We start from the raw sequence: 121,896 nt of genomic DNA on the forward strand, positions 1-121,896 counted from the left end.
AACAGAGGGACAAAAGAAGTGACGTGATTCGCCTGCAGTCACCCAGCAGATGATTGGCAAAGTCAGGATTATACTAATAGATCACTGAATCAATCCACTGGCTAAACATACTGCTTCCCATTATTTCTTGGGAGGCAAACCAGGAAGAATGATCTCACTCGGCTGAGAGCCATAATAAAAATCACAGCAGCACTGAGGGCAAGTTCAGAGCTTTCCTCATGATGTGCTGCAGATCTGCTGGTGGAGAGGTTGCTCTCTCCACCACCATATTTTGAATTGTCTTCACGGCAGGAATGATGGAAGACAGAGGAATGGCTGACAGTACTGAATAAAACTCCATGTAAATTCCCCTTATGAACATCTGATAAGTATTTATATGGGCATAAAGGGTTATTTATTTCCCCGTCCCCATGAATGATTTACATGCTACTCTCCATTTTTATAACGCACTCACTCGGGCTTGAGCAGCAATGTACTCGGACTGGCTCTTTTTCCAAAGAAATGACTTGACACAGAGCTGGAGCCAGGACGCTGGGTGGGGGTGGGAACATTTCCAGGGATTTTTTCTGTCCTTCACAGTAGCCATTTTCCTCCCTCCTTTCCACTTTTGACCTTTTTTTTCTTCCCCTCCTGTCTATGAGTTTCATCTTTCCCCAAGTCTCTGCAGTCTCCAAAGTCCTTTGCTCATTTGTAGGTAGAATAACCTTTTTTATCTGACACCTTTTAAGGATGAGGCTCAGGAAAGAGACTGCAGAAGTTTTAACTACAATCACTCAATGAATGTGACTGCAGTGTCTGGGAAGTTCCTCTGGTTCTTTATCTCTCACTCCAACACAAGCTGTGCCAGGATCACCTCCAAGGGTTTTCCAACCTGGGGGGGTGGGTAGGATTTTTGAGAACTCTGTAATTTCACACCAAGCTGAGCCTCAGAATTTGAAAATCTAGGTCCAGTTTTGTGGTTTAAAAAGGGCAAAATCAAATTTTGGACCAATTCCTGATATAGAGTTTACAGCTCAGCCAAATCTTAATATTTTTCCCTGAGTTCATTTCCTTCTCCCTGCCAAATGTGCATCTTAATAGTATAAAAAGTATTTAAATGGGTGCAGTGAGAAATATTACAGATAGATTTTACATGGGACTTACAAGGCACTTGGCCTTCAAATTCCAGGCAGATGAGTGGGAGTTCAGCTTGAGGAAGCACATTTTTCTCCTGGATTCAGTCAAATGAAGCACCAAATACCTCACTTCCATTAACACCAAATATAATGGATGCATTCCCACTTAACTGTATTTGATAGCTGGAAGGAACACAGTAAATATATTTTCAATGTGTTGGACAATAATTTATCACTTAAATTTCAGATGAAAGCTTTTTAAAAAGTTCATATTTATAAAACTGTGGCTCTGCAACTTATTCTCTGACCCTTCACATTCAATGCCCAGCATCTTAAGAAAATAAGATTACTTTGTCTTCATTAGAAATACTATTGGAATCATCCAGAATGGAGTTTGATAGCGTTTTCCATTTCTCTATCTGTGTAGCAGTATTAAATTATTTTCATAAGCAAGAGAGTCACACTTGTAAAATGCTTTCAGTTATTAAAAAATTAAGGAAATTAAAACATAGAGCTCCATATCAGATATGAATCTGATAGGAATTGTGTACACTACCTTTGTCAGCTTTCCTTGGGCTGCCATCAGGAGAGGAAGACGTTGGGGAGACCTCTGAAGCAAAAACAGCAGCACAGTTCTGATGTTGTTGTGCACAACCTGAAACAAGGAAAACAGAATTAAGGTTTTGTACTTGGATCCTTCATTTTGCAAGATTTAGTCCAACTTTCTGTGAAGTCAGAATAACCTCAAAGGCTGCTCCTGCTGATAGCAGCCTCTTCTATGTTTTTTTAAGTTATTCCACAGCCCTGACTCTCTACCAAACTGACTGCAACAGTAAAAACTCTGTGTGAGAGTTTGAAGTGGTGGACAGCAGGTTTTAGTCTGGATTACTTCTCTTTGTAGCTTTGTGCCACTTCTGAGGAGAATCCCCCCTCACACCCATCACTCTGTGAGACCACACAGTCAGCCCCCCATATGGGAATGTCAAAGCATCTCCCAGCTCAGGGCATCCCTGCCTTCACTGCACCAACCTGCACAGCCAGCCAGGCTCCACAAGAAAGACATTAAACCATTTGAAAGAGTCCAAGGAAGGCAACAAAGATGGCGGGGGGCCGTGAGGGGAAGCCGTGTGAGGAGAGGCTGAGGGCTCTTGGTCTGTTCAGGAGACTGAGGGGAGACTCATCCCTGGGGCATTTGGACACTGCTCTTAGGCTCCATGTGGGATTGTTGGAGTGTTTGTGCAGGTTCAGAAGTTGGACTACATGATCCTTGAGGGTCCCTTCCCACCCATCAGTTTCTGTGATTCTTTTATTCCGCCAGGGTGGGCAAACCTACCTGGAACAGCCATGGCCTCTTGTCTCCTCACGAGCCCTCAGGCGCCCAACATGGCGCCTGCCCCTCCTCAGCCTCTCTCAGCCTTTCTCCTCTCCTCAGGACAGCCAGGCTGTGTGGGAGTCACGTTCTCACACAGGACTGCTCCTTGCTTCATCTGACTGATGGCAGGCGAAGATTGTGCGTGAAGGAGGCGTTTTCCCCCCTCTCTGTTTTCCAGCCTCTCCACTTTCCCGCCTCTCTGTTTTGCCGCCTCTCCACTGCCTCACAGCGCGTGAGGGGCCTGGGCCTGCAGATGGTGAAGGGTTTATCCCGCACCTACTCCTGCACTGGCTTCTTTGCCATCCCTGCTCCGGGATCAGTGTGACCATGTACTGAGGTAGAAATAACATGGGAGATACTCCTTGATGCCCAGCTTGTTCCTGCAGGCAGGCAGACATGGCGTCCTCTGTGCCCACACTGTCTCCTCAGGGTTTAAGCCTGTGAAATTCAGTGGATTCTCCACAGAAAGCCCAGTCACAGCAGCCGCAGCAGAACCCTCCGGGCTGTCTGGATCTGCTGCTCCGCTTCCAGGGTTGTTGGCAGCCACAATAAAGGAGCCAAACTCACGAGCAGTCCTGTGCTCTTCATTCCCCGACAGAGTGAGGCCATGCAGGTCCATGGATTACACCACAGAACCACAGAATATCCTAAATTGGAAGGGATCCACAAGGATAATCAAGCCCAAATCCCATCCCTGCACAGACACCCCAACAATCCCACCCTGTGCATTCCTGAGAGCTTTGTCCAGACACTCCTTGAGCTCTGGGAGCCTTGAGGCTGTGTCCATTCTCTGGGGAGTCTGTTCCAGCATCTTGGGCAGAAACAGAACCCTTTGTGTCACTGCAAAAAGCCATCAGTGATAATTTTGGTCACGTTAGCACCGGAATTTTCAAATTAAAAAAATTAAGAGGCTGCAAGCAGAAGAAATTGCAAATAGTCCCCCCTGTTGGTACAAGGAGTCTGTTGTGCTGCGGCTGCTGCTATGAGATTTTATTGTGAGCTTAATGTCAACAGCTTCAATTACCATAACAAAAGTAAGGCCAAATTTCATGCTGGCAAAGTGAGTGACCTTCTCTGAAATCTTTCTCATCGGTACAACATCTCTATCTTCCCAGGGCTTCCCCGGTGTGTGTTTGGTCAGCCAGCTTCCCTCAGTGACCCACTTTGACTAACATTTCATCACAAAACAAAGAAGAAATTATCATTAAAAAAGATTACATTTATTTTAACACTCAGCTTTTCATCAGCATTTAACGTTTATGGGGAATCAAATTATTTTTCTCCATGACTAAGAAAAATCTAGTGATATGTAATTAAAACAACAAAGACGAGTCCCGTTCTATACAAGTGTAATTATGTTCATGTGGTACCACTGTAATTGAAACACAGAAGATGTTTCAGTCTGTATTAAAAGAGAATTTCTTTCAGTGGGTTTCCTGAAGCTCATTAGATATTCCCTGGCCTATTCTCCTAAGTAATTAGATTTTAACAGGATTTTCAACAGATCAGAGCAATCTCTGTGGGTGCCAGTAGGAGACTCTCCCTCTGGCCTTACCAGCAGGGCAGCATGGATAACATCCAGGCTGGGAGTTAATAGGACAATTACTGGCCTCTTTTAAATGAGTTACATTAATGCACTTAAGCTAAATGGCTCTGCATATGATTAAATATTAACATCTGCAAAATATGAAACCATGATATGCAATCAAGTTTTGGTGTTTTAATTTCCCAAATGCCGGATTTCAGTGGTGTATGTAAATGTTCATTGGATAGTGTATGTTAAACTTTCAAAACACAGATCAACACTATTTGTGAATGGTTCTTCTGGAGCTACTAAGTTAAACATCTTAAAATAGCACAAGGCAAGAGGAAATTATCAATTTTTTTATAAAACCAAGAAAAGGAAAAAAACCCCAATCTTCATTTTGAATGCCTCAAAGTGAGCCACGTCACAATTTCCAATGCAAACAATAAAATTCAAAATTTTGTATTAAGTACCTCAATATCTAATGGCTTCCCAGCAGGCGTGGGAAAAAGACATAGTTACAAAGGCTGAGAAAAAGGCTGAGGTACTCAATGGCATCTTTCCCTCAGCTGTTCATGGCCAGTTGTTCTGCAGACACCCAGCCCCTTGCACTGGAAGACAAGAATGGGGAGCAGAATGAAGCCCCCATAATCCAGGGAACAATTTCCACTGTCCCAGGCTGCTCCAAGCCCCCTCCAACCTGGCCTTGGACACTTCCAGGGATCCAGGGACAGCCACAGCTTCTCTGGGCACCCTGTGCCAGGGCCTGCCCACCCTCACAGCCCAGAATTCCTTCCCAGTATCCCATCCATCCCTGCCCTCTGGCAGTGGAAGCCATTCCCTGTGTCCTGTCCCTCCATGCCTTGTCCCCAGTCCCTCTCCAGCTCTCCTGGAGTCCCTTTAGCCACTGCAAAGGGCTCTGAGCTCCCCCTGGATCCTTCTCCTCTCCAGGTGAGCACCCCCAGCTCTCCCAGCCTGGCTCCAGAGGGGCTCCAGCCCTGCAGCAGCTCCATGGCCTCCCCTGGACTCATTCCAAAAAGTTCCTGTCCCTCCTATGGTGGGGACCCCAGAGCTGGACTCAGTGCCCCACATGGGCTCTCACCAGAGCAGAGAGAGGGGAAGAATCACCTCCCATGACCTGCTGATCACAATTCCTTTGATGCAGCCCGGGACATGGCTGGGTGTCTGTCCTACAGTGCATTTATTTGTTGTTCTGCATCTCTCATCCCCTCACCAGACCCTGTGCCCCGTCCATGCTAACTCTGACCTCTACTTGCACATCTGCTGCCTCAGTAAGTCCTTTCTGTGAGTTGACTCTGTCACCCCAACGTGCTGCAGCCCCCAGCAACACTCACAAAATTATCTGACAGGAGAAGTAAACAGAGCTTTGATGTGGGCTGGAAACACACTTACTTTGCAACAAGAGGTTGGACTGTGTACTGATGCTTCTACGTTATTTCCCCAAATCCTTGCTGTGGAAAAGGATTTCTTTTTGTTGCTGAGAGTTTCTCCTGTCAAAACTTATAAATATTCCTTATATTTCAAGATTATCAGGTCTGCACAGCGCAGAGGCACTTCACTGTTCCATCTTGGGCTCCAGAAGTTAATAATATCAGCAATATGGAGCACATTCTTCCCAAAGTACTCTACAAATATGAAATAATTACTCACTGTGAGCCTGCTGTATGGCAGAGAAATATTACTACTGTCTTTCAGCTGGGAAACTAGAGCAGAGGTTAAGACCCAAATCCTCCAGTATCTAAATCCCCATGAAGCCAAATGTGAGGATCTGTGAAGTCCAAATGGAAGAGTCTGAAGTCCAGTGCCCCCAAAATCAGTAGAGAGCTGGGATAAACATTAGTTCCTGCGGTTTCACTATGATTTCAGTCCAGAAAAAACTGTCTTGGGCTGACCAAGTCCATGAAGTCTAAAGCAGTACTAACAATCCAGTAGAAAACTCTCTTGTTCCCTTCCATGACTCAGACGTACTTTTTGTCATAGCTACCAAGCACAGTGTGATGGAACTTAATTTGGGGTGGTGCAGTGATGCCTTTAGATAATAGAAACAGCTTCTCCTGCTGGGTGGTGAGGGCTGACAGCAGCATTTTATCAGTTGCCTTAATTTCAAGTAAATCAAAACTACATATCTTAGATGAAAACCACAATTTTCTCTTTCTTTGCCCAAATTCCCCAGACTTTCTGATCAGTTCCAGCCATGCCATGGTCACAGTCCATGCTTCCAAGAGAGGGAACTCACCCCAGCTGCCTCGGGTGACAGCGCTGAGCTGTCACCATCTGCTCTCAGGAAACACTGCCATGAGAGCTGGCCATGCCATCGCAGCCTCCTCACAAATCTGATGGAGAGACACAAATGTTCACGTGGTGCAGCAGCTAATGGTGGCAGCCCTTGGAACCAAGATGGAAAATATTAGTGTAACAGCATGACGGGGATGGAAAACAAAAGAGAACAAGCAGGACAATACAGAGGCACAAAATTGCAGTGTGAGCCTCAGTAAAAGTGGAGATATTTTAGCCAATGGTGCTATTATTAGCAACACACAGGCTTGTGATCATCCAGGAGTTAACCCAGGCAGGCTCCCATGAAAAGCATTACTGTGAATTCCATGAGAAGTGGGGCAAAGCAGTGCCTACAGTTCAGATTCTGACACTCCCCATTGTATAAATCTGCCTTCAGTTACCCAAATCTTTGCCAGCCTTTACCCATTTTAGATGAAATGTCCCATGATGGCTGTCTGCCTCAAGCTGGATTCTCTTGCTGCATTTCAGAAGAAAAAAAAAGAAAGTAGGAAAATAAAAAGGATTCACATCTTTCTCAGAACAAAGAAAAGGCAAAATATTTTCTTTTGCCCACATTAAAAAGAATCTCACAACAATCTCATTGAGGAGATCTCACTTCAGTATGGTTTGTGCTTAAAATTTGTCTGGGAGCCTTCTGTTGCTTTTGGGAATGAACTCTTGACTCTGTCTGGATTGGGTGAAGTTTATAAAAAATTAGAGGCTTTAGAGTTTGTCCACAACATCCTCTGCAAACTGTCTTTAGCACATTGCTCCTCAGGCCACCGTGATCCCACTGGAGCAAGCAAGAGAAGAGCAGCCCATGGCTTTGGCACTGGAGCAGGGCTTCCCAGGCTCCCAGCTCTTCCTCACAGCATCCCAGCAGCACAGCCCATGGAAACACAGCCCTGCTGCAGAGATGAGCCAGAGCTGGCAGTAAGGAAGCAAAGGCAGGGATTTGGATCAGGGAGGCAGATTTTGGGGAATAGGACTGGAAAAGAGGGGGATTTTCAAGTGGAAGGAAAGGGAGAACTGTCGAGAAGGCAGAGAGGAGCTTGGACGCTCAGAAATTATCAGACTGTGCATGTGTGCTCACAGGGGCTTCAGAGGCAGCCACACACTCTTTGCCTCAGTGCCTGCAGTGTGCACTGCACAGAGGGGTTGTTTTCTTTAAATTTGTACCTTTTTGTGGCAGCAGCTGGAATCATGCAGTTGGAGACTGGCTCTCTGTTCAGGCACACGACAGAGACAAATTAAAGTGACCAGAATAGCCCTAAATCAGGCTTTTTCTAACTTGGACATACTTGGATTGGCACTTCCCTCAAGTAATTTTTGGGTGCATTCATCTACCCTGTAAAGGAAGTTCAGAACAACACGGGCTCACTCAGCAGAGCCCACATCCAGCAGGGATGGTGGGAGGGATGGGGGTTAGGCAGGAGAAAATGCCAACCATGGTTACAAAGACACTGAAGTTAAAAGGCATTGACAAAACAGAAAGAGTTTTGGGGTGAAGGGGTCACACAACAGTTCCCATTTGTACCTTGGGTCAGTACATTGGACCCAGCCCACCCCACCTCTTCAGTTTGTCTCTAATTTCCAGCTGGAAATGCCTGGCTCAGTGTTTGCCAGCTTGGAACAAAGCTTGCCATGGGATGCACTTCCTGAAGGCTCAACCCCCAAACCTGGGGCCATTTGCTGTGTCACATGTGCAGGTACATTTGTGTCCCCTCCTGTGGGGGTGCTCAGAGCTGTACCACATCTGGATAAAGTCCTTGCACCCTGGGGGGACCTCTTTGCCCCCCAAAACCAGCTGTCATGAGGGAACACATCTGGGTGCACATCACAGCTTCCCAATAAATATTTCCATGTTTCCTTCTGTGTTCTGGCCCAGCACAGCTTTTACAGTACTATCAGGGTGCTTTTATGAGATTCACCCCTTGCAATGGGAAGGTTTTTATTAGAAACACGCCTTCCTCTCTGTCATTTATGATAAATAATGTTTATTGATGTTCACTTCCTTCAGTGAAATAAAGTGTCAAACAGCACGTTGGTATTTGCCAATTTTCTTTTCACATTTCATGTTATGTGCTTTTTATGTTACATGCCTGATTAAAAATTTAAACATTGTCACCGTCAGTGCTAAAATACGTTGCCAGAGCATCTCTAATTATGCTTCCTTGTCTGCTCTGAGCGGGGACTGACATTTCTGGGTCAAGATCTGGTTGTTGATATGCAGCACGGGAAGTATCCGATAGCCTCTTGCTGAAAAATAGCTCCTTCTCTCGCACGATTATGGCGCACAATGCAGAGCAGGTTCCGGGGCAGGCGGCTCTGGCTCGGCAGAGGAGGCGCTATCCACTCCCTGAACATCATCTGGGATCGCAGCTGATTTACCCAAAATACCAAGTGCCAGAGGAGGAGCTCCTCACATGGAGCTGTGCTGGGTGGGAAGGTGGGCAGGGGTCCCATGCTGCTCCTGGCACGGCACTCGCTGAAGCCCAAACCTTTTTCATCCTCCTGGACACTTTGGCTATGTGCTCAAGCTCCCAGAGCCGGAGGTGCCAGGAGCACCTGCTTTAGTGAGGTCTGGGGAAGCATTGTTGCCTTGCTGTTTGTGCACCTTTCTTCAGCAGATCTTTGTTTTTTCAAGAGAAAGTGAAAATATAAACTCACCCTCAAATTTTGCTCCTTCTATAGACACATCCAAACCAACAGCACACTTCTATAAGGTTTGGAAGCGTTTTGGAATGAGCTCTTCAGTAAGATTTTTTTAACCATGCTACAGGTGTTCGTATTTTTAGCAGTTTGTTTTATGTTTTCCGGCACAGGCAAGAACGAGGGCTGGTCTGCAAAAACCCACCTGAGTATGAAGCGAGGCATTTGACAACACAAGTGACCTCCAGGAGGAGCCTTTGCACATCTGAAAACACCACCAGAGCTGTGCACGGGTGGAAATATGGCTATTAAAAAGAACCCCCTTCAATGTTTGCTGCATTTGTTTGCAATGATAGCACATTTCACATAGGTAGAACCAGCCAGGTTTTCTAAGAGATTCCACATTCAGAAAACTCAGCTGTTCTCCTTGGGAGCTGATGGTTGATGAACAGTTATGAAATGCAGCCATAATTTATTGTGGATGTCCAAATTAGTTAAAAGGTGATGTTATATATGGCTCAATGTTTCATCAAGAGTGTCCTTATTTGACCCATTAAATGCACATTGAATGAAGACTGATGTGTTCTGAGATATTGTAAAAATCCTTCCCTGTTGTTGCCAGAATTTTCTTGCATTGTTATTTGTTCTCAGAAATGACTGAAATTTTCTCTTTGGAAAGAAGAAGAAAGTAAGAAAAATCTGAAATGAGGCTCCAAATTTGAAAGTAGCCATTGAAATTCTAGGGGCTTTACTCAACTTCCTGTCATTTTCTGAAAACTCTGGAATTATTTTTATATAATTTTACATATAAGTCCCTGAATTTGTGACCATATCTATGTGTGCCTGGCTGGCGCAGAGACAGGAAGAAAAAAGGTGTCTGGCTAAAGGGAATTTGAAGAGTTTCAGGATTTAGCTCTGACGAACCTGGCTTTAAGTGCAAAAATAAAAAAAAATCCCAATATCAGCAAGATTGTGTCAAATGAGTGGCCTTACGAATAGAGAAATCCAAATATACAAAGGTTTTCAGCCACAGGAGCATAACACAGGTTGCATGGCATGGCTGGAAATGGAGCTGGGCACTGGCTGCCCCTGCAGCATCAGGCTCAAGGCATTTCTGGGAATCACATCCAAGACCCTGAGATCCAGCTCTGAACTCAAACCTGTTATCACTAATGAGGATGGGAGTCGTTTTGCAAGAGCTGTAATAAACATTTGTTGAAACCAAAAGGAAAGCGAGATTAGAAAACACGCAGTCTGTCACGGCATTAACGGAAAACCTATTTGTGCCATCTATTTGGGAAAAATTATTGAAGAACAGTTCATCCATGTGAAAATATTAGCACTGTAATTCTGTCAAGGTCAGTGAGACCTAGAGGTTTGCTGAGAAATCACCTTCATTTCAGCAGGTAAATAAAGAACTCGTTTTTCAAAGGAGCCTATTGAAGAAGGCACTCCATAGCAACAGTTAAATTATGAATACAGCACATATGTTCCATATCATATCATTTACAGCACACTTTAGCATAGACATAATGCTTAGTAACAAACTACAATACCATTCACAAAATGCATTTAAATAGCATAATTTAGTTCATTAAATCCAGTCATTTACAGTAAATCAAAATTATCACAGGAATTGAAGAGAGTACACAGTTGTTTGTTTGAATAGTTAAGCTAGGGAAGTCAATTCCTTTTTGAAGGTCAAGGACACAGTTGTTTCCATTTTCTGTTGTAAAAAAGATACAGCCTGTGTCATAAGATAATTTAGTATCATCTGAATGTGATCAAGTCCTTTCCCCCTGCTTGTTCTGTATTATATAACTGGCATGCCTAAAATATATCTAAGTCAAGAAAATGCTTTATGTATAATGTTATCAAATTAGACTTCTTTTTCTTTTACGGACTGAGTGGATGTGATTCCGGGCTTTTAAAAGGATTTAGTCTTGCAAATCTGCAGCCTATTACTTGGAAGCAAAGATGTATGTTTTCCCCTAGTCCAGCCATCAATTGCTTGGCCTGTGGAAATATTATTATAAAAGAAAAGTGGATTTTTGGGAGCCTTTTAAAGTGATACAATCTGGCTTTTATCAGAGGTGCGGCATGTGTCTGTGTGTGTGTGTGGTGCTGGCAAGGCAGAAAGGACTTTGCAGCACACACCAACTGCACAGGGAGCTCAGGAGGAGTCACCAAATCCCCCTGGGAATTCCTGAGCTTTAAACCCTCCTACAGTTTCTTGGCCATTAAAGAGAGGAAGGTGAATTGAATTACTCCCCACATTTAAAAAGTGTGCTCCATTTTTCACTCTGAATTTGCCAAGCATCTCCTTGCACCTCCCTGTCATCTTCCCTGATTGACACAGGTTGAAAAGGCCAGAACAAAAGTTCTCTTGTCCTTATAGAAACTTCTGGATTGTCATCAAGTCTTCCTACCCTGTTCTGGGTTTTGGTCAATAGAGTCCTTTACCCAACAGCGTGGTTTTCTCTCCCTCTCAATAATTCCTGCCATCAGAATCACTTCCAGGAAATGAGAGCCCTCTGCCAGGTCTTCTCTCCCTTGCAAAATTTTGTATGCAATGGAGATGCCTCTGTTGCATCCATGAGAATGAAATGCCAACTCTTTTCTGACCACCTGGAGGGGAAAATGAGTAAGTTATGATTTCCCACCAATGGACTATCCAAGCACCTTAAAGTGCTAATTAATTAAGCCTCATGTCACCCTGGCGAAAGAGGGGGGTTTGTGTTGGGTGTTTTATTAATGATTGTACACTCTGTGTATAACTAAATTAAGTTTTTAACTGAGCTTTTTTTGGGTGCTGGTGGCTGCCTGCTCAGAGGATGCTCTCCACTTCCAATCCCACATCATTTCAGAGCTGCTTTTTTCTCATTCAGGCTCCACGGGAGGGCTGGGAATTGAGCAGTAGCAGCTCTCCTGGAGGGAACAACACCTTAAACTGCCCCAAAGTGGAGCTCTCCCTTTTCCTGCTCTCATGGAATACCGCGGGATGCCCTGGGAGCAGCACCGGGGCTGACCCTGCCTCGGTGGAGCTCTGGGAAAGCCTCGGGGAGAGCCCGGGAACAGCGGGGCAAGCAGCCAGCTCCGGACGGGACGGACAATTAGGGCCCAAACAAGAGCGAATTATGGTGCAAATTGCTTGTTGACACTGGCGCAAAACAAAAGGGAGAGAAGGAGAAAATGTTCTTTAGACAAATAACCTTCTCCATCTTGCCGGGCACGGGGGGAAATGCCGTGAGCAGGCACAAAGGACGCAGATGGCAGCGTAAATCCTGTGTGTCCCACACTGCCAGCACAGCTGTCCTGGGACAACGAGGGAAGCAGGGAACCGGCCTCTTGCTGATTACCCTGGGCACCGAGGGAGCACCAAGAGGGCTCACTAGAGAAAAAGTGCCAAGGTTTGCAAAGGACAGAGCTGTGAGCCAAGGGCCAGTGCTGCAAAATTGTGTCTGGACACAGCTGGAACCTCCTCTCCTTGCCAGAGTCCCAGAGCACAGCGAGGACCAGCATTGCCTGCAGCCGCCAGGGAGGAGGAGTGGAATCACTGAGGGTCTTTCCCAATTTTTTAGCTTTCCAGCCAACATCTGGAAGGCCAGGCTGTTATCACAATTCTACAGTCCTAGGCTTCAGACCTCTGCAGAGGAGGATGCCCCATCCCCGGAAGCGTCCAAGGCCAGGTTGGATGGGGATTAGAGCACCCTGGGAGAGTGGAAGGTGTCCCCGCCATGGCAGAGGGTAGAATAAGATGGGATTTAAAGTCCTTTCCAACCCAAACTATTCTGGGATTCTGGAATTCTTTGAAACCAACTCAGTGGAGGCAGGGAAGGAAAGTGCAGTGCAGGGATTCGTGGTGTTGGTGTTTGTAAATGACTTTCACTACAGCGGGGCAGAGCTCACCTGGAAAGGTGCAAGTCTTTTTCACATGCACAAAATCCAAGCACACAGGTTCCAGCTCGGAACAGGCACAACAAAATGAGTTTCCAGTAGTTCCCCCCTCCCTCTGCACAGATATCAGACACTAAGGTCCCTGGCAAAGAAAGACACGTTCTGTGTCTTGCCCTGTGCACGTCCTTCAGGAAAACATGGGATGTAACAGTTGAGGGAAAACAAAAGTGTTAAACCAGGACTAATTTTAGCCCTGATTTTACTCCAAGAAAAGTTGGGTTGATTATAACCCCCTTTTCCTCCTCCTTTCTTTCCTCATCATTTTTCTGAAGCAGATTTAAATAATTTCACAGAAAAAGGCAGGATGTCCACTTATTTTACAGAAGTGGAAACTGAGGCACAAGGAGCAAACAGTTACTTGTTCCTGGTGAGCTGCAGCCCAGGCAAACTCCAGCTTGCAGGCTTCAGCTAACTGGTCTGGAAATTGCACAAAATCATTAACTCATCCTTGAAAATTTTTGATGATAGATTGTAACTATTCAGTCTGTCATCCTCAGAGCCTGCCTCTCACAGGAATTATGACTATGTACCTGAGGGCTGCCACTATGGAATAGCAGAGGGATACATCACATCTGCTGCCAGGCAATCCTTAATGTGGCTGTGTTTGAGTGCTGCCGGCTGTTGTTGGGACTGGTACTTCCACTGCTCTTACCTGAACCACTACAGTGTTAATTTGGCACCAAACTGCATTTGAGGCTTCACAGTGGGACTGGAAAGCAGCGAGCTCAGGAGGGAAATTCCAGTCTCACTTTGAGGTAATTATAAATCTTTTCCCTCCCATTCAGACATTATATTAATGCTGCTGCATTGGACCAGAATTTTATCTTTCATTTCCACTTTGCTTCTTTGGATCGGCTTCAGCCAGGTTTTGAGAGGAGGGGGGTCAGAGCTGAGCACTGACAAAGAGCCTCATTCACAAACCAGCAGCAGCCCCAGTGGCGACTTCTCCCAGCACCCCGGAAGCAACCACGCCGTGACAGGAGAAACTTGGACATCAGACAAACTCCAGATCTCCCCTGCAGCAATTATTCCCTGGTAACTGCATGTCTGCTCGTCCACACTGCACTGCCTCTGACACGGACTTGCAGACTCCTCTTGTTGAGCTCAGAGACCTCAGGCAGGAGCTATCACCAGCCATCTGCCAGCACAGCGCCAGCTAAGGTGTTATTATTTATTAAAAAGACTTTGCTTCCTTCCAAAAAACTGTCTCTGATGGAGTTAGAGGACTCTGAGCCAACCTCACCAACATTTCTTGGTTTGTGTCAGTGGGGGTGTTGAGCTCTGCTTGGGAGCTGGACATAACAACTGCTGCCTGTGCCTGGCACATTGGAATATCACATCCCAGAGGTTGGGGAGGCTTTGGGAGCAAGGAACAGCTGGTGGGTGCCCTTGCCCCTATGGCCATGCCCCTACAGAGTCCCTGTTGGTGCCCCCATAATTTGGGACAGCCCAATCCCACCCTTCTGCAAGCCCCTTCAAGGAAGCACCATTGTGGCCAAGGTACTGGTGTGTGTTTGCAAAGCCAACAATAATTTGTCACATCACATGGGGACAAAGTAGTTCCAACACAGGGTTGGTTTTCAGCAGGTGGAGAGAGAGTCCAGACCCCTGAAGAGAGGTGGCACCAGTGATGGTGAAATATTTCCAGCATGGAGATCAACAGCAGAATGAGAAGAGGTCTCCTGGCCAAAGCAAGCCCCCCCAAACCCCAGTCTGCTGCAAACACCATCACCTTTTCCTTGGAAAAGCAGGGACACCTACCCAGGCTGGGGTCTGTACAGCTCAGAGCTTCCAGCAACAGCTCAAGCTCCCCAAATCCTCACAGTGAGGGGAAACCTCGCTCCCACGGTGATTCAAGACACCAAAGCCAAGCTCCTGCTTTTAATTTCTCCCTGGTGGTGCTTCACTTCCTCCCCACTGCTCAGATGGAAACCCTGGAGCAGCTGGAGAGGGGAGCAGATGGGAAGTGAGGAGCCACAGCAACGTGGGCACCACCCTGCTGGTGTCCCCACCAAAACATGGGGACAAGGTGGCCCTGGGTGGCCAAGCTCTGCTTGGGTTGGCACAGAGCTCTCTGCTCTCACCTGCCACAAATCAGCACCCAAACAAATGCTTCAGGCAGCAATAAACCTGTTGAAGGCATAAATCAACTGCACAGCAAGGCTGTGCTTTGGGAATGTCTCCACCACGGCAAGAGGATCCACTGTAGGCAGTGATTAGGTTTATATTACAATGTGGCTTTTAAGGCTCACTGTGCTGAATAAAAATTTAGGCAATTAGTGCTCTTATTTCTTAGGAAGAACTGCTTGCTATCGTATATTAATACAGCTTTTGCTCAATTAAAATTGTTCGCAGTCAGCAAAAACAATTTCTGCACTGTAATGAAATAATGAAATAATTATATGCAAGGGAGGACTTCTGATCTTTTTAATTATTCTATTCTTCATTTTTAAAAGGGCTATTTCAAAACGCACTCTTATAATTGATTGCTATAAATCAGTCAGGAGCATTCTAAGGATCATAAATATTCTAACTTTTAAAAGACAAAGAAATGCTAAATATTCAATGAAATCCTTCAATATTCAGAAAATTTAATCTAGGGTAAAAGGATAGACTGCTCTTTTGAAAATAAAAAGTAAATTTGTTGTCCTGTGAAAAATGAAATATCTTGAATGTCAGTAACAGAAATGGAATTAACAAGAGATCTTTTTATTGTTTTTTAAGGTCATTAGGCTGTGAATTCTATAATTATGGAAATTGTCAGTCCAGTTCTGTGGAGTGTTTGCTCCCATCCATAAGGTATTGGAATGTTCAATCAGTCTCTCTCGTGGGAAAGTTAGGTCATAACTGTAAGTGTACCAGCAAAATTGAATTAAGCAAAGAGATTTCATTAGTATTTATAGCCAGAAGGCATCTGTAAAAGTACAGGGCAAAGAAGTTATGTGGAAGTCAAAGGAGAAAAAAAAATGGGTTTCTGGTGACAAAGGCGAATCTGAAAGAGATATAAGTGTATAATGAATAAGAGCTATTGAGCGCTGCTCCAAGGAGGGAGTTGCAAAGATGTCAAATATTGATTTTCTTGTGTATGCCTTTGGACTACATATGTAATTGTTTGGATTTGCTGTCTTCATGATACAACAATATTTGTTGTTGAAGGTTAAAAAGCAGAGTGTGAAACAACCCAAAAAAGTCTGAAACGTGTTGGAGAATTATAATAATTCTAGCAGCAGGGTTGCAGGAGCAGAATGTGGACTTCAGAGCAAATAAACACTTTTATGACAGGCAGTTGTGTATTGCAAGGGCCTCTCCTGGAGCTGCAGAAACACACACTGGGTGCAGGGCCATCGAACCATATTGCATTTATTGATTCAAAATATACAATTTGCTTCTAATGAGTCTCTCCAAGTTTTTATACCATGAAAACGTTCTGAGATGAGATTTATATGTGCAGAGTGCTTGTGTAGACAGATTTTGCATGTGCTTTTGTACAGACAAATGTAATCCTCATTTGTGAGTTTATTGAGCAGTGCCAGTGCCTCTCTGGGTCTTACTGCAGAGCTCAGAATGTGTTTCCTGATGCTGATTAACATCTTAATGCAATCAACCTCTTGAAATGTTTTCATCCTGAAGAAACAAGTGCACAAATCACCTTCAGAATTATTCTCCTTTTTAGTAGTGCTGACATGGAAATTCTTGATATTTCTGCACAAGAGGGATTTGTGACTGTTTGGAGTGACATTTTCCACATGGGATTCTTATGCTGGCATGCAAGCAGTCAAATCTTCACTGGCAACTTTGTGCCTGATTCCAGAGGGATGTGGATTTCAACAGAAGAGAGATCCTGAAGAGCTAAAAAGCAAAGGGTGTCCCTGGAAATTTGGAGACAACCCAAAAATCAGAGCTCACCTAAATTATTCAGTCTCATTTCAGGTGCTCAGGTTGGGAGGTGGGGTCTTTATTTTCAGGATCTAACAGAGTCTGACAATCAGCTTATAACAAAGAACTCCCAGTCAGGAGCAGCTTGGAAAAAGCCCAAACCCCAGCTGTAAACAAGAATAGGAATGGAATCAAACTCCCAGCGAACCATGGCCGTGGTGAATTTGGAGTCACAGCTCCCTTTGCTCTCCCTGGGGCTGCAAGTTCATCCTCACCTGCAAAGAGAAACTCCTCAGGGACCCAGGCAAATTTGCAGTGCTCCTTAATGTGTCTAAACATGAAGCTGTCTCAGGGATGAAAATCACCTCTTTTCCTACTCCAGGGGTGTGACTTGCTGGTTCCTTCCTCATTCTGTCCTGCTCAGGGTACCAAGGCACCTCATCTTTCACCCAAGTCCCTGCTGCAGAGCTCTCCTCAGACACTCTGCATGCTGGAAGTGTAGGGGATCAGGAACTCAACTTCCTCCTGTGCAGTAAGGAAAGAAATTCGGAATATTTTGGCCTGTCTCTCATCTGGAGCAGTTTTGTTCTGTCCCTCACATGGTGTAATTCTATTTATTCCATTACCCACAACCATCAGTGAGATGGGATTACTGCACAGAGAGATGAAGTGATTTTCCCAGGGTTTTCCTAAGAAAACCAGGAATTGGAGTCAACAACTCTGATGTCGAAACCTATACAAACTTCTCCAGGCTATCCTGTTGTGTATTTCTCTAAATTCAACAAATCATCCATAAGAACTCATCTTGAGGACATCCCTTTCCTCCCTAGGAAACACTAATCAAAACTAAATGTGGATTTGTTAATCTTAGCTGAAAATACTTTCTAATAAGCCACACATTTATTCCATTAAAATAACATTTCCAAACCTGCTAAACTGGGGAACTGATCGATTTTTCAAAGATCCCCAAAAGTGGAGAGCAGGACTTCCACTTCTCCATCCCCTGCCATCCCTTCTCCAACCCCAAATCCTGCTGCCTGTTCTGCTGAGGAGTGAAGGGGCTGGAAGTTTTTGGAGCCCTGCTGTCAGAGTACAATGTTGCCTAAGCAAGCATTAAGAGATTATGGTAATAATAGGTGTGCTTACTGCAAATAAAAGGTTTCATTAATCAAGCCATATCGAGATAAACCTGTCAGTGGACAGAGGAAACTAGAAATCAAACGCTGTGAAAGTTCTGACAGATTGTTAAATAGAAACCCTTTAAAACTGAATTTAATTTACTGTGATATTACAGATATTTATGCATCAATAGGCAAGTGCAGATTGAGTTCGGAGGTCAGCTCTGGTGCTTGAAAAATAAACGCACAGAATGAAACAGAAGGTGACAGTTACCTTTGTCAGAAATTACAGTTTATTAAACTAAATATGAGGCTCTCTCATCGGGTTTGTGTTAAGCACCAAGGCATGGGGCTGGGGGGTAATTTACTGCAGTAGATTGGTGAGGAGATAATTATGGAAACACTTCCCCCTTTTTTTTTTAAAGTTGGCTTTATAAACTTTAGCAGGAGAAACCAGGAGCAAACATTGCAGCACAGAAGCACAGTCAGGTACCAAAGGGCAGCGAGCACAAAGACCTTTCAGCAAGATTATTCACGAGTTATGCCATTAAAATGCTGCTCTCCTGTCAGGCAGTGGGTTTTTTACTTCTATATTAGCATTTATTTAATTAATTTCTCCTCTTGATTTTTTTTTAAGTTCTCCATTTTCAGATTCCTACCTTCCTCAGAATCGGGATACTCCTCTTGCTCCCCCTTCTTCCTCAGCTTCAGGAAATGAGCAATGTGAAAGAAACACAAATTTAAGGAGATTTCTGTCCAGGTAATTCTGGCAGTGAGTTGCACAAAGTTGTTTTTCAAGGGAGGTGCCATTCACCTGGTCAGGAGCTGCAGCTCAGCCTGTTCCATGTCATTCTTTGAAGGAATAAAGACTGGTCACTGAAATGTCATGGGCAGAGAGAATATAAAACATCATTCCCGTTCCTAGCAATTATCAAATCCCATACATACAATCTTTCCACCACTGGATCCATACCTAACATTAATATTTAACATTAATATTCAACTTAAACACAACAGTTACGTTGCTTACGTGGTTTTATTTCAATGACTGAAATTTGAAGGGAAAATTTGGACCTAATAATGCTCTAGCTGAACCAACACCAAGGACAGAAAGAAGTCCTTGAAAAAAAGCAGTCCTAAGTGAAAATAAGTATGTCAGTGCTATATGAGATGAACATATTTATCTGCCAGACTTATGTGAGATCATATCTAAATGCATGGCTCCAAAACATATAAGTATATTACATTTCACACACGTAAGAAACATGTAAATCATGCAGGACATGCTAGCTATAGCTATGCTGGACGTATGTCCTTCCCAGAATGACAGCCTGAAAAACCCTTACCAACTCAGGGAAAAACTCCTGCAAACAAGTACTGCAATGGAATCAATGCCATGAGTGAAGTTGTTCAGGATCCAGCACAGCTTTATGAGAAAATGCCCTTTTTTGCATGCAAAAGGAGTGCAGAACTGGGCTGTTAGTTATTAGAAGCCTAATTAATTAATTAATAAAAGCCAAAGCAACAGGATAGTGTGACAAGTCTCGGCCACGAACCTCCTCTGGTCATCCTCTCTCCATGAGCAAAAATAAATGCACAGAATGAAACAGAAGGTGACAGTTACCTTTGTCAGAAATTACAGTTTATTAATCTAAATATGATGCTCTCTCATCTGGTTTGTGTTTGTTAAACACCCACCAGCCCCATTTCCAGCCTGAAGCCACTCAGGAGCTGCCTTTGCTGCAGCCTCAGTACAGGAATGACCATTGCTCCAGGTCGAGGTTCACTAAGAAATGAAAATAAAATGGTAAAATCTATCAGGAGAAAGGCAGGAAGGAAGATATTTCATATATATGAAGATGAAAATTTACCTTACAAATTTGAACAAGACCTATGTGGAAAATGAAGCTCCAGTTCAGCCTTAGAATATTGTTAACCTGAAGCACACATTTAAGTCTCATTAATCTACATGGTTTAAATGCTGTGCCCCTTTAGGGGCTCTGAGCTCTCCCTGGAGCCTTCCCTTCTCCAGGTGAGCAGCCCCAGCCTGGCTCCAGAGCACAGGAGCTCCATCCTGGAGCATCTCTGGGTTTTATCCTGCAGCTCCACATCCTGATGGGACCCAGAGCTGGAGGTAGGCTGTCACCACAGAGGAGCACAGGGGCACAATCGCCTTTGTCACAGGAGCCATGAGAGTGTAATCAGGTCCATAATCTCCCCATCAAAATCTCCCCAAGCCCCTCTTCACCTGCTGAACCAGGTAACTCCTTGTCTGGAGAGTGTGTAACACATCCCTGAGCAATGACCTCATGTGGGTTTTGAGGAGGAAAGCCACAAAAAGTGGAAGGTTTTAAATAAAGCCAAGCAGCCCTCTTACAACCACGGTGTGCAAGCCCTGAATGACCTGTGAGTACCACAGAGCCATTTTCACCAGGAAAAACACAAGGAGCAGTAAAAAAACAAGCGAGGAGGAGCCACAAAGGGTGTGAGTTTGCTGTCTGTGGCCAAGGCTGGGGCAGGGATCACTGCCCACCCCCAGGACCTGCTCCAAGCCCTGTGGCCACATCCTGACCTCCTGCACCAGCAGCAGCCAGTCCCAGACTGGCCACAAGCCCAGCCCTGGGCAGGATTAAGATTTTTATCCCCAGGCAATACTCAGTGCTCCTTAGCAGAGAGCCCAGACAGCCCTCCACGTTTTATTTATTTAGATGAGTTTACAAAGCAATTAAGACATTTTGGCAAATGCTGAGGTGCAGATTTCCTCCCTTATGATAGATCATTCCTGTTTTTTTTTTTTTCCCCTGTCTCCTTCTGGACAGATAAATGTTTCATGGTCCCACAGACATATTTTCTCTCTGCCCAGTTGCTCAGAATCCATTTAAAAATGCCTGTTGAACTCTTCTATCACAGAATACTTTAACAAGAGTCCCTAAACAATCTTTATTTACAGACTGCAAATACTGCCTGACCCAGCTCAATGTGTTTCATCACTTCCTCAGCTGGAATTCCTCTTGGAAATTTTTCTTACCTGAGCAAAAGCAGGAAATCCAACAAAAAAAAACCTTGATGTGTTTTAGGGAATAAATACTTCTTCTTCACATCCTCCACTTTTAATTGGAAATATCACCCTTTAATGATTTTGGTCAAAGTTAAAATCCTCCCTGGTTTTTTCTGTCCTGTCCTAGACAGGAGCTGAGTTGCCAACATGTGCTCTCAACATGGGAGTGCTGGAAAAGCTCATCCAGAAGCTTCTGAAATCAGTAGGGTTTTACAACATGCCCTGGAAGGCATTAAAAGACTTTAATAAAATGTTTAATAAAATACCTCTAATAAGGTGAAGGATCTAAATGGAATTTGCAGAAATGCCCTGATGAATGAAGCTGATAAATTTTCATGGGGGAAGGAATCTGCAGCTCTCCTGGAAGTGTGTTGCCCCAGAAAAATTAAAAATATATATATTTTTGGTCTTAAAAAATAGATTTTGATGGGGGGGAATAAAGCAGGATTTTTTTCCTTCTACAGCTGGTGCTTCTGTTTCCAAGATGTTTGTGGAGGTCACCAAGTTTTCATAGAAAAATTGTGATCATTTAATTCTGTGTTTGAAGGTGGAGGAGGAAAATGTTGGACTGGCGGTCAGGATGGCCCTTTGGTGTCTCTGCCCTAAGCCAGGACTTGCAGGCGCTGAGAAATGCATATTTTCTTTCCCAAAAAGAGCCAAGAAGTCCCCTAGAATGTGTTACAGCACTCTCCAGATAAGGAGCTACCTGGTTTAGCAGGTGAAGAGGTGCTTGGGGAGTTTTTGATAGAGAGATTATGGACCTGATTACATTAATACCTAACATGGGTTTTAACCTGCATTTTGGGTAAAATTCAGCGTTCTGCAGAAGGCCCATAAAAGGCCTGTGCACCACTTACGCTCCACCAAGGCCCCATTTGGATGGTGCACGTGGAGCTGGGGTGATGCATGGGCCCATCCCTGACCCATCAATAATATTCCACGAGTTGGGGAAAAATATTAGCGGAGTAATTTTATTAACAACAGCCATAACTCACCGCTTGTCTTGGCGCGCTTAATAAAGGGCATCGAGGGTGCTGTACAGAACTATCCTGCTAAAAACAAACAAACAAAGCCCTGGGAAGCAGCAGAGCACGGGGAGGGGGAGCTGGCTCCCACCAGTGTCCTGGCTGTGCTGAGGAATGGAATGAAATGAAATGAAATGAAATGAAATTAAATCAGCTGGTGGATCTCACGGTGTGGGGAATCTGTGAGTTAAATGCTGCCAGGAGCACTGGGGCAGCCCATGGAGAGCTCCCAGTTTTCAGCCAAGGGATTTCCTCACAGCCCTGGAAATCCTCTTAGCGTCTTCATTTGCATCTGGCTGGCCAGGGGATAACTGAGCAAGCAGCCCTGCTGCGTGTCCCTCACACCTCTGCCTACCAGCCGAGTAAACCCGCCGGGACAGGCCGTGAAAGGAGCTGCCACCTCTCCGTGGCTCCTCATTTTGAGTCGTGTCTCTCCTTTTTGTGTTTCACCCACTCTCTGAAGGCATGTCCCCATATTCGCCGCCAAACTTGCACCATCCCTTCGGGCCAAACGGACATGAAGGAAAAAATACTCTGTCGTGTTGGTTTATTCAGATAAACAGGGGCATTTTCACATAAAAATCCCTCATTTTCTCACAAAACCTTCTCTCCAGTGCCCTTTCCATCCCTAAATGGAGGAATGCCCAGGTTTTGGAGGAGCAAGAGTGGCCTAAGCACATCCCTTCCCACAGCAGCCATTCCCTGGGGGTGCCCATGTCTCACCCCGATATGGAGCAGGGCTGGGGGCTGCCCTGTGCCTCCCCCACACCCCTGTTCAGGGGCCCCCTTCCCACCCATCCCTTCCCTCCACGAATTCCAATCAATCAAATTTAAAGGAATTTTTTTTGCCTGTGAATTTTGCTCCTGTGTATTTATTACGGCTCACAGTACAGGAGCCTCCTCCAGGGGCAGGGATGTGCCAGCGTGTACAGGGATGAATTTTAGCCATTTTTTGGGGATGTTTGGGGACGTGAGCAGGGCCCTTCCAGGAATCAGCACTGCTGGATGCCAGGGCTGCGTGGGACTGCGGGAGTGGGTGCAGGTGCTTGCAGCCAAAGCTGGGGATAAATCTCCATTTGTTTAGAGTGGGGGTTTGCAAAATGAGAATCTGAAGAACAAACGAATTTTGATTGAACGACTGCCAAATGTTTGGGTGTATTTTGTTTTTTGTTTTTCAAATCAGGTCTCAGCTAACTTTGCAGCCCTCTCGCCCAAAAGGCGGCAGAGCTCCTCTGCTCACGCAGCCTCATTTGCCTAATAATAATTCTATATTTTAACTTATTTGATTAATTTTTTTCTCTCCTTGCTTTGTAAAGCATCCAAATCTCTAACCTGTACCAGGCTCCACTCTTCTGACCCTTTTGATTTTATTTTGTGGTCCCAAGAGGATTCCTTGGCACACCTGAGCGCTGCTGCCTGGTTTTGCCAGCTCCCCGGGATGTTTTCCTGCCTGTATCCAAGTCGGGGACGTCTCCCTGTGAGCCGAGCCGAGCCGAGCCGAGCCAGCACGGCCGGGTGTCCCTCCACCTGCACCGTGCCAGCTCGCAGGGGAGGGGAGCACAGAGGAGCAATGACCAGCGCCAAGGAGAAACGAGCCCCAAAGTGAAGGCGATTCGCGGTTCTGCACCAGCACGGCGTTTGGATCCGGAGCAGGGAGAGGCTCCGGGTGCAGCCGCAGGGGCGGAGGGAGGATGGACAGGGTGCGGGGCTGAGGGAGGATGGACAGGGTGCGGGGCTGAGGGAGGATGGACACGGTGCGGGGCTGAGGGAGGATGGACAGGGTGCGGGGCTGAGGGAGAGTGGACACGGTGCGGGGCTGAGGGAGGATGGACACGGTGCGGGGCTGAGGGAGAGTGGACACGGTGCGGGGCTGAGGGAGGATGGACACGGTGCGGGGCTGAGGGAGGATGGACACGGTGCGGGGCTGAGGGAGGATGGACACGGTGCGGGGCTGAGCCCCGACGGCGGGGGCTGCCCGGGGGGAGCATGTGCGGCCCCATCAATGTGAACCGCACCGACACCCGCATCCCCCGAGAGGCCGCACGGGGGGTCCGTGCCTCCTCCACGCACCCGCCGTCCCCCTGGGCCGGACCCGCGATGCAGCCCCGGCACCTCGGCCCTGCTCGGAGGGGCGGGCAGGGGGGAGCGTGTGTGGATTTGGGGGGATCTCCCAAAGGGGAAAAGGCTGCAGGACGTGGAAAACCAGCGCCTGGTGAGAGCCAGGCTCAGCGGGAGAGGCAGCGCGCAAAGAGCGCGGGGACACGCGGGGCCAGCCGGGGGAGGCGCCCCTCGCCCCCCGTCCCTCCGGCAGCGCCCAGGGGGCGAGGGGGGATCCCAAAGTTGCCTTGGCTGCGTGGCCGCGCACCTCGCACGGGGGAAAGTCCCGCGGCCGCGGAGCGCCGGCCGCCCCCAGCTTGGGTTTCCCTAAAGGCGAACTGGGGCTAAATAATGGATCGATCTAAAATTAACCGGAGGAATGGAAATGCTCTAAAAATAAGCCAGCAGCTGCCGTGGTCGCAGCCCCCCGCTCCCGTGGGGAAGGGGGAGCGGGGCCGGCCGGAGCAGGGGGCGCGGGCAGGGCCGGCCGGGCTGCGCGGGGCTGCGCGGAGCGATGGCCGCCGCTCTCCGCGGGCGCGGACGGAGCGCCCCAAAACTCCGCGGCCCGCCTCGCTGCCGGCACACCTGCGGGGTTTCATTTCTCTTTGTATTTCTCTGCGTTCAATTCTTCTTATTCCTGCACGGGAGCTCCGCAAGGCTTTGGGGAGGCGGCGGGGCGCTCCCCCGGCAGCAGCGGCCCCGCGGGGTGCGGAGCGGGTGCGGGAGCCGCGGGCGCGGAGCTGCGGGGCAGCGCCGGGCACGGAGCCGGGCCGGGCCCCAGCGAGCCCACCGCGCACACGCACACACACACACACACTCACACACACACACTCACACACAGACTCACACACAGACTCACACACACACTCACACACTCACACTCACACACTCACACACTCACACACACACACACACACACACACACACACACACACTCACACTCACACACACGCACTCACACTCGCACACACCTCCTCCTCTTTCCTCCGTTTTGATCCACGCAGCGATCCCGTATCCTCCCGGCTTGTCTCTTTTATTCTTTTGTACTGAGGCGCGTTGTCCTGGCCAGCAGTGTGAACGGGGGCTTTGTAAAACGGGACAGATAAAAATGAGCAACATCATATTGTTTGACAGAATGATCCAAAATGATAAAATGCCTTCTCCGGAGGGGGTGAAAATGGTGAATTCCTAAAAAACAAGAGCGTCGCTTCTCTCCTCAGCCTCCCTGCGCTGCTCGCTGTAGCCTAAAGGGATCTGCCGCCTGCACCAGCCCGGATCACGTCCAGCCACTCTTTTCATTGGGAAGTCTCTTTTTAAAAGCCTTCATTTACTTATTTTTAAATAAATAAAGAAGGGGGGAAGCGGTTTAGGCTCGGGACCCCCCGTTCTCCTCGCGGCGAGCGAAAAGCACAGTTTTCGAGAGAAAGGCTCGTTTTGATTAAATCTGACATGCTGCTGATAACTCCATGCTAATGTGAAATAATTAACATAATAGCCATAATTAAAAGCACGCTAACAATGCCATAAATTTATCACACAATTTTACTAGCTTTCTGCCCCTAACTGCTCTCTCATCGTTAATTAAACGTGTTGCCTTTTACCAGAATGGATGTTTGTACATTTCCAATACAAATAAATCCGAAACCGTTTTGGAAACATGACCAATTTCGTTTTACACTGAGGTCTGCCGGGTTTACGAGCGATTTATTACGATTAAAAAAATAAAAAAGGAAAAAAAAAAGAAAGAAAGAAAAAGAAAAATAATAATCCAAACACGTGCAAATAGAGGCCTAAGAATAGAAGGATGGAAATTATATATATTTAATAATCTACATCTTCAGCGAAAGCCCTGCTGAAGGGGGTTCCAGGCCCCGCCGCTCGCCCCATTTCGGCCCCGACCCCGATCCTGGCGGCCGGGGGATGTCTGCGTGTCCCTGTCGTGTCCCCTCCCTTGGATGTGTTTATTTTACAGGGATTTCTCACCCGCAGCCCCTTTCCTGCGAGCCCCGTTACCCCCGCACGTTTGTACCGAACGACAATGCTGGTTTAATCCAGGTCAGGTCAACGATTTATATAACTCATTAGTGAAAGTAATAGGCTTAAGGAGCTGAAAGGGGACACCTTTGGTTTCTCCTTCCTTTAAAACGATTACAGAAGCAGAAATCGCCCCAGCCCTGTCTTTCCTCCACAATCCCCCCCACCCCCGAGGCTCAGCCTCCAGATTTATTTTTAACTCGCTTCGCAGCCCAGGATCTTGCTTTCCCATATTAGAATCAAATTGAGTTGTAATTAATTTCTCCCTCTCTATCATAACTTATTCCATCCTCCCTTTTCCCGTTGCGCTGCCGTGTCTCTATTTGACTCCGTATCGATCCGGACGATACAGTTTGTTTTTCTCCTGTTGCTAAATCTATCTGTCTATATGGGCGCCCACTTTCTATTTCTGGCCGTGTCATTATCGTGGGTTTCCACCTCCACGGGCGCTGCTTTAATTGTTTTATCGCTTTGCAGGACGCGGCTCCTGCTCCCGCTCCCCTCCAGCCCTTGAACTTCCACGGGTTCGGGGGCTCCCGCTTTATTTGGGGGAAACTTTCCTGATTTTTAGCAAAGCTTTTCTCCGCCCGGGTGGGCTCCTGAATACTTTCCAACGGGATGGGGATGGAAATGCTGCCCTGAACTCCAGCAGGTGAAGGCCGGGGAGCCGCGGAGGGGCGCGGAGAGGCGCGGAGCGGGGCGGCCCCGCTCAGCCGGCAGCCGTGATTGAACACGGGATTAGCACAATGGAGCCCTAATCGAGGGGAAACGTTTCTTTTCACGCTAAGCACCGTAATTAATAACGCGAATCAATTAATTTGACTTTTATTGTGCCGAAGAAAAGCGCAACAAATGGAACAGGGGGCTGCGGAGTTGCAGTTTTTCCTCTTTTTTTCCCTGGGAGAGGCTTTGTGGCGCGCAGGGTGTCACACAAGGCGAGTGTGTGTGAGCGTGTGGCTCTGTGACCGCGCGTGTGACAGCGGGCGGTGCGCGGGTGCGGAGATCACGGAGATCCTGCGGGACACGGGGGAAAAGCGGCTCCGCGCCCGCGGGAAGGGTCCCCCATCCACCCCCGGGAACGGGCCCGGGACAGCGACCCCTCCGAGCCCCGACGGCTCTGGGACAAGGACGGGAATGGCTCTCCCTAAACCAGCGCCGCTCGTAGGAAATCGTTGACTCCTGGGGCATTTCCCTAATTTAATTGTATTTACCGAAAGCGGACAACACGTGCGGGAAGCAGCAGAGCGAAGGGCTCGGCGGGACGGATGGAAAAGCCAAACCCCGGAGCCGCCCGGGTTCCGCACCGGGGCAGGGCCGGCGGCCGGGCCCCCTCCCGCCCCGCCGGGCGCCTTTCCCCGGGCCGGGGCTTACCTGGGGCCGCGGCAATACGGTTCTCACATTCACACACACTCCCTCATTTCCTACTTTTTCATATGCTAAAGCCCGCAATGATTAAGTCGTTAACACCTCTGGAAAGAAAAAAAAAAAAAAAAAAAAAAAAAAAAAGAGAAAAAAAGCAAAGAAAAAAAAAAGTAACCGGCTAAAAGGTTCTTTATTTATAGTTTTCCTTTGTTATTTTACGTCTTTTTTATTTCTCTCTGCAACTAACCTAATAGATAAATCAATAGCTATTCTCTGGTCTTCCGTTGCCAGCTGGTGCTGCTGCCGCTGGGGAAAAAAAAATAAAAATTAAAAATTTTAAAAAATAGAAACCCGCAGAAAAGTGGTTTCAAAGCCCAAACTTGGTGCTTTTAAGCGCTCCTGCGGCGGCGCATCCGCCGAGCCTGCGCTGCCGAGCGCCCCGAGAGCGGCGGCTCCGGGCGCTGCGCACCGAGAGCGGCAGCGGCGAGCCCCGGAGCGGCGGCGCTTCCGCGGGGGCCGAACGGTGCCGGTGCCGTCGGGCCCCGTCGGGGCGGGCCGAGCGGAGCCGCCGCCGCTCTTTGTTGACAGTCCATGAAACAACTCGAGTTTTGCATGACTTCACAGCGGGGCGCCTGACGTCAGGCGGTCACGTGGAGCCGCCTCCGAGTATATCTTTAACGGGAAAGTAATCTATCAGGCAGTCGGGACCGCCGCGCTGCCAAAGTGGCGAGCGAGGCCCCGCGACCCCCGGCCTCCTGCCCCCGCCCCGCCCGGCCCGGCCGCAGGCAGCTCCGTCCCCTCCCTCCGCCGAGGGGGGGAAAAAACAGCGGCCAAAAAAACCCCAGACCAGAGGAGCAAAGAGGGAAGAGGAAAGAGAAAAAAAAGCAGCCCAGGCGGCGCGGAGGGCGGCGGAGCGGTGCGCGGCGCGGCCGCGGAGCGGAGCGGTGGAGCGGCGGCGGCCCGCGGAGCGGCCCCATGCGCGGCGCCCCCGGGCGCGCATCGCGGCGGGCGGGATCCGGCGGCGCCGCCTGAGCCCCGATGCCCGGCGGCGGGAGGTGACCGGGCGGCCAGGGCAGCCCCGCGGACGGGAGAGCAGCGGGCGCGGCCGCCCCATGCCCCGCGGGGACGGCGCCGCGGGGCGCAGCCGGGCCGCTCGGGTGTAGCCCCCGGGGCCGGTCGGAGCAGCGGCGGGAGCGGGGCGCGGGGGGAGCCCGGTGCGGGCGGGAGGCCCCGCCGCCGCCGCCGCCGCGCCCCGTCCGCCGAGCGGGGATGACCCTCTCGGGCGGCGGCAGCGCCAGCGACATGTCCGGCCCCGCCGTCCCGGCGGCCGAGGATGTGGATATCGACGTGGTGGGCGAGGGCGACGACGGGCCGGGCAAGGACAGCGAGGGCGAGGCCGGCAGCCCCGCCGCCCTGCCGCGCCTGCCGCTGGACGAGGCGGCGGAGCTGGCGCTGCCCGCGGAGGCGGGCGCGGAGAGCGGCAGCAGCGGCAGCGGGAGCCCGGCCGGGACGGCCCCCGGCGGCGCGGCCGAGGGCGGCAAGGGGGGCGGCGAGGAGGGGGCGAGCGGCGGCGGCGGCGGCGGCGGGGCAGCGGGGCAGAGCAAGCCCAAGAGCAGCCTGGTGAAGCCGCCCTACTCGTACATCGCCCTCATCACCATGGCCATCCTGCAGAGCCCGCAGAAGAAGCTGACGCTCAGCGGCATCTGCGAGTTCATCAGCAACCGCTTCCCCTACTACCGGGAGAAGTTCCCCGCCTGGCAGAACAGCATCCGTCACAACCTCTCCCTCAACGACTGCTTCGTCAAGATCCCCCGGGAGCCCGGCAACCCGGGCAAGGGCAACTACTGGACGCTGGACCCGCAGTCCGAGGACATGTTCGACAACGGCAGCTTCCTCCGCCGCAGGAAGCGCTTCAAGCGGCACCAGCAGGAGCACCTGCGGGACCAGACGGCGCTGATGATGCAGGGCTTCGGCGCCTACGGCCTGGCCGGACCCTACGGCCGCCCCTACGGGCTGCACCCCGGCGCCTACACGCACCCCGCGGCGGCCGCGGCCGCGCTGCAGTACCCCTACATCCCCCCGGTGGGGCCCATGCTGCCGCCCGCCGTGCCGCTGCTGCCGTCCAGCGAGCTCAGCCGCAAAGCCTTCAACTCCCAGCTCAGCCCCAGCCTGCAGCTGCAGCTCAACAGCCTGGGCGCCGCCGGCTCCATCGTCAAGTCGGAGCCCAGCAGCCGCCCGTCCTTCAGCATCGAGAACATCATCGGCGTGCCCGCCGCCAGCTCGGCCGCCAGCGCGCAGACTTTCCTGCGGCCGCCGGTCACCGTGCAGTCGGCGCTCATGGCCCACCAGCCGCTGGCGCTGGCCAGGACCACGGCGGCCATCGCGCCCATCCTCAGCGTGCCTACCAACATCATCGCGGGGCAGTTCCTGCAGCCCGCGGCCCCCGCCGCCGCCGTGCAGGCCAAGTGGCCCGCGCAGTAGCCCCGGGCAGCGCCCCGGGCAGCTCCGGCCGCCCCCTCGGGGCTCCGCGGCCGCCCGGAGCCGCAGCAGCAGCGGAGCAGCGGGCACCGGCCGCCGCCGCCGCTTGTATATATTTGTATCAAAAATCACTGACGTTGCTTTCGGGGTTTTTATTTTTCTAAAGAGGCGAAAATGACGGTCGCGATTAGGAGCTGCGAACTTTCACTTTTTTTGAAGGTTCCGGCGCTCCGAGCGGTTTTATCCGAAATAAACGAACAAACGAGGGAAAAAAAATAATTGTATAAAACAGAAATAAGCGGGGGAAATTTTAAATATTAAACGAACGAACAGAAAACAAAAAGAGAATTTTGGAGAGAAAAAAAAAAAAGGAGGAAAAACGCTGTCATTCTATTATAGAAGTCTGTTTATATATGAATGAATATATGTATTCTAAATGTTATCCCTTCGTGTTGTACACAACTTTGTAAATAAATTTTTAAAATGCTCTGCCCGTCTCTGTGTGAGCGGTGTCTTTGTGACCCCCGCCCGCAGGACGGGCTGCGCGGCCGCGGGGGCTGGAGGGGCGCGCTCGGGGCGCGGCCGCGGAGCTCCGGTTCTCCGGTGCCGCGGAGCTTTGGGTTCCGCGGGCGGCGGCGCGGGCGGGTTCCCCGCGGTCCCTGCACCCGCTCCGGCCCTGCTCGTTGGCGGCATCACCCCGGTTCCTCCCAAATCCGACCTTCCCCGGCAGATCCGAGACTCCCGCGAGCGCGCCGTGATTTTTCCCTAAATATATTAATTTTTCTCGGCCTGACTTCAGCACTACATCCCGGCGCTGCGGCATTCCCGGCCGGAATAGGTACGCTTTGGGTCTGCGGTCGGGGCTAATTATAAGGGAAATTATTTTAAATAAAACACGTTGGGTTGATTTAATCAATGTTTACTATTTATTTTAGAGGGGAAAAAATATATATCTATTCAGGCCGTGGCCGTGCGGTGTCCGAGCGCGGATCTTTCGTTTAGATCAGGAAAATAATCAGGGTTAAAGCAGCGGTTCTTCCCCCGGGAAGGGATCGGCCTTTCCCAGTTAATTCCCAATAACTCAGCTTTAATGGCAACTGTTAAAATTAAAAATAATATACATACATATATACATACATGTGTATATATATGTGTATTTTCGGGGCTAAAATAAGGAGACAGTTAAAATGAAAAAAAAAAAGGAATTAATATGTAGCGTTCTAATATTTAAAGCGGCGCGTCGGGGGGTTGAGCCTGCTGAGATCTCGGTGTCTCCCGTGCACTGACAGTGCTTGGTGCTTTATTATATCCCTCTTCAAAAGTTGAATTTTTGTCACCTTGGAAAAGCGTCGTGGATTTCGCTTTTCCGCTCAAATAATTCGTTGTCTTTGTTAGGAAAATCGGCGGCGTAAAATGCAGGCGGGATGCGGCAGGCTCGGCTGCGGGAGGAGCTGAAGCAGGCGTTTATTTCCCCTCCAACAACCCTCTGGCAGCCGTGGATTTAACATAAATATATAAATAAAAGTGTCCTTGCTTTCCTGGTAAGCAGTAAATATTATTTCTTCCTAAGTAAATATTTATACCTCCGCATACATAGACTAAAATAAACCGAGCAGCCCCGGTGATGAGATCGTTTGAACTTTATAAATAAGGACTCGCTAATCATCTGCCGGGGACAGGGAGGACCTGCAGGGAGCGGGGACACGCGGGGCCCTGCGCGGGCACCCACGGCCCCGCGGAACCCCGCGGAGCGGAATGCGGCGGTGTCAGAGGAACGAGCTGCTTCACAGTTGTGTCTGGCTAATCGGTTTTACACAAACAGCAAATGGTGGGTGATTCGTGCGATCGAGGGGCTTTCTATATTTAGCCGATCCCCTGGGAAAAAAGAAAGGAGCCTCTGCCCGGAGTCGCTGCGAGGCTCAAGAAGCTGCTGATCCAGGGCTTCCAGAGGACACCGGATAACAGGGGCTCATTCCATTCCCCAGCCTTTGTTACTTATAAAATTACTCGCTCATATTTCCCCACATAGCAGCAATGCCTCCGCTCGGCATCTGCGCGCCGGCGGCAGCGGCACCGGCAACTTTCCTGCCCGCTGCCTCCCTCCGGGAGCCGCTTCTCCCTCCGTAACCTCCGGCCTCTCTTTCTGTCCCCCGCTGTCCCCTCCATCGCCGAGGACAGCGAGGCCCGCAGGAGAAGCCTTTCCCGGGGAAGCGGCGGCGGCGGCTCCGGGGCCGGGCGGCACGGGGAAGGCGCGGGGCTCGGGAGGAACCCCGGGATGAGCCCCCCATCCGGGGCCGCCGCCTGCCCGCAGCCGCGGGGCCGGGAGCGGCAGCGGGGCCGTGCCCGCAGCCGGGGGCTCCCGGTGGCGGCGGGGCTGCAGTGGCGCACCGGGGCCTGCGGGGGGCGCGGCAGCTCCCGCTGCGCCCGCGGGGAACGGGCGCGCCCCCCCCGGGGCCGGGAGCACCCCCGGGACCGGGAGCATCCCAGCAGCACCGGGATCCGGGAACACCCCCGGAGCATCCGCGGGACCGGGATCGCCCTCCCGGGGCTGGGAGCACCCTCGGGGCCGGGAACACCCCCGGGGTCCGGAGCAACCCCCGGGGCCGGGAGTCATCGGGGAATCCGGGAGCAATTCGGGGGATCGGGAGCGCCCCCGGTGCCTGCAGCCCCCCGGACGGCACCGAGGCGGGCGCGCTCTTGCAGCGGGCGGCACGACGGGGCGTCCCGGCAGAGCTACCGGCGGGGATCGCAGATGGGGTGTCAAAAGTCGGTCCCCAAATAGGGGAGGGTTTGCAGCCGGGACGGGAGCGGCTTTCCCGGCTCCCAGCGGAGCGGGCGCAGCCCCCACAGCCGCGCTGGGGAGAAGCGGGAGCAGCAAATCCCGGCGGGGTTCCCTCAGCCACGGGCCGCAGCCAGACAACAGAAACTCCTTCCCTTGTTCTTTCCCTTGTTTTCCCTTCCACAAACTTGTCCGCCGCATATGGCAAAACTTGACACGGCCGGTGACAGATGCCCATTAGTATAAGTCGTGTCACGTCGGTCCCCGGGGTGTGTTGGAAGTAACTAGATCCGAAACATCGGGAAAATGACCCTCCCGCAGCCCCGAGAGTTTACCCAGAACCGCCACCCCTGCACCCTCCCCGACCCCGCTCCTGATTTATTCCAATTACGGCCCCGCCGCTCCCTCCGCCCGGGGAAGGGATTTAGAATAGGATCTGCCGATGGGATCTGGCCCTAATCCTGTAAACCATCACGCTGGTTGAAAAGGGGGCGAGATGGGGCTCATCAGGGCCATTTCCTCGGCTGATGCGGGGCTCCCGGGGAACCCTCTCGTTTTGGCTGCGCGGCCGCGGGAGTTGCGCCCCCCTTTCCTCCTTCTCCGCGCTCCCCGCTCCCAACGCCGCCAATTTATAGCATCGCTGCTCTCTCCCGGGCACCGAGCGGGGCTGAAAGTTTCGGGCTAATGGGTGTTGAAAGGCTCCGGCGAGCGCTGGAAAAGGCAGGGAAAGACCTTTTGCGGTTATTTATAAACGTGTGTTTATCGCGCGTGTGTTTTTGTCTCAGTAAGCAGCCCCAGCGTTCGGGGTATCACCCCCAGCGCAGCCCGCGTGGCCGCAGCAGTGTCCCCGGAGGGGGACAGCGATCGGAGACCGCGCTCCGGAGCTGCGGGAGGGCCCAGCTGAGGCCGGGGTTACCGCAGGGGACAGCGCCGGGAGGGCTCCGGGCGGCCGGGCAGCGATGTCCTTCCCTTCTCGGTCTGTCGCACCGAGAGGTGGCCGCAGGAATCATCCACCGGTGACACCAGCCCGCTCTGGGACACGGGCACCGTTTGAGGACGGCTCTGGCTTCCTCGGGGCTTACGGGCTCGGCTCGGCGCCGGCGGTACCGGGGGATTTACCCCGCCAAGCGCTGCCCGAGCCGGCGTGTCCTGGGCCGGACACCAAGGAAGGAGCGCCGACATTTGGCTTTGGGATGAGGCACCCCTCATCCTTCGCGGGGTGTCCCGCTCCGGGAGAGAGACAGCAAGGATTGCTTTAGGGGAATCGTGGATTTACCCACACCCGTTCGGGCGCGGGTGAGGGGGCAGTCCCGGGGGATGGGGGATTTCGATGGGATTCTGCCTCTCGGGGCACCTCGGGCAGTTTCTCTTCTCTCCCTCGTGTCCGAGATGCGCTCGAGGCCTGTCCCCGCCTGCTCCGGGGAGGCGGAAAACCAGCCCGGCCATTCTCGGGGGCATTTAATCGGCGTTAAAAGGCGGAGAGTGAAGAATCACAGCGAGCTCCGCGCGCAAGGCGCGCTGCCCATCCCCGCGGCTGCGGAACAGCCCGGGCATCCCCCGCGGCGGCGACTGACGCGCTCCAACCTCCGCCCGCGGCCGGGAGCTTCCGTGCCATCCATCCCGCATTCTCCCCGAGCCGCACCCGAGCAAACATCCCCCCCTACGGCTTTCCTGAGAGGCAACTCTTCAATTCCGGGGGCTTTCATTGAATTACGTGTTACCAGTCCTAAAACATTAAGCGTTATGTACTTAAAAGATACAGAGCATAGGTATTACATCCACAGGAAGTATTTTAGTCAGTGAATGTTCAATGTAGCAGGTAGAGATGAACTTAGCACGTCTTCCAGACTGAACTGGGAACAGACTCTCCAGCCATAAAATGCACTTAACAGTCTATTTAATAGTGGCGAGGTCCTTGAAAATGCAATATCCATGCTAATCTTGCCTTTTTCTAAATCAGAAATGAAAAATAGGTCAGGAAGGTAGAACCTTCCCCTTCCATTTAAAATGTGACATTTAATCTATTTAAATAACTAAGTAAACTTTATTAATCCGGGATTTGGTAAGCAAGCCGAGGAAGCGGGAAGCGCGCGACTTCATTAAGACGGCAAAATGTGAGAGGGAGCGTCCTTGAACTCCAGGTGCGACAAAATCCCTAAAATTCCGGTTTTCTTGAGCTTCAGCGAAAAGGGAAAAACCGGACACAGGAAAACCGCCCGACCCCTCCTGTCCAGGAAAGGATGGAAGGAAAGGTCCTGCTCTGCTTGAGGACTCGGAGCATCCCCAGGGCTGGGATCCCCGGGTCGGACGAAGGAAACTCCGTGTAGCTCAGCGCCCAAAAAATGGCAGGAATTCAAGAAAAAACCCCAAACCTTCACTAATCTGTAATTACTTTATTAAGTACCAATATTTAATGCGGAAAAATAAAAATAAAATAAATCCATCCCCCTGCAGGCTCAGGTAGTGGTTTCTGACTCGTTTACTCCCGGTTTTGCTCGGCAAAGGGGAACGCGAAAGAGCCGAGGCTGCTGAGGCACGATGCTCCGTGCCCGCCACATCCCGGGCGATTCCTGGGCTCGGGATAATCTGGGAATCTGCAGATTGGGAATCTGCAATTGCAAACGCCTGCAGAGTTTGTTCCCCCGCTCGCTCCGGCACCGCAAAGGAAATTCTGCAAGAGCTGGAACTTTTTATGGCCGCAGGCTCTTCACCCCCGCCCGCCCTAGCAAAGACTTTCTTCTTATTCCGGCCGCATTTCACCCCAAATTTATGGATTTTTGCCTTGCCACCGCTCGGCTGCCATCAAGCCAGAGAGCCGGGGTGGAGCAGAGGAGGCAGCGGAGCTGCGAAGCCTCCCGAGAACGCCAAGGGTTAAGAAAAGCCGTTTATCTGCTCATTATCGGCTTCTCCCGACTCCTGAGCACCAAACCGCGCTCGTCTCCCAGGCCGCCGTATCAATGTGTCCTGAATGCCTTTTCCAGTCATTGATCTGCTCAAAGTCACCGCAGAAACACAAGTGACAGAGACTCAATTCCAGGCGACGCGCCCGATGCGAGTATTTAGAAAGCATTCAATAAAAAAGCGTTCGCGGGGAGTGAATGATTTCACCTTGCAACAAAGAGCGCTCGGCTAATTGAAATAATGCACTTGAATGTGCGGCCGCGGGCTCCTGCTCGCTAATCCCAGCTCCAGCACGGAATCAGCAATAATCTCCAAGGAAAAACCCCAAAAGTCCTCTTTTAAAAATTTTTTATTACTATTATTTTTTCCTTTTTTTTTTTTTTTTTTTTTTCTGGTAATAGTTCACAGGCAATGAGCACGGACTCGGGAGCGGCTGAGTTCTCAGCGCCCCCCGGCCTTGCTCTTTGGGGAATTCCGGGCATGGAAAATCCTGGAGGGGAGAGTAAAAGGAGAGGGCAGAGGCACTGAGATAGGAATCTGCCCTGGTGATTGCTCAGGCTGGGAAATTCACTCGTTTCAGTGCCATAGAGCAGCTCCAGCCGCTGTGCGTTCAGGTGTAACTCAAAGTAGTTCCTAATTGATGAATTTGTGGGATTATCCTTATTTTACAGACTTGTCAGTTCCAAACATCCTGTCAAAATCCGGCAATGGACGCACTTTACCCAGCAGGAATATAAATAATTGAGTACATCAGATTAGGCAAACTATATAAAATTTGATGGTCACAATCTGCCATTTTCCAAAGGATTGTGGCTCCAAACACCTCGGCAAGCCAGCAGACAGGTGTGATTTTTACCTTTATCTGTTTAAGAGAGATTTCAGTCTCTTCACACCATCCCACATGAGGCAACAGCACAAGTGGCTGAAATTATGGCAGGTGTAAGAAGGACCAGGATGTCCAAAGAATTTGTACACAAAAACGGTTGGGATAGTGGAAATCAGCATCCTGCATTGGCAAACCATCAAGGAAGAAAAGCTATCTCTGGTGTTACAAAATATTATATTTATAGTGCTTATTTGTTTTAAAAATAATCTGCACATCTGAAAAAAAATTACAAACCAATTTGATTTGCAGTAATCTCTGTTTACTTTAACGTTTCTATTGTAAGTGGTCAGACATTTCTTGACGGCATTTGTTTTTTGGAGCAGCTGTGTTTAAATCCATCACAGCTTTCAGCCCTGGGATTCCAGCCCAAGGAGAGCATTGCTGTCAGCTCACCTGGCAGGTGTGGCCATGAAACCCTCAGTACGTGCTGTTAGTTTATGGAATAATCAGTTTTCTGTTCCGTTTCATGTCCTGACCTCAGTCAGACACACAACCAGAAGAAAAGACCAGGTTGGACGGGGCTTGGAGCAGCCTGGGATAGTGGGAGGTGTTCCTGCCCATGGCAGGGGGTGGAATGGGATGATCTTTGAGGTCTCCTTCAATCCATTCCATCCTGTGATTCTCTGATTTTTGTTATGCTCTGTACTTCGTAGAGAGAATGAAAAGGGGCAAGACTGAAAGGTTTAAAAGTGAGGCCTGTGGTGCATCACTGAGAGATTCCAGAATCTTCCTGGCTGTGTGCAGACAGCCTCAAGGGATGGCCCTGCCTGAGCAGGGGTGGCACCAGATGATCTCACTGTGTATTCCAGCCTGACCCAGCCTGGGATTCCGTGCTTTGCTCCCAAGATATCGTCTCCAAGTTTTAAGGGCTGAGGGGCTGCTCCCCAGAAAAACACGAATCCCAGACTGGTTCAGGTTTAAAAGACCTTAAAGCCCATCCAGTGCCACCCCTGCCATGGCAGGGACACCTTCCACTACCCCAAGTTGTTCCAAGCCTCATCCAACCTGGCCGTGGATACTTCCAGGGATCCAGGGGCAGCCGCAGCTTCTCTGGACACCTGTGCCAGGGCCAGGAATTCCTCCCCAATACCCCATCCATCCCTGCCCTCGACAGTGGGAACCATTCCCCTTCCATTGCCACTCGTCCAGAGTCCCTCTCCAGCTCTCCCGGAGCCCCGTTATGCACTGGCCCGAGCTCTGAGATGCCCCTGGCGCGTCCCCTCCTGCCGGCGCAGCCCGCAGCGCTCCCAGCCCGGCCCCACCACGGCCATGGCGGAGCGTCCCTGAGGCGCTCCCGGCTCCCGCCCCGCGCACGCGCAGAGCCCGCCCGGAAGGCGCCGCGCAGGCGGAAGCGCGCGCGCCGGCCCGAGCCCGGTGAGAGCCCGCGAGCGGCACCGGCTGAGGGGAGCGCGGGACGGAGCGGGGGCTGAGCCGGGAGGGGAGGTGAGGGAGCTGTGCCGTGACGGGGCTGAGGGCGGTCAGGGGGCTGTGGGATAGCGAGGGTGATGGCGGTCGGAGGGACTGAGAGAGTGACGGGGCTTTGGAGTGACGAGGCTGAGGGCGGCCAAGGGGCTGAGGGGGCTGTGGGGTGAGCCGGCTACGGGTGCTGAGGACTTAGCGGGCTGAGGGGGCTGAGAGGCTGGGGGGGGGGTGAGAGAGAGCGGCTCGAGGATTCTTGGGGGGCTGGAAGGCTGAGGGGGGTGGAAAGAGAGCGGGTCGAGAATTGTGAGGAGGCTGAGGGGGCTGAAAGGCTTAGGGGAGTGAGGAAGAGCGGGTCGAGGATTCTGAGGGGGCTGAAAGGCTGAGGGGGGTGAGGAAGAGCGGCTCGAGGATTCTTGGGGGGTTGAAAGGCTGAGGGGGGTGAGGAAGAGAGGGTCGAGGGTTCTGAGGGGGCTGCAAGGCTCTGGAGGGTGAAGGAGAGCGGGTCGAGGATTCTGAGGGGGCTGAAAGGCTTAGGGGGGTTAGGAAGAGCGGGTGGGGGATTCTGAGGGGGCTGCAAGGCTGAGGGGGGTGAGGGAGAGCGGGTCGAGGATTCTGGGGGCGCTGAGGGGCAGCGGGTCCGCTGGTGACCGGGCCAGCTCGGGTGGGCTCGCAGCTCGGCCCGGTGCGAGCCTCTGGGGGCTCTGAGGAGGCCGGGCAGAGCAGAGGGGTGAGAGCCGGGGGTGAGAGGAGGAATAAAGGCGTCTCCTGACAGGGATTAGGGAAACAGCAGGCTTGTGGACAGGTATTGCTGCAACAAATGAAATCCTTCATTCAGTGTGTGCGTTTTTCAGCTGCTGAAATGTGTGCTGACACCTCTTTTAAAAGACGTTCTATTCAGGCCCGTGCATCTATGGCCGAGTTCTGTCAGATTCCCTGGGCCAGGGCTGGGTGGTTTGTGCTGGTGCTATTTATCTGAATCTTCATTGCAGGCAGTATGGAAGGATAGCGGGTTTTTTGGGTTTTTTGTTTTTTTTTTTTAGCTGTGATTTTCACCTCATGCTTTCAGGTAGGATCTTGAGATCGCCTGATCAGGTGTTGCACATCCAGGGGAAGGTGAAAACTTTGGGATTGACCAAACTGTCTTTATCATCCCCTAAAAATTATTCCCAACATTGTTATCCACAGGATACCCAGAATTGATGTATCTTTTCTTTAGATAAAAGTGCCTCCCGTGTAGCTTAGGCACAGGTGAAAACATGCAAATATCAGTGTTCACCTTCCTACCTGTAGATGGAGATCTGCTGCCACAGATTTATATTTTTAATTAATTAACTTCTTTTTTCCCCTTGGTGGTGGTGTTGGGTCACACCTTTCTGTGAATAATAAATACATATGGCTGGAATTGGAGAAGAATAATCTAAACATGCCTTAGATGTTGCACTTTGTAACTAAAACAGCAGCTCAGTGCTTCTGCTGTATGGGATTTTTGGTTTTGGTCAGTAACAAGTGTATTAAACTCACTTAAATCAAAAGATGACTTTTCTGCAAGGAACATATGTGGCAGCTGTATCCTTCAAGACTGGAGTAGTTTCTTCCTCACTTTTTTCCTTCTTCAGACTAAATTTTTTGTGATTCTTTGGGTTGAAGTTTGCATATTTTATAGTTAGTTTAGATTTTTTTTGCATAGGGCAACATAATAATCTTCCTGTTTCTTGGTTTCTGAGTTTCATTCACACAGCCTTCATTTTGACAGACCTGATAATATTTCTTACTTTTACAGGATCCTTAGTGTGGTGAAATGAGCTTGATGGGACATCAGCCCTGTTGCTTTTTGGGGGAGGAAGGATGAAGAATAATATCTCCTGACACCAATTAACTTTTAAATAACTTTTATTTTGTTTAAAATAAACCAGCAGTGCAGTGTTTAAAATAAACCAGGTGTGCACTTTGCATAATCTGTCTGTGGTGCTCTTAGCTGAGGAAAGAAGTGGCATTAATGTAACACTGGGGCACTGGCTCACTTTTCAACTCCTGTGCTTGTGAATAATCCAGTGAGTTGTTAATGTAGGGCAGGCTGGCACAGGAGCTGGCAGTGCGGTGACAGTGACACTCTGTGTCCCCAGGTTTATAATGCAGTGAGTTGTTAATGTAGGGCAGGCTGGCACAGGAGCTGGCAGTGCGGTGACAGTGGCACTCTGTGTCCCCAGGTTTATAATGCAGTGAGTTGTTAACGTTCAGCAGGACAGGCTGGCACAGGAGCTGGCAGTGCAGTGACAGTGGCACTCTGTGTCCCCAGGTTTATAATGCAGTGAGTTGTTAATGTTCAGCAGGACAGGCTGGCACAGGAGCTGGCAGTGCGGTGACAGTGACACTCTGTGTCCCCAGGTTTATAATGCAGTGAGTTGTTAATGTTCAGCAGGACAGGCTGGCACAGGAGCTGGCAGTGCAGTGGCAGTGACACTCTGTGTCCCCAGGTTTATAATGCAGTGAGTTGTTAATGTAGGGCAGGCTGGCACAGGAGCTGGCAGTGCGGTGACAGTGACACTCTGTGTCCCCAGGAGCCCGGAGCAGGTGGCAGCCATGGAGAAGTGGAGCCTGATGACGCTGACGGTGCTGCTGGCGCTCACCGTGCGCTGGGCCGTGTCCCTGGGCTCCTACTCAGGTAAGGCACTGCCCAGGCTGCAGCAGCCCCAGGGAGAGGGGGCCTGGGCTTGGCACAAATGGGAATGAATGGTCTTTATTGTTATTTATTTTACTGGTGTTCATATAAAACCATACATAGGAAGCAATGTGTTATTTCAACTGTTGTTATTCTTGATTTCCCCAAGAATTCCTTTTTCTTATTTCTTGAAGTGTGCCATGATTAACATCAGTTTGGAGCAGAACCCTGGAAAAACCAACCTTAACTTTTTTTTTTTGCGTAGTGCTGATGATCATTAATGCTTTAGGATCAATATCTGGCTGTTTTCCCCTGTGCCTTTATTTGCAGAATATTGCAGTCCACTTGTGCATTTGCCTCATATTGTCTTCTAAATTCTGTAGCAGATATGACCTTATTATTTATATTTTTATTTAGCTTATGTGTAGCTAATGCTGGTGCTAATGAAGACAGTGCAGAGGTGACATGGAGTGAGCAATGACTCTGCCTTGTAGCTGTACCTCCTTAAGCTTGTTTACAGCAGGAGCCAGAGCTGCATTCTGGTAATGGATGAGTTTTTCTCCTCCTCGTGTCAGAAGGCTTGCAAAGAATTGCAAGTTCCTTTCCAAGCCTCCCAGTTCCATTCCCACACTTGCACAAGGCTTGCTCTCTGCACATTTAAAAAAAGACAAAAAATGAACCAATACTTTCAATCCTCATGAGCCCAAAGAATCACAAGTCCAATTCTACTCTGGTTGGTTTTTTGAGGCAATGGGGAGCCCCATCCCCTGAGCTGCTTGGGAGCATTCTGGTGATTTTTAACTGGTAATTCTGGGCTTCCTTTATTTGAAGAATTTGCTTGAAGCTGAACTGCATTTCCAATTGTTTTGGTTTGAGTTTGCTTTCTCACAATGCCATTTCTGAGAGGTCTGTAGGTGACTGAGGTTTTTACCCATTTCTAGGCAGGGAACACCCTGGCTTCAGGCACACACTGAGTTTCTCTTGCAGTGCAAGAGGATTTATTTAGAATTCCGTTGCTAACTAGATTTTTGTAAGTTGATTTAATTTCATCCCAATCTGTGGAAGAGAGTCTAAAATAAAGCCTGAGCTAAAATAACAATTTTTAAATCTTATTTCCTCCCCAGTGCTGATAAAACTGCTTTTGGAATAGGAAAAGCTGAATCTGATCCAGTCCAGCAAATTATTGAAGCTTAACTTTGAGCATTGGCTGGCTGTAAAAAGGCAAACCCCAGTGCTAGAGCTGTCAAGCACATAAATCCACTGGGATTATTTTTTTCCTCTTTGTCTTCCTGCAGATGTGATAAACTTTTAATTCCACCCTCATTTATTGTTACCCTTGGATCTCTGTCTCATTCCCACCCTGTTCCTTGCCATCATTGCTTTTGGATCTGCCTCTGGAATTCAGTGAAGAAGCAGAAACTAATACCTGGTTTTGAAAAGTTACCATTAGTGATGGCCTGGTCTTGGGGAATTACTGAGGAAAAATTTGGTTTCATAGGTTAATGTCTGATTTTTGAATGCATGTCCAAACTCCTGCTAAAAACAGGTATGGAGAGGCAGCTTCAAACCCTTAAAAAAAAAAATCTGTTCCCAGGTTAACAATACAACTGAATAAGATCACTACTTTTAAGATATTTGTGAGCCTTTTAAAATAAAATATTCCAGTTTTATTAATTTTTAACTAGGTTTGTCTGTGTACTTGCTGCTTTCTGTAGATGGAAGCTAAATGTGCCTTGTCAAACTAACTGATTAGTAATTGGCTTTTAATAATCAAACCTTTGGATTAAACTTTTGATCATTCTGAAGCCAATTAATTTTTTTCATCCCTTTTTTTTCCTCAAGATTGAGAAATTGATACACACACAAACGCTCTAAAATTTGGGTAAGGTCTATTTTGTATTTCAGTGATTCAAATACCTGTTTTGTATTTCAGTAATCCAGTGGCATATTCTTTGTTTCACTGATCTTAGAGCTGCAGAATTGACACTGATGAAGCTCCAGTGACCTCAGTTATTTGGGAAACTTTAATCTCAATGTGTGAGAGTGGAGATAATCTGCTCTCTCCATCCTCAGGAAGGAATTAGCAGAGATAAGAGGTCCTTTGCACTTTCTGGGAATAAATTGCACATTGCTGAGCTGGTGGGATTCCCACAAACATAGATCATGGTAAAAGCACAGATGGCTTTCCTATATTTTAAAGAACCTCTTAAATCTCTGTCAGGCTCATGTCAATATTTCAGTGGGAGCACAATCAGTCTGGTTTCTGGTCTCAATGAGCAGGTTAATAGAAGTAAATAAACTCTGGGAAGATGCTTTGCATGCTGCCATTATCACAGTTAGGCTTCCATCAAGGAGAGTATTTGACATCTGAAGTATTTGCAATGATGAATCTTTCTTTTCCATGAAAATAGCAAATACTGGTATTATAATGATATGAATAGTCAGGTACCATGGCATGGCTGAAACAAGTGAGAATATTGACAATTATCACACACCAAGGAGTGCAGCAGCTCCCACAGAATCACTGTAACATGTCCATTATGTGCATTTTCCTAGTTCAGGGAAAGTACCACATTTTTCATCTGCACTTGGAAATGATTTTTTTTGTCAGATGAGGAAGCAGTTCTTCACAGCAGAGTATCTTGATAAATGCTCATTGCAGAAATCTCCAGAAAGCCAAAAGAACACACATCTTTTTTTTTCTCTCTGTTAGACTGCATGATGAGGTCTCTATTTGCTCTCAATATAGAGGGATGGAGAATAAAATTAGTAATTAATATGCAATACCTGACTGGGGGAAAGCAATCTATAAACCAAATAATGTCCTGAATGCTGTGTCCTCTCCTTTTAGGGGCAGGAAAACCACCCATGTATGGGGACTACGAGGCTCAGAGGCACTGGCAGGAGATCACCTACAACCTACCCATCAGGCAGTGGTAGGTGCTGCTTGCAAAGGGAGAATGGGGGGAAAACTGCTCGTGTTTGACACCTCTGAGTTCATTGTTTGCTTCCATGATCCATGGGATTCTTCAATGTGGGAATTCTGGATCCTAGATTTAAGTGTAGTGAGCTTTGTTTGTGCAAATCATGTAAAACAGGGAGAGAATTATTCTAAAGATTTTATTTGGTTTTCCATTATTCCTAATATTCTTTAGAGTAAAAATTTAGTCCATATATGTGCTACAACTCAAATTGGATTTTGTTGGAATTCCAGCTCATCTTCCAGCAAGGACAGGGGTGTTTTGGGTGCATGGTGTAATTTTTCTGTGGCTATCTGTTGGAGAACAGACCAGTTGTGTTCTGTAAATACATGTGAACTCTGCAGATGGCTCTGTGTAGTGACCTCAGATCATCCTGTTGGACAAAAATGAGAATATAGGAACTTTTTTTCCTGGGATATCCAAACCCTGACCGTGCCAGAGTTGGGATCAGAGGTGTTACATAATAATGGAGTTGGCAGCTTTGATCCACTCTGCTACACTGAGCTGTATCTCCTTAAAATGAGGAGTTAGAGCAGCCAATGTCCCCAGGCAGTCCCAGGGGCCAGATCAGACCCTGCTGCAGGCTGGCTTTGGCTGAGGGGCTGCCAGGTGGGCACCTTGGCCTTGTATTTGCTCTCTGGTTCTGTAATTGATGTAGTTTTACATTGATAATTGAAGGGGTTTTTGGGTTGGGTCTGCTGGGGAATTGAATCTTTAATAGAGCAAATTGGGTGTTTGGAACAGCACATTTTGGCTGATGTGCAAGGGATTACATTCTAGGATTAAATATTTCTGGTTTATATTATTCTGTGAAGTCCGTTAGAAATATCCTTTTTGATTCTACTCTTAATTAAAATTCTGAAAGCTTCCTTACTAAATATCACTGGATATATGAGTTGTTTTTATTTTTTTTAATTGTAAACTTTATGGAAGGTAAAATGAAAAAAGAAACCCCTAAAACTGGCAAGTGCCCTGAAAGTTGCAAACTGACATTCTGCATGAAGAATCTGCACTGCCTTGGCAGGAGCAATCTTGAATTGCAGGATAAGAGGCAGAGATGCAACTCAAAGAAATGTGATTTATCATCTGTACAGAAGACACTTCAGGCAGCTCATAAAGAATTCAAGAAATATCATTTACTATTATAAATGTCAAAAATTGGCTGCATTTGAGGAGAGGAAGTGGAAGAGCCAGGAGCCTGTCCTGTGGCAGTGGGAGCAGGCAGGCAGTGTTTCAGTGGGAGGTGGGAAGGGGCTGGGACTCTGCTTGGACAAACCCCCCAGATCTCATTTGGGAGAGCTGACTTCGTTGTGACTGCTGCCACAGAAATCCTCACACCACATAATCCCAAGTGGGAAAATCCTTTTCCTTCCTTTCACATGGCCCTCCTGGGTTTGGAGGTAGAACCAGGAGTTTTTCTCTCCACTGAAGTGAGCTTTAGCAGCTTTTTCCCCAAACACAAATATGTGAATTCTGCATCACTTTTTTGCTGTTGTTTTGTTGCTTGAGACTTTTTAAATGTGCAGTAAAATTAGGCAGGTATAGATGTTGCCACCTTCTATTTTGGATTTGGAATGCATTTAGTATTCAGTCTTTTCCTTGGATAAAACCAAGCTGGAAATGCAGTCTTTAAATTGAATTTTATTTATTTTAGGTACTTCAATACAAGTGACAACAACCTGCTGTACTGGGGCCTGGATTACCCACCTCTCACTGCCTATCACAGTTTTGTGTGTGCCTACATGTAAGTTCAGTGTTTGACATCCTGTGTTACATTTTTCTCTCTGGATATTCAGCTTTCCCTACAAACCACTGCTGGATGTGGGATGCCCAGGGGACAGTGCTGCAGGAACAGGGGGCATTGCCTGGGAAAGCTCTCGTGTGTGCAGAGCCCAAGTGACATTTGATGAGTGCATATCATGTAAATAGAATTCTGTTATTGGAATACTTTTTCCACAAGGGCTTTGCTGCTGTTGGAATGAGACTTATGGAATAAGAATGTAGGTTAAAGTGCACAGGCACAGCTATGTGGGGCATCTATGTGAACTGTAAATGGTTTATATTTAATACTTAAGCATGAAAGGTATTTACAATTGTTTTTTTTTAAAGTCCCTGGAACCAGACTGGAGGTGGTTATCTTGTCCTAATAAATATTGTATTCCATTTTTACTGTTTCCAAAGGTTATTTTTTTTTAATTGTGAAACAGTCTATAGTGTAAACTGATCTAGTGGTGAGGAAAGCTTTCATTGATCACTATTGCTCTCTGAAATATTTCTTCTCATTCATCTTAATTCTTGGAATCTGCTCCTGTCTCTGTCATCTTTATTGCTGCAAGGAGTGTAAAGGGAAATGAGAACTGTCTGCATTTTGATGTGTCTGTACTTTGTTTTACAGTGCAAAGTTAATAAATCCTGATTGGGTTGCTCTGCACACGTCTCGGGGCTATGAGAGCCAGCCCCATAAGTTATTTATGCGTACAACAGGTAGGGAGATTATATTTCCTTGGGATCATCCTGCACATTTGTCTTGCTTACTAATTCAGCATGTTTAATTTGCAGCTTCTCTCTCTTTACTGCTTTATTCTCAGATTTTTAATTGGGTCCATTTGCAGGTCCATTTCTGAGCCAAATTCCTGCATTATTTCCTCTTCTGCCATCATCTGTGACCTGATAAATATAAAATATAGAAACAAGTTTTCAACCCAAGTAATTAATTAAAAACTCTAAAACACAACTACTCTTTGTAGCATAGACCCACTTTTTAATTTTGAAAATATTCTTGTTTTCCCTTCTATTCTGATAAATAGTCTTTTATTTGTAGCTTAACTTGATTTTTATTGTAAAATTATTTTACATATAGCCTGGCTTTTCCTGACTTAATCTCTGGAGGTATCAGAGATCTTCATTAGGAGCTGATCTCAAAGGCAGAGATATCTGATATTTTTACTGTGAGAAAAAAAGTAAAAATTTATTTTACTGCTTGTATTCTAAATTTGTCTTCCACCATTTGATTATTTTGAACTGCAAACAAATGCAGAAGAAGATTTGTACCATAATTTAGTAGCTGCAGCAGCAGGACAGCAAACAATGTGGCCAGTGAACTCTTGTTTCTTGTTACTATTTTTTCATTTGAAATGTCTTTTGCATTTTCTAACACAAAATGCTTTTTGATTGCAGCAGCAGAATTTGTTGTTCATCAATAGCTTTTCTGTACCTCACAAACCTCTCAGTCTGCTCTCTGGTAATTGATTGAATTGAAAAAAAATAAAAATCACTAGTATTTAATTACCCTTGAAATGGTCTTTATTAATTTTGAAATCAACTCACTTGACACAACACTGATGGATCTGGAGAGCTGATAAACACTTTTTAACAGGGGCCATTAGAGGAGTGCATTAAAATAATTCAGGATAGTCAATGGCAGCTTTATTTTAAGCTTCATTGTATTTGTTTTGCTAACACCTTGGTTATATTTGTTTAGTTGTGGCTTAAGCTGGCAAAACCATTCACCCCTGGATAACTGAAATGTTTAAACAGCTTGTTTCCCTCTTGGAGCCACTGCACATTTGCTGAAAGTGGTTTGTGGAAATAATCTGAGGTTTTTTTGACAATCCAAGAAGAATTCACCTGCTGTACATTCCCTGGGCAGGGGACCCTGCTGGCTCTGTTTCTTGTCCCCTCTCCCAAACGCCTGCTGTGGGCAGGTGCTGAAAGCCAAATCCCTGCTCTCAGTCCCTTTGTCCCCATCACTGGTGATTCCCACAGAGACTGGGATAATCTGGGGTTTATTCCCTGCCCCGGGCTCTCAGTGCTGCCCCACAACCTGGGTCCAGCAGGGCCATTCCCGAATGCCTGCCCTGCCTGTGGCATGCCAGGAACTAGAGAGTGACTGAGGCTGTGCCAGCAGCCAGGACAGCTGAACACGTGGCAGCAGCAGCTCGGGGACATCAGAAATGAGCCTGAGAAACATTAACAAGATCAAATTCTGTAGACCTGGTTCTTTTTGTCCTTTGAAGTGGAACTGCCCAGTTTATTTCTGATATTTTGATGTTTATTTGCCTGTGTTTTTTCCTTGCCTCCTCCTTGTGGGAGGATTCTAATGGAAAGTTAATCTTTATTTTTCAGTGTTTGTTGCTGATCTGCTGGTTTATATCCCTGCAGTTATTTTATATTGTTTTTCCTTGAAAGAAACATCTGCTAAAAAAAAGGCAAGTACCTGGTGTGTGTAAATTAAACAAAGAAAACACTGTTAGAACAGAGTAGAAGTGTAACACTGGTTAATTAACACCTAGAACACCCTGATGGCTTCCCTGTAAAACTGATGGCAACCACTATAGCTTATATTATAAGCTTTTCACTTTAAAACATTTAAAAAGTATTTTTTTTAATTACAAGATTTTCCATTAATTTATTACTTGAGTAGTAAAAGAAAACCCAAAAAAAAATGTGTGGTGGGGCGGGGGGGGGGGGGGGATTTGTGCTTTGTCTTGAATACTCCTTACAGTAGATTTTGGAATAACAAGTCTGCTGATTTTTGGAGTGATTTACCTTAGGTGTAGGTGATCTTTGAGCTGTTGTAAAGGGCAGGCAATATTCAATATTTTCTAATTTATGGCAAATCTTTATCCTTTTTTATTAATGGCAAATGATGACTTGTAGAGAATAAGATTCCTACCTATAGGATGCACCATGGAGGGGCACATTTTTGTACTGGAGTAGTTCCTCTGTCTAATGTCTAATTTTGGACTAATTCTTTTTCCCCTCTCCTTTTTGATTCTTGCCAGGTTTCCAGTGCTCTCTGCATCCTGCTTTACCCAGGCCTCATCCTTATCGACCATGGGCACTTCCAGTATCCTTGTTCTGCATGGCAGTGAATTCTGTTTATGGAATTACTGCTCCTTAGCACTTGTTAGCTGAGCAGGGGGTGGCTGTGGTGTACAGAGCCATCTGGGGGGTTCTGCCCACCCCAAACAGAGATTTCAAAGGAAGCTGCAAGTCTGAAACATATTGGAGATAAAAATTATTGATATTGGCACAAATCAATCCCAACATGAATATCACTCTTGCCATGCCTCCAGCTGATCTCCCTGTCAGTCCCTTGACTGCAGCAGCATCAGTGGGGCTGTGACAGGGAGGAGAGTGATGGGCTGTGCTCCTGTGATTTGTGTGTGCACAGGGAATGCCCTTAGATCTTCCCAGGCTGGCAGAGCAGTGGCAGGTGGAGCTGTGTGCAACCTCCCCTTGTGCCTTGGCTGCCCAGCTCAGGGAGGTGACTTCAGGGCTGCCTGCAGGGGCTCTTTGATGCCAATCCTGCTGTTATACTGGTTTTGTACAGGGGCAGCCCAGTGCTGTCAGCTCACCCCGTGCTGGAGGTGCAGCACTGCTGCTGAGGCAGGGATTTCCTGATTTCCTGCAGGTTTCTGTGCCAGCCCTGCCACGGTGCTGCGGGCAATGCCACCCTCTGAGCAGCCCCAGCAAGGCAGGGATTGCTTTCCCTGAGCTGCTGCACGATCAGGGCCTCGGTGTGAGTTTGCTGATGTGAAATCAATGAGGTGTCAAATGCACCTGGTGATGGGGAGTGGGAAATGTGAGTGGGCTGAGAGCTCCGTGGGCAAGCTGGATGTGTTGTCACAGCTGCTTAGCTTGACAGAGGGAAAACAAAATATTGTGACATTTCTGACAATACAAGAAATACAAGGGACTGTTTACAAGGGATGGAGTGACAGGACAGGAGGGAATGGCTTCCCACTGCCAGAGGGTGGGTTGGGATTGGATATTAGGGAGAAATTCCTCCCTGGGAGGGTGGGCAGGCCCTGGCACAGGGTGCCCAGAGGAGCTGTGGCTGCCCCTGGCAGTGCCCAAGGCCAGGCTGGAGCACTCTGGGACAGTGTCCCTGCCATGGTAGGGGTGGCACTGGATGGGCTTTAAGGTCCTTTCCCATTCAAACCAGTCTGGGATTCTGTGTTTACTGTTTTTTCGAAGTTTTTCAGAAAACAAGTAAAAACCAAAGCTTTTGTTACAGTTTACAAAAATTGCAAAACTTTGTTGCAGTTTAATAGTAAGTGTAGCTTAGTCTATTCAAAATCTGAGCCTGGGAAGCTCTTTTCAAAGTCACAGGGCAGTAACATCATTTTTAGCAACTAGCAGTCAGGGAAAGCTTGTGAGAGCTTTATTATTACTCATGTGAATACCAAGAAGGAAATGTTGCTTGTTGCAGAGAACTGTCACTGCCACCATAGCTGGCTTGGCTGGATGCATGTGTAATTACATGTGTAATTAACACACACAGAATTTGCCCTCCGATTTGCCTGGGCAAGCTCTGAATCAAACTTTGGAAATCTAAAAATGACACTTTCAGTGGAAGTAATTCTTTTATCTTTGGGGGCAACATAGTCACAACTGGCAACATGTTCTTAAAGCTAACTTGGCAAAACTCATTTTACAAACTATTTCTGCTTTCCCCCAGGGCATTAATTGCTGCCTTCCAAAAGTGAGATGTGTATCTTGTCCTTGACATAAAAAACCATATACAACTCAGTGAGCCTTGGCTTGGCCCTGTGGGCTGTCCTTTGTTTGTCCCATGACTGGGACCTCCTGGGCTCTGTGGCATTTTGCTTGGCCTTAAATTATAAGCAAATGGAGCTCTACCATTCCCTGCCCTTTTTTTGCTATTTACTTGGCAAGTGCTTCAAGAAGGGACTGAAGGGAAAGGGGTAAGTGGATTTAAAGTGTTTTATCCTCCCCAGGAATCAGCCTGGGGAATGGGGAGTGGGGTTCTCCTTGTGTGCAGGTGGGCATTCCTGGGTTCATTTCTGTGGGCATTCCTGGGTTCATTTCTGTGGGAATGAGCTGTGTGAGGTGCTGCTGTCCTGCAGGGTTTTGCCCAGCCCTGCTGTGCTGATGTGCTGTGCTGTTGCAGGTTGGTGCTCTTGGCCAAACTGGCAGGGACAGTGCTGGTGTCCTTCGCTGCCTGCTGGCTCCCGTTCGGCACCGACGTGGAACAAATCATGCAAGTACTCAGAAGACTCTTTCCCATTGACAGAGGCTTGTTTGAGGCATGCATGTTTTCTTCTCCCACCCACTGCCCTCTCCTGTATTCTTAGATCCCTGGAGGAACCTTCAGGCTGACCTTTAGGATTTCATGGGGGAGACAAGCGCAGGGCGAGTAACTCGAGACGGCTTCTTCAGCAGTGCTTTCTTGCCAGTTATTTAATCCAGTGTTTAACCCCAGCTCAGCTGGCATCTTCCAGGATATTATACCAGGAGACAACACTTATCCCATCATCAAACCCATACTTCAATCCATACATTTTTCCATTGAAATAGATTCCATAGTAATTGACAGTGTCACAAGATGTCACCTTGAAAGTCAATGGCTTCAGCCTCTTGGGTTCTCTCCCCTCTTTTCAATGGGATTATTTAAAAAAAATTTTTTTTTTTATGGTGTTTTAGATACAGCCTAGAACTTCCTTTTTGACTCACCTTGTGCAGTTTCCACAATATTTTCCAAAAGTTTTAGGCCACTTCTGCTTTTGGTTTTGCTCATGGTGTGGACACGCCCATGCTGAAGGTGCCAAGCCTTAATCCAGTCACTCAATTCCTCATTTACTGAATGGCAATGCCACGGGAATTTGGGATAAAAGAAAGGGTTCTCATGTCCAAATGGCAATGCCACAGGAATTTGGGATAAAAGAAAGGGTTCTCATGTCCAAATGGCAATGCCACAGGAATTTGGGATAAAAGAAAGGATTCCCAGGTCACAGGGGCATGTTTTAATTGGGGCATGAGTCAATATTACACTTTTGACAGCAGATTCTCAATTTCAGGCTTAACCTAGAAAATGAAGCTTTGAATTTCCAGGTTGTCACAAGGAATTAAAGCAAGTTCTCATGTAGTTTGATTAATCTTAATTATTCTTTTAAACTTTTTCAGATGTAAATAATATCACAACTGACACCTTTTCCTCCCAAAAGTTAGTGCTGATGTACCAAAGGCAGTGGAGGTGTTCTTAGTGTATTCTCTGCTGGCTTATTTAAAAAACCCCAACAAACACCAAGCAACCTCAAAAAAACCAATGACCCTTTTCCTTGAGAATTATTTGGAATTTACAAAGGAATCGTTTTGCTCAGCACACCTTTTATTGAGTACCAGGTTTCAAAAGAAAATCTTTAAATGACAATAAGCAACGAGTCTGAAAGAGCTGGAGGATTTTAGTCTAATATTAGCCCAAATATTTTCTAAGCTGCTCAGGGCAGCGACTTGCTGGATGCTGATGGAGATAAAATGAGAATTTGTCCACGTAAGCAGCGCTCAGTAACTTGGCCTGGGGTGTGACAGGTTGTGTGCAGCTCCCATGTGCAGCCAGGGTGTGCCAGTTCCCATCTGCAGCCCGGGAACACTTGCTGGTGGCTGTGAGGAGGTGCTGGCGCTGCCAGGGCTGTGCTCCCCGGAATCCCCGGCAGATTCCGGGCGCTGCCAGCGGGACCCTGGGGCTCAGTTGCTGCTGGGAGCTGTGTCCACACAGCTGTGCCTCCAGCAGCTGTCTGGGGATGAGTTTCACCAGCAGGAGAGCTGCAGTTACAAATCTAATTTTGAAAGTGATCCTAGCACAAGTGCTAATGTCTTTAGAGTTGTTGATTTATTGGGGTTAACTCTGTCAGTGCTAGCGGACAGCGAGCAGGGCGGGTAGGGAGGGAACAGCACAGAGGGAGAAAGGATTCACACGGGCCAGGGTTTACCCAGGGACAGTCTCACAGCCTTACTCCACAAAATGTCTGCTCTCATGGGTTAAGTTGTTGTCTCTGGTGCTGAAGAATTATTTCTCACTTATTTTAGAGCCTGTTTTAATTGGGTCTCTTGAAAATTTCCGTTTTTGAAGAGCACAATCATCCCCAGTACATCTGAGAATGTGATGTACTCCTGCAAGTGTTCCTTGCACTCTCATGGCAGACACCCAACAATCCCCACCTCCCAAACCCCATTGCTCCCACAAACCTGAGTGTAATTAGATATAATTATCACTGATTGCCTTTTCATTTCCTTCCAGGATAAAGTAGCCAATATTTGGTGCAGTCTAAGTGTCCTTATAAAGATAAAGAATGTAATATCTCCTCGAACTCAGCTAAAACTCAGGTAAGACACAACTGGAGTGCCTTAGGTGGATTTATCTGCAATGTTTTTTGCAAGAGGAGTAAATTTTCTTAAATTGTATTCTTTCCTATACCGTATTTTTCTGCCAAGTCATGTTGGAGAAATACTGAGAATATTTATGACTAGAAAATTCCCTGCTTGTTTATATAGTGATTTAAGCTGCCTGGTTAAAACTGAGTTAAGTTTTTCAAATTCAAAGAATTCAAATATCTTTCAACACTCTTAATAGTCAAGCTCCCAGTTCTCCTTGACTCAGTGAAGAATTCAGGTCTGGCTCTGCAGAGAGAAGTGTTAATGGCTCTAGTCACTCATGTATTAAAACTGTTTTTCTTCCCCAATGCTTTAGTTTTGCTGTAACATTCCTGAGCCTGCTCCCTGCCTGTATCAAGCTCACTGTCCAGCCTTCCCTGCGAGGGTTTAAGTTTGCCTTGGTGAGTGTTTGCTGTTCACTGCTCCTGTTGTGTATCCACCACGGGCACTGGAGGGCAGCCAGCAGTGCTTGTGCAGGGCACAGAGGGTGGGAGCCATCAAATGCTGCAGGAATTGGTTAAAAAGTGTTTTACTCTCTCAAATCCAGGGCTCTGACCTGGCCCTTAAACCAAGACTTGTTCCTTAAGCTCAGTTTTCTTTATTTAACTCTGTATTTTTATTATCTTCCTCTGAAGAGCCTTTGGAAGATTCCACACACGTTTAAACCTCACATAGAATTGGGATTTCTCCTCTTTTTGTTTGGCTTCCAAAGTGCCAGTTTTTCTTCCTTCACTGGCTGCAAAATTCCATTAAAAATTCCCCAAATGGACATTGTGAGCTCATGAGTGGTTTCAAAATAAAATTATCCCATTTTCCAAAATGTTTGCCTTCTCTTAGTCACATCATTGAATTGAAGCACATTGCCATGACTTCTGTGCAAAAACTGAGTTCTCCTTGAAATCAGAATTAGATGGAGCTGGGCCCAAGTTCCAGAGTTACAACAATAAAGTTAAAAAGAGTTTCTCATTTTAATTTTATTACAACATTACCTAAAACTAACATTTATCCTAAGAACTGGTTGGTTTGACATGTTTTTATTTGGTGGGAGAAATAAAAAGACAACTTGTTTACTTTTTCTGTTGGCTGCTCATGATGAGGAGAAAATTTCCTGTCAAAAATGGGGTAATTCTTACCAGGAGTGGGATTTGCCAGTGCCTGTGTGGGAATGTTGTGATTCCTTGCTCTTGTCAGGGAAGCTGAGCAAGAGCAAGGCTCCACCTGAAGGACTTTGTGGCTAATTCTGGATAAAGTTCCAGACAAGGAACTTTGTGAGGGTGGCACAGGAGCTGCTCTGGGGTTTGCACCTCAGGAAATGCAGCAGGTAACTGGAAAACTCAGCTGGTTTCAGCCTGCACCTGCAGCCACCAAAGCAGAGCTTTGCTTGGCAGTCCCAGGCTGACACCTCTCTGCTCTCTCTCCTAAGGTCAGCTGTGCCTTGTCATTTTTCCTGTTCTCCTTTCAAGTCCATGAAAAATCTATTCTTCTTGTGTCAGTGTAAGTAAATAATTTTTCTAAGGATAAAATTTCATCTTTTCCTCATCTTCTTATTGCATGCTGCTTTCACTTGCAAATAGATTTTAACAACTCTGCACATTTGTTTTTCTGCATCACTTGTAAATGAAGGTGTGTGAGCAGAGCCAGGCTGGTGTGTCCTTGCAGTGCTGCCTGTGGGGACAGTCACCAGCACTGCTGCTCCCTGGGGATACCCACAGGGACTGGGAGTGCTGTTTGATATGGGAATGGTTGATTTCTCTTTTTCTTCCTCTCATTCTAGCCCAGTCTGCTTAATCATAAATGAAATCCCCTTCATGGCCACGTGGTTTCTACTTGTGTCAACTTTCAGGTGAGTTGGGAAAACTGTTAACAGAGCTGCAGAGGGACTGGGGACAAGGGATGGAGGGACAGGACACAGGGAATGGCTCCCACTGCCAGAGGGCAGGGCTGGATGGGATATTGGGCAGGAGTTGTTCCCTGGCAAGGTGGGCAGGCCCTGGCACAGGTGCCCAGAGCAGCTGTGGCTGCCCCTGGATCCCTGCAGTGCCCAAGGCCAGGCTGGAGCAGCCTGGGACAGTGGGAGGTGTCAGGATGAGCTTTAAGGTCTCTTCCAACCCAAACCCATCAGTGATTCCATGCAAAGCCTGTCCTGCCCCAGTTAAAGGGATCAAATATTTACTGGTGTTCCCTCCTCTCCCTGCTGTCCCACCCAGCCTGCTGCCCCTGCTGCTGAAGGACGAGCTGCTGCTGCCCTACGCCGTCACCACGCCCGCCTTCCTGGCCGTGTGCCTGGCCTCCTTCTCCATCCTGGAGAAGACCTCAGCTGAGGACCTACAGCTCAAGGCCTTTTCCCTTTCCCTCAAGGGCTATGTGTCCTGGGTTAAGTCCTTTCCCAAGATTGTCAGGAGCCTGGTAAGCAAATTTTATTTCTTTGCCTCTTCCCTGCAGCTTTTCCCAGCACTGAAGTACCAGTGCAGGGGGGGCTGTCCCTTTGTAGTGCCACTGCAGAGCACCCAGCAGCGAGGTGGCAGCCGTGGCAGCCGAGCTGCCTGAGGTGCTCCACGGCTCCCTCGCTGTTGTGTTGCAGTTCCTGCTCTCCGTGGCCCTGATGGGAGCGCTGTCGGCGCTCAGCGCGGCCGTGCCTCCTCCCCCGCGCCTGCCCGACCTGTTCCCCCTGGCCGTGGCCGTGGTGTCCTGCCTGCACTTCCTGCTCTTCCTGCTGTACTTCAATGTGGTGATGCTCTGGGACTCCAAGAGTAGAGGGCAGAAGAAAATCAGTTAATGGAGCTGGAGCTGCAGGACTGAGGGGGCTCAGTGAGAGTGCCAGCACTGCAGAGGAGCCTGTGGGTGATGGACACAACCCGAGGAAAGCCAGGAAAAACCTTTTGTTTATTTAAACACAAAACAATCAAAGACTGTTTTAAAGGAGAAATATTTTGAAGAGCGTTGGGAATGGGATTTGTTTTCTTTGGAAGTGTTATACTTTTGTTACCATTTGTAAACCTAAAATGCTTAATAAAGGACCAAATTTTGAATTAATGCTAAAATACTGTATTAGCAAAAGCAGCATGAAGTTTTCTCCTTTCCCAGCCTAAAAAGCCCAAGGAAGTAGTGCAGGTAAAGTGTAAACTTGTGTTTATTCAGCACTGAAGTTGTGCTGCTGAACTGCTTTATGGCACAAACCTGGTGTGTGGCATCAGTCACTGTCTCCCTTTGCTGGGGGCTCTAAAACTGCTGCAGATCTCTTTAACAGGACTGAAAAGCCAAAACTTTTGGTTCTACTGCAATAAAAGCTGAGGTGCTGCAGTGCAGTTTGAAAATACCCAAACCCCTTATTAAACTGCACAGCAATTTGCAGATGTAAACTGAACTCAACTCTGCAATTTCTCCCCGGGCACAGCTCAGCCTCCAAAGCCAATAATTCAGAAAATACAAATTGATTGAGTAATTATAAACATAACAAAGCATGGAGGAAGAAAATAAATCATAAAGCAATTTAGGGTTGTATAGTTTAATTAGGAGTCAGTCTACCCTTTTTTTTCTGTATCTATATATAAATATAAAAGAAGCCCCCCCTTGTTTAAAGGCTTCCCCTGTCACATTCCAGGCTGTCACTGCCCTCAGCCTCAGTGTGTGAATCAGCTGTTCTGGGAACTTCCAGCTGGGCCAGTCCTGAGCCCTGGCACTGCAGGAACACAAGCTCAGTGTATTTGTGCACTTCTTTCCAGGCTTGTTTGTTGTGGAAAAAATACCCCCAGGCAACACTGCCCCCCTGGCAGCTCAGAGGGAATGGAAAAGGGGCTCTGGAGTAGGAACTAGAAGGATATTGGTTCGGTTTCCCTACACAGTTCCTTATAAACAACAATAACAGTTCCTTATAAACAACAACATTTCCATCTTTTCACAAGGATTCAGGATTTTCTGACTCTTAACTGTGGCATGCAAGAGCTCTGCCCACAGCACGGCCTTTCTGCAAGTGTGGGCTGAGGGGACAAGAAAGGAACACAAACTGGGAATGTTTGTCTCCAGAGGCTGTGAAACCCCAAACCCACCGTGTTTTCCCCAAGGAAGGGCTGGACCGTGGGACAGGAAAACGAGGGTGGATGGGAGCAGAGGGGCCCAGGGTCCCTTTAGCCCCTGCAGGGTCCCATCAGCCCCGGCAGAGCCCAGGCCATCCTTCCCATAGCCAAACATTAGTTTTGGGTGTATCCCTTTCCTTTGTCCTTGAGGTGGCCTCGGGGGGTGATAAAGTGAGAGTCACCCGATCCACCTTGTGTGGAACTGGAAATGGTTCTTAACAGCCCCAGCTGCTTCGGAGGCAAAGGCTGGTACGGCAGGAGGTCAGAGACTCGGAGGGCTCCGAGGCTGGGCTGTGCATGGGGGGCTGTCCTGCTCTGCTGTGCAGCTCCCATCTCCCTGAAAATGCCCCATTTAATACCTGCCACGGGCAGTTCTGCTGTGCCTCGCTGCTGCTTTGCTCTTGGCTCCTGAACAGTTTGATGCTCTTCTTCCAGGGCTGCCCGGAACAGCTCGATTCAGACCAGCACAGTTGGTTCCAGACTCTTCTCAGATCAATAATTATTTCATTTTCAGCTCCAGAGGTTATAGAAACTCTGGCTGGGTCAAAGCCTGCAAAGGCAGGGCTGGGGCACCTCACACACACAAACACCCCCAGCTGAAAGCCTGGCAGAGCAGGGAAATGAGAACAGCTGCCACAACTCCCTCAAACCCTTCCTAACCTTCTTCCCAGTCACACTGCACAGGCAAAGTGCAAAATCATTTTTATTAATTGAAAACTCCCAAACTTGAGTGTGTGCGTGCTCAGCCACACCCTGAACACCTTTATCTTGCTGGTGCTCAGAATTTTACTTGTAAAAATCAGTTTATTTGAGGATGGGACTTTGCAGTGGTAGAAAGGACATTCAAGTGTTTGTGTTTATGCTGGACTTTAATGAGAATAAATAGTTTTACTGCACTTTTTCAGCCTAATTGCAAGGATTTGAGAGGCAGGGGATTCACTTGGCTGGAGGGGTGAGGCTGAGGAGAAGGAAAGAGAAAAGCAGTTGGTTTATAAAAAAGGTTGGTTTATATAAAACAGCATTAAATGCCAAAACTAAACTCAAATGTTGACCTAAAAGCAAACGTTACCAGAGCCCTGTGTTAATGCTGGGTCAGAGGCTGAGGCCTTTTCACCCTGGGGCTGGGGCTGACTTTACAGGAAGCCTCGTGTGGGTGACAGATCTGTCCCCAGCCATGGCAGCACCAGCAGGGAAATGTTTGCAAACAACTAAAACCCATCCAGGGTGGCAATAATGAATTGCTGGCACTGCAGAGCTGCCCCCAGCCCAGAGCCAGAGCAGCAGCCCCAGGGCACAGGGCTGCACAGCACCCGGGGTGGATTATGTACATTGAGATTATCTGCTTGTGCGCATTGTTAAGTTGAAATAGATGCCAGAAATGTTATCTGGACGTGCACCTGCCCAGCACAGCGAGCGCTCCCCAGCTGGGATTTGCTGGGGAGATTGGTTTACACTCAGCTCTTCGCTCCTTTTAAGTCCAGTCCAGCAGATGGAGAAGTTTGGGTTGATGTGGAATGCATTTTTCACATAATGCCTGTGGGGAGATGAGGAATGACTAAAATAAATAGCAATTAGACAGCAGCATCATCGTGCATGGGATCTGCTTGGAGTTATGGGTGTGGTGTCCAGTAAAACACACACAGAGCCTCAGGCAAGGCAGGGCACCAGCCCCTCTGCCTGGAGCTGCAGGACACTTGGGGATGTTCTAAGGAACAAGGACAAGGAGCCAAAGCAGCAACAAGTTGAGGACAAACAGCACAGGATGTTTCACTGGGGGAGCAGAGCTTCCAGAGAAGCTCTTTGCTGCAGTGTTCAACAAACCAGGAACAAATCCCATGGCAGAGAACACCTGATTCCCCCCAGGGCAGCCTGCAGGACATCCCAGAGCTCTCTGCACATGGTTACAAGGAGTACCTTGGTCCTGGTCACTCTGGCTGTGCCTTGGTGCTGGGTGTGATCGGGAGCAGCCCCAGGGGCTCCTTCCTTCTGTCCAGGAATGAGGTGAAGAATGCAGCACTCCCAGCCTGGATGTGCTCTGTGAACAAGGAAAACACAGAAATGTAGTGTGTGATAGACAACAGTGGTGTGATGGCAGAATTTGTGCAAATCCTGCCTCACACACGAGTTAAGTGAGTTGCTGTGGTGGTTAAAGAACCCAGCGCCCTTTTTTCTTCACCCATGGTGTCTCAGCAGGGATTTCAGAGCTTGTCCTGCTGAGTGGCTGCACCTGTGATCCATCACTGGCAGTGATGGCAAAGCAGAACTGAATGTGCTACCAGGACGAGAAGCTGGTGCTGCCTTTTGCTGTCAGTAATAAAAGAATAAGTAAGAATCCCCAAGGGCTGTGCCAGCAGAGCCCAATCAGGGACTGCAGCAGGAGAACTCCCACCCCTGGATCACCCAGAGCCACCCCTGGATCACCCAGAGCCACCCCTGGATCACCCAGAGCCATTCCTGGATCACCCAGAGCCATTCCTGGATCACTCACAGCCACCCCTGGATCACCCAGAGCTACCCCTGGATCACTCACAGCCACCCTTGGACCACTCACAGCCATCCCTGGATCACTCACAGCCATCCCTGGATCACCCAGAGCCATCCCTGGGTCACCCACAGCCACCCCTGGATCACCCACAGCCACCCCAGAGCCACCCACACCTGGGGCTGGGCTGGGTGAGGGTGAGCAGTGCCTGGGACAGGCACAGGACAGTGTGCAAGGGCAGGGAGGAGCTCAGGGAATGGGAACACGTGGGGAAGGCTCTGGGGGCAGGTGCCTGTGAGTGCCACATGTCCCTGCAGAGATGAGCAGCTCTGCTGGAGCACCCAGGGCTGCTGGCTCTGGGCTGTTTGAGGCAGAATTCAGGACACTGAACACACAAAGGGCATTTCCAGCAGCCTGAGCCCCTGAGCTGCACACAAACCCAGCTGGGCAGGGCACCAAACCCCACAGCCAGGGGGCTGCTGGGGCAGGGCCCCCTCAGCTCTCCCCAGCTGTGACCCCATGGATCTCACACTGCCAGGGAGTGACTCCAGCACTGCCCCTGGGCTCACAGCCCAACCTGGAGCTGCCCTTGGACCACACAGGCACTGAAAGGGCTCAGTCTCCCCAAGTTCCCTTTCCCCTCCAAGTTCCCCCATCATCATCTCCCAACTTGGACTGCTTTAAAACATTTACAGATCTAAAAAGCAGAGAGAAAAAAAATGTTCACTTGTCGGGTGATATAAAACCAATCTTCTACTAAATGTGCCAGAATAATTTTTCTCCACCTCAACCACAGTTAAAACCTTCAGTCTATTCATTACTGTCTTTTTATAGTATTTTTATTTAATAAAACCTATTAAGACTACCATACAAATCTCTTTACTTATGCTTTTATCTTTTAACTGATCAATTTTTATATTGCTGACATCCCTTCTTCACCATTTGCTCATTTAAAAATTCATAGTATATGAGCTATGTCTCTGGAGAAAACGTCTATAAAATTTGTTACAGCTGGCAAATGTGTATGAGTCAGTGATAGCACATGACTAAATGCTTCACAGAAAATAAAATTTGTTTCTGTAGTAAGCAGAACTGTTTAAATGTTATTTATTTTTATGTTTCAAAGAAAATATATTGTGAAGTGCTGCATTGATTTAATACGCAGCAATGTCTGTGTACACGCTGTACCGGGGAAATTTATGAAACCTTTGCACAACTCCTTTAATTGAATTTTCCAAATCTCTCACCACACACAAATAATCAATATCTTCTGCAGAGAAAACCAGTCAGAATTATTACAGTCTTTCTTTTCAATTTTGTTGTCATCAGCACATACAGAGCACCTGGATATTTGTAATGTCTGGATCGCAAGTTATTTACACCTCTTAAACATATAATTGCTACTAAGTGAGTCCAAACTAATGTTTCTTTTCTTTTTTATTTAAAATAATTATATTCATGGGAGAAAGCAGTATTTATTCTCACGTAGGAGTTGCTACATGTTGGAAGAACTACAATTCTTTTGAATTTTTCATTAAGCTTAATACTCTAAACTAGATCCACCAGAATTAAAAATTCATAGCTGTCGCATCTTTAGAAAGGCACGTAGGAAAATAGAGTGTAAAAACAAGGGTGAAATCTGGGAATAAATGGGGCTGACACCTAAATCCAAAATGCAGGTTGACAGTTCTCTGTGTACTTGTCTGGGGCCTCCAGTCATATGTCTCATGTGCATTTCTGGATCTGCCACTGCAGTTAATGGCTTAATATTTCATCTGCATAGCCCAGGGTGCTCCATCACTGCAGAGCCTGGAGCTGCCCCCTCTCCTTCCTTCCTTCCTCCCTTCCATCCCCACACTCCTCCTGCTGCTGGCCCACAGCCCAGACTCGCCCAGTTTGGAAAGTTCAGGGGTGGGTACAGCCCCAGAGCCCCAAACCCCGCTGGGAGGGAGCAGTGGGGGCTCCCCCAGCTCCTTTTCCTCAGAAGATCTCCAAGGAGGAGGAAGGAAAGGTGGGGCAGACACACATGTACATCTAAAGGTCAACAAATCTGTTAGACTTGATTCGAGAATGATGTGAAAATAAACACCCAACAACCATCAGAGCCAAGTGGTTCAGTCTTAGGACACCCAAATTCTGCACTCAAACTGACACCAAATCGGATAAAGGGTGGAATTCTGTATTTTTACCTTTTTATCTGGTTCAAGGAGGAGCTCTGATTGTTAAAGATGTGTTTCTATTTTGCGGTGGTCGTGAAATGGGATTTATGTTTTAAAATAAATGCAGTTTCCAGAACTGGACTGGCAGGTGGAAACTCAGGAGTTTTGGTCCCTGATTTCTCAGCTTTGCTTTCATCAGTGATTTCAAAGGGCAGGAATAAATTCCATGCAGTTAACCCTGATCAGTCTCCTGGAAAGCCACCCCTACTGTCCCAGGAGCCAAACCTCAGCCCCTTGTGCTCCCCCAGCATGAAAGCTGGGAATGCTCAGAACTCGGGGAGGATCAGATTTGCCCCTGGGCTCAGCAGGATGAGCAGCCCCACAGCAAAGGAAGTGTTTTTATTTCATCACAGCCTGGCCAGAGTTTTCCTCAGCACTGCAAGTATTTGATCTCTGGAGCACTCTCATGGGCAGCAGCCATGGTTTGTGCCAGGGGCTAGGGGAGCAAAGTGCCCCTGTCCTTTGTCACAGCCAGCTGGAGCAGCTTCCCCTTTTAGGACCTTCACTCCTGGAATCTCCAAACCTAAAAAATTTTCCGTCAAAATGTGCCCATGCCAACCTGCACATCCACTCTCAGCACATTCTGGACTCCCAGACACCCACTCGATTCATCTCTTGGCAGCTGTTTTACAATTTGCTTACTTTTTGTTCAAAAACATTTTGTTTACTGTAAATTCGAGTCATGGGCAAACAATGATGCCCTTTTTCCATGCTGGTCACCCAAAATGATAAAGTGAGCTCTGCACAAGGCTGCCCATTGAGGCAGGACTGTTCTCTATGAAGTTGTTTTAAGAGGAGGTCGTTTATGTAAAGTAAATAAATTTCATGCCTCACCATGTGATGATAATGTGACATTCCATCTGGACCAAGCCACAGAACAGTCATAAGTTTTAAGCCTTGCCATAACTAATTAAAAATAATTATGAAAAACCCACATCTGAAACTAAAAGGCAAAGAAAAACATCTACAGATGCTTCTCTTTGATCACAAACTTCTCTGCCTCTCCCGCTACTGCGTTTTCAAGACTGCAAAATTGAATTTATTCTTTGTGAAAGCAAAAGTGACATTGGAACTTCATCAAAATCGCTCAGCTTAAACTCAGAATTGTCTTTTCCACCCTACCTTCACAAAATGTCTCACCTAAGCAGCCTTTGGGGCTCGGGGCTGCTTTCTGGAGCAGAGCTGGAGCTGCAGAGTGTGTGGTGAGCAGCAAGGAGCACAAAGGCAGCAGAGAGGGCTCCCAGCACTGCCAGCCCTGGCTGCAGCAGGAGCACACAGGGAGCTGTAAATCAGCACCTGCACACTGCTCAGATCAGCCCCATTCCCTCCCAAGGGCTGGCACTGCTTTCCACCTGCAGCTAATCTGCTGCAGCCCAGCAAACCCAAGCTTGATCAATTTTCTGTCCTTTAAGAGAATTCCCCACAGCAGAGATGCCACCACTGCTCCTGTTCTGGGTTTGCTTTGCTTTCAGATGGAAAATGGGAAGGTAACAGAAATATCAGAATATCCTTGGGGGAGGTTGTTGGTTTTACTGAGTGTGAGGGAATTAAAGTGTCCTGTGTGTGTCCCCTTCCCTCCTGCCAGGGCACCAAAGCAGCTGGGGATGAAACACCACCAGCTTCCAATATTTCCACAGCACTGGTCATGAACAAACCCCAGAGCTGGGATTTCACAGCCCCTGGAGTGGGTGAAATGCCCCACAAGATACACAAAGTGGAAAAGGTTTTGCTGCAAGATTGTGACACTGAAAGCACAGTGGGAGGGAGGAGGATGAGGAAGAACAAGGAAAATTGGTATGGGAAATCTTCTGGACCATGCCACAAGTGTAAGGCCATGAATGATTCCTTTTCCTGCACAGTCTCATGGGGCAATACCCAACACAATGAAAATAGCAGCAAATATTCAATTTACATTTGCAGACCATTCAGAAGAAACACATTTGATTATCATTGTTTTCATATCCTAAAGGTTTCCCAACTCATTGCAAGTGAAAAGGACTGAAAAGAAATCAAGGCAAAGGAATCAAAACATCTGTTACACAGAGTTATGAAGAGTTTCTTACCTCGGGCAGGGACTTTTCCATGGTTTGCTTTCAACAGCTGCAGTTTTTCTGCTTGACTCACTAGTGAAGAAATAAATCCAAAATCAACAAATGTTGCCCCAGAGCTTTCAAAGAAAATAATACCTCTGCTGCCTCCTTCACTTTCAAAGCATTTCAAGGAAAAAAACCCTCTTGCCTATGTAACTGTGCTCAAAAAAATTAACAAAAAATTTCAAAATTCAGAGAATTCTGACAAGTTTTGCTTCCAAGCCTCATCCCACATTTTGTTCCAATTTTTTTTCCTTCTAGTGCTGCCATGGTTCCTAATTCAGAGATGGGGGAAGGATGCTTCCTTCCCAAGGAGCTGAGGGAAAGAGTGGACACAGGAGTGGCAATAGAGGTCTGAGCTGTCGTTTGGGCTGTCTGTCTGTCTGTCCCACCCCGATGGAACCCAGACTGTGCCCAGGTAACTCCATGGTGGCTCAGAAAGGATCTGGCACTACAGCAGGGCATGCCCACGCAGGAGGAAAATGGAATGAGTTTGGAATATGAGTTAGAGAAAAAATGGTGATTGAAAGACCAGCATGTGATGCATCCATTCCACTGGCTGGGGAGAAATTTTCTCTGGTACCTGTGGCTTTACTGCCCACCTGTTCCCAGCTGCAAAAAGCAGCATCCAGGCTCTCCAGGTTTGCTTTCTGGGCTCCTTTGGAAAAGCATTTCAGATGTGGCAGCTGTGGAGTGCCCTGATCCCAACACAACAAGCATCTGGAATGTCCATCATCTCAGGACACATGAATAGAGATTTTTAAAGCCTGGAAATTTATATTCAGCCTAATCCTGCTGACAGGCAAACAAACAAACAAACCAACTTCCTCGGAAGGGGAGAAGAAAGGCCAAGCAATCCAAGTGCAAACGTTCAGCCTAATCCCCACCTAAGTACCCACTAAGTACCTCACTATTTACTGAGCATTTCCATAAGTAAAGGTTTTCCAGGTTTTGCTTTTCCAGGCTTGCCCTCCCCAGCGTGCCTGGCTTTTATGTCCCTGCTGGATGCAGGGGACACCTGAAGTGCATTTTTCCTGAGTGCTGGGCAGTACCAAAGGGAACATCTGGAGTGATCCCTGTAAATGTTCCAAGGGGATAAATAAATGTACTGAACTCTCCTCACCCAGCGCTTGGGTTTTCTGCAGTTCAGCACTCAGGTCACAGGACGAGTGGGAGACTCCGAGGATGTTTTCCAGCTCTCTACTGCCCTCCAAAGCCTGGAAAACAACAATTAGAATCAGCCTTAAATCCCATTCCCAATATCTACTCCTTATCTACAACATACCAAAACCAATTTGGAAATTGTTCATAAGCTCGAAATTCCTCATTTTCTAAATAAACACTGCAATTTAAATATTTTCAATTAGTATCATTGTTTGGTTTTTATTTTTTAAATAAAACCTTGCTCACATGAAATAAATCAACACAGTCCTCTGAATACACTGAATTATTTCTCAGCTATTGATGCACAGCAATGAACCTTGTGCTAAATTTAGTCAGGAAACAAAATGGGAAAAAAAGAGAGCAGTGATTTGCATTTGAACATGTATTGGACTATTAAATAATGATACTTTAGTGCTAAATTAAATGGTACAATCACTTCAACACAAAAGGATCTTTAATCCTCAAAGACATAAAAATCTATGCAGTTAATTCATATTTTGAGTTATAAATAATAATTGAGAACTACTTCATATTGGTTCTATTTCTGTACAAATTAAAAACTGAGGACATGGAAAAGCAACTCTTCTAGTTTAAAAAAATCCAGTAAGTTTTTGAGTTTGTTTGCATTTTCTGGATTTCCAAGTCCAGCTTGCCTGGTTTCAAGTCTTTTATTTGTTTCCCTACCCCTTCAAAGATCAAATGTTGCATATAAAATCCTAATTTTGCTTTCAAATCCTGTATTAGAAGTAGTTTAAAAGACAAATCAGTGTAAACCAGACCTTCAGGCTTGTCAGATTTGCTCTTAGTTTCAGAATTCTGGGCAAGGAATTTCTCACTTGGGAGTGCAGTTGCAGGAACCTGTGTAAAAAAGGTGAAACAATTCCAATTATCCACGTCCCCACTCACTGAAAATCCATGTTTGGAATGTTTCCCAGAGGTTTTTCTCATTGGAATGGGGATGGATCAGTTCAGCTGTGAGGATTTATATCAGTGTACTGGACAATGTATTTTCCATCTGTAAAATTAAGTGTGTATAAGTCACATGAATATCAAGTGTGGGTGTTGGCTTAGAAATGTTTTTATTTGAATGTTACTGCTGGTCTCCTGCAAAGCTTTTAAAAACATTCTGAATTATTGAATGCAAACATTTCCATATCAATGAGGCCTCTAATTACTCCAATTGTTGTGTAATTCCGGGTTCCTGTCACTAAGAGATGAGGCTGGATGTGTTGACCAAGGGATTCACTGAATCACAAAAGAAGCCCCCAATTAATCAATTTACAGTTTTACAGCGGTATAATGTCAATATTTTATTTTCCACTGTTTAAATGTCATCCCAGCAATCTGTCCAGCTCCATCACTTGGAAGACATTATCCCACACTGAAGGAATTTCAGCCTAAGGATGTGGGAAAACATCCAGCAGAGGCAAAAACCCCAGGAAACAAATTGTGAGTTATTGCAATAATGCAAATAAAGAGCTACAACTTCAAACATAATATTTAGGTGAATAAACATCACAGTCATTGCCTGGTGGTGAAAATGAGAAGCAATCAGAGCCCTGCAGCCATAACAAACTCCAAACCGAATGCACTTACACATCGTGCTCTGTTTGAGGCTGCCCTCTCCTGGATAATCCGCTCCCGGATTTGCTCTGCTCGTTCCCATCTCCTCGGAAAAAGAGAAACATTTAGGATAAAAATCAGATGTGGGGTATTTGAAGCACCTGAAGGAGGAGTTGGTGTGAACCTTGAGTGCTGAGTGATCTTTTGAGAAGAGGAAAAACCTCCAAGCTCACTTGGAAAGCAGGATTTGGAATGAACCACACTAAATTATTTATAATTTACACTTTTGGAATTTGAGCTCTCCTCAGTTTCTGGAAAGCTTGGGATTACAGCATTAACACCTGGAAGTTGGAATCATCCTGGCAGATATTTACTGTGCTCTTCCAGGAGCTTTTTATCCCATTAACTGCAGATTAACATCCAGCATTATCCTGAAAATGCTGGAATGACTGAGCCATGGAATTCCCATTTCCCTTCATAAAAGCTGCCTGGTCCCAAGTTCGTTTCCTAAACACCCACAAAGATTCTGGGAATTGCTTCCAAAGGCTCCAAATGTGCTCTACTGACAATACAATATTCCACTCTGGCATGTGAGGGATGGGGCAGGATAAATGTGACCTCTGACCACAATAGATACTCTGAATTTACATGATTTATCCAATTCCCACAGGAATCAGATCAGAACTAAACCAGATTAAAATTTTAGCTTGTCTATCAATACTTGTTCCAGCAATAAAAAAGTCATATCTGACTATCAGAAATGATTTAATTGTGGCTGAAGCTGAAGGCATCACAAAACGTGGGGATTCTGTAAATTCACCTTTAAGTGAAAGATTTGGAATTTACCATGAGTTTAACAAATGTACAGATCCCAGACAGACCTGTGGAATGAGGAGCTTTCCACATTTCACTGTAATAATTCTCCTTCCTGCCATCAGACTGAAAAAAAGAGACCACACTCAGCATTCAACACTTTGATTTCTTCTAGCTAGATCTAAATTATTACATCCAAGTCTCAGCACTCAAGGATAAATTAACTTTTAATTTTAATATTTTGTAAAACATTTAGAAACACTTCAGGATGACAAAGTGCTATAAAAGTTTAAGCTTTAATACAGTAGCTAAGAGTTAAGACCCTCAAAAATTTCATTTTAAATCTGAGTAGTCAATAGAACTTGGACTTAAATCAGTCATCAATTATCACACAGGTCATACTTTGGGTACTGTGGGTTTTTAGAAGGGGAGCAGAAATTGTGGGTTTAAATAGACAGCCTGGAACCTGGGATTTAATAATTATACACCATCTTATGGGGGAAAAAAGAAAGAAGAATGGCAGCAGGATAAAGAATTAGGATAAAATCTAAAATCCTGGAGGGAAGCTCCACTTTGCAGATGCATCAGGAGAGGATGTGGTACAGCAGCTAAAATCTGCAGGCACCCAGATAAATTTCCAACAGTGGCTGTTCCACCTTGCTCAGAATATTTTTACTCAACATAATTCATAAATGTTGGTGAGGCCTCAATTACTGTACATAAATTCCAAAACCTCTGGGAAGTAAAAATTCTGCAACCCAACAAGAACCAATGGCTGAAAATTAAAGCCAGATGAATTCAAAACCAGATTTTTTCTTAGTGACTAATATAATTGACAAGGAATTTGCTAACAGCAGAAGTGATGGACTACTACTACTACTACTACTACTACTACTACTACTGCTACTATTATTATTATTATTACTACTACTAATAATAATATTATTAATAATATTAATATTAATATTAAGACTTAACCATCTTTTCTAGATATTAAGGTTTTTACTTCCTTGTACTGCAAGGAAATGAAAGCTCTATAGGGAAAGGTGACAAAAGGTCCCTCTGTATTCTTCTTTTCAAAATAAAAAGTTACACCAGGCGACCTGAGGTTCTCAATACTTAGAGAGGCCACAACCACAATATTTTTATAATATTTTTACAATATTTTTACACAGCCATAAAAGCAGCTCAGTCTACTGAAAATCTGCTTCTTGAGCAGTCAGAGTCAAAAGCTGTGACTGTGGAACTAAGTGAACATTTATCCTAAAGTGAACTGGAAATAATATCATGATAATCTTACAAAGGTGTGTTTTCTGAGAGCTGGTAACATTCAGTGTTATATAAATTAAAAATTGCCTCACTCAGTTTTATAAACACCCCCGAGATTTGCACTGCAAAAATTGAAGCTTTAAGCCCCAACTTTGGCTTTTCCAGAAGAGATTCTTTGAGAGGAAAAAGCAGAAGGGAGAGAAGTCCCTAAATGCAGGAGGAAGCAGGAAAATGCTGCAGTAACAACCAGGGAATGCCCAGCTCACCCTGTGCCCGCTCACTGCAGGGAGAGGAGCAGGGGCTCAGCTGGCACGTGCCCGTGGTGGGGGAGTAGCAGTTCAGGCTGCTCCTTCTGGCCTTCAGGGGGGTTGTCTCAGGTGCCTGAAACAGAGAAAAATGCAAAAAAATTCCAGAGGAGTATTGACAAAACCTCTCTGAACCTTTTTTTTTTTGTTCCCTAATTCCTGGCTTTATGTATTCCCATTATGGAAAGCCCCTGTTAAAAGTTGTGCTGGGCTGACTTGGTGCTCATCAAGCTTCTCCATCACTCTCTCCTCTCAATAAAATTAGTGTGACTCTAAAAAATAAAAAATCTTTTCAAACACTTTGTCTGCCAGGTTCCATAAAGAAAAAAATTATTTTTTCTTTATATATTTAAATTTTTTTTCCCAATGATTTAGTTATTCTGCCATGATCACCTCAATGTTTGAGGTTTTTTTAAAGCAGCCAAACCAAGTTATTATTTTTATTCCAGTAATGAGAATTTAAGACACAAATATTTTTAGATTTTAATTGTATCAAAAGTTATTTCTAATAATTTTTTAATTTAATTTTTTAAATTGAAAACATCCAAAGTGAATACCTTAAATCCAAAATTTTGTCTGTGGTTCAGGGTTTCAATATGTCCAATGATATAAGAGGAATTATTGAATGATGTTAAAGGATTTGGGCAGAGAAGTTTTCAGAAGAACAAGTCTGCAGTGCTGGAATCAAACTGGGATTATCTGGGACACACTCTAGCATGGATGCTGAATTGCAAGGATGAGAAACTGGGATTTTCTGCACATTCCATGTACAGAAATTAAAAAAAAACAACCCAAACCCTCACTTCACAACCCCCAAGTGCTGCTGTTGGTCATCAGTAGTGGGACTTGTAGCAGATTTTAAAAGATTTTAATGCTGCCCACTTGCCTCTGCCTTGTTTTAGTCTCAAATACCTTAAATATTTTCACACCTCTCATTTATACTCTTGTTCCAGTCTAGCAGCATTTAAACTTCACCTCATGGAAATTCTCACTCTGTCTTGCCACATTCAGGCAGGTTAAAGAAATGCTTCCAATAATCTTTAAATGAAATATGAATTGAAGTATCAATGTCTATTTAGGGATTAACATGTCATCAAATCTCCTTTTCAACAGAGAAATCTCCAAATATTTCAGACAATTTTTCCTGCTTGAACAGCAGTCACCTCACCCATTTCTGGACATGGATAAGGTTATTTTAAACAAAATTCCTGCAGCACTTAAAAGAACAATTTTTATTTGTCAGTAAGATTTTCTCCTCCAGGAAGAAGAATTTTACTCCAGTTATGCAATTTTTTAATGATACCATGCTAAGATTCCAAAAATCTAAAAATACTCATTCCTGATCTGGTAAATTCATGGTTTTGATCCATGGAATGAGGAATTGTTGATAAAAACAGGGAAGGAATGACAGCAAAGATTAATAATGTATTTCACCCAAACAATGAGTTCACTACTTTCTATTCCTTCTTTCCTTCTATAAAGTTACTTAATTGAAATCTTTGACATGCCTCTATTGGAGACGTCGTGTGAACTAAAAATCAGTGTAAAGCCCCATCCCTGAGTCTCCACAAAGTTTCTATCACTCAGGTGGGTTTTTCCTCAGCTCCACAAGGGCTTGACTGCAGGTAAACATGGATTAACTCTTTTTATCTCATGGGAGGGGATGGCTGTAGGGCAGGAAAAGCATTCCATGGAATTTCAGCTGGACCACTTGTCTACAAAAATTCTACTGCAGCCCAAGAAACAGCTGCAAAATCACAGTCCCAGCTGCAAAATCACAGTCCCAGCTGCAAAATCACAGTCCCAGCTGCATTCTGAGCAGAACAAGTTGGGTAATGGTACACTAAGCTGCTAATTAAACTGTTAATGATTTATTTTTGGTGCCAGTGTGATATTTTGCACCTCTGTTGAAATATTCAAATAATAAGTATCCAGAATTTTTTTAAAAGCCCAATTTCTGCCCTACTCAATACCACTGAGGCCCCCCAAATATGTGCTGCACATACAAAAATCTCTTGGCACGGAGATTTATTGGGAGCTCATTTGCTGACCAGCTCTTTCTCCCTGCACCTCTCCAAAATTTCCCTTCCTTTGCACCCTGCCACCCCCCCTGGCTGCAGCAGGAGCCACTGTGGGAGGTGACAAAGTGACATATGTCACGACATGCTGGTGCCTGGGAGATGCTGGGGCTGCATTCCCAACCAACAACAGCACCAGTACAATTTTATTTTGCTTGTGCTAAGTGCAGTGAAATTGATGGCAGCGTTAGGAGTTTATTGTTTCATTATGCCAGATTAGCTGAGGGAGGTAATTACAGCCCCGACATGAAAATGCCTTTAATGTTTTCATTTCAATTTTGCAGTTTCTAATATGCAGATTACAGCATTATCATAATTCCATATTGCCGCATGTACAATTACATGGCAGAACGTTTGCTTCCCAGGATAATGGAGCTAATTTCTAATAAATGATTTCACCAAGGATCTTAACTCATTCAGCTCTTGGGTAAATAGTGGTGGCAATAACAATATGCACATTTTTCAAGTGATTCATGCAGATGTACATTACTTAACGCCAGGCAGTTCTGTGACAAATGAAATACAATCAATTTTACACTAATATTTGCAGCAGTAATTTTGTGCTTTAAGATTTGCCCAGACAACATCCAATCTGTAACAACATAAAGGCAGCTAAAATGAAATAGATTGTTTATATCCACATTTATTTCTGCACACAGATATATGTACATATATATTTATACAGCCCAGATGGCTCCACACACCAAAAAATACTTACATTATCTTTTTTAACAGTGTCCAAATTTAATGCTCTCTTAACCCTGCAGGAGAAAAACAAGGACAGGTTTTATGGTCACGTAGACACAAAGATTTCTGTTAGCAAGGTCTGTAATTGATAATGCTAAAGACAGTTTCCTTTTTTGGTTTCACATTTACTGATGGCATCCAAAGCAAATCCATTCCCTGAATGTTGCTTGTTTAGGAGGATTAAGTGTTTGCCTAAGAAAATCTGATTCTCCATTTTATACCAGAGATAAAATCCAGGCACTGAAGTGAAATCATGCTGAGTATTTATCTTTTCTCCAAGGCTATAAACAACAAACCTCCCTCCAAAAGCATTTCCATTTACATACCTTCTGAGCAAGGCTTGGAATTATTTTGCCAGCAGTCGAAATAATGTTTAAGACATTTAAGACACAGGTACAGGCAAGGTGAAAAAAGGAGTTTTTCCCCATCATTTTAGCTCTTAACATGATTCAGTGCCAGCAGGCTATGACTTAACAGGGGAACAGATGCTCTCTGCCTTTACAGGTCCCCAAACCATAAGAAAGTGTTTGCTTCCCTTCTTCCCTCTCCTGATTCAGGAACATGCCAAGCTCTCTCTGCAAAATCTGCTCCTCTGAACTGGATGCCCAGCTGTTAATGGCAACACTGGAAGAGGAAAGCTGAATATTTATAATACTTTATATGGTACAGCTGTCTGCTAAAGAGCAGTCATCAAAATTTTATTGAATGCAGGCGAAATGCTCCAAGGAAAGAAAGGTCAACATAAATTAAGACTATTTTTCCCAGAGACAACTGAAACTTTTTAAGCACGTTCCTAAATCTTAACAATAGTTTACAGCGTGATGTAAAACGATGAGAAAAAAAAAAATCTTTGTAAGAACAGTCCCCAAGAAACATATATATTATACTGAATTAAACAAGGTTTGGAATATACATCATATTTCAAGAACTTAGTTCAGTTTTCATCTTGGAAAAAGAATGTTTTGCCTTGTAAGGAATTTAGATGACCTCATTCCAAACATATCCTTTTCAAATTTATGCTGCTATTCCAAAACTGTAAATTAAAGGATTGGGAAAATAGAATGGAAACACATCTTTGATCTGTAACTCAGGCAAGGGTCTTATATGAAAACTGTTTTACAGCTATCTCTATTACAAAAAAGGGGAAAAGAAATATCCCGTCTTTAAAAAGCCAAGTAAACAGGTAACATTTAAATTAAAAAGGCCTCTGAAATCCTGGCCAAAGGGCAGCCAAAGCTGCAACAGTTTGATGGAATTCTTTACAATGTATTTCTTTTTTAAAGAGAAGCCCATATAGCTCAAGGAATCCCGACTCCATTACAGCTTCCAGCTCGTGGCAGCAGAGAAATATTCCATTTATTAATGCACCCACACTGCGGGGATGCTCTGGGGGCCAATGCATTTGCATGTTCCACCAAGGCATGTTCTGATGGAAGTTTTTATGGCAGGTGTCAAAAGGAGCTGAAAGCCAAATGAAATCAGGAGCAGGATCACAGCTGTGGGATGAAATAAATGAGAAACTACATGAAAATCCCACTAAGTTATAAACACTGAGAACATTTCTTGGGGGAAAGCTGTGCACTGATGAAAGCCTTGTTCTTTGAAGTCTGTCAAATATTGTGTACAGCCACAGAGCAGCACACAGCCCAGATTTCTCTCTGCAGGCACCCTGAACTCTGGGGGCTGAGAGGGAGCCTCATTCCAAGCCCTTCAACGCTGGAAAGAGCTGCAATGTTGTATTGGAAAATAGGATTTTAGCTTTAGGAGATCAACCTTACCTTGTGCCACCCAACAGCCCGCCTTGCTTGGGGGCTTGTTTTCACTGATTGTCTTTTCAATGCCATAATGTGAGAAGTTAAAGCAAAATAATTTAAAAATTCTGTTCCAACTCCACACACAGACCCCTGAGACTAAATTCATACCAGTTCCTCACATGAAAACCCTGTTGGTTGAACTGTCCTCTCTCAGATCTTCCAGAAGAAGAATGCGGGGGAGAAAACAATACATGCAGACAGAATTCCTCAAGTATTTTAGGAAAAAACATGAAGAGCACCACTTTTAGTTTGGTTTATTTTTTTTTTTTTTTTTTATATAGCTCACTTTGCCTGTGGTGCAGAACCAATGTCAGAGTGGAACAAGAAAAGGAGACAAAAAGATGGGGCACTTGTGGTGAGAGTATTCAACATGAGTTTCCTACCCCTGAATTAGCCTAACAAGGCTTAATTTATTTTGTTAATCATGCAGAGTATGATGGCACGTGTTTACAGCCAGCTGTACAACCTGCAGTGATTATTTTGTGCCTAATATTTATCAGGTTAAAGAACTTTCTTTATTCATCTCCAGAAGCTCACAATGAGCACAGACACACAAGAGCAGCACCAGACTTACATGACTTGATTAATGACTTACTGCTTGATAAATTGCAAAATATAGGAGAAAAATGAGCAGGATTTATTCCCACTGGAGACAAAATGAAGAGATACAGCCTGATGGGAAATGGACATGGGGGTGTCATGCCCTGATCTCCACAGGCCTGCAATTCCTTCCCACCTCTCTGCACCTGAGTGTGTGTGAATCTATAATTCAGTCACTGCTGTAATTGTAGTAAATCCTGTTGAATCACTTTATAAATATTAAATCAGTCAGTGATTAAGTGCTGCTAAACTCTTTTGCACCTGTATCTTTTGTATCCGTATCCTTGTCTCCGTGACCCTTTTGTATTCCTGGTCTCCATGTAAATCATTCTGAATTGATTCTAATCCCATTTTCCTGTGTATGCTCCATCTGTGTAGGAAGCAATAGAGTGAACCTTGCCATCAAACTCTGTTGAAGCCACACTTTCACAAATTCATACCAAAACCTGCTTTTTTTTGCCAATCCCTTTAGTGGTGGCCAAGGGAGGGGTCAGAAGATGGACCAGGCTTTGCCCAGCAATGGGACAAGATGCAGTAGGCAGAAAATGAGTTCCACCTGGATGTGAGGAAGAAATTCTTTCCTGTGCAGTGACTGAGCACTGGAACATGTAGGGGGGATAGAATATAAGTAAATAAAGGTAGTATAGAATGTAATCTTACCCCCTAAAGAGTTGCAGCTGAGCCAATTATTAAGGATTAGGAGCAGGCCTCATGTTACCAGGCCATACCTGTAGCCAATAAGAAGAGTGTTATAAAAGAGTGGGGTGGTGGGAACTGGAGTTAGTTGGCTGCTGCAAGGACAAGGAAGACTCAATGCATAGAGGAGGTGCCTACAAGAAACATCAAGGAGGTATGAAACTCTAGCAATATGGAACTCTTGCAATGTAATGTAATGGAGCTTTTGCACTATAATGACAGCAGGAACAGATTGTTCAGAGATGTGGAGTCTCCCTCACTGGAGATATTCCAGACCTGCCTGGATGCCAGCCTGTGCCATGGGCAAGGCATGACCCACTGTGGGTCCTTTCCAAACTGAACCATCTTGTGATCCTTCTTCTTCCCCCTCTCCCACAGAGCCCCACGGGTGTTATCCATTCTATGTAGAGATATAGAATCAGAATAATTGGGACTGGAAGGGATCTCTGGAGCTCATCCAGTCCAAACCCCTTGCCAAGGCAGGATCACCCAGGCTTCTCCAGAGATGGAGACTCCACAGCCTCCCTGGGCAGCTGCTCCAGAGCTCTGCCACCCTCAGCGCACAGCTGTTGTTCCTGATGTTGAGGTGAAAGCCTTTGTGTTTTAGTTTGCGGCCATTTCTCCTCGCTGGGTACCTGTGAGCAGAGCCGCCCACGACCCCTCAGAAATGCGAAATCCAGAAAGGATCCCCCACAGCGGCAGCGCCGCCCGGCCGGCCCCGCCCGCAGCGCTTCCCCCGGAGCCACCGCCGCCAGCACTTCCCGGTCAGTTTCCATTGGGAAACAAATCCCGCCCCTCGCCAGTCGCTCCAGCAGCCACCGCCGCCAGCCCTTCCCGGTCTGTTTCCATTGGGAAACAAATCCCGCTCCAGGAGCCACCGCCGCCAGCCCTTCCCGGTCTGTTTCCATTGGGAAACAAATCCCGCCTCTCGCCAGCCGCTCCTCCCTCCCGGGCCCGCTCTGAGGGCGCTTCTCCCCTCACGGAACGCGCTCGGGAGCCGCGGCGCGCCGGGAGAAGCGCTCCCCTCACGGAGCCCGCGGGAACCGATCCGCTGCCGTGAGGGGACGGGGGGAGAGGAGAGAACAGAGGAAGGGGAGGGAGAGCAGCGCTGCCCCGCTCCCCAGACACCTACGACATCCCGCAGCCGTTCCCGCCGCCTCCCCTTCGCAGTTCCCGCCGTGTGCCCGCCAAACGCCGCCGGCTGGAAACGGCGCCGAGAGCAGGGCGGGCCGGGGCGGGGCCGAGGAGCCCGGCAGGGCTGCGGGGCCGAGGCCGAGAGCCCCGGGACCGACACCGAGAGCGCTGTCCGTGTGGGCTCGCCGGGTCCCGCTGTGCGCGGTAGGAGCCGGGCCGGGGATGTTCGGGCGGCGGGTTCGGGGCGGCCGAACGCGCCTCAGGAGTCCGTCAGGGATCGCTGAGCGGGGCTGAGGTTGTGAGGGAGGGCTGGTTCCCTTCAGGGCTGGGGGAAGGAGATTGTAATCTTAATTTTTTTATTTTTTTTTTTTTACGATGGCTGGCAAATGTAGACCTTGAAGCCCCCTGTGCCCACTAGGGAGGGAGGTGATGAGATCCATGCGGGAAAAGTTTCCTCGTTTCAGGTGGACGGGGCCGGAGCAGGGCAGAGCTTCCCCGTGCCAATGTGGGTTCTGTGTGGGTGAGCCTGTGAGTGAAGGTCAGGGATGCCACGGAGGCTCTGACTTTGCCCAACAGGAGGAATTTCTTCCCAGAAAGGGTCATTGGACATCGGAAGGGGCTGCCCAGGGAGGGCTGGAGTCCCCATCCCTGCAGGTGTCCAAGGAAGAATTGGACATGGGGCACAGTGCTCTGGGCTGAGAATACTGCACTGGTTTGGGTTGGAAGGGCCTTAAAACTCATCCAGTTCCACCCATGGGCGAGGACTCCTTCCACTATCCCAGGGTGCTGAAACATCCACCCAGCCTGGCCTTGGACACTTCCAGGCATCCAGGGGCAGCCACAGCTTCCAGCGAGAAGTTTCTTCCCAGTCTCTAATCTAAACCTACTCTCTCCCTGTTTGGAAGCCTGGGCTGGATTGTTCCCCTCTGTCTATTTTTCTGAAGTGCCATTTACCCAGTACAAATGTCCCAGACATGGGGCTGCTGGCAGTGCTGTCACTGAGCCATTGCTCCCTGGATTTCCCAGCGATGGATTGGCATCACTTCCTGGCCACATAACAAATATCCCAGTAATGGGAAGTCCAAGGACTACAAACAAGAGTTCACGTTTTCTAAAAACTGGTTGCTGGAAAATTAACATTTCTTCTTCTCCTCCTTGCCTTTCCCCCCAGTTCCATTCTGTGTGTGTAACACTGGTGCGTCATTATAGTGACACCCGTGTGCAGGAGCCAGGCTGTGCCAGGGGGTCCCCGTGGGGTCCTTCTGGTGCCTGTGCAATATTAAAGTGTCAGGGAGTTACAAATTGGGTACTTTATCCTTGATAAGCAATTATTATCTGCCTTTCCCAAGTGGAAAAGATCTGTATAACTCAACAAGGTGCCAGTGATTGAGGCCTCCTGAGTAAAAATCCAATGAGTCCTGAAGGGGACCCTGGGATGGTGTTGTCTTGTTGCTGAACTTGAGATATTCTATTTATTATCCTGGAATATATTTCCTGAAGTCAACATTGGGTAAAATAATACAAGAAGCTGTTAAAGCAACAGCACAACAGGATTTAGTGTCCCTCTGTGATGGCCTTCTAAAAACCTTTATCACCCCTGGTGGAAGCAGAAAGCTGCTGTCAGTGTTTGCTGACCATTGTTGAGCAAACAGCATTGAATTGTTTTAATACTTGAGAAAAAAAATATGGTTTTGGTTTTTTTCCATTCATGTATAACTGTGTGGGCCTTGGGTATAAACAGCCTGTGTTGCTCAAAGTTTTATGCACATTTATTTCTATTATTTATATTTAGGTAACTCTAAGAAATAGAATTCTGGGCTTAACCTGGCATTTTTTGAGATTAAAGTCTCCAATTTTGACCAATATTATTATTATCCATATGTTTTGTTGAGTTATAAGAGTAAAAAGAGAAAACATGGATGGCAAAGCCTTGTTTCACAGATAACATGAAAACGTGGTTTTGTGCTTTCAAAAATCAAGACTACATAATATTTATATAATACTATAATATTCAATATTATAATATCAAATATCTGCACCTATATAAAATACAGTGATTAATATCAAATATCTGCACCTATATAAAGTATAGTTAAATTCAACTTTTTATTGCCAATGAAGAATAAACTGTGAATAATAAGTAGAGCTCAAACTCTTTCTGCTTGTGGCTCTCATGGTGCTTCCCTACAAGTGTAGATAAAAATTCCCATCCCAGATCTAGAGAAAAGAAAGGATATGACCTGGATGTTTGGGTAATGGGGTAGTCTGTGTTTCAGAGGACAAACAGAGGCATTTTTAGGACAATTACAAATTCTAACTGGAATTTCATCCCTCACAGGATGGCCAGCACTCCTGGGAATCAGAGAGCCGCACACTCAGGAAATTCCCAAGGGAAGAAGTCCCAGCATGCAGAAGAAGCCATTTTTTACATGGACTGCAGAGCAGCTTATCTGGCTGTCTTAAAAAGCAGCTTGGAAAATATTAAATCAAAAGAGCAGCTCAGTTTAGGTAATGATTGAGTCTTTTCCCCTCTAACTCTTGCATGGGATGATTGCAGTGGGGCTATCCCTGTGCATAAACTCAGAAACTTGCTTAAGGATTTGAGAGTAGTTTTGGATGCCTGCTGGAAGTGGGAATGCCAAACAGAGGCATTTTATTGTAGGTTTTAAATTATAGATTTTATTTCTAAATCACCAGTAGGAAAGGTCTCAGCTCAGTTTAGGATGTCTGGCACAGAAAACCACCACAACTGGTGTTCCATAAGAACACCTTACTCCTTCTTACTCCTTATCTCAACTCCTCCTGAGTTACTGGATTACTTTCATAGATTGGAATCTAAAATTCTCATTTTTTTGTCCAGACTATATTTGTGTGGAAGTGGTGGTGGTGCTGCCAGCTGTACAACAGAAAAACAAATCTCTGACTGCTTCAGCTGCACTAAATAAGGCTGTTGGTAGGAAATGAAAGCTGTGGGGCTTTGGTTTGAAAACTTCAGGAATTTCAAAGGGAAATGAAAAAAATTTACCTGAAAAATGGAAGTTTCTTAATAATAAATTCTTAATAATGTAACTTAGTGACCAGGTAAGATAAGGAAAGAGTAAGGTAAGACTGAGTAATAAATAACCTCAGTTTTGAGGGAGGTTTCACTATGGCAGATAAAATTCCTCAAGCAAATACAATTCCAACTTTGCAGTTTCTTGGAGTTGTAGGATTGTGTGCTCTGTTTGGGTGATGATTTTTTTTTTTAAAGAGCATTTTTGTTCTTTTTCAAAAAGGTTTTTCAACCACTACTGTAGAAACTGAGTGCACTGATTGCAGCCTCTTTCCCTACAGCAGAACATGAAATTCCACCCATTACCAAGCGTATTCCTACAGCTTGTGACTTGGTGCTCTGCAGGCTTTCCCAGCTGCAATAAAAGGGCCTTTATGGCATCCTAATGATAGTTTGGGATAATTTTAACAGAGGGGTGGTGTGAGCAAATGTCATCTCTCTAATAAATGCTTTGGCTCCCAGCTTATCCATATGCCACTTGGCTACACAGCAAGGGTTTGGGCATTTTGCTTTCAAGGTCAGCTTAGAGAGGGCAGTTAATTGTTTAGACTCTCAATCCTTCCAGAGATGTTTAAGAATTTATTTTAGAATTTGTAAGCATTGAGAGTTAAAGACTTTTATTTAATCTTAAGTCAATTTTGGCATTTCTCAAACGAGTGGTGCCAATGTTTAAACCCCTCTTGCTTCATGAAGTTTGGCTGATATTCCAAACTAAAGTGCTCACTGAGAGATTGGGAAATTTTATTTGTAGGAGTTTTGCTGGTCTCCAAAGAGTAGCTTAATTTCCTGTCTGTTGTAATATTACTGGAGTGATTTAGCAGAATCAGACCATAAAGAAATATAAATAAAAGGTGCAGTCTGGTGGAGCTCTCACAAATGCAAAATGGGAGCCATGGAGGGAATGGCAAGTGCTGATGTCCCTGGAGATAAAAAAAATAAGGATTGTACATTTGAAGGAGATCTGTCAAATATAATAATAATGTGCTGCACTGCCATTCCAGGGAGCTCTCCCATCCATGGGAACAAACCCCCAGGGTCACTGCCCTTCCTTCCCTGTGCCCTTGACACTGAAATCCCAACCCATTGCTCCAGGCATGGCTCAGATAAAGATGTGAGCCCTGCTCTGCTCTGGCTCCTCCAGCAGAGGTGGCAGGGCACAAATCCTTATTTAGTGCTTGGCACTGAGGCAGGCATTAACAGCAGAGGTGCCTGCTTGGTTGTTTGTTTGTTGGTTTGTTTGTTTGGTTTGCTGGTGACACAGGTCCCACTGAGCATTGTCACCATGCCACCACCTCATTTCACAGATGTTCCTCAGCAGCTCCCAGCACAGCCTTGGGCACTGCTCAGCTGGCTCACAATCAAATGGAGGATCTCCTGTGCTTCCCTTAAAGATTATTTGGGAAGGTACAAAAGCATCCCTCTCATTTCAGATAGGCTGTGCATCTGAATTTAATTTCCATTAAATGTAATACACTGAAAACTGAAAGGATGTTTTCAGTAAAGACCTGGAAGAGGCAAATAGATCCAGCAAATTCGTTTTGGAGAATGCCAGGTGTAACACCCATGGCACTGGTGGTATCATTTTTCCCTTAAAATTCGTGTATAATTTGAATTGATAGGTTCAAATGTACAGGCATGGCAGAAAATATTGTCTCAGATAAATTCTACTCCAGATTTCAGTTCTTGGCAAAGAAAGTGCAGAGATGATTTTGGTCTTAGTATAAATAGGATCTATAATGTGCAGACTTAAAAATAATATATTAATGATATTGAGACACTGGATATAGGCTGAATTTTACACTTGAGACTGTCTTTGAGTTCATAGACATTTTGATACTTTAATTAAGATCATAATCAAAACTGTCCTACAGACCCACTTTTCTCTTGGAGTAGTTTGGCTTTAAAAAATTCCGAACATGGAAAGTGACTCAAGGATGTTTGGAGAAAACTCCTTTTCTAACAGCTGGGATATATATGTAATATTGTGTTTTATTGTTCAGTACTTCAGCAGGCTGGAAGAAATCCTTCCCAGAAGACCATTAACAAATACTGGACTTCACAAACATCTTCACTGAATTTTGATGATTTTTGTGCTATATTAAAGAAAGAAAAGCCAGCTACAAGAAATGAACTGCTCGAAGCATTTGGTAAAATAGACACAGATAAAGCTGGATATATTTCACATGATGAACTTTGTAAAATTCTTACAACAGTAAGTATCACTAGAATACTAATTATCCATCTTTAATTAGTAGAGATTTTGGAAATTAGATGGTACTGGGAGCTGGGATTCCCCATTTTATGGAAGATTTTAATGGTGGGTTTCCAGAAGACACCACAGAATTCCATAAACTGCTACAGTTGATCTCTTTGATATTTAGTAGCATTGTAAAGACAACATTTTTCATGATTTTGACCTCTGTTTTCATGATTCAAATCCAAATCTGTTGAAGTCTATTGCAAGATAAGATTCTCTGAAAGAATATAAAAAGGCTTTTCCTTTGTTTATGGAATTTGTGCTGTAGGTGAACAAGATCTTGATTAGGAACCCAAACTGAGCTGGTTTTTCCTTGCAGAGAGGTGACAGAATGACCTGGGAGGAAGTGACCAGCATCACTAAACAAGCTGATTTCAACTGCAACGGCAAACTTGACTACAACAAGGTATGGCCAGGAGTGATATTTGTTCTGTGTAATTGATAGTATGAGCATTAGTGATGCCCTCACCTCAGGATTTCTAAATTTTGGACTGAATAAACAGCCCACAAAGATTGGTACATAGATATGGTTTCATAGGAGGAAAGCTGGTAAGAATCCTGTGTTAAAAATTGTAGATTTCATTTTTCTCCCGGCTGATTTACGACCGGAATAGCTCGGGGACGCCACTTGTAAGGTTTTCTGTGCTGTTTAGGCTGTTTAGGTGTTCTGGAAAGGCCCAGGGATGGCCTTGAAGAGCCGGCGCTTCAAAGGACGAGGAGAGACTTCTGGTCTTGTCTCGGTGTTTATTAATTGTTTATCTAAAAGATTTTCTTTCAGCCCGACAGAGGTCTGCACAGCAAGTCAGCCCTGGGCACACTGCGAGCCCCCGGGCGGTCACTTATCTTTATACCCGAAGTTACGTGTACAATATTTATCATTTCTCCCCAATACCTTCTACCCTTATTAACCGGTGCACTTTTAGTAGTAACCAATCCCCAAGTGCCACCACCACCACAGAAGATGGAGGCCAAGAAGAAGAAGGACAGGACACGCCCCAATTCCTCCATCTTACTTCTTTAGACCCCCCTGTACCAAAATCCTAAACCCTGTGTTTTACACTTTAACTAACTTATCCCTTCACCATTCACCCAGTGAATTCCTCCCAGTCCTCATACAGGTCTCGTCTCCTGTGTAGGATCAAAGTCCAGCCACCAGACACTTCTGGCAACATTCCAGGACTCCCGAGCCCCCCAAGGGTGGTCTCGGCCTCTCTGCACCTCCATCCTGAGGTGCTGAGATCCCACAAAAAATCAGTCTTCCAATATCTAGAAAGGAAGAGTTGACAGCCACACTTAATTTTTGTTCAATATTTGAACCTTCCTGAAGCATAGCTGCATTTTACTGTGATACCTGAGTGGTTGTTCTGATAATGAAAATTAAAATTATGTTGGGCTTGAAGAGGAAATGCATTCCATCTGCTGAGCTGTGCTTTCCTTGCTAATGCTACATTTTACTCCTTAAAACCTTTTGAGAAGTGCAGCTTGGTGAGTGAAATATTCCTTTACTCTCTGCAGTTCTGTGAGCTGTACCTGAGCACCAGGGAGCAGTGCTGCAAGGCTGCCAGGGCCAGGCTGGAAACCGACCCTCGGCTGAGGCAGCAGCACCTTGGGAACCAAACTGAAACTGTCCCCGAGGGGATCACACTGCCAGTGTCAAAGCCATCCCCCAGGGTCTGCAGGAAACCTGGTCACAAACTGCCTCAAGGTATTTATATTTGATATTTTATATTTTCTTTCTGTTGGAGATGAAGCTCTGGCTCAGTGAGCAGTTAAGTTGTTGTTTAGCTTTTCTCAGTTTACTGAATATTTTATTGATGAAAATAATTTCTACTGTGGCAATCACATCAATGTGTCAGTAAAATATATTCAAATGGCTGCATCTGTGAAACTCACAAATCCCTAAGGGTGGATTCTGTTGATTTTCATGTGACACAGTCCAGAGGGAAGAGAGAAAATAAATGCTCAGGTGTTGCAATATAGGCAAATTATTTCCCTCCTAGACAAGGATTAAACCCTAAACATTTCTCAGTAAGCTGCGTGTTTGTTTCAATTATTGAGGTTGTTTTCAAGCACAATTAATAAGTTGTGGACAGTTTAATGTCCTTGAAATACTTCAGAACCTTCCCAAACTGGAGAAGCTCCACAGGAATGGGCTGCAGAGGCACCAAGTATGAAATTTTGGGGTGTAGTTTGTGCTGCTTCAAATCAAAGGGGTGCAAAAATTACACAAGTGATGAGGGCAAGTTTTCTGATGGAGCTCTTGTAATCCAGTTTTCTTTGTGCTTCTAAATGCAAGGTTTGTGATAAACAGCACTAGGAGAGGGTTGAAATAATGCAACTGTAATTAAATCTCTCTGTTTCTAGGTGACAGCAGAGCTCCTTCAAGACCTTTATCAGCTCAAAGCAGCAAAGCTTCCAGCTCCACCACCGTCACTGTGGCTGCCAGCAGCAGCAGGAACACAAAGCTAATTATTGAGCCTGACACAATGAAGGTATCACACTGGAATGATGGTGTTTTCCTCTAGGCACCTGTGTTATTGCATTTTAAAGAAGCTAAAAATCAGAGAAAAATGGTGGCTTATGTTTTATTAACAGTTTGTCAAGGGCAGCTATAAACTACTGAGAGCTTTCTTGATATGTATTATTATTAACATTTTTATATACTGTTGGTTTTGCTGACAACAAGTTATTGGAAATAATTTTTCAGGTGTGAAGGTTTAATAGAACAAAATGTGTTTTTTATAAATGAAACCACTGTTGGAGAAAACGGTTAATGACTTCTTGAGAAATTTAAAATTGAATAATTTATTAGGTTGGTGAGAACTTTAAATGCTTAAGTAGTCTGAAAGATTGTGTATCATAAACCTTTGCATGAAAGGTAATTGGAAATAAATAACAAATCTGTGAGCATATTTAGTTTCTTGGGCATTGCTTGGTAAATAGATGCTATAACCTGAAAATATTGATTTTTAGTTAGACTAATATGTTCTATCAGTATTTTCTTTTAAATAAATCACTCATTCAATACAAATTCCTGGGGGAGAGAGACAACAAAGTCACTTTGCTAAGTCAATATTTGTAGAGTGTTAATATTGATCTTTTTCCCTTTGTTTTCCCTTTCTTGACTGAACCTTTACTAGTTTTCTTTCAACAGAAAATAATAGCTGTAGAAATAGGAAACATTAACTGGGAACTGCTGGGATCCATTAAAAATGAGCACCTGGAGACTCCTGTATAAGAGGGAAAAAATGGTTCTGACCACAGAGTGAAACTGCTGCTGGCAAAATGAACTGATTGTCCTCAGGAGCTGCATTTTTGTTTCAAATAACAACTCTGGGTTTGTTATTGAACTCTGAAGTCCTTTAGATCTTCCCCATTGCTGTACAGTGACATTTGCTCTGTATTAAAATTTCCAAACATCATCTCCCAGGGGTTCTGTGCACTCTGGACCTCCATGCAATTTAACCTGCAATCTCACCTTGTTCAAACATGATGTGGGGTATATAAAACCAGCACACATTTCCCCAAGATTGGATTCTTTTTCTTTCTACAAGCTAGTAAAAACTGACTAAAAAAATGATATTGATTAGTATTGTTTGGCATCATCCAAAACCTGAAATCAATCAATAAACCTGGAAAGTTTTATTTCCTATTAATTAAATATTTCCAATTAATAAAATTATATCTTAATAATATTAGTATAATTATATATAGTCAATATAGTATAAATTAAAAATTTCCTATTAATAACCTGTTAGTTTTTTTAAACTTCATTTTGCACAATGCAAGCTCTGCCAGAATCAATGAATAAATACCCAGGGTTTTATTTTTGGTGTGAATGCGAATCCACCTCCCAAAATTCTTTTTATTTGTCTTATATCCAAGAATTTTATTGTATGTTTTTGCTGTTCACATGTCTTCCTGTATAAGGAAGAAAATATTGCCCACAGGAGCAACACCAACTTTACATTTCTGACAGAAGAAAACAGTGAAAGTCAGAACATGGTGAAATGCCTAAAACTAAAAACCCTTAGAAAATTCCTCTCAATCACTGCTTTTTAATTAGGAATTATGCATCACTGTGTGGATATTTTCAATATTAATTTAAATGTCAGTAGCAGTGACCAGCAGCAGGTGCTGCCTAACATTTCTAACACAAACATTTCCCACTTCAGCCTTTATTTAACAGCTTTTATTCTGCTTTGAAGTAACGGAGGAAAATCCAAACAGAAAATCCTCTTTTAGTTTCCTGGTCTTACCTGTTTGGAATTTGATAATTTAGGACTTCTAGCACCACACCACAGTAATGGGATTTGAGTTCCCAAAAGGAAAGTATAAGGGTTTTGTCCAACAGTTTTGGCAGGTATCAAACTTGGAGCAAACAACCAATTATTTCAGATGTGTCAAGTTTGAAGACAAAAACACATTTTTAAGATTTTGTTTTAGATGAAGTCAGGAGTCATGAAGTGTTGGAATAAGCAGTTTAGGAATAGCAGTGGAAATGGTCCAAGAGGCTGAACTCCATGTTGGAATTCTGTCACTGATTTATGTTAGTCCCAGCTCCCATTATCCACTTTTTGACTGACACAACCCCAGCTGTTGCTGCATATTCAACCCTCACCACTAAATCCCAGGAATATTTTGTCTCTGACCACTTTTTTTCTAATTATTTATGATTGGTCCCCTTTTTCCTGTCCTGTCACTACAAATCTGGTTTCATGGATAAAGATGAGTATAGAATCATTAGATGGGTTTGTTCATTAGGTTTATTCTGCTCCATAAAAGTTGGCCAGGGGCTGAGCTCTGCCTCCATGGCCCAGAAATAGCTGCACTTAAAGATTATCCCTAAAAACTTCTCCAGCAGGTTGTGCCCACAATGAAAAGATTATGGGAAATTATAGGAGGGGAGGGACTTGGACAGCAGTGCCTGCCAGGCATTGGCCATCCCACTTAATTTTTAATTAATCTTTGTCTTTTCCACAGCCAATTTACTTTGGAAGTCTTTTAGAACTTCTTGAGCAAAACTTAATTTAAAAAAATTCCAGACCTCCAAAGAACATCAGAAAGGGAGTTACAAAGTGTATGATTTTGTATTTAAATTGCTCCATCTGTCAGCTGTTTGCAAATATAATTAGCAGAATCTTGGTGGCAATTCCAGTTTAATTTTTAGCTATAGGAGCATTGGGGTAATCTCTGTGCTTCTCAAGCATTTTAACAAGTGAAGCAATGTTACTTTGCAAAATTTGTTTACAAAAGGACTATTTGGAATTAAAAAAAAAAAAGTATATTGACACTGTATCTCATAGTGTGCTCTATGCAGGGTTTATTCAATAATCAAATTAACATTTCAGAGAAAGCACTTTAATCTTCATCCAAAATGAAGAAAACCCTTAATATGTATTTGGTTTCCAGGAATGGCAATGTGCACAATCCAGAGGCTGCTTCTACCTGGAGGAGAATGGGGAAATCATCAGTCACAAGTACAGGCTGCACTTACCCCAGAGATCTGCACTTTGTATCACCATCAAACCTTTCAGTATTCCCCAGGCACAAGGTGAGTGAGTTTATATTTTCATTTTCTTCTCCAAGCCACCACCTCTTTATAAGATTTACCACAGGGCTTCATCCAGTTGCTATACTGGAATTAGTTTTTCCCCAAGTAGAATATTCCCTTTTTAATCCCATAAAACAGGAGCCTTTAAACCTCAAAATTGTTTTAAAGTCACCTGGGCTGGCATTTTTAAAATTAATTTGTGTGGTGTGTAACCATTCCTTGATATTGTTCACCCTTAATGATAGAATTATTTTATCAATAATTCTTAATGATAAAATTATTAATTATCTGTAAGACAAAGCTTGGAACAATTTATCTGCTTGGCCTAAACAAGAAGAAAATCCCAATAATATAGAATAGAATTTTTTCCCATTTTTCATCACAGGGATCAATAAATACCATGGGAATATATATTTTGAGATGCAAAGAAAACCTAATTTGGGGCCATTATTATTATCATTATTATTGCTATTATTATTATTATTTGGGATATTTTTCTTTTTAGGAAAACCTTGTCCTTGGTTGTCAGTGGATACAGCTTTGTTTATTCTGAAAGAAAATGAAACCCAAGAGAATTTACAGCTTGTGAGCTTTACTGAATTCCAGGACAAAGAGGTTAGAGATTTTTGGTGCATTCCTATTTTAATTGTAATTTTTTAGTGAGTGTGTTAATGCTGGAGGTGTCAATTCCACGGGTTTGGAAGGAATTCCAGCTGTACCCAGAATTGCTGAGTTGCTGGGTACATTTACATGTACATTACATTTATGGAGCAGAATAAACTTAATTAACAAATCCATCCAATAATTTTATACTCATATTTATCCATATTTACAGCTACTCTGTAAAAACTCAGTTGTATTTCTGCACCTTCAAACACAACATTTCCAAGGCAAAATTTGTTTAAATTTCCTTGAATTTTCTTTCTCCTTGCCATTTGAACTTCATAGTGTACATAATATTCTTTTCCTGTGGCAGAAATAAGAGAGCATGAATTTATTCCCCTTGGTCCTCATCTCTGTTTTTCTAACTTTTATTCTAAGAGATTTACTATTTTTTAATCTTTAAAGTGGCCTCACTCAGCCAATTTTTTTTAAGGAGACAACCCAGCATTCCCAGGGTTTCCAAGGAGTGAATTTTCAAGTAATGAGTTTTGTATGAATATTACTGGCAACAAGGAAAGGCATCATTTGACAAGTTCTTAAAACTTTTCTGTTTTCCTTTAAGAGCAGATCTTTGGCTGGAGAGGGGAGCTTGGAGCTGGGGTTTATTGGCTGCTCCCTTTCACAACTGGCTGCAGGCTGAGGAAGGGAAAAACCCAAATTGCTGGAGAAGCCAAACTGGTGTGGAGGGATGAAGATGGAGAGCTGGCTCTCACCAAAGAATTCCGGTGAGTTTTATTCCTAAACATGGGAATAAAAATCTCCTTTCAGCTAAAATGTGGCTTTTTAAATCTGGATTTTCCTGAAGTACTTTTTGTACAGAACAATCTCAAACAGACTGGATGGTTCTTGGGAATGTTATGAGACAGTAAAGGGAAGTGGAAGCCTTTGGAAATAGTTTGGCCTTTCTCACCCTTCAGAGCTGCTTTGTTGGATGTGTTTGAAACAATTGATTTGGATGGGAATGGCCTCCTGAGTCTGGAGGAGTACAACTTCTTTGAGCTGAGGACAAGTGGGGAGAAGTGTGACCAGGAGGCCTGGGCTGTGTGCAAGGGTAAGTTCATTTCTGTGCTAATTAAGCCTATCAATTAACTTCCAAGCTGGATAGGACTGGGTATTCTGTACCTATTCCAAGAACGTGTGGAGATCTTTTTCTCTTCCTCCTTTCTTTTTCTTTTTTTCCAGTCTCCTGTCCTTTGCTTTGCTTTATTCTGCTGTGTGTGCCACTGACCTTCTGCTGAGAAAGTTCTTCCCCTTCCTAATTGTTTGTAGCTGCCAAAACCTACAGGGTTTGTAATGCTGGATCCTATGGGGAAGGAAACTGCCACAGGTATTTGTTTAATCCATCTCCTTTGTGCAGATTGGGCTGGTGCTGCTTTTTTTATCTCACAAAGTGTGGAGAGGGACATTTAATTAGTGTGGATCTGATGCTACAAAGTGGCATCCAGAGTTTTTGTGGGTTGCCAGTGTCTCCTTTTATAATTCCATGTCATGTTTGACATAATTCCTTTGGAGGCTGTGGCACATTGGCCAAAATATTTTAAATCTGGCAAGCCCTATTAGTTATGTTTTCCCAAAACACTCTGAGGTATCAGAGTTTTTCCTAACTGATGGAAAACTCCTACAAAAATACATTTCTAGGGCTGAATTTCTCCTCTGTTTGGTGCCTGGATGTGCTTTCCCACCCTTGATGGCTTTGTCAGGGTGATACAAGTAGGAGGGTGGAAATGTGTGAATAAATGAGAGGAAGGAGAAGCTGGGAATGTTTCACCAGGCCATCAATCAGAGGAAGGGTTCACATGAATATCATCAATCCTGACACCAAAGTTCAAGCCATTTATTACAGCATCTGTATCCTTGGATAGATTTATTAAATTGTAATCCCTTTTTAATAATATATAGTAAAGATTTAGCATTGTTATGAAGATGAGAAAACCATTTTTAAAAGTCCCTGACATGAGGACATTTCAATTATGTGTTTACTGATATTAGAGTGGTGGATCTATGATATTCTCTCCAGAGAGGGGTGTTAGGATTACTGGAATTTTATTGCTTTTTAGGAACTAAGTAAATCATTTCTGTATCAAGGACCTGAAGCATTTCAAGGTGCTGGCTCCAGCTGCCTTTCATTTCCCATTCCTAAAATACCCCATTCTGCAAAGCTCAAACTTTCAGGAAAAAAAAAAAACAATATAATTCTTTTTGTTTTGAAATCTCCCTTTTTTGGGGTTATCCAGTGTTTGTAGGCATGATCCCAGATCCACAGGGGAGCTCTGCAAACAGCACATGCCTGCTGAAGGATATTCTTTCCCAAATAACCTTGGAGATCTGAGGCTCTGAGTTGGTTCCATTTTTCAACTTTATTAATAGGAGGGGGATTCTGCCTTTGGAAGGATGAAGGTGTTTGAAGCTGTTTGCAGGCAGAACAGATTTTTAAGTGCTGTTTTTATTCCTTTGAAACAGAAAATTTTGAGATGAAGAAGAATGAGCTAACAAGACAAGGGTTTCTGGATTTGAATCTCATGGAAGCCAACGACCGGGATGGGGACCCCTGGGACCTTTGGGTCACTTTGTTGTCCCTGGGCTACAACAGAGCCTTAGAAATGACAGAGGTAGGAGAGAAGAGCAAAACTCCTGCACATTTCACTGCTGCAATCTTTGTGCCTGCCACAAACTGACAGCAGGAGGGAGGGACCCACTGCCACCATCCAGGGCTGTCCCTGTCCTGATTCTGAGAACAGCATTTGGATCTTTGAAAAAAGAAATTTTCTTTTGCTTTAGAAAAAGCCAGAATTTTATGAAGTTATAGAGGAAGGGATTTTTGGTTGTATCTGTTAAAATAATCCATGCTCTCTGTTGATGGGGAGTGATAGGAAGATAAGGGTGGTAAACTGTGACATGTCAGCAAATTTAGAAAAAACCAGGACTTTCTCCTTTATAAAGTCAGTTTTGTGGCCAAACCACAATAGAAGTGGGTAAAGATAACTTTTTCCCACATGACTCAGAATTCCTAGTTTCCAGACATAACTATTTCTGTTATTGTTGCCTTTCAGAACAGTGTTTTAATGCTTCATTAAAATTTTAGGGTTTGGATCACCCATTGTTTACTTTGCAGGACCAGGGATTATTTCTCTGATGTTTCTGTGCCCTTACAGGTTTAAAATTTATTTATTTGTTTTTATATTCTGAAATGCATATTTCATATTCCTGATGTCAGTAATTCTTTCTAAAGAAAGAGGATCTCTTTTAAGAAGAGAAAAATACCTATGAAATATTCAAGCATTCAATATACAGGTAATTAAATCATTAATTCCCAGGAAATTCCCAGATTTTTAGGATCACAGTCTGATAATATTATTTAATTTTGTTAAACAGGTCAACATAGTCAGTATATAAAATATAAGAAGATCTAAAAATAGTCAGTGTGAGAGATACCAGTTATCTCTCAGTGAAAATTTTGGGATGGTGCTGAGGGATTTAAGGATGCGCTCCTTTTTCTTTGACTTGTGGTTGGCAGAGCCCGTGCAAGGCTGTTTTTCTGCATTTCAGCCACAAGAGAGAGCCCTCCTCCAAAAAAAGAGCATTTTGGGGGAGTTCTCCAGTCAGGAATTTCAGGAAGGTGTTTAGTGCCTTGTTCCAGCTGTGGGTTCTGGCTCCAGCCTTTGCTTTCCAAAGGACAGCTCAGCTCTCAAATGCTTCTGTAATTAATCTAAAAATCTCCAGCTGTTTACTCGTGTCTCTCACTTAACTCTTTAATTCTTTGATTTCAAATAATTTCAGATTGATGTTTTGGGAGCACTGAGACAGAACTTGAGAAATCCTGGTGGATTCCAACAGCCTTTGGAAGGAAATTGAGGTGCTGGGAGTGAGTCTAAGAAAATGTAAACTCCTGGTTGTTACACCAGGAGTAAAATCCATGATACTCCCTGAGTGCTCAGTGCAACATTGCAGAGGTGTTAAATCTGTGTGGGGTGGCACAGACAGCAGCAGTGTGACAGGTTTATTTCAGACACTGGAATACATTCAGGTTTCATCTCAATTCCTGGACATTTTGCTGTCCAAGGAAGGGTTTGGTGTGTTGAACTAAGTCAGGTGTACTGGGAATGGCATGAAAAAGGCCACTTGTCCTGGGCTTTCATTTAGTGTAAAAGATTGCCACAGCTCACAGTTTATAATATTCAATATTCAGGGAAATATTTATACCTGGGTCATCCTAGTTCAAATATGAAAATACTTGGGAGTGGTGGGTGAAAATCTGAGGGGAAAACTCCAGCTGGAGTGATGCTAAAACTCATGTTCTTCACTGCAGGCCTGCCCCTTTGTCATTGACATCTGTGCAGAGAGGTGCAAACCCAGAATTCGAGCCATTGCCCTGGAGGCAGGGGGCTCCCAGCTCAGCAGGGCTCTCTGCAGGTCTGTGGTTAACAAAGGAGAGGCCAAAGGGCTGGGTGGCTCTGAGAGCATCTTCATCCACACCTACAGATCAGGCAGCAGGATCACCTCTGTGATTGAAAATAAGGTATGGCCTGCAACTTCCATATTGTACCCTGTGTTAATGTCTGTTACTGTTCCTCCTCCTTCCTTGGGTCATATTTGAGAGTTGCTGTTCCTGAAATCAGGTTTTGGTGTCTGTTTGATTAAAAAAACTCTGCCTGATGTGCTCCTTGTGGCTTCAGCAGAGCCTGGGGCAGTGCTCTTGCAAGGGGCAGATTGTTATAATGAGGAAAGCGCTTCTAACTACCATATAGAAACTGAGTATTTTTTGTGTTCACATCCCAATTTTTCAATATTTTGGCGCAGTATAATCCATGAGGAAACAAACACTAACAGCAGGAAATGCAATTAGAGCAAGAGCAAAGATCACAGCATTTACACTGCTGGACATTTTCAGTGTCCATAAGAAAGTCAAAGAGCAGTGATTTTTAGGAGTGTGTAATGGATGAGTTCTCACCTGATTATTCCTCCAGTTTTGCTTTATTAGTAATTCAAGCTGAAAGCTGTAAATCCAAGTAGAAGTGTTTGGTGAGATTTTAAACCTTTTTCCATTGATCACAGAGAATCAGTTTCCTTTATACCAGGAGCTGTGAGTAAATAAACACAGCACAGCAAGATGTTAAACTTCAGATGCTTTAAATCTTAAAGGATCACAGCAAGAAGTGTATTTTTAAATGCCCAGACATTTAAAGGGGGTGGCTTGGAGGGACTAATATTAGGACTGGATGCTGAGGCTCCTGGAACTCTGGATTTGGCTTTGCACTTCGCCCTTTAGGGTGGATATTCCAGAGTTATTTTTATGTTTGGGGATATGTCAGAGAAGGAGATCAGGGCTGCACTGAGACAACTTGATGCTCTCAGATCTCTGCCCACTTTGTTTATGCCACTTGGGTTTGGTTTGTGGATCTCACCAAGCTGGGTGGGAATGCTGGGGAAGCTCCACAGGGGGATCTGGACAGGCTGGGAGGATACAACAAGGCCAGATTGTAACTTCACAAGTCCTTGTGTTGTTTCAATGAATCTTAAATTGCTTTTGACCATGACTGTGGTGCTAAAGGACATTTGAAACTGTTACTCTTCAAGGAGTGTTTATTTACTGTTTATTTTATCTGTTACTCTTCAGAGTATCCATTGAGCATTTCTATGCCTAAAACAGCAAGGTCACAGAAGTCCAAGGAGTGTGCAGTTGTTACACAAAGAACAGACACTTAACCAGGAAAGTCTTAATGGTTCCTTCATGTTTTTTCACCTGCAGTCTGAAAATAAAGTGATAATTCATGTCAACAATGAGCAGAGTAAGAACTGCCTGAACAACAGGGGGCTGACAGTTTTTGCTGTGGAAGTGGCTCCAAAATCCATGATGGTAAGGCTTTTTATTGCTTAGCCAACTTTAGAGAAAATCAGGTGACATTTATATTTTCCTTTTGTAGGGCTTTTATCATGATAATGAGCATGTGGACAGTGGCATCTTCTGACCAGATCAGATGCACTTTTTATTATTTCAAAGCTAATAGTGTATTTAATGTATCTCTGTTTTCCTATGCAATTTTATATAAAAATCAATAATCCACTTTTCATACATGGGCATGTTTCACTTGTCCATTCTATACATGCACTAATATTTTAATACTCTTTTTCTAAGGCTGTATTTTTTTTTTTCACTTAGCAATTTTTAATACCACGTATTGATGCATGTGAGAACAGACCAAGCATGCACTAATCAGAAGGAGAAATAAATGTACTGCAGTCCTTGTGCAGACTGTGCTTTGCTGGTGGTTAACTTTTGTTAAACTTGATTTGGGGATCATGTTAACCATGAGACAATTTGATATTGCTGAACTCTGCTGCAGAGCTGGGCAGGCTTTAGTGACAATTCCAAATGAGGGTCCTGAAGGAATGTGATGCATGACAAATGCAGATGATATTTTTTAATTATTTATGAATAACCCCCTGGTTTTCTTTTTCTGAAAATATACTTTCTTTGTGTAAAAGCAGAGGCATCCAAGCTATTTTATATTTCCCAACTTTCCAGGGTGGATTCATTCAAACCTGTTGTAAGCAGAGCAGTCCCATGACACAGGCAAGGCTGGGCCCTATTTAAATTGCTGCTACACTTTGGATACCCACTGCCTCATCCTGTAAGGTGGTTTTTAATTTGAATTTAGGCTTCATTCAGAATAAACTGTAGGCTCAGTCCTTATGGATATTTTGCTGTGAAGTTCAAGAGTAATTTTTGAATATCTGTCAGTGTAGACGATGAATATCCATCACTTAGTGACACAAGTGCTGAACATTTTGCTTCCACAGCACATTGGGTAACAGTTTTCCAGTAAAGAGAGTTCTCTTTCACCTCTGCTTTCTCTTGTGCCAGGTCTCTCAGCACGTGATGGCCCTGAATGAGCAGGAAGAGTGGATTTACAGCTGTGTGCACTCCCTTGTGTGTTAAACCTCCCAGTGCCAGGGCTGGCAGCAGCCACACTCAACCAGGATTAGCTTTGGGCAGCTTTCAGACAATTTATAGTCCTGTCCTTCTCAAAAAGCTGGCATACATTTATATTTCTTGATGGTTTTGGCATGAAAACACTGAGGCACAATACAAATTAGGGCTGTTCAGTATTCCAGCGGCCAGTTGTAATATAATTGTGCTTTCTAAAGGATTGTTTCCCTAAATGTGCCCTTATTTTTCATACCATGGATTGTAATTCCCTCACAGGCTGGAACTGCTTCACTGAGGAGAAAAAAACTTTGTTGAATGGGTTCCTAACTAAACATTCCTGTGATTTTGATGTGAAAGTATAAAGGGATGAGGCTCATTGTATTTTGTCACTTGATAAAGGATTTGTTTCTTTCCCTTTTTTTGGTCATTTGCTGATAATCCTTATCTTACCCTTGTTCTGTAACTTCTGCCTGGTTTTATACTCTTTTATATAAAATAAAATCTGCCTTTCCATATGCAATAAGGAAATAACATCATTTGAGAAAAATGAAGGTTTGTCTTGGGCTCTTGACTGTTAACAGCAATTAATTATTCCCAGGGCAGCTGAAATAAGAAGACTGAAGTGCACCAAGTTTGGGCTGCAACAGCAATGAAAGCCATCTTTGAGGTACTAAAAGCATTCAGTATTATATTTTATTATATTTTCCTGGTTCCTCTAAATATCTTTAATGTGAAAAAAAAAGAAGATGATCCTGGCCACTGCATGCTTAAAAAGTGTTTGAGTTTAAAATAGCCATTAAATGTGTGTGACCTCATGTGTGAGGGCAGCAAGCAGTGTTGCAGAGTTATTTTTATCTGCCCCAAGTGCTGCTCTCTGCTGTTACTCTGCTGTAATCTTACACTGGGAAAGTAAATGTCAGTGACAAAATGAGAGCTGGGCTCTGATGTACACACTCAGGCAGGATTCCTGGTGAGCTCTGAGTTTTCCATGGTTTTTCCTTAGCAAGTACCACAGGTATCATTTCCATTTTCAGAACTGTCTAAAAGAAGTTGAGGCCCCAAAAGTACTTGGTGATTTTTAGCTCTGACTGAGCTCTGCAAATGCAGCCTCAGGCAAAATGTGGGTGAAGCAGAAATTCCCAGCTCCTTGTCTAGAAAGGAGTTGGGAAGTGATGAGATACTGTGTGGAACAGACACCACAAAGTGAGCAGTCCATTATTTACATTTCTTTTGTTTGTGAAATCAGCCTTTTTAGATGTGGCAGGAATTCATATGCAACTCTCTCTGCATTTTAGGGAAGGAATGGTTAAAGCTGAAAGAAGGGCTTAGCTGAGAAATCACTGGATGTGGAAGGAGTTGGGTTTGCTGCAGGTAAAAAACATGGCACAGCACTGCACAGGGAACCTCATTTATTTTCTGATCCTCCTGCTGCCAGGAAGGGTTTCATTATCCAGTTTTTAAAGTGAGGACTTAGAAACTGCAATGGAGACTTTGCCTACCTTACCTGCCCTGGAGGAGGTGTTTTCAGTTTGATTCAAATCCAGGAACCACCAAGACAGAAAAAAATCCAGCTTCTCTTTTTAAGGTTCAACACAGGTACCAGCTTATTTTCTTTGAGGGGAGACATTTAGGAGAAAATATCTCTGTATCAGGTAATTTCAATTTCTGGAGTGTTACATTTCTTTTGAGAACTAGAGCTGTAACAAAATTGAGCTTCTTCAAGGCTTTGTAACGCTGACCTTCCGTGCCTCTGCTTCTGGGGCTCTGGGGGGCTCCTGCTTCTCTGGGGTGCTCACTGGCCTGTGTGTAAGGCCAGTGGGGACATCCTGCTGCTGGCCACAGGGACAGGAGCACCTGGGTCAGCTGAGGGGTTCACCTGGAGAAAAGGAGGCTCGGGGAGACCTTGTGGTTCTGCACAGCTCCTGACAGGAGGGGACAGGCTCTGCTCCCAGGGAACAGGGACAGGAGGAGGAAAAACGGCTTCAGGTTGTGCCAGGGAAGGTTTAGATTGAATCTCAGGGAAAATTTCTTGATGGAAAATGTCTAATCCTGGCACAGCTGCCCAGGGCAGTGGTGGAGTCCCCATCCCTGGAGGGATTTAAAACCCATGTGGATGTGGCACTTGGGGACATGGCTTAAAGTGGTGGCATTGGCGCTGCTGAGGAACGGCAGCACTTGAAAACCTTCAAGCTCTTTCCTAAACCTAAACCATTCCACGGTTCCATGGCTCGGGTCGAACAGAGCACGGGGACACGGAGGCGCTCGGGGCTGGGCCGGGCCACGTTTGCCACCCGCGGGCGGTGCCTTTAAGGGGCGGTCGCGGGGCCGGGGCGGCCGCGGTTCCCCCGCGGCTCCCGGAACTCCGCCGGCGCCGGCCATGGTGCGGATCGTGACCGTGCAGACCAAGCCCTACGGCGACCAGAAGCCGGGCACCAGCGGGCTGCGCAAGCGGGTGACGGTGTTCCAGAGCAATGCCAACTACACCGAGAACTTCATCCAGAGCATTCTGGCCACCGTGCCGCCCGCCGAGCGCCAGGACGCCACGCTCGTAGTGGGAGGCGACGGCCGCTTCTACATGAGAGACGCCATCCAGCTCATCGTGCGCATCGCCGCCGCCAACGGGGTAAGCACCGAGCGGGAGGGAGCTCTCGGTGTACGGTCCCTCCATACACCGGGGTAAGCACCGAGCCGGGAGGGAGCTCTCAGTGCACGGTCCCTCCGTACACCGGGGTAAGCACCGAGCTGGGAGGGAGCTCTCGGTGTACGGTCCCTCCATACACCGGGGTAAGCACCGAGCCGGGAGGGAGCTCTCGGTGTACGGTCCCTCCGTACACCGGGGTAAGCACCGAGCTGGGAGGGAGCTCTCGGTGTACGGTCCCTCCATACACCGGGGTAAGCCCCGAGCTGGGAGGGAGCTCTCGGTGTACGGTCCCTCCACACACCGGGGTAAGCACCGAGCGGGAGGGAGCTCTCGGTGTACGGTCCCTCCGTACACCGGGGTAAGCACCGAGCTGGGAGGGAGCTCTCGGTGTACGGTCCCTCCGTACACCGGGGTAAGCACCGAGCGGGAGGGAGCTCTCGGTGTACGGTCCCTCCATACACCGGGGTAAGCACCGAGCGGGAGGGAGCTCTCGGTGTGAGGTCCCTCCGTACACCGGGGTGAGCACCGGGTGCGCTCCCCACCCGCAGCCGGCGGAAATTGCTGGCGCTCGGCGTGTCCGCGGCGTGGAAGTAACGCGGTGAGTGACAGATGGATGAGCTGACGGGACAGCTCGCGGTCCGGGCAGGCAAACCCCCCCGGCAGCCTCTGCCTGCCTGCGGGAGAGAGTGGACATTGGCCAGGGCGGAGGTGTGGAGCAAACACGACTTTGCTCTAATTCCTACTTCTTCTGTGGTTGGGGCTTCCAGCTAAAACACAGACCGGCTGTGAGGTGTTGGGAGGGAGCAGCGTTCCCTTCCACAGTATTGGAATGTTTCTCGCTGCTGGGGGATTCCTCCGTGGGTTAGTCCAGCCCAAGGGAATCCCAGCAGGGAGTGTGATACTGATGGGGAGAGATGTGCTGAAGTCAAGTTTGCAGAGGGAGGCTTTCCCCTACATTTACTCTTTTCCAAAGGAAAACTATCCCCTTCTCCTGAGGCACCAGCAGCAAACATTCTTCCTCATAGACCACAAAGAGAGGGGCTGAGGGTGCTGGTGCTTAGGGTAGAACCTTAGAGTTACCTAGTTCAAATTCCCACGTCCCCCAACACCTCTAAATATCTGACTTAGGGAAAAAAATAATAATTTGTGATTGCTGCCTTCTTAAGGCATAAAGAAGCAAATAACTGGTTTGGACTTTTTTTAAGCCATGTAGAAATTTGTCTTTTGTGATGTGTGACAGCTGCTCACCTCTGATTCTATAGCCCAGCATCCTGGGATGCTGCATGCACCTCTGGAAGTGATGGATAGAGCAGCCTTCCCTGATGGCAAAGCAGCAGGCACTGCTTTATTTGTTTGTTCTGGGAGGAGGTTGGAGTTGGAATATGCAGCATTCCTGCCCGAGTGCCCACGCAGACAGGATCCCTGTGGATCACTGTGAATAGGCAGAGTGGGGAACTTGTTCCCTGGGATGAGCTGTTGAGTGTGTGCAGCTTTTTGGATGTTCACCCAGGGCCTGGTGGGCTGTGGCAGCATTCCAGGCACCGGCCTCTCCATCATTTACACTTCAGCTCCATCCAGCAGCAGAGGCCTGGGCTGGAGCCGTGCTGGGGGCTGATGAGGTGTTCTGGAGGGCCGGGAATGTCTCGGATCCTCCCCTGGACCGTGCAGTCCCTCACGTAGGAGCAGAGCTGAGCTCGCTGCCAGAGCTGCAGCAGCGGGTCCCAAGGGCTGCCCTTGCCGGCAGGAATTTGCCTTGGAGCATTTCATCCATGTGAATTCCAAGTGCTGACACAGAATTGGCTCTGAAGGCAGAAAATGTTGGGGAAAGGCAGGAAAAATGGGAGGTGGAGAACTTGATTACAGATATTTACTACATTTTAGCATCTCTGGCCTAAATAAGGCAGTGCAGGCATTGCCAAACTCAAGAGTAGCAAAACTGTCTAAGAAATGAGGTGACTAAAACCAGAGGGTTTCTTTAGCAAATGCAAAGCACTGGTTTGAAATAAATTTTGATGTATTTTGGAGTGCTTGAGGGATGCTTGGTTAGTGGGGTTTCTCTGTAATTGCAAATATCAGTTCCCTGGTGGTTACCACAGTGTAGTTAAGTAAGTCTCCTAAAATCCTCTTTCTTCATAGTAAATATAAAGCGACTGGAAGTTTCCTGCCCTTCAAAGAGAAGGATGGACATCTTCACTCATGGTAAGAAAGTACCCTGCAGAACAGGAACCAGCACATGGAAACTTCTTCCTGCAGCTGTGGCTTTGTCCAGGTGCTGGGGCTCAAACATCTCCTGGTTGTAGCAGCCAGGTCTGGGGGGAAAGCTCAGCAGCCTCATGCTGAGAAAAGCTGAGTAATACTCAGAAAACAAAACTGCTGGAGAAGTGCATTTCTGGTCCTGAGGATGAAGAGGTGGTTGATGAATGCTCTAAAATCACCTGGTTTTAAGATCTGGTTGAACGGTGCTCTCCAGGCACAGGACAGACATGAGGACCACAACCAGTCATCTTTAGTTTTACAGCATAAAAACAAAGGATGCTAAAATTAGCTTGAATTTTGTCTCCATCTGGAATGGTTAATATGGAACTAAGTGTTTATTTTTAAGTTGCAACTACAAACTGAGTAGTTATGAGATTAAGGGGTGTTTATCTTATTTTAAAGTTTGCATTTCTGTGAGTAAACTGAAATTGTTTGCCATTCCCAGCTGGTATCCAGTGTAGCCTGCCAGCTTTGTTTTGGCCTGTGTGCCAGCTTTCTTTGGTATTATTCCCACGTGGTGAGTCTGACTCTTAAATTCCACAAATCAGATCTTCACAGGTCCTGCTGGAGCATCACTGATCAGCAGAATTGTGGCTGTGCAATAATTTCATGTCAAAAAGGGCAGAAACTGTAAATCCAGGTGTGATGATAGAACCAGCACCAGGCTGATGCAGTGACGTTGTCACCTGCTGCTCCCCAAATTTACTGTGCCCTTGGTTCCTTCCTAACTGAACACTTTTCCAAGTGCTCAAAGCTGCCACTCTCAGGCACGTTGCTGGAAAGGTGTTTGGAGTGCCAGGCTGTGCCTTGCATGTTAAACAGTGCCTGCTTTTGTTTTATAGCTGCAGGACAAACAGGGCTTTTATTAGAAATGCTATTCTCTCTCCCCCAGGAAGTTTGGGTTCCTGCCTTGGCTGCTTTAACCTTTCTCTCCCCTCAGTTACCCAGAGAAACCAAGTGCTCAAACCTGTTGCATTTATTTATCACTCTCTCTTTGGTAGCTCCCTTTTTCTTTGTGCTGTTCTGCCACAGCTCCCAGACCAGCTCCCACTGAGATCTTCCCTTTGAGTAAAAGCTCCTGGGACTCAAACCATCAAAATAAAATGCTCCTAAAGAAAGTTCTTCCAAAAAGCAACCAGGGTGAGATGTGGTGATGCTGGATCCTCCAGGCCACTAGGAAAAACCTCAATTTCTGACTTATGTTACTGTTTTTCTCAGAGGCAGAAGGGGAAATTGAGATGTGATATCTGAAGTGAGGAAATAAATACCACTGTGGCTATTTCCTGGCTGCAGATGATGTGGATTTTAGAAGACAGCAGCTGCAGCAGCTCTCACAGCCTCTTTTTACACCAGCCTAGACTCCTTTGGCCTGTAAAGTTAATTGGCTTATGTCAGTTTACAGTGGAAGGTGATTAAGTGGTCAGGTTGTCCAGTTTCAGTGCCCCTTTGGAATTTTAAACTCTGCACTCATGGAACTCCAGCTCAGAGCAAAGAGCTAAGGTGCTTTGCAGTTAATCTCAGCAAATCCAGCAGGCAGAGCTGCAATTCATCCTACCAGGGATTTAGCTGTAATCTCCTGGGACAATGTGCATGAGCAGACACCTGAGCTGGGGCTGGGCTGGCAGGGCAGAAATGCCTTCCCCTTGTCAGGGCAAAGGCTGGGACAGGGAGCTGGGCTGGAGAGCTGCTGTCCAGGGCTTATTCCAAATTTGAGCTCACCAGGATTGAGAAATGCATCCTGTCATGACCCTGAGCTGGCCAAAATATTGATTCATGCTTCAGATGAGGAGCTGAAATGTATTTTAGAAATAAAGAGATAGCTTAGATCAGTAAGAAGTTGCCAGAATTCTGAAGTAATAAAAGTGTAACATGCACACTTATAGTGCATATTCATAGAACAAGCTGCAGAATAACAAAATAATCAGCAGATGTGATGGGTAGAGGACAAACACAGTTGGCAGGATCATCCAGTTATCCAGAAAAACATCACTTCTTGGTTTTAAAAGAAGTTTGGTTTAAGTGAAAATCAGGAAATAAAGCCTCACCAGGAGCACAGGTCCTGAGCTGGGGCACTCGCCCTCAGAGAGGATCTGGTCTGGGTGTGGGAGATTGACCTCAGCCAGTCCTGATGCATTCTGTAGGGAAGCAATTGTTCCCTGGAACAGGATCTCCATGGAAGCTGTGGCTGCCCCTGCATCCCTGGAAATGTCCAAGGCCAGGTTGGACAGAGCATGGAGCCACCTGGGATAGTGGAAAATGTATTTTGGGTTCAGGTGCAGATTTCTGAGAGCACCCAGGGCCAGGGGCTCTATCTCAGCAGGCTGGAGCCAGAAATCCTGGAGCACTGAGGGAATGCTGCTGGGATCCTCTCCTTTTCCCTGGTGCAGGGCAGGACAGCAGCGATAAAGTGCAGATTTTGGGTGTGCTGTGAGGTGGTGTGACCATTGAACAGAAGGTTTCACAATCCTGGTGGCTGGTGAATGCTTCCCTGGAAAGGAAAGTTCAGCCCCTGCCAGTGGGGCAAACCTGGAGATGGGGATTCATTCCCAGCCCTGCCAGCCCTTTTCTTTTCAGCTGTTGTAGGAACAGAACAGTCTCTTCTTTCTCGACTGATTCATATGTGAGTGCACTTGTGCTCTTGAGATGGTGCCAAATATCCTTTTTTGCCCTCTGGAATCTCTACAACAACTTTCAAACTCGGATTTTAAATTAATTCCTAATAGGAACAAAGCATTTTGCAGTGGGAGCAGCTCTCCTTGTATGGCCAATAACACACTTGCAATATATTTAATTTTGGTGCTCCGTTTGTCCTGGCATTACCAAATGTCACTCCCAGCAGTGGCTGCCTGCACCAGAGTCATCCTGGGCAGAAAGTGCCAGATTTTGGCAGCTGCTCAGGAGGGATTTGCAGGGCTCTTGGCACCCTCTTATGGCCGATGTGCAGGGACAGCACCAGCACTGGAGCATTTCTGAGGGCAGGAGCTAAGGGAACGGGATTCTGCCTTAAAGGGGAGTCACAGATGAAGTGTAAAGTGGTTTTACTCCATTTCTGCCCAGGACTTCATGCTGAGTGTCTTGACTGAGCACAGAAAAGGAGCAGGAGATGCCTGTCAGCAGCTGCTTGCTGTCAAAAATTCCTGCAAAACTGGAAAAGGGAGCTTGCAGCTAAACACAGCCCCACAGAGGGGACATTGGCTTTATCTGCCCTCTGAATGGGGACAAAAACCCGGGAGAGGAATGGGGAGGAAAGGAGGAGAGGGCACCCTGGACCTTGGAGAAGCCTAACCCAAGGGTGAACAGGGAATTACTATTCAGTTTGACCTTTCCATGGTGGGTTCCACCCACAATTATTTTTCTTGCCTGAATGCCTACATATAAAATTGTAGCTTGGAGGAAGGCTGGGTTTGTGTCAGAGTGAGGAACTGGCAGAGTCTGGCTCTAACCCTAGCCCTGGTCTCAGGCTTGAGGAAGACTCCAGGTGAAGAAGGCTCCATCTCCCAAAAGAGATGGCACAGCTCCCTCAGGGAGAGGGGATGGGTAGGGACCATGGAATTAAGGCAAAGCAGGAGCTGTGGCTCTGCAATGCTTAATGAATTTAAGCCCTCTCAGAACAGTCTTGTCTTTCTATCATTAAATTTAACAGTTAGTTAATAGTTTTAACTCTGCTCTTGTGTGTGTGAAGTGCAGGACAGTAAAAGGAGAGCTGGCTTAGGAAATATCCCTGTCAGTGCCAGGCTGGCTGTGGAGAGAGGGAGATTCCCTCAGCAGCCTCCACCTGCCATGGGGAATAAGAGATCCAGGGAACAGGAGCACAAGGAAAAGCTGTTAAGACAAACACTGGGGCTGTTTGCTGTAGCAGGGAGGGCATTCAGAGCCCTGATGCCAGAGGACTTTTAGTGAGGAGCTGCCAGGAAGAGGATTATGATCTTTTGTTTGCTGTGCCAGCAGATTGCAGGGAAGCACTTCCAGCTGCAAGGCTAATTAAGCACTGGCAGGGCTTACCTGGAGAAAAACATTCCAAGAACAAGTTAAATCAACTTCCAGGAGGAGACCTGGGTGTCCTTGGTCCAGCTGTGGGGAGGGAGCAGATGACCTGAGGGGTTTGCAATGAGCACTCACCCAGCCAAGCCTCCCAGATCACAGAGCAAAGGACATTTCCCCAGTCCCTGCCCATGCAAAGGTGCTCAGCACCCACCTTTGGTGACATTTTGCACCTCTGAGTCCTCTGGCAGCTGTGTGATCCCCAACCCCTGAGCAGTCCTGGTTAGGCAGTGACTGGCGATTGAGTTTGTCCCAAGAGATGTTGCAGGAAAGCCCTGGGAGCCAGGGAGCACCCCAGGAGTGTGGCTGTCCTTGTCCCTGTACCTTTTATTAATTATTTTAAATTTTTATTTTAATTTTTTATTTCATGTTATATCTATATTAGTTTATATAATGATATATTTATATTATATTACAATAATATATAACATACTTATTATATATTATTATATCATTTTAATATTTCATTTACTAGACTGTGCTTCACTTTATGAACATAAACATTTGCATGAACGACACTCCTGCCCTTAATTAGTTTGATTCCTCTGTCTGCTCCACATGCACTGAATTTCACACAATTCCCACCCTCCCTGGGCTTTTCCCTGCCAGTGAACCCAAGCACATCCCGTGTGCAGTCACAGGAGCTGCTGGGTGTCCTGTGCCCTCCTCCTGTCACTTAATGCCATAGCATTTCCCAGGGCAGCCAGAAGGCAAAGAGCTTGCTGAGGCCTTTTCCTGCCAGGTGCAATTTTGGGAGCTGGATTTTGGGTTCTGTGCCACTAGAGGGAAACCTGGCCCTTTGCACGGGAATAAAGAGAGCTGCAGGATGCTGGAATGGTGTGGGTGGATGAAACACAAAGCAGTTGTGCTGTGTATCCCAGGCAGCCTCACTGCTGGGGTAAAAGGTGTGTTGGGTCACACAAATTATCCAACTCCATTTCAATGTGCTGATGGATAAACCAGGATTGGGGACATGGTCAGTGTGGCCTTGGCAGGGTTAGGGTTTATCTGGATTATCCCAGAGGGCTTTTCCAAACTCTATGGTTCTGTGACATTCTTTGGAAGAAAATATATCAATTATTGCAGCAATGACAGAATCAGCACCACAGGAAAGAGTCCCTGAGCACCTTCAGACCTGCCACAATTCAGCTGTGTGTACACGTCTCCTTTTTGCTGCCTTTAATGGTGGGACAAACAGAATAACTACCAAGTGTCTGTTCTTTAATTGCCCCAGTGATATCTATAAATGGTTTCCAGCAGCCCAGGCAGAGGACTCTGAGTTTTGTTAAAGGCTTGGAGGAAAGGCTGATTTTAGAATCATGGAGTAGTTTGGGTGGGAAGGGACCCTAAAGCCCATCCCATTCCCTCTGCCCTGGGCAGGGACACCTCCCACTATCCCAGGGTGCTCCAAGCCCTGGCCTTGGACACTGACAGGGATGGGAGTTCCACTGCCTTCCCTTCCTTCATTTCCCTTCCCCATGCTTGGGAAGATGAGGCTTCACAGCAGTTTTTTGGGATCCGAGTCTCTTCTGTTTGTGTTTAGGCTGTCCCACAACGAGCAGCGTTATGGGATGCAGTTTCCCCAAACATTTGATAGTTTTTTGTGGTTTGAATCTGGGTGAGACTCGCTGGGGGTGCTCAGCTGAGGCTTTGCAGCCCAAGGCTGCCCAGCTGCTCCTGCTGGGAATTCTCCCTGTGCTTCGGGGAGCCGTGGGAAGTCAGCTTGTCAGGGCAGGAGTCGCATGAGCGAACGGGAGGTAACAGATCTGTTCCCTTCCATTTTAAGAGTGACCTTTAACTCGCCAGACTTTGCAAAATAGCTCCAGCAGGATCCTGCTGGAAGTTTGCCTCCAGAGCCCCAGCGCGCAGCCCTGCCCTGTGGAACTGGGCAAGCACATCCCAGCGGGGCTGGGCTGCTCCCACCTCCCTGCCCCAGGCAGATCCACACGGATCGACGCTGCTGGGCTCCACGGCACGGCCGGGAGCAGTGCCTGTGGCCACCAGGAGGTGACAGAGAGAGCAGCAATCCTTTACAGCGAGGGACAGCGGCGCGGAATTGTGCCTCCTCCCTGACATTGATCCCCCGCCGCAAGTGCGAGGACGCGGCTTCGGTTACAGAAGGTGCAGGGAGCTATTTTTGGGGGCTCAACGGCTCCCCCGAACTCCTGCCTCATAGGTGGGCCATTGCTGTGTCAAGCTTGGGGGTTAATTTTGCCATATTTGGCTTTTTAAATGCACCTGTGTGACAAAGGGCCATGGAAGACGCTCCCCTGCCTGTGGTGACGGTGCCGACCTCTCCCTACGGCGACCAGAAACCGGGAACCAGCGGCCTGAGGAGGAAGACCTTCTTCTTTGAATCCAAGCTGAACTATTTGCAGAATTTTGTCCAGAGTATCTTTTTTTCCATAGACCTAAGGGATCGCCAAGGAGCCTCTCTGGTGGTTGGAGGCGATGGGAGGTACCTCAATAAGTCTGCAGTGGAACTGATTGTCCAAATGGCTGCTGCCAACGGGGTTGGTAAATGTTAAACGGCTGAATTCCTGCGGGGTGTGGCTGAGAAATGCAGAAATCCAGCAGAAATTAGGCGCTGGGAGATTTAATTGCCCCAAAGGCTTTATTCAACTGCTAAGAGTGATGTTTTTAATGGCTGATCAGCTGGGGAGTACAGAAATTACTGTTTTTTCACTCTAAGTGTTGCAGTTGGGCAGAGAATACATGTGGAGAAAGGAAAATAAATTCTGCTGGGGTTTGTGTGTCCTTGTTTTGTGCTTTGACGTGCCCCAAGCTGTTGGCACCTGTGGGTTTTTCAGTCTTTGCACAAGAATATAAACCCCTGATACTGTTCAGAAATGGACTAACAGGGAGAGCCATGAGAGTGGCAAAGGAGAAGAAACAACCATGTTCTGCCTTTCTCACCAGGTGTAAGTTGTGGCTGTGGGATAAATGCTTAGGGAGCCTTTGAAAGTTGATATGAGAGTCAGCAAGTGAGTGACAGCCTTTATAGGGAGCTCAGTTGTGCTGGAATTCTGTGTTTTGGAAGCAGAGCAAGAGGCTTGTGTGTTTGTGGTAGATCATGGTTCATGCCATGGGCTTTTGTCTTTGTTTCCTTCTGCTTTTTAAGAAGAAAAGGCTCTGCAGAGCAAACTTTGTGCCAAGGGACCTGGATTTTAGGAGTTTGTTTGACAAAAAACCTGACAAGGACAGTGTAATCAATAGTGAATGGGAAAAATAGGATGAGAGAATTTTATTCATTTATTTTTAAAATCTTGTGGGGAAAAAAATCTTCAGGCATTACAGATGAATGTCTTCCTTTGAAATCAGTGTATGGGCAGAGCAGAAGAGCTGGAAATGTGCACAGAGCCAGGCTTGGAGTGCCTGACACCAGGACAGATCTGCTGGTGAGGGGAGATCAGGCTCATCTCCACCTGCTCAGACTTTTCTCTCCAGCACTGGGCCCAGGTCTGCCTAAATGGGATTTAGGGGGTGGTTTGGGTGTTTTCCATGGATTTTTCTCCTCAGTCTGGCTGGTGCCTGTCAGTGCTGTGTTCAGGGTGTGGATTGGTGCCTTGGGCTGCATCTCCTGCACAGAAAGGGCTGCAAGGGTGGGCTGGGGACATCCTGGAGCTTCCATGGCCTGGAAAAGCTGTTCCCAGTGTGCAGGAGGTCCCTGTGTGCATCCTCATGGGGCTCTCAGTAAAACCAGTGTGGAATTATTGCCTGGGTGGTTTGGAAGTGCTGTAACACAAACTTGTGCACAAAGTGGGTCTGTTTTGAGAAATCCATGAAAGGTGTTTGTCCATCATTGCAGCCTGAGGTTTTCCTCATAAGAAATTCCCCAGACTCAAAAAGGATGAAGTGTAAATCGTTCAGCACATTGTTACACCGAGCAACCTACCTCAAAGGATTCAGCATTGGATGGGTGGGGAATGGCAGCTGAAAACCTCTGGAAGCCACGGAGGACCCAAATCTCAGAGCAGCTCACATGAAGACGAGTGTTTCTGTTTCTTCCCTTCCTTCCTTGCTGTGGGGAAAAGCTGCAGCTTAGGTGTGCAGGGAAGGCAGGGACAGGGGATTTGATGTGTTCATCCAGCTCTCCTGCAGCTGCTGCCTGCTTTGGCAGGGAAAATCCCTTATTTCCCCTTCCTCTGCAGCATTCCTGGGGCACTGATGCACAGGGTGCTGCAGAACGTCACCCTCACAGGGAAACTGGGGAGCAGGAGGGGAAGCTTTGGAGAGGAGCTTCTGGAGGTCCTGTGAGTTCTCAGGGAAACTGAAGGAGCAAGGTTTGGAGGCTGGAATAAAGCACAGGACTTGTCTGAGAATGGGGCAAAGCAAACCCTGCTTCAAATGAAACAGTAAATGTGTGATCAGTGTGTGGGCACAGCCAGGGCTCCAGTGTGAGCTGCTGTGGGCAAGGCCCTCGGTTTGGGTTTGTAAAGTGCTTTTTTCCCATTTCTGCTGTTATTTTCTGGAGGGGCAGCTCTGCCAGCAGCTGGGCTGTGACAGCTGGACCATGCAATAACTGATGGGCAGCGAGGCTGGGGCTTAGCACCTGGCAGTGCCAGGGGTCAGGAATCACAGCCATCCCTGCCCTTGGCTCAGCACCCACCACAGCCTGGGAATGCTGCTCTTGATTGCTGCTCCAGCTTGGGATGGAATGGAATCCCTCCTCTTTCCCCTGCCTGTTCTGGGTCTGACCCTCTCAGTTGGTGCACAGGGGTCTGGTGAGGTTTTAAATCCTCTCACCTCATCTGGGGCTGCGGGGAGGAGTGTGTTCTTCCAGGGAATTCTGCTCCTCTGGGTTTATTGCCTGGACTCTGAAGGGGCTGTATTGCTCAGCACATTGCTCTGGATGCAATCTTGGAGATATCCCTGGATTTATGGGAAGGAGGAGGAATCTGCAGCTGCTCCCAGGATGTTCAAGTTTTATGTTCTTTTGGCTTCTCTCTGCCCCGCTGTGTGTTTTGAAGGCAGATTTTGAGGCCACAGCCAAGAGGGAATGCTGGGTTTTGTGGTGTTTAATGCCAGCCCTTCGGTACATCCATGTGCAGCATTCATGGAGGAAAATGCTCCAACAGAGCGGGGTCGGATACACCATGGGGAGCTGTGGCAGGAGCAGGGCTGTGCTTTACCTGTTGGCAGAGTTTGGGGTTTGGGCTGAGTGGGAAATAGTGAAGGTGAGAAGACTTTCAGAAAGCTGTGTAAGCAGGCCTCAGAAACAGAAAGAGCAGAGAACTTGGAGCTAGCTGAAAGTAGATAAGTTACAATAGCACAGCAAGCAAGGACAGGAAACAACAGTTTGAGTTTTAGGCTTGGTTAAGATAGACCTTAAGACTGCAGAAAATATGCTTAGCAAGACAGTAGAAGGTTTTAAGCCTAATACTGGAGTATTGTGGATTGTTAATAGAAAACATAAAAACAAGCATTGTGTGAAGCAGGTGTATGTGTGGTTTTAGTGATTGGCTAGAACAATTATCTGTAAACTTTAACAATGTGCTGTTGGCTAGAAAGTTTTTTAAATGCTCTGTACCAAAGAAATCTTTGGCTGCTGCTGGCAGGACATGGAGCTGTTGCCATCTTTCAATTGTCTCAACCACGCAATGAGACTGATGCTCATAAAGCTCAAGGAACGTGTCCCAGCAGTCCCATCCTGTTTGTGCAAACCTCCAACTCTGTCAGTGCAACGGGCCAGAACTGGGCAATAAGTTATGTAAATGAGCAGAAGCCTGATTAATTTTCTTTATTACGAAACCCATTGCTTTTTTATACCCTATTTTGCTACACGTGAACTTGACTGGTCCTTTAATTAAAAGACCCTCACCATTGGTTAATTAATTGGTAAAGAAATCTCCATAACACATTCCATAAGTGCACAGTACCAGGTACAGCAGGTTAAGGTAAGAATTGTTTCTCATTCTTTTCCCTGCTGCTCTCGCAGCCTTTCCCAGCAGGATGCCTGGGGAAGTGCCCGTGTCTCCCCGTGCCAGAGAGCTGCAGCCACAGCACCAGTGTGGGCTGGGCTTTCCCTGAAGCTGTGTGTGCTCCTCCCCGCAGATCGGGCGCCTGGTGATCGGCCAGCACGGGATCCTGTCCACGCCGGCCGTGTCCTGCCTCATCCGCAAGATCAAGGCCATCGGGGGCATCATCCTCACGGCCAGCCACAACCCCGGCGGGCCCAGCGGCGACTTCGGCATCAAGTTCAACATTGCCAACGGAGGTCAGCCCTCTCCCTGCTGCCTCCTGCTCACTGCTGCTATCATTGCTCGTTTCTTGCGTCCCTCTGTGTGATTGAGGCCTTGTCTGACCCAGAGATGGGGTAACTGAGAGGTGCTTAAAAGCTTTTATTCCATTTTCAGTTCCATGTGAAGGGTGAGACAATACAGATGTTATAATTCACACCATCGCAATCAGAAGCAAACTATTCCCTAATTACAATACATTATAAGTATCTCTTGGCCTATCAGCTTCAGTCACCCCATGCTGTAAATGCCTTAAAGCCAATCATCTAAAATTACTCTTCATGGATCCTACTACAATGCATCTTTCATAGTTCAATTTCTCTAAAGTACCTAGTCTTATTTGCAAGGCCACCCTTTGAAATTTGTTTCTAGTTTAATCTCTCTCCCAGCAATTCTAATTCATTTGCCATCTCCATGGCATTTCTAAGTCATCATTTCTTGTCTCAAGGTTTGCATACAGATGCACACTGTGTGAGCCTTCTGCCAGGCTTTGGGAATTCCCTACAAATCCATTTCCAACACCACCCAAGAATCCACATTTCTGTTCACATCCCAGGAATCAGCACCCTGAGCAGTGCTTTCCCTAATGGAGACAGTGATGCTCTGTTCCCCTCATTCCCTGGTGTTCCTCTCCATTCCCAGCCCAGGTCCTTGCTCTGTTCCTCAAGGTCACTCCTCTTGCAGTTGGATTCTTTAACATCTTCCCTTTGCCCATTTCATTTTGCAGGTCCTGCTCCTGAAGCCATCACGGATAAAATTTTCCAAATCAGCAAGAAAATTGAGGAATATGCAATCTGCCCAGATCTCCAGGTGGACTTGGGCACCATTGGGAAGCAGCAGTTTGACTTGGAGAACAAATTTAAGCCATTTACAGGTAAACAAATGTTCTTCCTCTTGGCAAGGGTGAGGAACTGGGGTGTTTCTGTGGCCATTCTGACCTCTCCTTCTCACCTGTTGCATAATCATGTGAGGACATTGCTCCTGGCATTCCTTTATTTATTGATTTTGATTGATATAATCAAAACAGAAGTAGCAAAACCTTCATCCATCAAACTTCCCTAAAATCAAAGGCTGTTTTTTCTGCAAGGCAAACATGTACTTGAAAACAGAAAAATGCAGTTACAGTGCATTTTCCTAATTAAAAATTGCAGAGTTTAATATTTCAACTGATTTTTTTCCATGGTTTCATATATAGAAGTTGTCACCATGAGTGGGAAAGCTGTTACATTTCACATATGACTCTTCTGAGTCAGCAGTAAAATATGAAAATAAATTAGAAAAAGACTTCTTAAAAATACAGCAAGTATTTTTTTACCATCTCCTGGTGCTTGTAATTAACAAAGTTAAAAGATGATAAAAGTTGGTATTTCTCTCAGTCTCCATTTCTTTACAGTGGGATTTTTATGCTGTATTTTGTTTTTATGTTGGCTGCAAAGGTGCAACTTTTTGAACTATGAAGTTCACACTTCCCATTGACTTTGGTGGAAATTAAAGATCTGATTTTATATACATATTTTTAAATTCAAGTGAAGTGAGATTGATCCCTCTTGAAGGATGTCCAGGGAGCCTTAAGTGGGAACAGAGTTTGATTTTGTAGGTCCACTTGTGACCTGATTAGCAGTGAGAGCCTGTAATTAAATTGCTAATTTAGCCCCATTATTGCTGTCCCTATTCTGGGATGTTCAGGGGCTTTGTGCTGAGCTGGGCCCTCAGCACAGCAGCAGGGCTTGGCTATCACAATTCCACGCTGTGAGGGTTGATCCCTGTCTGCTTCTCTTTCCCAGTGGAAATTGTGGACTCTGTGGAAGCCTATGCCAGCATGCTGAGGAACATCTTTGACTTCAGTGCCTTGAAGGAGCTGCTCTCAGGGAAGAACCAGCTCAAGATTCGCATTGATGCCATGCACGGGGGTAAAAGGGCTGGGCTTGGGCACTGTGGGGTCAGGGGTCTCTGGGGATTTGTCACCTACCCCAGACAGGGATGTATATTGCAAGTTTGGGGTTTGGTTTGTAACCCACTGGATTTTTCTTTTTGGGAGCAAACTTTTTATGTCTTGTGTTATTTTCTTTTGTCAAGCGTTGTGTTTTGGGGGATGGGATGAGCTGATCTTTAAAGTCCCTTCCAACCCAAAACATTCTAGGATTCTGTGAAATGTTTCATACAATTCTGAAATGGTTTGGGCTGGGAAGGATCTTAAAGCTCATCCAGTTCCACCCCTGCCACGGGCAGGGACACCTTCCACTGTCCCAGGCTGCCCCAGGCCCTGTCCAGCCTGGCCTGGCACACCTGCAGGGATGGGATGGATTTTGATGTGAGCTCCTAAACCACAAAGCACCCAAAGTGACCCAAACTGAGCAGCCTGAGGTGGGTGGTGCAGAGCTGCCTGGGGGCTGAGCCAGCTCTTTCCCCTCTGTTTTGCTGAGACAGTTGTGGGCCCTTATGTCAAGAAGATCCTGTGTGAGGAGCTGGGAGCCCCAGCAAATTCAGCTGTGAACTGCACCCCCCTGGAGGACTTTGGGGGCCACCACCCTGACCCCAACCTGACCTATGCTGCTGACCTGGTGCAGACCATGAAGACAGGAGAGTACGACTTTGGAGCTGCCTTTGATGGAGATGGGGTAAAGGAGTGCTCGGAGTTCCCCTTCCTTCCCTCTAACCACCTCTGGGGGCTGAGGAGCACCTTTCCTCTGCCTCTCTCTAATCATGAGTGAAGTGAACCACCACAGAAATAGCTGGATACTGTATCAATAATCCCAATTATTGTATTTTAATAACTTTAAACCTTTGAAAAAATCAGCAGGAAGGAGAAACACTGTGGAAGTGCTGCTGTGTAACTTCTTCAAAGCTCTGTGTTTATTTCAGAAAATCTCTGGGGACTGCTGGGTTTATGGGCTGGGCAGAGGGAGCTGGGTTTATGGGCTGGGCAGGGGGCTGAGCTGTGCCTGTGCTGTCTCCCCCAGGACCGGAACATGATTTTGGGCAAGCACGGCTTCTTTGTCAACCCCTCCGACTCGGTGGCCGTCATCGCCGCCAACATCTTCAGCATCCCCTACTTCCAGCAGACAGGGGTGCGCGGCCTGGCCCGCAGCATGCCCACCAGCGGGGCCCTGGACAGGTAACAGCAACCCCCTCTGTGGGCAGGGAGCCCTGCCAGGGCATGGTGTGCCCACCAGCGGGGCCGTGGACAGGCAACAGCAACCCCTGTGGGCAGGCACAGGGCAGAGAGCCCTGCCATGTGGGCATGCTGTGCCCCTTTCCTGAGGTTTCACCCTGACCTGTCCCGTGTGTTTTTGCTCTGGTGAGGAGTGCAGCAGTGCCAGGGCAACAGTGAGGTTTGATGGGTTAAACCCTGCCTGGGGACATAGCAGAGCTGGGCTGAGCTCTTGGCCCTTTCTTTTCCCTACAGATAATCCCAAACAAATTACCTTCTCTACCCTTCTTTTCCTTAAATTTGATAGTGATGCTTTCTTGGTGAAATGCTTTGAGATCTGCAACCTAAAATCGCTTTGAAGAGCTGTGTGTTTGTATCTGTTCTGAAAATGCACATCCCACCCATCTCCCAGATATCACACTGGGATTGTTCTAAATACAGGGATTGTTCCAAAGCAGTGGCATCCCCTGTCTTCAGTGGCACCCCAGCAGAGCTGCTGATCCCATTTCCCCTGGGAACACTGAGACTCCAGGGATGTGACTTGGCCTTCTTACCTTGGCAGGGTGGCCCAGGCCACAAAGATTGCTTTGTATGAGACTCCAACGGGCTGGAAGTTCTTTGGAAACTTGATGGATGCCAACAAACTGTCTCTGTGTGGAGAGGAAAGCTTTGGGACTGGTAAGTCAGCATTCCCAATATCACCCATGATGGTGGTGTTCCTCCTCTTAGTTGTTTATTCTTTAGAGCTTGGGATTTATCTTTCATCTGCAGTTGTTAATACTTGTAAAATATTAAAATATTTAAAAAAGGCTTGGAGGAATTAATGTGGAGATGAACACAATGCTAAAGGATTTGTGAGGTAGGAGCTCCTTCTCTTCCAGTTCTCCAGGAAGGCACATGGAGGTGGAGGTTTGGGGGCCTCTTTAGCAGCCCGGTCACTGAGTCTGTGGGGATTAAATGCAATGCTAAATGTATTTTTCAACTCCTGGTGGCCAGGAAAACCTTCTCAATGTTTTCATTTCTGGAAAGAAATACGGTTTGGAGCACGGAGTTTTATTAGGGAAGGTTTCAGGTCACTATTAAATCTCTGAGCTTAATAGGGCCCTCATTTTCCTGTTCTGGAAACAAAGTATGATTTATAAAGTTTAAATTAACACTTGCCTTTGAACAGTCTAAGTGAGTTATTGAGTCACTGAGAAACCAAGTGAACATCACAAGGAATTTACTGGGGGTGTGCAGGGAAGTGGATGGGAGCAGGATTTGCTCCAGGTCAGAGCAGGGTGCTCAGGACAGTCAGGATTCCCAGGAGGTCTCTGCATTTCCTGAGCCCTCCCTGGAATCTCCCCTGTGGAAATGGGACCTTCCCTGAATGAGCATCTGATTCCTGCACAAAGGCTGAGTGAGTTTTGTCTGAACTCTCCCTGAGATGATGTTTTTCCTATTCTCTCAGCATCTCTGGTGGGATATGCAAGGCACAAGGTCCTGAGGGAATTTCTCACTCAAACTTTGTGTGTTTTTTTACCACCACCCCAGAAAAACCTTTTAGCTTGTGTGTGGGTGCCTTAAACCCCCAGATTCCTGGAGTGAAGTGCTTTGTGGAGCTGGAATGCACAGCTTGACAGGAGAGGATTAGCCCAGCTTTCCTGGGGCTGAGGAAATGGAATCACAGCTCTGTGGGGCTGAGCAGTCTCCAGGGACAATATTTTTACAGTCAGGTATTACTCTGATATGTGGGGCTGGGATTTGGCTGTGGGTTGGAAGAAAAGGTGAATTTCAGAGAACCTGGTATCTCTGTAAGGAAATCTTGAAGTAAATAATGAGTAAAGAAAGATTCTGGAGCTTTGCCCTGAGTGATTTCAGCATGTGCTCAGTTTATATCCTGGACCTTGGCTAATGAGAGGGCACTGGTGCTTCAGGAGGTAAATAAAACCAAATTCCTGGAGCTGCTGATGGGAGTTGATCTCAAATGAGCAGCTCCCCAAAACTGTTTCCACCTTTGTAAGAGCAACAAGCTCAGTTTCTGTCCATCCTTAAGGGACTGCCTCCCAAATCAGTGATTCCAGTCTGAGAGAGGGGTTTGGAATTTTGGCCAGGCAGCAGCACATCCAGGTGGTGGGAGCTGAATGAGTTTGGGGGAACAGATTGGGAAAGGGCCCAGGAGAGTTGGACTCTCCTAAAATGCAAAGGGGATTTCCCATGTGGCAAATGCAGTCAGGAAGGAAAAAGGAGTGAAAAGGGTGAGGAGGGTTGGTTGATAGGAAGTTAATGAGGAGTTGTTTGGAGCTGGACTGAATGGGAGTGTTGAAAGGGAGAGAGGTGAAAGAGCAGCCCAAAGACCCAGTAAAAATTGAAATAAACTGTGGGGCAGTGGGACTGGAGTGCAGCAGCAATTAGAGTAATGAGACATGACAGAATTCCTGCTTGCTTCCCTGGGTATTTTATTCCAGCTATAAGTTGATGCATCACATGGGACTGGTGTTTATTTAGCATTCCTCTGCATCACCTCTGCCCAGCTCTCTCCACCCTGAGGGACCGTGGGGATAATTTATGGCCACATCCACAACAGTGGGATTTGTGCACCACGTAACCCCTGCCCTGCCCCAGCCCTTTCCCAGAGCATTCCCACTCTGGCACTCCTTCAGAGGGTGCCATGGCTGCTCTGCAGTGCTCCTGGCATTTCTTTAATACCTGTTTGGAGGTTTTCCAGAGCAGGAAGGGGAAAACTTTGCATGTGTGGGGCACAGGGTGGAGCTGGCTGGCCACAGGCACCGAGTGTGGGCTGGGTGTGCTCTGGGCCATCTGATCCCATTTCATTTGGGGGCTGTGTAAGGTCCAGCACCTCTCAGGTTTCCCAAGGGATCAGTGCTGTGTGATCCCACTGTGCTCCCAGGGCAAGGCTGGGCTGCCTCTGGCTGCTTCCTGCTCTCCTGGCAGTGCCAGCTTTGGGGGAATTCACAAAGAGAGGTAATGGGCACAAACTGGGGCAGGAAATTCCACCTGAACACGAGGAGGAACTTCCTCACTGTGTGGGACAGATCGCCCAGAGAGGTGTGGAGTCTCCCTCACTGGAAACATCAAAAATCCTGGGCTCAGGGATGGCCCTGCTTGAGCAGGGAGGTTGGACCAGATGCCCCACAGGTCCCTTCCAACCTGATCCACTCTGTGAATCCTCCTTTAACCAGGAGAGGGGCTGTTCCAGCCCCCAGTGAGAGCAGGCTGGAGGCTCTCCTGCTCTCTGCAGGTGGATGGAGCCTCTCCTTGCCCTGCTGCTGCCAGCCCCATGGCTGCTGCTCCTCTCCCTGTTCTGAGGTGATTTTGGGGTTGTTGGGGTGTGGTTCCTCAGGAGGAATGACATTCCCCTTGGTGCTGGGCCAGGAGATGATGCCAGGGTGCTCCTTGGCAGGCAGGACACAACAGCTGCTGAGGAGTTGATGTTCTTGTTGGTGCTCTCCCTCCCAAGCTGCTCTTTTGCATTTGCCTTTTGTTTTTTTTTATTTGATGCCTTTTTTACTGTGCATTCCCTTTTATTTCCTTGGAACAGAGTTAAGGATGTGTGAGCAATGAGTGTGTGTGTGTGTTAAAAGATGCTGAGCGTTTTACTTGGGCTGGAGCAGATGAGATCTGACCCTTTTTAACAACACAGCAGGGATGGAGCTCTGGAAGTGCTGTGCAGGGGATGGGGAGAGGAGACCAGGTGGGGCTGTGGTGTGAGGAGTGGGAACTGGGAGCTGTGTCTGTGCTGTGGCTCCCCCAGGCTCTGACCACATCCGAGAGAAGGACGGGCTGTGGGCAGTGCTGGCCTGGCTCTCCATCCTGGCCGCCCGCAAGCAGAGCGTGGAGGACATCATGAAGGACCACTGGCAGAAGTACGGCAGGAACTTCTTCACCAGGTGGGCAAAGTGCTCCTGACACCTCCCATTCCCTGTCCTGTGCAGAGCAGAGCCCTGGGGGCACCGCTGTGTCGCCATCAGGCTGTTCCTGTGTCGTTCCACTCCCCAAACACTTGGCATTCACCATAGCCCTTTGTGGTGTCCAGCTTTGGATTGTTACTCCAGATTTAAACCTGCTACCAAAGTCTGGACATTTTATACTTGTAAAGCACCTTTTTTATCCTTTTAATTGAGATTTTTTTCCTTCAAGAGTAATTTATGCCATGGGATCAGTATTCTTGAGGCCCCATGTCACAAGTTAATTTGTGATATCTTCAGTGACAGCAGCATCTCACAGAATGGATGCCCAGCCTCGTGGCTCTTATCTACCTGGTTGAGTTCCTGTCCAGCCCCCAAATACTCAAACTGAAGCTGCAGTAGACATGGGACATGGCAAGGGAAGGAATGAGAACCAGCCTGCACACAAGCAGAGGCGGGAACACTGTGAAAGCATTAGGCAGAAATCTTTCAGCTTGGAAGATCTACATGAAAATTCTGTCTCAAATTGCCAAGTGAAAGAACTTGTCTCTCCTTTTTTTTTTTTCTTTTTTCCCCCCAACTCACCAAAAAGCCAGCACACATCTGAGTCATGGAAACCTGGGGGAAAATGCCAAAGTCTAGGATAAAGAGGCAGCCTTTTAGCACTGAGGTATGTGTGCAGAGCAGGCTGAGTGCAGGGCTGGGCAGGTCAGGCAGCAAACAGCAGCACAAATCCTGCTGGCAATGGGAATGTGGACTCTGGGGTCCTGGAGTGGGCTCCAGCCACTCTCTGCTGCCTGTCCTACCCAGGCAGGGACATCAAAGCTGGCACTGGATGTTTTCCTGCTGCAGTCACAGCTGCAGTTTGCTGGGGGGATGCACTGAGGGTGTTCACAGTAACCACGAGGGAGCTGGTGCAGTGCTGGGGGCACAACTGCAGGAAATTCTTGCCAGGCAGTTGGATCTTGGCCCTGGCCCTCAGTCTGTGATACTCAGTGTGAGACAGCACTTTGTGCTTTCATCTCCTGGCACCAAATGCTTGTGATATGCTGTGCTGCATCCCGAGGATGTGTGTGTAGTGCTGCACATGGATCCTCCTCTCTTTCCATAGAATCCCACACTGGGCTGGGTAGGGAGGCACCTTAAAGCCCATCCAGTGCCATGGCAGGGACACCTTCCACTATCCCACGTTGCTCCAAGCCCAGTCCAACCTGGCCTTGGACACTGCCAGGGATCCAGGGACAGCTTCTCTGGGCAATGTGTTCTGGTGCTTGGATGTGCCTTTTCTGCCTGGATGGGAGCAGAGAACACCCCCAGAGCTTGAGAAGCGCATCCCAAACCATCTCAACTCATTGCATCCTCCCTCCTTAATCCCTGTGTGTGGTGCTGGTGCAGGTACGACTATGAGGAGGTGGATGCAGATGCTGCCAACAAAATGATGAAGGATTTGGAGGCGGTGATGTTCGACCGCTCCTTCGTGGGGAAGCAGCTGTCGAGTGGGGACAAGGTGTACACGGTGGAGAAAGCTGACAACTTCGAGTACAACGACCCCGTGGATGGCAGCGTCTCCAGGAACCAGGTGGGCACAGCCTGGCCTGAACTGGGACTGTTTCCTCCATGTCCTCTTTCCATCTAGAGCAGTGCCTGGGAATGCTGTGTCTGGCTCTTGTTTCAGGTTCTGCAGTGTGGGTTAGGATGGGCATTAATCCCTCTGGGAGTGGGGAGAGGGGAGCACAGGAGCTTTCTGTGGGTCCCTGAAGGGGAGGGATGGCGCAGGTGTGGCACAGCCATGCAGGGTGATGCCTGTGAAGGCTGACCTAGAACAGAGACTAGACAGAGTTAAAGAATAAAGTAAGGATTTGTTAAAAGGATAAATGGTTACACGGGCCGCTCCGGGCCCACCGTCATCACACAGAGCCAGCCCGTGCTGCAGTGAGCACTGGGGCAGCCCAGCCCCTTCCTCTGGCAAACTGTCACTAAAAGAGGAATATTGATTTTATCCCTGTATTTAAGAACACTGTTTTGCTGCTGAGGATAGCCAATAAACCCCAAGAGCCCAGCCAGGGCTGCACCCAAGATGAACTGAAATGGTCACAAAATGGTCAACTGGTTACAAAGTCTCTCACTTTTATAAGTTCTGCTCCATTTACATCTTCAAGTTAATTGTCCAAATTTACCTTTAGGTTATGCAGTCTCATGCTTATTTTTCTCTCTTGATTCTGCTGTTGTTTGTGCTCTGGGGCTGAGATTTGGATCATTTGTCCTTGGTGCCCAGCTGGAGCAGGAACTGTTTTGTCTCCCTGCTCTGTGCACAGAGCTCACCATCCCCTAATACGAATCTCAGAATTACACACTAAAGCAGCTCAGAATGTGAAACATATAAAAGCTAAACCTGAGGCACCATGGGGATCATGGAACACCCCTGGGCTACCCATGGTCCCAGAGCTGAGAGCTTCCCTCCCTCCGTGCCCCGAGCAGGGTCTGAGGCTCATCTTCTCCGACGGCTCCCGCATCATCTTCCGGCTGAGCGGCACCGGCAGCGCGGGGGCCACCGTGCGCCTCTACATCGACAGCTACGAGAAGGATGCTCAGAAAATCAACCAAGACCCACAGGTGGGTGCTGCACCTCACTCCTGTCACTGCTGCCTGCCTGAGTCAGCCCTTTCTAAGCCCTGTTTTGCTTGGAGATCTGTGGAGATGACAGGAATTTAGAGAGTCAGAGGTTTGTATCTTTTGTGCCAATATCAATAGGATTATTTTAAAAAGCTCAGTTTGGAGCAAGTATTCCTGAGAATCCCTCACAGCTGCCTCTGCCACAGCACAGTTTTCCTGTCTGTGTTACCCCTGTGCCTGCTTTAAAAAAATCAGTGGATCACAGGATGCAGCTGTACCTAAGGTGAGACTGCCCCGTTCTGCTCTGAGTTCAGTAAATGTTTTGCAACATCATGTACAAATGCTGCTGAGCTCTTGTGGGCACTGCAGGAAAAGAATCCTCCTCTTGTATTTAGGTTTAGCCTGGATATCAGGGAAGGGTTTTTCACCCAGAAGATGGCTGGGTACTGCCCAGGCTCCCCAGGGAATGGTCACAGCCCCAAGGCTGCCAGAGCTCCAGGAGTGTTTGGACAATGCTCCCAGGGACAGGGTGGGATTGTTGGGGTGTCTGTGCATGGCCAGCAGCTGGACTCCATGATCCTTGGAGATCCTTCCAACTCAGGATAGTCTCTGAGTCTGTATTCCCCAGCAAACGCTCTGTGGGCTCTTTGTGCCTAACTTACTGTGCCATAATTGACAAAAAGACTGAAAATCCCCCATGCCCAAAGCAGCCTTTGGTCGGGAGAGCTGAGCTTTGGGTGTCCCAGCCTGGTCTGGGTGCTGAGGGATGCAGTGTGGGAACGCTGCACAGTTCTGTGTGCAGCTCTGCAGTTCTGAGGCCTCTCTTTGCTCCCTGCAGGTGATGCTGGCACCCCTCATTTCCATTGCACTGAAACTTTCCCAGCTCCACGAGAGGACCGGCCGCTCGGGGCCCACCGTCATCACATAGAGCTGCAGTGAGCACTGGGGGAGGCAGCCCAGCCCCTCCCCAGCAAACTGGCACTAAAATAGACATATTGATTTCATCCCTGTATTTAAGAACACTGTTTTGCTGCTAAGGATAGCCAATAAACCCCAGCCCTCAGCACCCCTTGTCCCCTTTGCTGCCTCTCTTTGTCCCCAGCGCTGCTGGAGGTTGGGTGTGGGGCTCCTTACACAACTTTTGGGGCAGCACGTGGGCTCCTGGCTTTTCCTTAAACAAAAAGCTCTAGGAATTATAGAGACACCAAATTCTTCACACACTTTTTTTACTATCTTGGAAACTTTCCTGGGAAAGGAGCACAAATACTTTATCCCAGTTTGGATGAACTTGTTTGTTGAATGGGGACAGTAAGAGCCTTGGAATAATCAGATTTGCAGGCATTAATGTGCAGTATCTTACCCAAGGGCACAGAGAGGGTCACTTTGGAGACAGCTGGAGCTTGGTTTGATGTTAGGGCTCTGCAGCTGCACGTTCCTGCCCTTTTCCTGGCAGTACTCACATTAGTGGGATGGGTTTAGGTCCTGTCCCCTCTTGGTTTGCTTGCCTTTGCCACCCAAATCCTGCAACCCCTGTGTCCCATCTCACCTTCTGCCCAGGAATGAAACTTAGAGTGGGTCCCTGGGCAGGGCTGGGGTAGCAGCTCTATTATCCAGGAATGTGGAACATCCCACCCTCATCCCAACCTGCCAGCACCACTTCCAAGGGAGTCTGGATGTGCTGACAAAAGGCTTCTTATCTCACCTGTGCACAGGTGAGGGGTCTCTGCACTGACAGCTCTGCTGGGGGAGCTGCTCTGCTGTGGAATGGATAAAACCCCTCAGAAACCAGATGCAAAGAGTCTAAAAAGCCAAGGCAGGACCCAGGAAGGGCCTGAGGCTGGGAGAGCTGTGCTTTCCACACCATGCTGCCCAATCCTTGGCAGGATTGTCCCACAGGTTTCCCTGGCTGGCTGCAGAGCACTAAAGCAGGAAGCTGAGATTAGTGGGGGAAAAACAATCTGGCTGCTCTAATTTGCCTTTCAAGCATTGTGTGAACAAGTGACCCCAGAGTTTATGGTTGGCCTCTTGTTAAAGCAGGTCAGTCCTGGCTTCCTCCTAATGGAACTGGGAGTGTTTTCCAGTCAAGCTGTGCTAAAAGCTGCTCTCTGCCCATCCTGGTGCTAACAGCTGGCTGGTGACACACAGCTCTCCTCTCGTGGGGCTCCCAGCTCCTTTCAGCACCTTCAGAATGAGAGGCAAAGTTTCCTGTGCTCTGATGGCTTTATCTGGGCTCAGTTCCTCCAGCTGCTCCTTCCCACCACACCTACAGGAGCCCAGACTGTTCCCCTGTGACAATTTGTGCCTGTGCAGCCCTTGTCTCTCAGGCTAATGGGATTTGGAGCTTTATGCCATGGGAAATGTTCCTACAACTCCCTGCCAGGAGCCAGGTGGGGATTGGTTCCTCTCTGATACCTGCCACTCAGCAAGAGGAAGCTGCACCATGGGAGGTTTAGGTGGGAAATTTGTGAAAATTTCCTCCCCAGAAGGGCTCTCCAGCGCTGGCACAGCTGCCCAGGGCAGTGGTGAGTGCCCATCCCTGGAGGGGTTCCAAAGCCACGTGGATGTGGCACTTGGGGACGTGGTTTAGTGGTGGGATTTGCTGTGCTGGGGAGCACTCAGACTCGATGGTCTGAGAGGCTTTTCCAGCCTAAATGATTGTGTGGCTCTGTGGCTGCTGGCCAGAATCCCTCTGGGGAGGCCTGGCTGGGTTTGCCTGCTGGCTCACTGAGCAGGATGCAGCTCTTGGCAGTGCCCCAGTGCCAGCACAGCCT

General features: G+C 46.6%; 5 protein-coding genes across 8 annotated transcripts; 4 read left to right on the forward strand and 1 right to left on the reverse strand.

The window, feature by feature from the left end:
* The first annotated feature begins 28,758 nt into the window (after positions 1-28,758).
* On the forward strand, positions 28,759-30,346 carry FOXD3 (forkhead box D3). The gene has a single exon (XM_058808828.1). The coding sequence runs from the start codon at positions 28,759-28,761 to the stop codon at positions 29,968-29,970; it is 1,212 nt and encodes a 403-aa protein (XP_058664811.1). The 3' UTR covers positions 29,971-30,346.
* Positions 30,347-40,517: 10,171 nt separating this feature from the next.
* Positions 40,518-55,803, forward strand: ALG6 (ALG6 alpha-1,3-glucosyltransferase). Its single transcript, XM_058808781.1, has 14 exons — positions 40,518-40,617; positions 43,466-43,550; positions 45,250-45,339; positions 45,991-46,079; positions 47,721-47,803; positions 48,380-48,444; positions 50,123-50,308; positions 50,515-50,650; positions 52,642-52,727; positions 53,092-53,176; positions 54,199-54,269; positions 54,550-54,618; positions 54,983-55,181; positions 55,357-55,803. Exons 1-14 carry the CDS (start codon positions 40,536-40,538, stop codon positions 55,549-55,551), a joined length of 1,521 nt encoding a protein of 506 aa, XP_058664764.1. The 5' UTR covers positions 40,518-40,535; the 3' UTR covers positions 55,552-55,803.
* A 1,770-nt stretch (positions 55,804-57,573) lies between these two features.
* ITGB3BP (integrin subunit beta 3 binding protein) lies at positions 57,574-75,869 on the reverse strand. 2 transcript variants are annotated; one of them, XM_058808322.1, is made up of 9 exons: positions 75,821-75,869; positions 71,550-71,592; positions 68,715-68,829; positions 66,400-66,472; positions 65,583-65,661; positions 64,763-64,856; positions 63,613-63,672; positions 58,763-58,883; positions 57,574-58,382 (listed from the first exon to the last, which is right to left on the reverse strand). In XM_058808322.1, the coding sequence occupies exons 1-8, from the start codon at positions 75,823-75,825 to the stop codon at positions 58,774-58,776; spliced, it is 579 nt and encodes a 192-aa protein (XP_058664305.1). In that variant the 5' UTR covers positions 75,826-75,869; the 3' UTR covers positions 57,574-58,382; positions 58,763-58,773. The 2 variants fall into 2 exon arrangements, with proteins under 2 accessions (XP_058664305.1, XP_058664306.1); XM_058808323.1 differs by having other exon boundaries at positions 66,400-66,469; positions 75,821-75,852.
* On the forward strand, positions 74,790-94,937 carry EFCAB7 (EF-hand calcium binding domain 7). Of its 2 annotated transcripts, none has more exons than XM_058809015.1 (14): positions 74,790-74,842; positions 78,161-78,330; positions 80,875-81,086; positions 81,451-81,537; positions 82,647-82,836; positions 83,496-83,623; positions 86,544-86,685; positions 87,191-87,300; positions 87,916-88,073; positions 88,266-88,399; positions 89,809-89,957; positions 91,655-91,864; positions 93,095-93,202; positions 94,211-94,937. In XM_058809015.1, exons 2-14 carry the CDS (start codon positions 78,162-78,164, stop codon positions 94,283-94,285), a joined length of 1,872 nt encoding a protein of 623 aa, XP_058664998.1. In that variant the 5' UTR covers positions 74,790-74,842; position 78,161; the 3' UTR covers positions 94,286-94,937. The 2 variants fall into 2 exon arrangements, with proteins under 2 accessions (XP_058664998.1, XP_058664997.1); XM_058809014.1 differs by lacking the exon at positions 74,790-74,842 and adding an exon at positions 75,724-76,026.
* A 1,664-nt stretch (positions 94,938-96,601) lies between these two features.
* On the forward strand, positions 96,602-120,191 carry PGM1 (phosphoglucomutase 1). 2 transcript variants are annotated; one of them, XM_058809017.1, is made up of 11 exons: positions 96,602-96,899; positions 109,269-109,431; positions 110,181-110,327; positions 111,238-111,363; positions 111,881-112,071; positions 112,414-112,568; positions 113,167-113,282; positions 116,359-116,494; positions 117,908-118,091; positions 118,991-119,125; positions 119,964-120,191. In XM_058809017.1, exons 1-11 carry the CDS (start codon positions 96,654-96,656, stop codon positions 120,051-120,053), a joined length of 1,689 nt encoding a protein of 562 aa, XP_058665000.1. In that variant the 5' UTR covers positions 96,602-96,653; the 3' UTR covers positions 120,054-120,191. The 2 variants fall into 2 exon arrangements, with proteins under 2 accessions (XP_058665000.1, XP_058664999.1); XM_058809016.1 differs by lacking the exon at positions 96,602-96,899 and adding an exon at positions 105,427-105,727.
* The last annotated feature ends 1,705 nt before the right edge of the window (positions 120,192-121,896 follow it).

The sequence above is a fragment of the Ammospiza caudacuta genome, chromosome 7 (genome assembly GCF_027887145.1).
Source record: "Ammospiza caudacuta isolate bAmmCau1 chromosome 7, bAmmCau1.pri, whole genome shotgun sequence".
In the NCBI taxonomy this organism is placed as follows: Eukaryota; Metazoa; Chordata; class Aves; order Passeriformes; family Passerellidae; genus Ammospiza; species Ammospiza caudacuta.

What these genes read in the sequence shown, in the direction of transcription:
- FOXD3 (XM_058808828.1), top strand. Translation starts at nt 28,759, where the DNA reads ATGACCCTCTCGGGCGGCGGCAGCGCCAGCGACATGTCCGGCCCCGCC.
- ALG6 (XM_058808781.1), top strand. Translation starts at nt 40,536, where the DNA reads ATGGAGAAGTGGAGCCTGATGACGCTGACGGTGCTGCTGGCGCTCACC. An exon ending in GTCCCTGGGCTCCTACTCAG is followed by an intron (nt 40,618 to 43,465) that starts GTAAGGCACTGC and finishes CTCTCCTTTTAG; the next exon opens with GGGCAGGAAAACCACCCATG. An exon ending in AAGGGACTGAAGGGAAAGGG is followed by an intron (nt 50,309 to 50,514) that starts GTAAGTGGATTT and finishes GTGCTGTTGCAG; the next exon opens with GTTGGTGCTCTTGGCCAAAC.
- ITGB3BP (XM_058808322.1), bottom strand. An exon ending in ACACTGTTAAAAAAGATAAT is followed by an intron (nt 68,830 to 71,549) that starts GTAAGTATTTTT and finishes TCTCTGTTTCAG; the next exon opens with GCACCTGAGACAACCCCCCT. An exon ending in GCAGAAAACCCAAGCGCTGG is followed by an intron (nt 63,673 to 64,762) that starts GTGAGGAGAGTT and finishes TTTCTTCACTAG; the next exon opens with TGAGTCAAGCAGAAAAACTG.
- EFCAB7 (XM_058809015.1), top strand. Translation starts at nt 78,162, where the DNA reads ATGGCCAGCACTCCTGGGAATCAGAGAGCCGCACACTCAGGAAATTCC. An exon ending in TTTGTAAAATTCTTACAACA is followed by an intron (nt 81,087 to 81,450) that starts GTAAGTATCACT and finishes TTTTCCTTGCAG; the next exon opens with AGAGGTGACAGAATGACCTG. An exon ending in TTGAGCCTGACACAATGAAG is followed by an intron (nt 83,624 to 86,543) that starts GTATCACACTGG and finishes TTTGGTTTCCAG; the next exon opens with GAATGGCAATGTGCACAATC.
- PGM1 (XM_058809016.1), top strand. Translation starts at nt 105,470, where the DNA reads ATGGAAGACGCTCCCCTGCCTGTGGTGACGGTGCCGACCTCTCCCTAC. An exon ending in CTGCCTTTGATGGAGATGGG is followed by an intron (nt 112,072 to 112,413) that starts GTAAAGGAGTGC and finishes TGTCTCCCCCAG; the next exon opens with GACCGGAACATGATTTTGGG. An exon ending in GGCAGGAACTTCTTCACCAG is followed by an intron (nt 116,495 to 117,907) that starts GTGGGCAAAGTG and finishes GTGCTGGTGCAG; the next exon opens with GTACGACTATGAGGAGGTGG.